Source organism: Sorghum bicolor, chromosome 9 (assembly GCF_000003195.3).
Source record: "Sorghum bicolor cultivar BTx623 chromosome 9, Sorghum_bicolor_NCBIv3, whole genome shotgun sequence".
Lineage (NCBI taxonomy): Eukaryota > Viridiplantae > Streptophyta > Magnoliopsida > Poales > Poaceae > Sorghum > Sorghum bicolor.
In genome coordinates, this window is record NC_012878.2 from 53805970 (window position 1) to 53927865 (window position 121896).

The window sequence follows — 121896 nt, forward strand, 5'->3', positions numbered from 1 at the left end:
CATGACTTATCTCGAATGAAGAAAAAGAAAGCAAATTGTTAAATCAAAATGAAGTAAAGGTAAATAGGTGTGGTTTAGTTTCAATAGTGGATTCCTTGCATAAATGAAAAGAGATTGTTAATTCCATTAGTTTTGATCAAGATTAATATATGTGAAGATGTGTGATCAAAATCTTACTGTCTTAGTTGATCAAAAAGAGTTTATGTGGAAGCTTGCTTGGTCACAACATCAACATGAAGATATATTCAGTGAAGTACCAAGCTAAAATGGAGAGGATATAAGGAATTGTAAATTAGCTTGGCCTTATTTATGTTGATTTATATAAGTCAACATATGTGAGAAAAAGCAATGATGAATCAATGCATATTCTAAATATAGGTAACTTGGTCACATGCATAGATGATATTCTTTATTAGGAAAGAATATTTTTGATCAAGTGGTTAGCAACCGAAGGGGAATCAACATCGAACCATAGTTGATCACAAGAACAAATATTGAAAGCATCTTGCCAACTTGTTAGGTTTCGGTGATTAATGACTACACAAGATTATTGTGGCAGAATCGCTCGAAATAACGCACCTTTGGAGTACTTGTCTTCCATTAGACACTAAGTATCCCAAAAGATAGTTATTCCAGTTAGTTCAGTCGAGCACACCCAATGAGAGAACTCGAAACAATCCACATTTACATCTAGAATCTAATAAGAGTAGAGCTTATAATACTTAATTCATTTTGTACAACAACAGGACTCAAAATGTATTTATTACAATACCAAGGTTCAAAGTGCATAAATAAAATGGTAGAAATAAACCTACGAAAACGATACAAGGAAATCCATCTGTGCCCACCAGCGGAATCCTCCGCAGAAAGTCAACTCCTCAAGCTGCACCTGCAACATGGTAAAATAAACCTTGAGTACACAATATACTCACAAGACTTATTCGAAGGGATATTTTCCTAACTTTCAAGGATCATGAAAGGCTTTATGGCTGGTGTGCTATTTATTTTATAGAAAGCATTACTAAGAGTTGAAAGCCCTAGTTTGGTTTTGAATAATTGATGAAATCCTAGTACTAACCTCTATACTAAGTGTATATAGACTTAATGAGGTTGGTACATGCTAAAATGTCCTAATATGGCTAGAGGGGGTGAATAGCCTATTTAAAAATTCTACAAACTCACTAGAGCAAGAGGTTAGTAAATAACAAAGCAAAGTTTTTTGCTCTAGCTCTAATGGGGTGTTTGCAAGCCACCTAAACAACAATTCTAGTTGATATGATCACTAGGCACACACACAAACTATGTCACTACAAGCTACACTAGTAAACTATGCTACACAAGGCAATACTAGCAACTAAACTAGTTACACTACTTTATGGTAAGTAAATGGAGAGGAAGAGATGTTTATACCGCCGTATAGGGGATGAACCAATCACCAATATATAAACAATCAAGCACCGAGAGAATGCCAATCAATCACAATAGAGACAACGATCACAATGGAGACACACAATTTTCTCCTAAGGTTCACATGCTTGCCAGCACGCTACATCCCAGTTATGTCGACCAACACTTGATGGTTCAGCGGCTAAGAGGTGTAGCATGAACCTCATCCTTACTAGGACACCGCAAGAACCTACCCACAAGTGAGGTAGCTCAATGACACGCTCAATCCACTAGAGTTGCCTTTGGCTCTCCGTCGGGTAGGCACAAAACCCCTCACAATCACCAGGAGATGGCCACGAACAATCACCAACTCATGCCAATGCTCCTCCGCTGCTCCAAGCTGTCTAGGTGGTATCAACCACCAAGAGTAACAAGAAAACCATGGCCAAATCGATTCCCAAGTGCCACTAGATGCAATCACTCAAGCTAATGCACTTGGAATCACTCCTAATCTCACAGAGATGATTAATCTACGAAGAAGATGAGTGGGAGGTATTTACTTAGGCTCACAAGGATGTCAAGTATGTTAGAATGCCAACAGAGTGAGCCCCAAGCTAGCCTACACGTATTTATTAGCCCCTCAATCAGATAGAGTCGTTGGCTCTTTTACTGGGCAACAGTCGAGGCCACCTGACGCATAGCCAGTGACCACCGGACGCTCAACCTGTGCGTCCGGTGCTTGGAACAGAGTCACGTGTCCACTACTTGAAACACGTGCGTCGATCTCCCATGGTCAAGAATGAACCACGGAACGCGCTCAAGTTAGCACCGGACGCGTCCGGTGAACATCGGTCACATGCGTAGAGAGGTCTGCAAACGCGTGGGGTCACCAGACCCACACCACCAGATGCGCTTCTAAGCGTCTCGTCCCTTACCCAGAGAGCTCTATAAACGCGCAAGGACACCGGACGCGCACCACCGGATGCACCCTGAGCGTCCGGTGCTCTCAGTCAGAGACACCTACAGAGGTCAGGTAGCACCAGACGCGTCAACATGGTTTAACCTGCATCCGGTGCATGGCGTCTGGTGCTTAACCCTAACAGGGCCAGGCACTGACAGCACACTAGACGCGTAGGCTCAGCATCCGGTGCCTACGGACAGAGCGTCCGGTGAGTGTTTTCAGAGAGAAACACTCCAGCGACTTCTCTAAACTTTTCACCGGTACAATAGAAAATATGCATTTCATTTTCTCAAACCTCTCTATACCCTTCAACCTCAACCTCCTTCTCAAAGTGTGCTACCACCAAGTGTACACCATGATGTGCAAGTGTGTTAGCATTTTCACAATCATTTTCTATTGGGAAGCACATTGGGCACATGTCAACTATTGGGAAGATCACTTGTCTCATGGTCATCCAAGAAACAAAATAGTGTTGCACTATCAACCGCTGAAGCGGAGTATATTGCGGTCGGTAGTTGTTGTGCACAAATCCTATGGATGAAGGCAACATTGAAGGATTTTGGAATAAACTTCAAGCAAGTGCCATTGCTATGTGACAATGAAAGTGTCGTGAAGCTCATTAGTCTACACACACTTAGTATGGGATGGAGGACGTGTTCTAGTGAGCCAATGATCAATGGAATGTGTGATTGAGCCTCGACGACTCACCACAGACCCTATCGAGGAGACTTCTTGGCCAGAGAGAGCATGCGAGGGGCTCATCGCGTGTGACCAAAGAGGGTGCCAGCGCTCCGGCAAGGGCACAACTACGTCACCAGGGGCTAGAAGGTAGTAGAGCACGAGCTATGGCACATATGGGATAGAGGACGTTAAAGCAAGGCTACTGGCGTGGCCAATTTGAAAGAGGTGGGTGCATGAGTGAGTGATGCCTTAATGGCACAGCGGGAGATCCACCCCAAAATTGGAGCTTGCCACTGCACGAATCAAGGCGGAGTGGGGGCGTGCCGCGTGCGACTGGTGATGAGGAGACAACACTATAGACATGTTGGCTCGGGATGAATGACTTCTCCACGGTCAGGCAATGAATGGCGTCGTGACAGAGGAAAAGGCCGAGCATGAGGTGGAACGCGACACGACACTGCCTCGGCGCGGTGCGAGTTATGACGAGGTTGGTGCTTGGCAAGGGCAGTGCCATGCGTGGGTCAACCGGGCACGTGGCCATGTGCTGAGATAGCGGGTGCCCATGTGCTTGCTCAGCAGTGACAGCGGCCACATAGGGACATGACATGATGCAGTCGCAGGGAGCAGCCGCGACGTGTGCGCACACGACATGGCGGTAGCGTGAGCAGGTAGCTAGCACGCACCATAGAGGAGCAGGGGGTAGTAGCGCGGAAGTAGGGAGTGCACGTGGGCGTGAGCAGAGACGCGACACCGAATGTGCACGCGCGGTGACCGCGCAGAGGAAACTGCCAGCTGAGAAAGAGTGGTCGTGCACGGTTTTTAAAGCACTCACACCGGCTAGCCAAGCAACCCCATTGCTCAACCAACTGCACTACGCGCAAGAGGACACTTTACACTTCTCAAAGGACTCAAGGAACCATACTTGTATTAAGCTAGATTTTTCTAGAATTAAATTAGGAACTTTAGTTTGTCTACACAGAGACACCACTTAAACCACAAGGTGCAACGCTTCCCACAAAGATTTGTACTAAAAACTTTATTAAGGTGCTTTCACATGTTCTATAGCATTTTTGTTTGCGAAAATTACAAGTTCAACCCTATGCAAATTAAGCGAGACAAAGATGGATTTTAGTTTCTGATTTCTTTAAGTATTTCTTTCTTTACGATTTCACACATGCATTCACCACCATAAACATGATGCTTATGACGTGGTTTTTAGTGGTTGATTACGCGGTAACACCAAACAATTATTGTGACTAAAGTGTGTTTTGCAGAGATATTATAAGTTAGGTCACGATAACAATGATGGCAATCAATGGTTTTTTCATGCCCTTATCAAAGGAATTCATTTTGAATTTCAAACAATGGATAAAAATTGAGGACAAATTATTCTAAGTGTCATTTGGAGTTGGGAGACACTTAGTGTAGTTTGTGATTTTGTTTTTTCTTTGGCTATACTATCAGGGGTTTGAACTAGTAGCTTGACCTAAGTCTAATGGTTTAGATGTGGTGCACACTTGTCAAACTTAGCACTAGGTAGACTAGTAGAATTTTTCACTTCTATGACAAATTGTCTTTATCAAAGGACCTATATTTGTCATGACTTTAATTCTATGACAAATTTATGACGAAAAAGCGGTCGTAGCAAAAGCCCTGTCACTCATTCAATTCTATGACGAATTTGGATAATTGTCATAGAATTGGTTTCTTCTATGTCAAAAACAGATCGTCATGGAACTACTTTTGGCATGTGTGGCATGGGACTGCCAAACTAGTGGTTTCTTCTGTTGGAGATGCTTTCTACATGTACCTGCTATAGCCGGTTTCATTGGAGATGGTTCACGTATATTGTTGGCAAATCTTAGCAGCACCGCTAGAATAGCGATGTCACCAGAGATGCCAGGTGTGTGGTAATTCTAGACTAGTGGATAATTCCGCAAGCACACAGAATGTACCGATGTAGCATTTCACCTAGGAGTATTCCAAGGTATCGTAATTTATATTTTCCCAAGGGAAAGCAAGCTAGGATGTGTAATAAGAGAGAGGAGATATCCTCGTGTTTACTATGGCCTAGGACCAATTAGTGGACTACGGGGTAAATAATAGATAGGATAAATGATAATCAAAGTAAAGCTTAAATCCTAATCTAAGGTAACTAGTAGTGATAGCTAGGTGGGAGGACAACGAGTGAGTATAGGGCTCCTATGATGCTAACTTTACTCTGATGGACTCGATCCTAATAGATAGATTAGATAGATAAACTGACCCTTACTACTTGTGTGAGGGGAGGAAACGAAAGAGAAGGAGACTGAACCCTGCTCAAGCGAGACTAAACTTATGTATGCCCTGCACTTAGAAAGTAGCCTCGATGTGGTGGGAATCCTAATGTCAAGCCCGAACTATCACTTCAGGCCAGTGCGCCCATAGACCTTCCGTAAAGACTAGTGGCTACCAACGATAAGACTAAGTATGAACACCATGTTCACACTTACTCTTACCACTCTCACTAACGATCAAATTAGCTCGAGCTCCTAGATTAACTTAGGACACTGATCTACACACAAGGAGTGGTTCCAGGGACCAATCCACTATAACAACTATGCTACTAAGACTTAGCACACTACAAGACTATAAAGAGACTTGCACAAAGTAGTACTGAAAGTAATACTAAGCAAAGTAAAGAAAAACTAATATATTAAAGTAAAGTACTAAATGAAAGATACAAGAACAATATCAGACTCTTCAGAAGGCAACTCCGGAGACCCCGAGCTTGCTCGACTCAACTCTAACTCCCACTACTAGACTAACAACTACTTGATCTCTCAAGCTTATGAGTATGAAGATACAAGAAGAGATGATTTACAAGTGAGGATCCAACAACTATTTATAGAGAGAGGTGGAGTAGGGGCTACTCCAGCACCACGTCAGTGATCCGCGTGATGTTGCTTGATAGCCCTTGGATCCAACCGACCTTGGAACCGCCTCAAATCTAATGACTAGCATCATTTTAGCATGTGGGAAATGTGGGGAAGTCGGTGGGAGCAAACCGACCTCGGCTAGCCACCAGGGAGGATCGGCCGATCCCCCTATGACAGGTGGGGCCAGCCTAGGTCGGTTGGCTGGTGTCCCCACTTGTCATAGAGTCTGGTTCTCCATCTTGTTGTACTTTGTCATGCCGGTTCTTCTGACATGTGGACCCATGAATCTGTGTGCTCTTGATTTCAACTGTTGAGAGAAAGCACACTCTGATTCGAAGGCTGAGAATTGCTTCTAGGAGGTTACCTTGGATCATGCCTATATGACACCTTAAGGAGGTGGCACAGGGGGATCGGCCGATCCCCCATGTGGGCCCATCTTGGTTACTTTTTGTGCCATTTCACGCTACCTACAAATCACAAGCTAAGAGTACAAGTGGAACTAGTTATTGATAAAATGCGTTCATGAATGTTTAATCTTCCTTGAAACCGAGGCCTGTTGATGGTGTTTTGGATGTGCATTTTGATGCTATAATTACCGTCAACATATATGTCACCTTGTTATTGGACAATGTGATCATCTCTAGTTTCTGCATGTTTTAGGTTCTTAATGGACCACATGTCAGAACCCCACTATTCTACATGTTAGTTTTCTACTGGTACATGTGTCGTATTGCAGTAGGGGTCATGTATCCTTTCTTCAATGGGCCATGTGTCATATTTTTATTGGCTCATGTGGCTGTTTCTTATTAAACCATATGTCACGATGGTGTTCATCCATAATTCAACTTTTTTATTCAGCCACCGGCTTCACTATTTTCTCCCATATGTCGAGTTTTAAATTGCACACATATTGTACCCTGATTGATTCATGTGTCGTGGTCGCATTTTTATTTGATCACGTGGCCTATTCTGGTTCTACCACGTATATACAATAAATTCGTCATAGAAGTAGTTCGAGATCATCACTACTACACAGACTGACTACATTGCTACTTAGCCCTAATAATAAAATAACAACAATTTATATTTCACAAGTCAGCAGCAAACCACTGACAGATTATCACCATATTTGAAAGGTCCTATGGCTAGATGGAGATGAATAGCCTATTTAAAATTACTACAAAGTACTAGAGCAAAGGATTAGTATAACAAATGGTGTAGAGCAATTTTGCTCTAGCACTACAAGGATTGTAAACCATCCATCTAACAATTATAGTTGCTATGATCTCTAGACAAATAAAGGCTAAGTCACTACATGCTCTCACAACTAGCTACACTAAAGAGCTCAACTAGATGGAGTTATACTAGCACAAGCAAGACAAGTTCTCAAGACTTACATTAAAGAGCTTGTTATTACTAGTTTACAAGAAAGTAAAAGAGAGAGTAGAATATTTATACCATCGTGTAGAGAAATGAACCAATCCCTATATATATATCATCGGAAGAATACAAATTGCAATTGATACAAGATTTTTCTCTTGAGGTTCACGTGTTTGCTGGCACACTAGTCCCTATTATATCAACCAACACTTGGTGGTTCGATGACTAGTAGGTGTTTCACAAATCTAGCTTAACAAATAGGCACCATAAGAACCTACCCACAAGTGAAAAAGCATAATGACATAAGCAATCTACTAGAGCACCTTTTGTGATCTCCCACGGGGAAAAGGTAAAGAACTCCTCACAAATATATCCTTGATTGGGGGCAAACAATCACCAAATCCCCTCACCAGTCAACTCAAATCACCAACCATATAGATGACGACAATCACCAAGAGCAAGAGGAAATTCACAATCACAAGAATCATCTAGTGCATACATACTAGGGTTTCCTCAATCCTCTCTGAGAATAGGCCACGAGCTAGGAAAGGGAGAGGAGAGGGAGGAGAACCACTTGAAGCTCTCAGATCAAACACTAGAGTTTGATCTCTCACTGGATTGAAACATAAATCATTGGGAGTAAGAGAAAAGGAAGAGAGAGCTTTTTCTATGTTCTTGGTTCACTGGATGCAAATATAGGAATGGGAAACAGAAAGAGAGAGCAGGAAGGGGGAAGGGCTGGCCTTAACCTCTGTTGGCCAGACACTCCCAAACAGGTAGAAAAACAATGGCCATGAGCCAGGCACTCCTACAGCTCTCAGGTGTGTGTGCCTCCCTTGGCTAAATAGGAGCACATCTCTTTCTAATAATTCAAACATACGCCGCATGAACAATAAATAGGAGCACATCTCTTTCTTTCATATACATGTGCAAATGAAATGAAGGGGCATGAAGCTTCCTGATGCCACACTCTCTTCAATAAATAACTATAGGTCCCGTAGAAATAAATAAGCACCAACACTTCATTTTGTTGGTCCAGCACGCGAGCATGCAACTCCAACTAAGTAGCAACTAGTTCCAACCCTATTTCAGCTGCTTGCAACTTGAGAAAATTTAGCATCAAAGCCTTTTCAAGTTGCTAACTTCACCAAAATAATCCAAAGTAAAATGGACACTTAAGTTAGCTTTTCACAAATATTTTTTATAGGTTTTCTCATGCATCTCACCATGTTACTAAGCGCTAGGTATATGCAAAAGTGACTCACACCTAGTGGCACTAGATAACCATTGCAATTAAAAAATTCTCCTCTTTATAGTACAGTTATCTATCCTAAACCCACTCACACCCTCTATGGTGTCTTGAGTGGCAAAATAAAATGGCCCTATTAAATGTACCTTTGCCTTGAGCCCATTTTGTTTTTGTTTTTCTTATTTTCCAAGTTGGAGCACTTAAATATCATCTTTTGGTCACTTCCATCACCATGAGTCCATGACTATCATCTAGCTCCATCACTTGGTCTGTACCAACCTAGCTTTGCATTTCACTTATGACAAAAGTTAATACACTTAGATTTTATCAGTTATCCAAAACCAAACTAGGGTTTTCAATCTTCCCCTTTTGATAATTGATGACCTTTTTCACAAATATATCCAATGATGCTTGCCCAAGCATTTTACCATGTGTAAAGGATATGGACAAGTTTTATAAACCCGAATTGGTAGCATTGCCTCCCCTATATATGTGCTAAGAGTTTGGATTTGAAAGCTTATACATATGCATGGGTAAAAAGTGTGGGAGAGTAATGACTACCAAATGATGCAAAGATATATAAAATGGACCTTTGAAGTGTGATACCAATCAGAGTTGTCATTTGAACATCATCCTTAGCACGGTGGTTAGTTAGATAGCTCTTGTAATCATAAACACTAGATACCTCGTGAAATCAATATTATAAGTAAGGCTCTAGTACCACTTGAGAAACATGCAAGACACATCTAACTATCATTCCATACATGCTAGTTTTTTATTTCATCAATCAATCCTACAACTAGCATACACCACACAAGCATGGATATAATGCAACATACAAGTTTATAAGTTTGCCCCCCCTACTTGTGTGCTTCCAAATTTTAATGATCCCCTTCATTTGTCAATCCTATTAATCTTTATGAATTTCTCTCTCCCTTTTATCATTAAGTACCATAAAAAGTGAGCTCGAATTTAAGATAGGTTGCTGTGAAACATGCTATGTGAGGATAATTTTTTCAAATTTGGTTCAATCTAGATCATTTGTCAAAGATATTTAACTCGGTTTGATCCAATGACAAGCTTTTTCACACCTCATTTCAAGGGTTATCTTGATAATGTTGAGTTAAACATTTATAGCTCATTTTCTAGATCAAACACTAGAATTGTAAGCCCATAAACATGTCATATGCTACCACTAGACCATTTTAAACATAGAAGCAATAGTGGTAGGGTTTTTAAATTTTTTGCCACCCTTAAGTGTGCTAACCCTGTGTGTGTCAATGACACGTGGGACCATATGAGTCACTGACATGTGGGCCAGGAATGGCAAATCTGTAAGAACCCACCCATAACGATGGCATGTGGTGGCAAATAATTAAAAGTCCCATGGTAGTACCATACAAGCATCAATTTTTTGATTTTTATAAATAAGCCTAAGACATGTGAGGAATGCCTAGATGCACTAACCAAGTCCTTAACAACATATGTATGTCATGCCAAGCAATTTTACCTTGCTTTACTCAAAGGAGAGGCATGTCATATGATGAAGATGCATCAGCACATATTTGACAAGTCAAGTATGTTCAATTTATTTCTTAGCTTGCAAAACCTCTTTTCATCAAGTGGCTTCGTGAAAACATCGGCAAGTTGATTTTGGGTACCCAACTCTCAATACAAATGTCTCCTTTTTGTTGGTGATCTATTACGAAATGATGATGGACATATATACGCTTTGTTCTTGAATGTTGAACCGGGTTGTTAGTGAGCTTCCACATCAAACAAGCCTTTTCAACTTGCTAACTTCATCAAATAATCCAAAGTAAATTGGACACTTAAGTTAGCTTTTCACAAATACTTTTAATAGTCTTTCTCATGCATCTCACCATGTTACTAAGCGCTAGGTATATACAAAAGAGACTCACACTTAGTGGCACTAGATAACCATTCCAATTAAAATTTTCTCCTTTTTATAGTACATTTATCTATCCTAAACCTACTCACACTCTCTATGGTGTCTTGAGTGGCAAAACAAAACAGCCTTATTAAATATACCTTTGCCTTGAGCTCGTTTTGTTTTTCTCTTTTTTTCAAGTTGGAATACTTGAATATCATCTTTTGGTCACTTTCATCACCATGACCATCACCTAGCTCTATCACTTGGTGTGTACCAACCTAGCTTTGTATTTCACTCATGACAAAGGCTAATACACTTAGGTTTCATCAATTATCCAAAACCAAACTTGGATTTTTACCTAGGATGGGCCTTGCTCTAGTGGACGTAGAGGACCTTACAAACAATATTAGCACTAGCAATTGGTTGTTGTCCATTAGCAACACATTCTGCTTGTATAGTTTCCATCTTTTCCTGCGAAATTGAATTAGTAAAACATTAGGTTACAGATAGTGTAAGAGGACTTCAATTGAAAACCCAAGAGATTTATTCATAACAAGTAATATATGGATCTTCCTCAACCTACTGCAGATAGAGATTACATAAGCTTTAGAAGATTTTAGTATATTTTCATAACACTGCAACCTTCTTTTATGGCAATGGTTTCAATTGATGTCAAGGAAAGTAAAAGAAGGTATTTACGATTGCTGCTCTTGCAGTAACATCTTCATCGGACGGACTATTTTCTTCTTCACGTTCCGCTGAATTCCTATTCTTCTCCTTCTATTTACATTGCACATGAGTTTCGATTTATATTTATACAAAGGCAATAGTAACAATAAAACACAACCATTAATTATATTTTTTTTACAGTTGGACAACATAGGAGCGAGATCCTATAGCCTATACAGTACTTCACTTTTGCACGGTTTCGAGGCGGATAATTTTCTTCTTCACGTTTGTTGCATTCCTATTCTTCTCCTTCTATTTACATTGCACATGAGTTTTGGTTTATATTTATACAAAGGCAATAGTAACAATAAAACACAACCACCACTTATAATTTTTTAATGTTGGGCAACATAGGAGCGAGATCCTATAGCCTGTACAATACTTCACTTTTGCACGGTTTCGCCTGTTCTTCTCAGATGTTTCCTATATCTTCATTTGTGTTAGACTACAACACAAATAGAACATAGCAAGACTAGATAGAAAATCGATAGGCTCACAGACCTTGTTCTTATCACTAGACCAAATCTTGACAAGTTCGCGCCACTATACATCGTCTATGCCCTTGAAGTATTTTTTTCTTCAACCTGTGGCATTGCTACCATACCATAGTCTTCACTACATCCTAGCAAGCTTTTTCTATCGGTGAGTCAGCAGATCAACCCATAGTCTTCTCTGCTCCCAACGCTCGCAATTGACACTACTCTCGCCCTACTCCTCAACAACGTCAATTTCTCCCCGGGTGTTAATGTCGCAACAAGGTGTGTCGTGCTGCGTCCGAGGGCTACTTGCAACATGCTGGCGGTGAATGAGTTTGGCGTGAGCAACCTAAGGGCGATGGCGTTCTCGTTGTTGGTGGCGACGTCGTTGTAGGCTAGTCTTAACATATCTCGTGAGAGAACGAGATGCAATGGTGGCCGGTTTCAATGTTGTTGTCAAGCTCAATCTGCTTGGCGGCGCCCCTTCTCGCAAGTGGCGGGTGTCCTTTTCCCTCTCCTATGCCTCCGCCACCGTTGGCCTTACACGACCGTGGTGTCATCGCGGGCGCCACATTTAACTATGCAGACAAATAAATAGGATTCCTACCTAGGAGTTGTTTAGTTGGTGAAAATTTTTAGTTTTGTCTATTGTAGCACTTTCATTTATATTTGATAATTACTCCCTCCGTCCTAAAATAAGTGTCGTTTTCGTTTCCCGAGAAATAACTTTAACTAAATATATAGTAAAAAATATTAGTATTTATAATACATAATTAGTATCATTGGAAAGATCTTTAAGTCTAGTTTTTTAACAAATTTATTTAGAGATATAAATATTGCATATATTTTCTACAAATCGAGTCAAACTGGTGGCACAAAAACCTAAAACGACACTCTTTTTGGGACGGAGGGAGTATTGTCTAATCATGAGCTAACTAGGCTTAAAAAATTCGTGTCACAAATTACATACAAACTATATAATTAGTTATTTTTAATCTATATTTAATGTTCTATGTATGTGCCGATGTGAAGAATCTTGAAAACTTTTAAAAAAAATTGGGGGAACTAAACAGCCCCGTAGCCTAACTCTACGAGAAATAGAAACACACACAGCAAGTTGCACCTGCTAGGAATGCTGCAAATCGGCAAACCGCCCGCTAGATCTCGCTCAAAGGGTCCGCTCCTGTTGCATTTTGCATCCGACAGTTACGATTACGAGACTCGGCATCGGGCACGCCAGTAGGAGCGAGACCGCGGCCGGGGGTCGCGCCCCAGCCCCCGCCTGGTCACCTCGCGTAAACGAGAAAACGGGCGAAGGAAGAAGAGGCCCCCCGGGAGAGCGCAGCGAGCGGCGGGCGGCAGCCAGCCAGCGAGTCGAGCCGAGCAGCCGCCGCACGCGGCCACGCGCATCGGCACCAACCCAAAGTTACACGACACAGGGGCAGGGGCACCCTGCTCTTCCCCTGCCTCTGCCTCTGCCTCTGCCTCGCCCTCGCGTTCGCGTTCGCGTTCGCCTCGCCTAGTCTCCTTTCTTTTCCTCTCGCTCTCCGCCTCCATCAGCTCGAGCCGCTTCCTTCCACCCACCACCTGACCTCCCTTCCTCCTCCTCCTCGTTCCCTCCCGGAAGGAACGCCGCGCGCAGAGCCGAGCCAGCGTCCGGAATGCCCGCGCAGAAGCGCCCGCTCCCGTCGTCCGTCTCGCCAGGCCCCGACGCCCACGTCGAGGAAGCTCCTGGCGCCGACGCGGACGGCTGCGGCGGGGGCGACCGGCGGTCGCCGAAGCTGACGCTGAACGGAGTGGAGGAGCGGGACGGCGGGCCGCGGCAGGCCAAGGACCGGCGCCACGGTACGACTGGGCTTTCGACGACGCGCGGCCCGCCGACTCGGGTCATCGTCTCGCGATGCGCGTACGCATCGCGCGGTGCTGCCTCTGTATGGGTGTAGCTGAGAGCGTGCTTGTCTGATGGGCTTGGCAGATTCCGACGCTGACGACGAGGAGGAGGAAGGAGACCGCGAAGGCGGCGGCGGCGGGAGCGGGAGCGGGAGCGGGAGCGGAGGCGACGACGACTGCGACAGCCAGTCGTCGCAGAGCGACGGCGTGATGGACGAGTAAGTAAACCATGGGCCGCCCCCCTTCCCTCCCGTCTCCTCCGCTCTTCCCCGTCTCCTCCGCCGTCGCCTGCTCTGCCGCCCGTAGCGATTTGGCGGTGTCCTGTCGTCACGTCCCCGTGCGCCAGCTCCCGTTCGGCCGGGAGATGTCAGAGGCCGCCGGCGGGAGGTGTCCAGTCCACCCGCCAGCCCTGGCGGCGGCCGCTTTCGTCGTGGTGACGTCGGCTCGAGCGCTCCCTTCGCCCCCGAGGCGTGGGATCTTCGTAGTGTTGTGGACCCGCGAGCCAGCTCGGGTTCGTCGTGGCGGACTGGCGGCGGTGGCGGCCCGCCACCCTGAGTTGTTCTTGTTTGGTCGAGCCGGCTGTGCTGGCGGTGTCCGCTTCGTTCCGCGCGGCGGCGGAATCGCTCCCATCACCGCCAGGGCCTGGGATCTTTCCGTAACATGCATGCTTTCGTCATGTCGCACGGTTCCGGGGGCGCCGTGCTCGTGACGGCAAATGCCGGCGGGCGCATCCGGGGTGGATCGTCACTTGCCCAAGCTGTTCTGCCGGAGCCGCCAGCCACAGGCCCACAGCTGAATCGGCGCTCTTGTTCATCGTGGTTCAGCTGCCCACTGGAACAGTTGGCTATTTTTCTTGCTCCTGAATCGTGTACGTCTACGGCGAACTCTTTCCTGTGTCCGGTTTGTCTCTGCTAGCCTGACCTCCAGGATCGCAATGGTCTTGGCGTCTCTTGGCATGCGTAGGCGACCCTGTGAGCCTCCTTGTGCACCCGTATTCTTTGTATCGAATGGGGCTACTGTTCTCTTAACATTAACATCTGGTTCTGGAGTGACATTCGAGGTCCTTCATCCATGTAATATCTTCTTGGGGGTGGGGGTGCAGCGTGCAGGGTATCTGTTCTTCGTGTTTCCAGTTGTTCGTGGCAAGAGTTTGATTATTTCAGTCATGAAGTGTGCTGTCAAGCTCCGAGTATCTGGTATCTTGTTCTACTGTTGCTATCCTGATTCCTGATCACCCATGACTGCGATAGTGCTTACCCTGTTTAGTACCTAACTCAGTTTAGTGCAGAAACTTTTCTTGCTCTCCTGATATATAGCATATGACCTCTCCATCAGCTCTTTTGATGTCTTCCCTTGGTGCCAAATTTTATAATGTTAACTGTACCTGATTTCTTACATCTTTACTTATTATTTTTCGCATTGTATGGTTTATACCCTGCATTCCTGTGTCCTGCATTTGGTACTTGATTACTTGTTAGAAGGTGCAAATCAGCTCCTCAATTGCTGTGAGATCAGTACAGTTTAGTCACTAACGAATATCTTTTGTTATATATTATTCAGTCTGGATAATTTTGTAGCATATTTCTGGTAGACATCCTATTATTGTGGGTGGCTTCTGGATACTATAGGTTCATTGAGTCACCAATACATACTAGAATGCGTTTTCTTCTCTTCTGCTTGTGAATTTGAGTTGGAAAGCTTAAGAGTCCTCTCTGGAGTTCAATTACTACTTAAGTGTTAATAGTATCAGTTTCCTGCACACACACACACAAAAAAAAAAACAGAGGAAGGGCTAATAATTTCAAGCTCTTACCTTCCTGTTCTGTCCTCCTCTTATGCCATTGTGAACATCACCTTCTTCATGTCCTAGCTGTGTAATGATCTTGCGGTGGACTTTGTGTTCCATAGATTGTGGATACATGATTGATGTAAAAATGGATATTAAGAGATTTGTCCTCGCTACGGTCAAAATTTGTACTGGTACCTTAATGTTTTTTTAATACAGGTTTACACTTGTGAAGTTAGTGGATGTTCGGAAGGAAGTGCAGTGCCCTATATGCCTAGGTAACCACATGCTCTGTCAACTTGCTTTTCATTTTCAGAGTTCCTCTTTACTTTGGACGGGTTCTCTTCTGAATTCTGATAACTTCACTTTCAATTGTAGTTAGATGTTACTGTTATCTAGATGTCAGGTTATTATTAGTATTTGCTACAAGATATTAACTAGCAAATTCCATAGAATACATGTGTGAAAGTACATGAGTTGTCGTTATCTTCCAAAAAAAGGAGATGTACGTGGATTATGCTTTTTTTTCCTTTTAACTTTCAGAAAAGCCTGAAAGTCAAGCTCATCACATTTGTAATCTTTTTCTTTATGTGCTCTTAGGCCTAGCTGGTTTACATTAGAAGCTAGGTTCTGTAAGCTTTTCATTTGTGAAATTGTAAGTAGCATTATGTGCAAAATGTGGGTGCCTGACCATCTGTCCCTGTTATTATGATCCTATTTTGCAGGAATTATTCGGAAGACAAGGACAGTCATGGAGTGTTTGCACCGGTTTTGTAGGGACTGCATAGATAAATCAATGCGGCTTGGGTATGGTGCCATATGTTATTTGTCTAATATGCCTTGTGCCAGTGCCATTTCTTAAAAAATGGAGTCCTAACCTGGTTACAGTGTCAAACCTTGAAAATACACTTTCATTCCATTATTATTTAAGTTCCGCTATCTGTTTTCAGAAATAATGAATGCCCAGCATGCCGCACTCATTGTGCAAGTAGACGTTCCTTGAGGGATGATCCTAACTACGATGCTTTAATTCTAGCTTTATATCCAGACATTGATAAGTATGAGGAAGAGGTGATGTATAAGTTCTTCAGAAATCATGCTTTGCATTCTTTCTTTGGTTAGTTTTCATCTTAGGTCTGCTGCAGTGCCTCTAATTTGCTTGATACTACAGGAACTTGCATTCAGTGAAGAGGAAAGGACCCGTAACAAAAGGGTAGGTCTATCTGTCTGTAAATCAGCAATTTGTTTGAGGCTGGAGGACATGATTTCCCTTTTCTATTTTGTATTTTTGCTTTTATTTGTATTGACATTGGTTTCGTTCTCATGTAAGATTCAAGAATCCATTGCTGAGACATTTCGGAGACAAACTGAAGCACTTGTGAAGAAGCGCTCCACTGTAAAAGGAACAGATGCAGCTTCTACAAGGAAGACTCGACGGAATATGCGACCAAGGAGGAGAGGGCGAATTAGTTCTCCTGATATTGCCCCAACTGATTTTGATGATGAGGATAGAGAAGAAAATGGTGATGTTGGAAGCAAGGACTCATCTTCTGTTGATGATCACTCCCCAGATGTAAGGCCAAAAAGAGCTCGGAGGTGGCCCATGCCACGTCGTTCCCCTGCTAAGACCATTGGCAATACCGACAATAGCATTGAGGATAATGATGACTCAGGAGGTGCTAGAGACTTTGTGACTGCTTCTCCACTGCGTGGAGAGATGCTTGCATGGGGGAAAAATGGCACTCGCAGCCAAACCCGACATGGCAACACCAGTGGCTCCAGTGGAAGGATGGGCAAGGGTGGCCGTGTTGCCAAGTTAGTGGATCAACTCCGTAATGCTGATGACTTTGATAGTAAGGTAAAAGGAAAGTACATTACATGCACCGGTTTCTAATTTGCTGTTGTGGTTTCTTAATTATACTTCAGAATGTTCATAATACTAACGTGCTGATGAATACGTTTGTTAGAAAGGCTAGCTGAGGTAGCAGAGCTTGTACAGAAGTCCATGAATCATCAATTTGGTTTCCTAATATTTTCTTTTTTTGTTGCAGTTGAACCTGTATCTTGTCCTGCTTCCACTTGATGGGCAAAGTGTGCCTAAACTGGAAAAGCCCTACCTCAGTTGCCTGCCAACACTATCTGTTCAGCATCTCTGCCAGGTTGGTTCCATAAACTTGTTGTTGGCCTTGAGGAATTTAGTTTATCAGATGAATAAACAAAGGCTGTGCTCCTGCATCTTTCCAGTTTGTTGCTCTTCAGTTGTCTCGGCAACCCAAAGAAGTCGAGATATATATCAGGAAAAACATGGATGCATGCTTGTCAGCCAATGACAGTAGTAAACACGAGACAAAGCCAGATCAGTCTAATGGTTTAGAGAGATTGTGGGAAGAGAAGTCTCTTTTGGATCTCTACCCTTCCCTCGCCACCCGTCAAGGAGATCTGGTATTCTCAATCTCCAAATGACTGCCCAACCATTCCTATTTATTTCATCGTTTCTTCTTTTCTAAATCTTCTGCATTGTTTTCCTATCTACCCCAGGAATTGTTGTATTCTCTGAAAGCACAAGGACAGGGGTAGATCAAATATGTGGAACCAGTTTTTCCTTCACTACCAACTCGATCAGTCGGATCAACACCGCGGTCTGCAAGGATCTTCAACCGGTGGAAGCTTGTACATAAGGCATTCGATATATAAAAAGGTCTGAAAGTAGCTTACTTTTACTTGTTTTAAATTTGCTCTGATATCTTGTGAGGTATACGGTATAACAAGTTCGTTAGTAAAAATGTATGGAGTTGAGCAGCGGCAAACCAGCAATCTGAAACAGGCTGAGCAAAGCTATGTCTAGTTCTGTAGTCAGTATTAATTGTGTACCATTTGAACTGATGCAAGTAACTGAACAACTCATCTGTCCCAAGACCAAGATGATCTGTGGCTTGCTGTCGTCACCTTGTGTGCTGCGTTCGCGTAATCCATGTTGTCACGGCACGTGTCCGCGGATTAGAATATCTGATGAATCAGTTGTTACGACAGTAATGATAAGCTACTCGTAATAATATCTGCAGAGCTTCTGTAGGGACAGCAATGGAATTATTATTTTTTGTAGTACAATAAAGTTCACCGGTCGTTGCTGACCTGTGCGAAGCTGACAGGTCACGTTGCTCGCGCAGTCCACTAGCTTTTCCTCCGGTGTTACTGGCTTGCAGCGCGCATTTTCGTATCGGAATAAGCAGGCTAGGGTCTTGTTTAGTTTTTTTTTTAAATAGACATGGTAGCGATTTTTTATTTTTATCTATATTTAATGCTCATGCTTATACATGCGTCTCAAAAAATTGATGTGACCAGGAATTCAAAAAATTTTGCATTTTTTTTAAGTAAACAAGGCCGCTAGGACGCCCGAGTTCAAACTGTCCGGTGGGGCCAGTACGGCACAGGCCACGACGGCTCGAGACAGCCAACTTCTAGCTCGATCAGTGGCTGGAGTCTGGTTTGTGAGAGCTAAAGGTCAACGTGGCAGAATGATTCGATGTACTGCTCATAACGAAATACTCCTTCCAAATTGGAAATCGTTTTAATTGTTTTATGTCAAATGTGTTCAATTTTAGTTAAATTTAAATATAAATATATTAAAGTCTGTAATGTCAAATAAAATATACTGTATCAAAATATATTTCATGCTTTATCTAATATAAATCTTTTTTATGCTATAGATGTCTGTATACCTTTATATAAACTTAGTTAAAGCTAGAGAAGTTTGACTAAAGACAAACTCAAACGCCTTGCAATTTAGATTGAATGGAGTAGTACTTCATAAATTTTCCTTAAGTTCTAAAAAGATATAGAGGATCAAACTCTGGATCAATGAGTAGCACAAAGTAGACTTTTGGAATATGACTAAGGTACTAACACAAAACTAACATAAAAGTTCTCAAATTTATCTAATAAGGTATTAAATAATTTGTAAGAGAATTTTGATAGTGGTTTTGGCCTCGGCAAAAAATATACAGCCACGGGAGGAATAAAAAACAAAGAGGAGGGAAGGAAACAACAACAGCTTTAAACTAAAGAAATGGTTCACAATATCTATACAAAGTTTGTAACTATGAATACAATGCGATTGCATAGAGCGATGACAATTACAGTCAAGAAAGAAACCAACCTAAAGTATTTGACAAAAAATATTCTAAATAAATATCCAAATGTACAATAAAAATAATGTAGCTATCTGCACTATTTGCACAGACCATTTTGTAAGTTCTCTAGAATGGCATGTTTTCTTGAGATAGAGGTGATCTATAGTAAACACTCAAGACTTTTACTTGAACAAATGGTTCTTCTTTGGAAATAAACAAGGTCAATTTGTACCCTCACAAAAAGGCGTATTTTTAGGTTATCATAACAACTTTGAGTTCAGTTTGGCTCCTACTTCATAGAAGGCCGGAAAACCATTATGTCAGTGCATCAAACAAATCTCAACTATAATCATTTTATTTTACATTTTTTATTTTTTAAATATCTTGATGCATGTTAAAATCTCAAAGTTTAGGAACTACGATAAACTATTCTTAATTGATATTTTTCAAAATAATTCACTAAAAATATTTTTAGTTCTAACAGCCAGCCTGTATGAGTATGACGCGACCAAATCATGCATGCCACATTGTAGATCCAACATGATCATTCTTGTCGCACTATTTCTTTTGGCGTGGCAAAGTAGTTTTGTCATTCTACTCCGCTGCATGACAACGAGGATACCTAGCCAAAACTCGTTTCAACGACCTTTTCTATCCATAACAAATAATTTATTAGAATTTGATTTCACTAAACAAAACACATATGTTTTATGTGGTGTAAACAACCCATTTTTAGTCACCTGCGATTTGAAATGTATAATTTCAAAGTAGGTCATTTGCTATTGTTTTGTTAAAATTTCTAAGTGGGAGAAATAATTTCACTTGTTCACTTTCTTCGCTCTCGTTTAATTAGTCAATGAGCCCTCCAAACCTTACTACAACATGATATGTGATGTAGCTATTCCATTTTAACTGTAATCACACTACATCTTTGTAAAACTTTTAGCATGATTAAGTCGTTCTTTATTTAATTTACTGGTTTAAAAAGTAAAAAATTTTAACCCTTAGAAACTAAAATGAACCATTGTCATAATAACATATGACCTACTTTGAAATTAGATATTTTAAAATATATGGCATTTAGCTTGTACATGCCACTAAAGGCCCGTTTGATATGGATTTGGACGGCTCTGGCTCCAGCCTACAAAAACACTGTAGTGCATTGTGTAAACACTATTGCATGTCTCACTGATACAATGGAGCAGCAGGAGCCAAAAATTTTAGCTTTGCCGACTCCCACTTATTGTTTAGTTACAAAATTTTTGGCAAAATAGGCACTGTAGCAATTTCGTTTGTATTTGACAAATATTTTCTAATCATGGACTAACTAGGCTCAAAAGATTCGTCTCGCAAATTACAGGCAAACTGTGTAATTAGTTATTTATTTTATCTATATTTAATGTTCCATACATGTGCCGCAAGATTTGATGTGACGGAGAATCTGAAAAATTTTGCAAAATTTTTTGGAACTAAACAAGGCCTTAGCGTGTGAGAGGGAGAGGAAAGAGAGAATTTTAGCTCCAATGAACAGTGTGCTGCAATATTTTCAGGCCAAGCCAGAGCCGCTCGGATCCATACCAAACGGGCTCTAAAATGAACAGTGTATTGTACACACGTCAAGTTTTGTATAATTTCGATTTCGAGTAAGGAAATTGTTTCTTCTAACACTTGTAACGCTGTAACCAACAATAGCAAATGGTGAACATATACGTTGAATTATGTGAGATCAAATCGAAATAAGGCCTTGTTTAGTTCCTAGAAAATTTTGCAAAATTTTTCACATTTTCCGTCACATCGAATCTTTAAACACATGCATGAAGTATTAAATATAAACGAAAATAAAAACTAATTACACAGTTTTGTCGGAATTGACAAGATGAATCTTTTGAGCCTAGTTAGTCCATAAATGGACAATATTTGTTAAATACAAACAAAATTGCTACGGTGTCCATTTCCCAAAATTTTTCGGAACTAAACAAGGCCTAAGATACAAAAGATAACTGAAAAACTGAGCTTTGGCTACGAGTCTTCCCTTTTCACGCCAAAAAAAGGGAGGGATGAAAATTTTAGGTCGTTTTGGCCACGGAGCATTCAGGCCTGTCCAGGGCGCGAGTGCGCCGCCGCCCTAGGACCCCCGCCCGCCGCCGCTGAGATGTTGCTATCGCTGGTGCGCGCGGGTAGCGCCCCTCTCCGCCGAGTCGTCTCCACGTTCTCCTCGACCCGAGCCGTATCGCCTCGCTTTCGGTGCGCCATCAGTAGCGGCGGTAACCTCAACCTCCCGTTGTACGCTCACCCCTCGCCGTCCCGCGACGGCTCGAGCGGTCCGGCTGGTGGAGCCCGGCGAGGAATGAGCTTCTGCGCCCGCGCGGTGGACGTCGGGGACGAGGCAGCCTCCAGCTCCGCCGCCGTGGGCTCGGACCTCTCCGCACCTTACCTCTCCGTCCGCATTCGATGCCGCAGGCACGACGTGGTCAGTACCTCACGCTCTCCCCGCACTCCGTAGCCACTTCGATTCCTTGTCCTTCACCTCCCACAACTAGTTTCAGTGTCTCATGCATCTTTTTTTTCCCCGAATGACATTGCGAAACAGGAAGCACTGTCCGAGGCGCTCTTGTGCTTCGGTGCTAGCTCCGTGACCGTGGATGACATTGCCGATGCTGAAAATCTCGATGAAGTGAGCATTGCGCATTGCGAATTCCCATGATTACTATTCTGGTCTTATGTTTAGCTGCAATCGATTGGGATAATTGGAGCCCGCACAAAATGTTGACTATGCAGATCTCCATAACTTCCTTATATGCCGATGGGGAAGACGTGGACTCAAGCGTATCAAGTGCCGCAAGCTCAGCTGGTTTGAACTACAGCCCAGTGTATGAAACCTCTGTCGGGAAGCAGTGCGATTGGGTGGCAAATGTGCAGGTTAGGACCTAGAGGTTGTACACATTATACTTTTCTTGTTCGTGACCTTTGAAGGACAAATCTTGCTCCTGTTTCCTAACTGTTACATATAGCCAACAAGAAAAATATATTTGATCATCAGTTTTACCGTATGAGGACTGTATTCTTTCAGTAACTTTTGGCTTTTATAACTAGTATAGACATACTATTTATGAGATCCATTGTGTTTAACCTTTGAGTTGGGTAAATGGTTTTTGCTTGAAAAAAGTACTTGAAAAGATTACTCTTGTGATTGCTGCAGGAAACATACGAGCCCACTGAAGTGGCTGATGGCCTTTGGGTTGTTCCTAAATGGAGAACTCCCCCTGTATGTCTTCACATCATACCTTTATTTTTTTATTTTTTAGATCTTGAGGAAGTTGCTTGATTTTTCTTTCGTACTGAAAATCTTGCTGAGCTGATAAATTTCTCCTTTTGTTTCTTCTCATCCTTTTCCATTGATAGGATCCAGAGGCCACAAACATAATCATCGATCCAGGTTTGGCTTTTGGGATGGGGGAGCACCCAACAACTAAGCTGTGCCTTCTATTTCTACGAGAAGTTATTAAAGGCGGTGAACGTGTCTTGGATTATGGAACAGGCACAGGAGTATTGGGGATTGCAGCTCTGAAGGTTCCCCATGTGTTAATTTTTACCTCTGACAAGTGTCATGATAAGAAGGCAGTGTTACCTTATTTCACACTCATTGTAGGCTTATGAATGCAGATGGGTGCTACTCAATCAACTGGGATAGATATTGACCCTCAAGCCATAACCTCTGCTTCAGAAAACTTGTTGCTGAATGGTTTACATTCGAACCAAATGCATGTTTATTTGGTACTAACAAATGCTCAGCCTTCATGCTTTCCGAGTGCCATCAACAAATCAGAAGACCACCACTCAACCAATAACCTTGACTTGAAGTTCTCAAGAGGAACTTATGATGTAGTTGCAGCAAATATCCTTCTAAATCCCTTGTTGGAGCTGGTTGAGGACATAGTTGGTTATGCAAAACCTGGTGGAATAATTGCTGTTTCTGGAATATTGGAGGAACAGGTAAAGAAAATCGACTACAGTAGTTTTCTTAAAGTTTCATGCCATCCAGGGTTTATTTTTTTGTAAGATTATTTATGATATTTTTTGTCTCATCTAACCCAGGTGCCAAAAATCAAAGAAGTTTACTCAAGGTATTTGGACAGAATATTGGTATCCGAAATGGATGGGTGGGCTTGTCTTCAGGGAATCAGGAGAGTGTAGAGGAATTAACGTTCAAGAAGGGTTTTGACCTTACATGTTCTGACGATTAAGAGGTTTTGCTCTATAAATAAGAAATTTAACTTCTTGGCACTTCGTGACAAGATTGCATGAATATCATAGAACAAAATGTGTTGGACTACAAAGGGTGTCAAGTGTATGTCTTTGCACCGCATTAGATATTGTTTTTAGGAATACAATCTTCATAGTGTGATTAAATATGTCAGTTTTTTTATCTTGTGACTCCCAGCTCCTGAAATTGTACCTCTGATTATTACCCTCGCGCTTGGGAAGCCTATTTTATCATATTTGACTGACTACACAGCATTTTCAGGCCTTGAGAAGGCCTCTAACTGTTCATACTACAAGAACATAGGTGCTAGCCCAGCGTATGCCTGAATTACAAAATAGCTTCAACCGTGAAGTGACGAAATGATCACATTTTTATGCTCCACAGTTCAACATTATCAACTGGGATATCATGTAGGATAAATATTGCCTCTGATATCTTGGATGAAAATGTCACAAAGTATTATAGGGTATCACAACCTGGCTTGATTTTCACTGTTAAAGGCTTTAGCAGCCTATACTAGGTGAACACACCATGCTCAGGTATATAATTACAAAAAGGGCAATTATCCTTCCCAACTAGTACAAGAATTGGTAGTCGTCATTTTCAATTGTAAAAACTGTTCCTATGTAAATTTATTACATTCCCACTTTCCCAGTGGCATCATCATGCCTTAACCATCTGTAAATAAGCTCACTGTGCTCTGATAACTCCTTATGTACTGGCAAATTCTGGGATCAAACGTCTCATACAAAATTCTGGGATCAAAACCATGTATGAACTTGTCTGAATGCTCCTTTACAAGGTCTTTGCCCAGGAAAAAAAAAAGAGTACAGCTTTAGCCTTTAGCTAACAGCCTGTCATTTCTTTAGGTAATCTGAACCCTGTTCAATGTCCCTCCAACAAAGCAACTTCTGCACTTCACGGCCAAAGTTTTGAAATATTTTCCTTGTAAGAATTCCAGTGGATGCAATCTATATTTTGCTGGGAGTCTTGTACCTAAAGAGTTCCTTCAGATCTGCAGTAGATTTCAGAGCTTGTTGCTTATCACTAAGAAACTTAGAGAACTCCAAGACCTTTTCCTCTTTGCCTTTTTCTGGGGAGCTGCTGACAAATGGGGATGATGATGGTGCCAAAGCCCAAACTGACGAGAGCACTTCATTTGGTTTGTCCAACTGCTCCAAAATCACGAGCTTTCCAATTGCTGCCAAGAAAGGAAATGCCTTCCTTATTTCTTATATGTACTAAAAAGGGTTTTGATATCATTAATATTGACTAAGCGCTTGTTTGGATGTACTCGTATCCACCTCAATCCACATGTGTCGGAGTGGATTATGGTGGGACTTAAAATTATTTTCCACTCCAACACACATGGATTGAGTAAAGTGCGTCCAACAAGGCCTAAAGCTGAGAGCAGAAAAAAAAATACGAGCAAACTTAATTAGCACCTGAATACTTGAAGAGCGCAACCAGTAATTTGCAGGGGATGCTGAAATTCAGATGAGGTATTGTGCTTCCACCACCATGCTTAGCATTACTGGACATGATAACAAAAATAATAATAAGTCAGAAAAAAGACAAGCTCTTGAGAAAATGCAAACTTCACCATTCTTCTAATCCGAAAATGAATGACACGATGTTCTGCTTGCAAGTAGCAGGAACACTAAGATAGAAAATTCATACAATCAATGAAATGGCAAAATAACTTGATGAACTTCAAAAGGTTCTAGTTAATGTTTATAGGGTTTCAAAAAGGTTCTATTTGATACCTTGTTATTATCCCAACCATTAGCCCATGTGAATTAACAAGAACGCCACCACTGGCCCCTGGATGAACTGCTGCTGTTGTCTGCAGCATTACTGGTATGTCCATATTGTCAGTCTCCAGAGCACTGGCCAGATGAGAAAGTTGATTTGATGGGATTTGGACAACCTTTGACACAACCCCCGAGGATAGAGAAGAGGATAGGCCTACATTCAGATACTCAACCATCAGTTCCATAATAACAAAACTCAACATTTGCAATGGCATGCACATTGATGAAAAGTACTCCCTCCGTTCCACATTATAAGACGTTTTGGCTTTTCTAGATACATTATTTTTACTACTATGCATCTAGACATAGCGTGTATCTAAGTGCATAGCAAAAGCCATGAATCTAGAAAACCCAAAACGTCTTATAATTTGGAATGGAGGGAGTATCAAACTGCTCTAAGCACTAATTTTAGCTGTGGTTCTAAGATTTTTCACCTGATCGGGGTCCAAAAAGGCCATGCCCAACAACATAAACAGATGACCCTGCTGTTGGACAAACAAATTCTGGTCTGATTGTATTTAATTCAATTGGAACCTTATCTATTTGAAGCAATGCAACATCAAGTGGACCCTTTGAGATGAAAACCACGCTAGCATTGCACCATATCTGTCTCTCTGCATGGTCCAAACGAACAGATATTCTCTTCTCTCTTTTGAAACCCAAGTTAAACAATGAAACATTATGATTGACAGCATCTTCATTGGAAAATTTGCCTTCTGGCTGCGATGATTTGTTTTCTCCAGCATTGAGATGTTCTCCAGTGAATGAGGCTTGTAAATCTGAGGGTGAAGTTCTCCCAAATCTCCAAGGTTCCAAGAGATGAGCATTTGTCAGAACTAAACCCCTTTTGTTCAGAACAATCCCTGAAGCCCAAGATGTATCACTAACCGTGACAAGAACAACTGCAGATATAGCCTCTCTGAGCAAAGGGGGTGATATGCAATGCTGATTAATTTTGTTGACCATAGAAGAGACAAACCTCCCATAGTTGTATCCATGCCGTAATTCCATAGATTTACTATCCGTATTTTTGCCATTAGGTAGTTCTCTTGGGGCACGTCCAATTTCGTCCAGTTTTTTGCTGTTCCATTCCATGCATATTGCATCCCATGTAATCACAAGCTGGCAAGTAGATTTTAAGATAGCTAAGTTACATATATTAGATGTGCAAAGGTATCTTGTTGAAACCAGTGAACTCACCTGAACTTCTATATTGCTGCCTTTCTGTCTTAATGGGTTCATCAGCAGCCCCACAAGGCAAGAATTTCGGTCAAACACTGGAGCACCTTCCATGCCTTTGGTCAATTTAAGAGATTGTCAATAACTAATGTCATACTATACAAGAAAAGAAAGACAGAAAGATGTTTACCAGGGAGACAGTGGATGTCAGCCATCAGCAATGAGCTCCTCACAGTGCATGGAGGAAGGCAATTCGCAACAGCACCAACTGATATACTGCTCAAAAAGCGCAATGTATAAATAGGACACTACTATTCTGTTTTCTAATAATGGTAGCAAAAGAAAATAGTCAACAATAGCATGCCAGGCCTTTTCAGTTTCAGAAACATCAGTATCTAGTTAATGCCTTCCAGGTCACTAGACATACTGGGAATAAACACAACAAAACAACTGTATATGCTTTGGAAGATCTAGTGATGACGTGCAAAGCAAAAAGTTAATGAAACTCTAGATAGCAAAAGTTTAGCATTTTCTCCATAATGCATACGGAACGGTATCAATTTTTTTAAAATGTCTGGAGTTTATCATTACTTAAGTCAGAATTATGAATCCCCAGACTATGTTCTTGTCACCAAATCAAAATGTTCGACAGTTTGCATGTGCTAAGTTTGGTGCATACTTAAAAGACATTCTGGCATTATGCTAAAGCAGTAGAATAAAAGTTACCTGTTGAAGAAATGGAAGGGTGACATGAGGCCAAATGGAGATCCTACAATAAGCAAAGGGTCCCCTCGTTGTTGCATCACTGAAACATTGATACATCTTGCATCCTGTTCACCAATGACCACAGAGTACTAAGTAAGCTTGCAACTTTCAAAGTGCTAAATTTCTAGGAAACGAAAAATATATTGACCTGTGCCTTACATTTGAGTTGAAGGTTGAAATTCCTAGAATAGCAATTCTTGTGGCAGACTTGGACAACATCAATGGGTCTACTGATTCAATAGATGCATTATTCCTGTTAGACTTGAGGGAACATCTGGTATCATTTTCAACCTGAGGAATTCTAACAATAAGTTTTAATGCAAGACAAACGAGGGACAACAGTTTAATACTTTGATTCGATGAACAAAGAGACCTGTTTCTGATTAGCATCAGCCAATGACCAGCCTACATCCCATGTTGGTCTTCTGATGAACTCTTCATGTCTCAGTAAGGATAAAGCAGAATCAGCAGCTGTTGGAACATCAACCTACAGAAGAAATGAGCCTTCTGGTTAGTCACGTATGCGTAGGTATCAATGGTGAAGACTAACCAAAACCTACAAATGTTATCTTACTATACGACAGAAGCATGTATTTTCTTCTGTTAGTACAGTGTACAGATGCAGATCACTAATAACTAAGGAAAAATGTGGTTCACCTTAGAAAGGCCAAAAAAGAAAGGTACTTGTGATGAGGATATTTTTACATGAACCTGTTAGTAACAATATAAACTCACTCCCTGGCTGCTATTTTTTCATGCATCTATTAGTAACACTAATCTGGCTGAAAAAATTACAGTACTGACCATGGCAAGCAATCGAGCTGGAAGCCACCGTGGAGGTCCAGACTTCCCATCTTGAGCGCTCCCTTGCTGCACACATCAGAGCAGGTTCAGGAACTCAGGAATGTCATGTGGGGCCGCACATACACACGTCAGCGGCGGGCCCGAGACATCCGGCGGACCGCTGAGCGCGCTGCAACAGCAGGAGAAGGCGCGTCCAGCAGCCAGGCCGAATTAGGTGGCTAGGGGCGGGCCTTGGTTGTTGGCCCAGTTATTTTTATATAAGTTTAGTTATCCTTTTATGTTGCAATTTATATTAGTCCCAAATAGGCTATTTAGCATAAGGAGGCATAGTTAAAGGGACATAAATATCTGTAGACACGTTCGATATAAGCAAGCAAGAATTATTATCTATAATCTCCTTTCTCTTCTAAAACCTAAGCCTGCGGCTGAGGGGCAAAACCTCGCCGGAGAAGACGGATCGCGGCTACGAACTACGTAGCCGAGGTCCAGCTACCGTAGGGCTTGACGCCCTTGACAACCTGGTATCGCGATCTAGGCGATCCTCATCTACCCAGTCCACCTCCCCACCACCAGCTGCCGCCCAGACTCCTCCACCAGCCACCGCGCCACCCCTCGTTGCGCCCGCTTCCCCGACGCCGTCCTCCGCTGCATCCTGCACATCGCCGATGGGAGACGCCGAGGACCTGAAGACCACCGTGGCTAATCTGGCCAAGGCTGTTGCTGCCCTGCAGGCCACTGCAGAAGCCACCGCCAAGACCATGGAGGCTCAGGCGCAAGCAATCACTGCCCTCTCCTCCACGTCGGGCTATAAGCCACAGTTCGGCGAGCATCACCAGGATCGACCGCCGAGGTTCCAGAAGATGGACTTTCCACGCTACGACGGCAAGAGTGATCCGCTGATCTTCATCAACCGTTGCGAGTCCTACTTCCACCAGCAGCGGATCATGGAAGAGGAGAAAGTCTGGATGGCTTCCTACAACCTGGAAGAGGGCGCCCAGATGTGGTATATCCAGGTCCAGACGGACGAGGGTACCCCGTCATGGCGCCGGTTCACGGAGCTCCTCAATCTCCGTTACGGGCCGCCGCTCCGATCAGCACCCCTGGCTGAACTTGCGGAGTGTCGCCGCACCTCTACAGTTGCTGAGTATCAGGATCGGTTCCAGGCGTTGCTCGCCAGGGCTGGTCGCCTCGACGAATCGCAGCGGGTGCAGCTCTTCACCGGGGGCCTGCTGCCGCCGCTCAGCATCGACGTGCGCATCCAGAACCCGGGGACTTTGGCGGCCGCCATGAGCCTTGCACGGCAGTTCGAGCTGCGGGAGCAGCACACACCCCAGCACCCTCAGCCAGCGAGGGCCGCCAACCGGGGGCTCGTTCCGGCCCTTCCAGCACCCCCACCGCGCCTCGCGCTGCCAGCACCAGTGGGCGCACGGCCTGCCCCCCAGGCGCAGGTCACGATCGAAGGCCGCACCGTCAAACGACTCTCCCAGGCAAAGATGCAGGAACGTCGGCGCCTTGGTCTTTGCTACAATTGTGATGAGAGGTATGGCCGCGGTCACAACCGCGTTTGCAAGCGCCTGTTTCTTCTTGACAGCTTGCCAGACGACGACGACGACACGGCCGACGATGGGGCCGATGCAGGGGCAGAGGAAGGCGACACAGAGGCACCCGTCTTTTCTCTCCACGCAGTCGCAGGTGTGCCGCTTGCTGACACTATGCAGGTCCGGGTGTCGGTCGGTACAGCGACATTTGTCGCCCTCCTGGACAGCGGCTCCACTCATAACTTCATCGCCGAGGAGGCTGCGCGACGCACCGGCCTCCGCATTCAGCCCCGTGCACGCATGACGGCCATGGTCGCGAATGGCGAGAAGATTCCATGCCCAGGCGTCATTCGGCATGCTCCGGTCACCATCGACAACACCACATTCGCCATCGACCTTTTTGTTATGCCACTTGCAGGCTACGACATCGTGTTGGGAACACAGTGGATGGCGACCCTCGGACCGATCGTGTGGGATTTCGCGGCACGGTCCCTGTCCTTCACCTACCAGGGCCGCGCATTCTGCTGGGCAGGAGTGCCGTCCACGGGCGCACCCAGTCTGCGTGCGGCCACGGCTTCCAGCGCGTCCCTCCTCGACGGGCTGCTGGCAGCATACGACGACATCTTCACCGAGCCCAGCGGCATGCCTCCACCCCGTGCCCGCGACCACGCCATCACCCTCAAGCCCGGCTCGGCGCCCGTTGTGGTGCGTCCATACCGGTACCCGGCGGCACACAAAGACGAGCTGGAACGCCAGTGCACAGCCATGATCCAGCAGGGCATTGTTCGCCGCAGCGACTCGGCCTTCTCTTCGCCCGTGCTCCTCGTCAAGAAGGCCGACGGCTCATGGCGGTTCTGCGTCGACTACCGCGCCCTCAACGCCCTCACCGTCAAGGATGCGTTTCCCATCCCCGTCGTCGATGAGCTCCTGGACGAGCTCCATGGCGCCCGCTTCTTCACCAAACTCGACTTACGGTCGGGATACCATCAGGTGCGGATGCGCCCGGAGGACGTTCACAAGACGGCGTTCCGCACTCACGATGGCCTCTACGAGTTCCTGGTGATGCCGTTCGGGCTGTGCAACGCCCCGGCAACGTTTCAAGCTCTGATGAACGACGTGCTGTGCGCTTACCTCCGTCGGTTCGTACTTGTTTTTTTTGATGATATCCTGATCTACAGCACCACTTGGGCGGACCACCTCCGCCACCTCCGCGTCGTCCTGGACATCCTGCGCCGACACCGCCTCTTTGTGAAGAGGTCCAAGTGCTCGTTCGGCGTCTCCTCTGTCGCCTACCTCGGCCACGTCATCTCCGCTGCCGGCGTCGCCATGGATCCCGCCAAGGTCCAGGCTATCCACGACTGGCCGCAGCCCCGGTCGGCACGTGCAGTGCGTGGCTTCCTTGGCTTGGCCGGCTACTACAGGAAATTCGTCCACAACTACGGCGCCATTGCAGCCCCTCTCACGGCGCTTCTGAAAAAGGAGGGGTTCGCATGGGGCGCCGAGGCGGAAGCTGCTTTCAGTGCCCTCAAGGGGGCCGTGACGTCAGCCCCAGTGCTGGCCCTGCCGGACTTCTCCAAGCCCTTCATCGTGGAGTGCGACGCATCGACGTACGGGTTTGGGGCCGTCCTCATCCAGGAGGGACACCCGATCGCCTTCTTCAGCAGGCCGGTGGCCCCCCGCCATCGCGTACTCGCGGTACGGCATTGGCGACCGTACCTCTGGGGGCGCCGGTTCATCGTCAAGACGGACCACTACAGCCTCAAGTATCTCCTCGACCAGCGTCTCGCCACAATCCCTCAGCATCATTGGGTTGGCAAGCTCCTCGGCTTCGACTTCACCGTCGAATACAAGTCAGGGGCTTCTAATACGGTGGCCGACGCTTTGTCCCGTCGTGACACCGAGGAGGACAGCGTGGGTGGCCTCCAGGCGATCTCCGCTCCGCGCTTCGACTTCATCGCGTGTCTACGGCATGCTCAGGCCACTGACCCAGCACTGGTAACCATCCACGACGACATCCGTGCTGGCTCACGCGCAGCTCCTTGGACGGTGGCGGACGGCATGGTACTCTACGATGGTCGCCTGTACATTCCTCCGTCTTCGCCCCTGGTACAGGAGATCGTGGCTGCGGTCCATGATGATGGACACGAAGGGGTCCAGCGTACTCTACATCGCCTCCGTCGGGATTTCCATTTTCCCCAGATGAGACGGATTGTGCAGGACTTTGTGCGGGCGTGCGTCACCTGCCAGCGCTACAAGTCCGAACACCTACTTCCGGCAGGACTTCTACTGCCGCTACCAGTCCCCACCGTCGTCTGGGCAGATATTGGCCTCGATTTCGTGGAAGCCCTGCCCCGTGTCCAGGGGAAGTCGGTGATCCTCACTGTCGTCGACCGCTTCAGCAAGTACTGCCACTTCATCGCCCTTGCTCACCCATACACGGCAGAGACGGTGGCACAGGCTTTCTTCACCGACATAGTACGCCTGCATGGTGTTCCGCAGTCCATGGTGTCGGACCGCGACCCGGTGTTCACGTCGGCGTTCTGGCGTGAGTTGATGCGGCTCATGGGGACCAAGCTACACATGACGTCCGCGTTCCACCCCCAGTCAGATGGACAGACGGAGGCAGCCAACCGCGTCATCGTCATGTACCTGCGCTGCTTCACCGGCAACCGTCCTCGGCAGTGGCTCCGGTGGCTTCCTTGGGCTGAGTACGTCTACAACACGGCCTACCAGTCGTCGCTTCGGGAGACGCCGTTTCGTGTGGTGTATGGCCGCGACCCGCCCACCATCCGCTCTCATGAGCCTGGTGAGACGCGAGTGGCTGCAGTGGCTCGCGACATGGAGGAACGCGAGGCTTTCCTCGCTGATGTTCGTTACCGTCTGGAGCAGGCACAAGCAGCGCAGAAACTGCAGTACGACAAGCACCATCGACAGGTTGTCTACCAGGTGGACGATTGGGCGCTCCTGCGTCTCCGACAGCGTGCGCCGGCCTCGCTACCCCAGGCTACAACGGGCAAGCTGAAAGCCCGCTTCCTGGGTCCTTATCGGGTCGTGGAGATCATCAACGACGTCGCTGTCCGCCTTGCGCTTCCTGCCCAGGCACGCATCCACGACGTGTTCCATGTCAGCACCCTGAAGAAGTTCGTGGGCACGCCTCCAACAGCTCCACCACCTCTGCCCGACATCCATCACGGTGCCGTTATTCCAGTACCTGCACGGGTGGAGCAGGTTCGTCTCGCCAGGGGAGTTCGCCAGGTCCTGGTTCATTGGCAGGGTGAACCGTCTTCTTCAGCGACATGGGAAGACTTGGATGATTTTCGCGAAAAGTATCCCGCCTTCCAGCTCGAGGACGAGCTGGATCTTGAGGGGGGAAGAGATGTCATGTGGGGCCGCACATACACACGTCAGCGGCGGGCCCGAGACATCCGGCGGACCGCTGAGCGCGCTGCAACAGCAGGAGAAGGCGCGCCCAGCAGCCAGGCCGAATTAGGTGGCTAGGGGCGGGCCTTGGTTGTTGGCCCAGTTATTTTTATATAAGTTTAGTTATCCTTTTATGTTGCAATTTATATTAGTCCCAAATAGGCTATTTAGCATAAGGAGGCATAGTTAAAGGGACATAAATATCTGTAGACACTTTCGATATAAGCAAGCAAGAATTATTATCTATAATCTCCTTTCTCTTCTAAAACCTAAGCCTGCGGCTGAGGGGCAAAACCTCGCCGGAGAAGACGGATCGCGGCTACGAACTATGTAGCCGAGGTCCAGCTACCGTAGGGCTTGACGCCCTTGACAGGAATAACTTCCTGGTTCTGAAACTAGTACTAGTATTTTGGAAGTGACAAGTTCCATAGCATTAGCTTATTACTAGCTACATAGTTGGGAACTGGAATGTAATTGACACACTTCCAGCAATTTATCAATGTGAGTTCGCTTTAACTTTCTTCGCAAAGAGGCACTTTACTGATTATGGGTGGCTAAGCACGAATTCCACACCGATGCTTGTCCTTACCTCAACAAGTACATCAAGACGCACCTCCGGAACCAACCTCGGCTGAAGCTCCTGCAGGCATCCAATTCCAAACAAGCAAGCAAACAAAAGCTTAGCACTTGAAAGAGTGAGTATACGGTGCTGTGACACTGTAACCTACCTACCTCGCCGGAGTTATTCCGCTGCTCCGCGACCAGGAACGGCTCGACGAGGGAAGCAGCCGTGAGCGCGACGTCTCCTGCCACGTGCCCGTGGACCGCGCAGATATGGTCGAGAAGTGGCGGCGGCTCAGCCAGGGCGCCCCGCGGCAAGAGCAGAGCCGACGCCGAGAGCGTGGTGGACCCCGAACTGCAGCCCAAGTCAGCACGGAGCTTTAGGAAAGCTCGAATTTGTCGAGTAAAATATCGAATCGGGGAGGGAGGCGTACTGGTGGAGGTGGAAGGCGTGGCGGCGCATCTTCACGGCCTTGGGGTCCTGGAAGCGGAGACGCCGGAGAAGGGGGAGAAGCACGGCGGTTAGCGAGATAATTCGGAGGAGTTGAGCTGGTGATGGTGCGAAGTCGCAGACTAACCGGACCGACGATTCGAGCCATGGCGGAGAAGTGGCGCGCTGCCGCGGCGATCTCCTGGGTCTCCATGGCGCGCAGGGAGGGGGGATGGCCGGATGGGCGAGAGACCCACGACGAGAACTGGTAGAGTACAGCACAGATTGAGGTTGCTTCTCCTCTCCAATAGAACATGGAAAAGAATTCTTTTTAGGCTCGGTTTGAATCCATTGAATTGAATTAACTTTAATAATAATAATTTAGGGTGTGTTTAGTCCTCCATAAAATGCAAAATATAAAATACAATTACTTTCAAATGATGAAATACAAAATATCAAAAATTTCATGAGTGTGTTTAGTTACATCGAAAATGACAAAATTTTCATGGTCAAAAATACATGAAGCTACTCTTTTGGGCTTTTTTTAGGTTCTTGATGCCAAAATCTAGAATGTAAAATAACAACTATTTTGTTAAAATTTTTGGATGGTGTTTAGTTCTATTTTGCAGTATGATAGGCCAAAATCTAAATTTTTTAGCCCAAATAGGGAACTAAACAGGCCCTTAGCAATATACTCAATCCATTTCAAATTATAAAACATTTGACTTTTTAGACATCAAGTTTGACCACTTGTTTTGTTCAAAAATTTATGTAAAATATTATTTTTTTGTCGCGGCTTGGTTTATTAATAAAAATTCTTCAAGGATATTTTAATTTGAGTATGTTTGCATAATTTTTTTAATAAGACAAGTGGTTAAATTTGAGGTCAAAAAAGTCAAACAATTATAATTTAGGATAGAGGAAGTATTAATTAAGCCAATGTGATTATATATGGATTATATTTATAGATTAATGTTGGCTATAAGAAAGATATTTATATGTTACATTTCTATCATAGATGAGCGAGTTAAAGAAGGAGTTATAAGTTACAAAGTAAATATAACATGTCGATCTATAAAATCAGTTTTCATTTCTCATCTTATGAATCTGAGATAACTATATGTGTTAACTTTAGAAAGTAATGGAATGTCAAATTCCAAGTCAAATAGTCTAATTTATTAAATAGACTTCCAATTCTTCCAAATAAAAGGATCCAAATGGTTTTATTGTTTTGTTTTGTTTATGCACATGAAGACTTGTTTTATACTCCATGCGGACCCATGGAATTTTCAATTGCCAATTTTTAAAGTATTTTGAGTAGTTGCACCACGCGCACGTCTGTTTGCACACGCTAATCTTTTCTGATACTATCTCTGTGCATGCGTAACTGATCAAAACCAATTTTAGGTGCTTCCGATGTACTAATCCGTGTCTTGAAACCATTTCCAAGTCCTTCCGATTTTTGCTATATAACTGGAGCCAATAGTGCTGCATACGCATTATATCTGCTGAATTTATCAGCAGTGTTTTTTTCTTACAAGAATTCGCTGTGGACATGCATGGCTATATATAGTGTTTATTTATCCAGTTGATCTCTAGAACCATGTCGCTCCTATTTTTTACATTCATATAAAAATGTCCCGGTCCTTTATTTTTTTTCTTTCGTGAAATTGCTTTGCACGTGTTTCATTGTTTCGTTAAGAGAAGAAAATTAAAGTCAGTGCAGAAAGACGCCTATCCGCTGTTCACGACGGTTGGCGATCGAGAAGCATGCCGAAGCCAACTGCAAAATCGACTCAGGACGGTTGGCGAGAAGCATGCCGAAGCCAACTGCAAGATCGACTATATTCAGCTATAGTTGACGGAATGGACCAGGCATGATGAGTCAGCACGGTCATGGTTCCAAAAAAAAAAAAAACAAAGCCTAGTCCCATGCCGACACGAGCGCGAACATAGTGCCATGTCTTAGACTAAGTAAAACCTAAAATGGCACGATATGATTTTTAGGTTGGCATAGCATATGGCCTAATTTTTTTTCTAGCCATAACCTCAGAAAATTTCGGAATGTTAAGTATATATATGAGAGGGTCAATGATTTGATAAGTTGTTATCTTGGCATCACAATTTGATGTGGCTAGGGCAAGTGTACACCAAGAGCGCGAACATAGTGCCGCGCCTAGACCATGACTCTGCCTAGTACAGCCTAATATGTCACGATATGATTTTTAGGTTGGCATGACATGGCCTAACTTTTTTCTAGCTATGACATCTGGAAATCTAGGAGCGTTAAGTATATCTACAAGGGGGTCAATCATTTGATAAGTTGTTATTTTTGCATTACAAATTGATGTGGCTAGGGCAAGTGTATACTCGCTTTGGGTCATTTAATGAGGCTAGGGCATGTGCATACCTACATACCTAGACAACTACAGGTAGGTAGCAAACTCAATTTCCGACTCATGTCTCTAAATTTTTGAATGTCTAAGAGCGTCCGTCTTGTAGGCATTTCGATGTATTAAATGTAGCTATAGAACTAGGTATGTAACATTGTGATGTGGATTCGATGGAGAAGCAGCTCCGAGCTATCGCGCCAGGTTCGAACTATTGGTGGAGAAACATCTCCTGTCTTTTTGCACATGTGTGGGTCGACAATCAAGTTGAGTCCGCTTCAATCCAATGTGGGTTGAATAGTAGGACGAGTCATGTCCAGGTCTGGTCCCATGATTGAAATGATCCGAAGCTCCACACTGCGGATGCCCTAAGAGTGCTACTTGGTAAGTCAATATGTGCTAAAAAGATAAGAGAAGGGTATTAAATTAGTACTATTGGTCATGATCAAGATGACAATATTATGGATAACGATTTCTCGCGAAGTCCATGTTTCAGAGTTTGAAACGGCCATAACTCATTTGATCAAATTCATTCGGTTTTTTTATAGAGGTACACACTAACATGCACGAACGGATCTACGACTCTGCGAGTACCAAGCTGCTACGACTAACTCCTAATTTTACAGTACTAATTTAAAAGATGATCACCAGACGAGCGCAGCAGCGGCCACCAGGACGGCACCGACGCCGTAGACTCTCCATGCGCCGGGGCAACGTGCGTCGCTCTCATCGGGTACCGGTCCGGCGGCAGCGGCCGTCCCGTCAGGAATCCCCAGCCAGCCCCAGCCGTACCCTCCTCCGTCTTCACTGGTGCCTTCTCCGCCGCCGGTCCCTCCTTCTCCACCTTCTTCACTGGCGCCAGCACCGCCACCGCCTCCTCTCCCACCACCACCTCCACCGCCGCAGATAGCGCCCTGGAATTGCGCGGACGCGCAGAGCAACAACAACAACAACAACGCGCAGAGCAGCCACGTCCTCCTGACTGCCATGGCCGTCCTTGTTCTTGTGTTCTGTCGACGCTGGTAATTAAGATGGGATGTGGAATGTTGTTGACAAGCAGATGATATATATCGGGCATGTATATATAGGATATAGGATAGATATATGGTGCCTCACGCAATAATCTTTCCGATAATATCTTTGTGCGCATCGCTATATATATCTGAAACCAATTTTGCGTGCTTCCAATGTGCGTATCTTGAAACCAATTTTGAGTTCTGGTATCTTGTGCGCATTGATACATTGTCAAAGACAATCGTGCTGCATACGTAATTACGTATCATAGGATTAGGATATATATCAGTTGTGGCCTCTGGCACGTGGCACGCGTGGCTATATATTGTTTATCTATCATCTAGCCTAACGAAATAAACCTTTTCTCTCTCTCTCTGCTCTAAAAGCTTCATTTTCTAGAATCTATGGCAGATTGTCAGTCATATATTTTAAAGTTTGATCAACTTTATAAAAAAGAGTATCAATATGTATAACATCAAATAAATATCTTATGAAAATATATTACATGATAAATCTAATAATACTAATTTGATATTATAAATTTTAGTATTTTTTAGAAATTTAATTAAATTTTTTAAAAAATAACTTAAAATAAATCTAGAAATTGAAGTTTTAAGGAACCGACGAAATAGGTAGAGATGAGCATATCTTTAAAATGGCACGTGAAAACAAGCTAGGCCCAAATGTGCCCATCTCCTATTTTTGGCCAACTAACCGGGCCAAACCATAACGAAAGCCCGCGCGTGCAGGCGTTCAATTCCGACTTATTTTCATGCGGCTTCAGTCTCGGTCACAGGCACAGCACACGGGTGATTTTTTCAAAAATTCAGCCGAAATAATTAAAAAAAAAGAAAAGACAAAACCACACAAAACCATCATTTACTGTAGCAAAACCACCTACGAAACCGTTCCAGAGAGGTAAAATGCACGATTTAAAAAGTTGACAAAGATGATTTGTCTAGTTTTAGAATTAGGGGAGTAAAAGTGGACTTTGACAAAAATTGAGGGAGGAAAAGTAGACTTTCAGCATCACCTGTACATGCTTCATGTTGGGTCTCTGTAATTTTAACAAGGACACGTACACGCTTCATGTTGGGCCTCTGTAAATTTTTTTTTTGAAACTAGGCCTCTGTAATTTCAGCTCAAGAGAAGCTGAAGGAACAGCCCATGGATCGGCATCAGGCTTTGATCGGGCACAGCGCAGCAGCCTTCGCCTAACTATTGGGCCAGGCTAGATGAAATAAACGTGCACGCCTGGGTGAGCGACTAATTAAGCAGAGTTCTCTTAATTTTCAAAAAAAAAAAAGCAGAGTTCTCTTTAGTACCGTCTTGTCCGCTAAAACGAAATCAGACTAAATAATAAACGATTACCATGATCCTTGACTCACCACGTGGTAAATGTGGAGAGCAATTACACAATTGATTATGAAAGTCTAGGTTCCGAGGCGTTAACACACTACATCGTGTGTATAGCATTTTGCTATCGTACAGATATCCCTCCGTATAGAATTTATAAGTCATTTATGACGGTGATACGGTCTCCAAAACACAACTTTGATTTCTTTTTTCAAAAAAAATATTTAAGGAAAAAATAGTATCTGTATACTTTTATAAAAGCATTTTTCAAGACAGATCTATTGATATTTTTTTCATATTTTTCAAACTCAACAATATAAAAGTTATTGATGATTTATATTTTCATTGTTTGACCCACCAAACTTTGTCCAAAATGACTTTTATATCATATACGGAAGGAGTATATACGGATTCGGTGTACAAAATGTTTTGTTTCTATGCCCATTACAATGCATACCCCAATAGGAATTAGCACGTGTTACAGTTGCACTCCAATATGACTTTTAAATCATATACGGAAGGAGTATTTTCTTCTTGAAACATTGCTTTTGTTACTTGAAATGTTTCATTACAAACAGACTGCAAACATCTCTCCAGCAAGTGGGCTAGTTCACTCGAACTTATCAGCACAGTTTATTAGCCATTCTATAACTTTTTCTCTCAAAACAAATTAGCAAACAATATTATAAACCAAAGTTTAGTGAAACAAGCTACGAGTTCACCAATCTCCTAGTATATATTACTATGAAGGAGGTGAATGCTGACACCATCTCGTGGACGTCATCCATGATTGCAGCGGCTTCCAAGCAATACGTCCCTCTATCCTTCCACAGCGAAAATAAGCTCCTGGACATCTGTCTTCACTATAATATGTTCTCGAGTTCTTTGGGATTAAACGAATGTCATCCCATAGCACCTCCGCTTCCACTAGCAATGCCGAGCCAACAAAGCTGATCCCCGTGCAGATGCCGCCTAGAAGCTACAAGAGAGGTTAAAGTTATCCGCAATCTCTAGAGCCCCTCTTTTTATCTCTTTCATGTCCAAAAAATTAGGAATAACTCATGGGGGGGCTCCATTGTCATGAAGGTAGTAGGAAAGGCTTGAGCCCCACCCGCCTCACTGAAGATCCGCCCATGCTCCCGTGTTGCATGCAGTTTCAACTTGCAACCGTGTTCGTGGTGAAGTTTGGACGATGATTACCCCTGTCGACGTACGACCCGCGATGGGAAAACGCGTGCCAAATGAAGTAGGGCTTGTTTAGTTCATCCCGAAAACCAAAAAACTTTTCAAGATTTATCGTCACATCAAATCTTAGAGCACATGCATGAAGCATTAGATATAGACGAAAATAAAAATTAATTACACAGTTTGTCTGTAAATCATGAGATAAATCTTTTACGCCTAGTTAATCTATGATTGGATAATATTTATCAAATAAAAACGAAAATACTACGGTGCTGAAATTTGAAATTTTTTCGGAACTAAACAAGGCCGTAGTACGAATGTGCTCCGTACGTGTACATCGCTGAACTCTGAAGCAACGAGAAGTTACAGGTTCCCGCTGAAACCAGGAAGTGCCAGATTGCATGCTCGTCGACACGTGACACGTCGTTTGCCGTTTGGAGTTAGGACTGATGACGCCGACGGGACGGTGCGCGCAGGAGGTGGCACTCGGCACTCGGCAGGGCAGGAACCTGGAAATTGTTGCGCACCGGCGTGCTGATGATGCAGCACTTTTGCTTTGTGCTTTCGGTGGATCAGGTATAGCCTGCATTTGGGCTGTTGCCCGGCCGGCTGCCGCGTGTGCTCCATGCAACCTGAGGTCGCATCGTTCACACCTCGATAGAAACGGCAAAGCCGAGTGCGAGTAAAGATGTCAATGGCCCGCGACCCGATCCGATGGGTATTTACTCTATTAGATCTAATATGAAGTAAAACCAGTATCTATGGGTCCACAAACGGAGCAAACTCTTCACCCATTAGGTACGTGGGTATGGGGACGTTCTAGTAGTCTCCATACCCATTTACCCATGGGTGAAAAATACCCAGCCCAAAACTAAAGAAGCCCACCAGCCACCAGTCCACCAGCAGCCCATAGACTGAAACCCTATGTAGTGCTAGCAAAGTACTACTCTCTACTACATGATTTGTATGGACAATAAACTATTATAGTGTTGTGACTAGTGGTTGCAGCAGAAATTAATATGTTGCTATTTGCTAGGTATATGGTGAGGTGACTATGTGACGATGCTTGTGAATGACTATGTGACGATGCTTGTGAATTGCTACTACGTGACTGGTGCTTGTGAATTGCTGATGTTTGGCGGGTATGGGTGACCCGTCGGGTCTAATTTACCCACCCGGATATGGGTTTGGAGAAATTTCACCACCCATCACTGTATATGGAGATACCGGTGGTGTCATATTGTTGTCACGGAAATAGCTCTGAAGAGTTCATACCGATGGGAATTTACCCATGGGAATTTACCCATTGCCAACGTGAAGTGCGAGTGGTGGTACTGCCGTACACGTACTGGTGGACCGAGAGCGAGTCGAGCACGTACCCGTACGAAAATCTCGGAGGTCAAAAAATGCTGATAATGTATATGGAAAATAAAATATTAATGTTTATGATGTATAATAATTTATTTAAAGTTACAAAGGTTAATATTCTTTTTTAATAAATCTAGTTAAATTAATATTTTTAATTCCTTAAACAATGAAATTTCTATTTGTTTTGGACGGTGGGAGTACTTGTTGGTTTCGCAGAGGCCTGCTCGTCTCATCTCTACTATAATTGAAATCTTCTCCAGGCAAATCCCACCTGCAAAATCAACGACTCACAGCACATGTCCTACAGATTAGACGACTCAGATTAGAAGTATGATCACGACCTTACACACCCTCAGCCTCGCGTCAAATCAAACCTCCGTCACCTCCCTCGCTTCACCCCGACCCTAAACTACGACTCCAACAGCGATGCGCGCCCGCCGCCCGAGAGAAGCTCGGCCACCGCCCTCCGCTCTGCCCATGGAGCACCGTTCGACGACCGCACGCAGTTCGTGGCGATGCCCCCATCCAGTCCGGCTTCCGCGAGTCCGCCTCGCCATCCGCATCTTGGTCGTCCCGTCCTCGATCCAGAACAACCTGCCCCGACTGCCGCAGTCCGCCCAACTTCATGCATCTTGCCCAGCCGCTGCGAGTCCGCCTCGTCATCCGCATCGTCCTCCCCCAATCAGCAGTTGCAGGCTCGATCTGCAACACATCTCGGTGTATGCCGCAGCCCAGCACCTACCTCAGCATCGACCATCTCACCTCTGCAGTCCAAGTCCCCCCTAGGTGCCTGGAGGAGAGGGAGGTGGTCCGAGACGTTGCTAGGACGCTGTATAGGAGAGCGGAGGTGGACGGCCACCGTACACCATTGAGGAGGTTGGTGCCCGACAGCACTGCCAACCTAGGATCAGAGCCCTTTATGAGGTATAGCAGCTTGCCAATTCCTTCAGAGTGTTTTGATTTACAGTGGACAATAGTAGAATAAGCATAGCAGTTCTTGAGTTGTTTTTTTGGTGTTTTTTTTGGTCCATTAGTTGTGTATATATGTTGTTGCAGTAGTAAAATTGTGTGCTTCTCCTAATTCATGATGCTTAGCATTGAGTACACTTCTTAGTGAATGTGATTTCATAGTAATCATATGCTAATCATAGATTAATTAGACTTAATTTATAAATTCTTTGCGAATTAGCCATGGCTTATGCAATTAATTAGTTCAATTACCTTCTGCTTCTAGATATGCCAAGCAGTAGTATATAATGGTCCTGTTAGACTATTGGCAGAGATAAATAAATTAATTGTTTTTTAGATGCCAGATGGATCTGTTCAAAATAATATCCTCTTCTGCGGTTATTAGTTCTTTATTGTTTATCTCTGAAGAACTGCTAAAAATAAACGCAAGATCAAATTGCTGCTCATTCTGACAAATTAAGTCCAGCGAAAGGCAACAACAAAAACGGTGACTGAGAGACAATCATTACATAAGGTGCTTGTCAAGACTATCAAGGCGTAGTGTCATTGGCGTGTACAACTCACTGAATCAAGGAAACCAACACATGTATGTCAGCTTGCTTGCTGTCTTGCAACCTTCGTGAAGAGTACAAGTAGAATGCCCTAAATTGTTTGGTACTTTGATAATTACCTGAAACCCATCATCATGTATTGGATACATTGTCCACACTGCTTTGAGAGATAATAGATGGTAGCATGCTAATATAATATTTTACTACCAGATGCATTATGTACCATTTTTCTAATTCTAATTACCTTTTGCAGATTCATCCTGTTGCTTTTCAATTTGTCAGCACGTTTATGGTACTAACCAAGCCTATTTCACTGAATGTTTGGGACTTGATTCTTCTAAGAAGCAATTTTGTGAGTCATGGATATGTTAAGGATTCATTCTTTAATGCTGGTTTTTTCTATGGTGTTTGTTGATCCTTCTCATTACATGGATTAGGCTTTTTATTTATTCTTGTGATTCTATAATATAGTGTGTGTTTATCGACTTCTATTTATTTGTCGCACATATACAATGAAGATGCTGACCATGGTACACACTTGTTGGACCAAATTAGGTGCTGATCATGATACACACTTAAAACACTGCTCACACTTAAAACAGTGCTTTGGCCAGTACTACATTGCCTTCCTGAGCTTCATGCGAGATGACATAGAACTAAAGAACTATAGTTACAGCCTGAAGGTTTGGGGCACCAGGCGCAAGATGATCGGGCAAGGGGTGCCCCGGAGCATGAGTGACAGTCATTGGAAGGTCCGGAATAGCTATGATGGGATCATCATCCAGAGGAACATGGCCCTGTTCTTCGTAGGTGGATGGTGACAGAAAGGAGCTCAAGCTGCGTGTCACTGAGAGAATCTAGAAGGAACAATAAGTTGATCAGATAATATATCTCTTCTGCTCCAACTACTTCCATGAATTCATGAATCACACTGCAAACAGCTTATGCCACGTGTAGGATGAACTCATGATTCATGAATCACATTGCAAAAGAGCTTTTGCCATGTGTAGTAGTTTGGAATCAACTTCTTGTGATTCATTCTTCTTTTCAGCTTCTTTTAGCATGCTATTGCCTTTTGGTTCCTGCAAGGTAGGTGTTGGTGGATGTACATCATGTAGATGTTGGTATAGTTGCTAATGATGCAGAATTAGTATAGATTTTCTATGTTATTTTCCATTGTGAAAATGCTACAAAGAAACCTTCTAGAGTTTGATGCCTTCAGCGTCTGGTAGAGTTTCTTGGATGATGTTTCAGAGGTCTACATCAAATATATAGGATGAAACAAAAATATTTGGTTATATAATATTTAAGACATGAATCTTAATAGTAAATCTTATTTTGTATTTTACCGTAGCGTTAGCACGGGCACTATACTAGTGGTTGTAGTACTGCACGTCTTTTCGGCATCTCGCAAGTGATCTGAAAGACTGAAACTATCTATGCGATTTGACTCTTTGTTCTTCCTTCAGCATGCATTCACATTGCCAAATTTAAGGGCTACTGGATAATAGTGCTAGTATAGCTCAAAAGATATATACTACCCCCCTCGCAAGGATTTCTGGTCTTGACCTTTTAGCGCGATCATGGTATTTTGGTGGCGTGTGGTGTGAGAAATGTTACCAGCTGCCAGCACGACAAGCACTTCATCCTCGCCCTTGTTTACTTCACCCTGAAAACCAAAAAGTTTTCAAGATTCCTCATCACATCGAATTTTGTGGCACATGCATGAAACATTAAATATAGACGAAAACAAAAACTAATTACACAGTTTAGCTGTAAATCACGAGACGAATCTTTTGATCCTAGTTAGTCCATGATTGGATAATATTTGTTACAAACAAACGAAAGTGCTACAATACCAAAAACTTTTCACTTTTCGGAACTAAACAAGGCCCTCGTACCGAAATGACCCCCTGTGTCTGTCTGAACTCTGAACCTCTGAGGTGGATGGATGTCCAACTGCACGTATCTGCTAGGGCATCTGATGAATTATTTGATTGGTGTTAAGCTACCGGCTTTACATCCTTTTGATCCTTATATTCATGTTGTTAATTTCTTAAAACGTTGCCTTGTGTGGCATGTGGTCATGTGGACACTCTGCAAAGCAACGACAAAGCCGTCGATTGATCAGGCTCTGGCGCTTGCGGAGCATGTCTGTCTGATATTCGAGCGCTCAGCAAGAGATTTTGGTTCAACTGATTTTTAGTTTGTGCGCGAAGTTTGTTTACACTGAGATCGTAACCCCGCGGAGTTTTAATAATGAATGAAAGTCATCCGATCTATGCCTAATAGAAAATACTTTCGAACCATCTGTTATCATCAGCTTCACCGTAGATATAAATAGATTGATTTTGCATGGTGTTCGATATCTAGGTCTTGTTTAGTTCACCCTCTCACTAGTAGACATGTGACAACAAGACAATCAGCTCATTGCCGATATCAGCGATCGCCCCAAACATACTACCCACGACACCTAAATGGGACTATGGTGAATTGGCTACCTGCCCTGTACGACTGTGCCGTTGCCATGTTTGAAGCTGCTTCTTGCCCGATTCAGATAGAGGAAAGCGAGCAAACGGCCTCAAAATGGCGCCGGCAGAGCACCGACGACAACACTCTCACAAAAAGGTGCTTGTCTTCCACGCCGCTGCCGCGCGCCCCCTTCCTCAGACGGAGCGTGCAGTGGTGGACTGCATGCGAGTGCGTGGCGGAGGGGAAGACGAGGAGCGCCGGGACTCGCCGGAGGAACGGTGGCCTCGAGCTCGAGCAGGGCGTCGTGCATGGCGTTGAATACGAAGCCGCGACCATAGTCCCAGGCTCCCTGTAACACCCCGAAATACATCGAAATGCTACTAAACTACACAAACAACAGCTACACACAACTAATAAATAATTTAACAGCATCTCATTTGTATTTATAGCAAGCGGAAGAATAAAATATATAAATAACTGAAATACTACTAAGATTAATGAACATCCTAACACAAATGAGTTACTTCAACAAGAATTAAGTTTATCATCCACATTTTAAACAATTACTTTCAAAACCAATGAGCAAACCAAATTATTATTTATTAAAATACAAGGTCTCTAAATAAAAAGTATATGATGTGCAGCTAATTACCTTCTCTTCTAAGCAAGCATACGTACGTAGATTGAGTAAAGCAAAGGTGAGATGAAATATCTCAACAAGCGAACTTGTTTTGACAAGCTATTTAAACCACAAGTTAAATTAACATCAATTTAATATGGTGTTTCCAATTGACATGATATTAAATTAAAGTAACAGACTTCTGATTCGGAACATAGCCAACAATAGAGAGCTTCATAATAACGTGAATAAAATCACTTCAATAACATACTTCTCATGAATACATATGTCTTCTACCTACACACCTAACAAGGTGTGGAGCTGCATCCCATGATACGCACCGGTACAGTTATGACCATAGGTCAAGACATAACTTTCAATGCCAATGAACGATGCAATGCACTTGCCATGTTGCAATAAAATTAATAAATCACAAATGATACTCCAGCTTCAATTCAGTTCGTAGACTAGCCAGAAATAACAATATGAAATAATACCATCACCATAAGTACTTAAATAAGACCATAATTTAACTAATACTAAATATATCAAGATCATAAATTTTAGATATTAGAGGAATAACATTCTTATAGACAATAAACTGTAGGTGATGAAAATAAAAGGCCCAAACAGTAGCAAACCACCGCTACATTCACTTGCCTCTTTACTGAAGGAGAACAAAATCACTAGTGACGTTCTGAAGTGCTACCACCTGATCACAAGTAACACTCAGTACATACACCAACATACAAGACAGTACAAAAGTAAATACAGACTAGAGTGCACCCAAACCTGATATGTAAGCATACCGTGCAGGCTACCGTTCATGACAGCAGCACAAACTCTTCTTTTTTTCATACACAATAGACTACACATCCAAAAATTACCACAATTTACTGTTATATACAACTTTTTGTATTGAAAGGTTTTGCATCAGAGGTCTCCAAGATAGTATAACTAACCATAGAACACAACTAAATATTTCTGACATTCAAAACAGAACATCGAACTTCAAAAATTCATAATTAGAGATATACTTATTCAAAAATTACAAACTTTACTAATCTAGGAAGCTTAACAAAAATTCTAGAATTTAATAATCAAAGACCTAATTATTTCATTAACAGGGTCAAAAACTGCTTAGATCCAAAAACTGTCCAAATTTTTGTCACTGGAAAACAGTCAGATTGAAAAATAGATATCTCACAAATTATAACTGCTATGACAGAGTTCTTGGCGTCCAAAGAAAGATATTGAAGTCCTCTACAACTTTATTCATAGCCCCAAAATTTATTAAAGCCACTAAAATGCCCTATCATTACGATGAACAGGGACTGCTCAGTCTAACGAGAATTTCAGAATGAACAAAATTAACTTCGAGAATTTCTCCACTAAACCCAATCTAAATAAGCGCTTTATTCTGCAAAACTTGTTCAGATAAAGAGAATTAATATTTGGCTTCTCACCTAGGGAACCATAGCAAGCACGACGCCGAAACTCCCGGCGTCTACTCCTTCTTCTCCGTCTTTTTATCTTTCTATCCTCTCAGATCTAACTCGCCGCGATCCTTGCCGCCACAAAAGCCTTGTGTATTCCGATCTACGCCAAACATGGCTAAGCTCTCATGAACAGCAAAGGGACATGGTGGATCAATGGGACAGCAAAGATACGAGATAGATCCTAACCGTGTTTCTGCGGGAGGAAGAACGGACACCACGGATGACCGACGACGCGACGATGGCAGCGGCAAAACCCTAGGCCCTCTTCTCCTCTTCCCTCTTCTCCTTTCTCTCTTTCGTGTGTAAGAAGAATGACGGCGGTTCGTGACTAGGTTGGGATAAACAGGAAAACACCGACTCGTGGTAGGAGAAGAATCGGACGTGGAACTGTAGACCGTGGTACGGTAGCGTCGGGCTATAGTAATTTTTTATTTTTAATTATTTTTTACCTTTTTTTCTTTATCTATTTTTTTCTCAAGCGTTACACTCCCAGCTTTGATTTAAAGCGTGGTTGAAATAATTTGTTCGAAAGAAATCTCAAATGCCAGTGAGATAAACGGCAGCCTCTAGTGCCGGTGACAGCAACTATGGGGAGCCTTTGGCACGTAGCGTACTGGCGTGTATGGTGTACAGGCCGCCGCAGAAGTATTCGACGAACGGTAGCAAAGCTGGCGTCGCTGGAGTGGACCACTACGTGCGAGGTGCTCCGCTCCCCCCTCCCCTGCATTTGCCGCTTGCCGGCGGCAACTTGACACTGACGGGTGGAAAATCTCGACGCTCATCATTGAACGGCAAGAGAATCAATTGGACCCGAAAAGAATTAGGCCTTGTTTAGTTCGCAAAAATTTTCAAGATTCTCCATCACATCGAATCTTTGGTCGCATGCATGGAGCATTAAATATAGATAAAAATAAAAACTAATTGCACAGTTTACCTGTAATTTGTGAGATGAATCTTTTGAGCCTAGTTACTCCATAATTAGACAATGTTTATCAAATAAAAACGAAAGTGCTACAGTAGCCAAAACCGAAAATTTTTGCGAACTAAACAAGGCCTAAGTTATAGCGGACGATTCTGCAGCAAATTTTGTTCTCGACGTCTCGTCTCCTCTAGTCTCGTCTTGTAGGGAAACCAACTAATCTGTCATAATCTCGTCATCAAATAGTAGTAGATCACATTCACAGCTGATGGGCTAGCGCCACGATCCAAGTTGCACACAGCCTTTGAAGACATAACAATAATAATGTCCATGGTGATTTCTGATTTGGGATGCTTGCGAAAAGAACATGTTAGATCATGAACGACAGTTCTTTCAAAGAGATTACAGACGACAGTAGCAGTAGCATGCAACGTTGTAGCAAACTAGCAATGCAGTGAACGAACATTTTCGTACGCAGCTCTGAACTTTGAGGTTCTGGGCGTACTCTGCAGGCTGCACCACCACTGCAGCAGTGAATTTGCCACACCTGCCTGCCTGACCATGATAAACTCCACACTGTGACCGTGACGACGCGCGTGCGATCAGCACGCAGCAGGCCAGGCCGGCCGCCTGATCAGACGGCGATGATCGCCGCCGCGGCGAGGGCGCCCGCCACCTTCCACGCTCCACCATGGCCGCCGCTCACGCCAGCCGCCGCGGCGCTGCGGCGCCCGTTGATGTTCGACGCTCCCGAGGCAGCGGCGGTCCTCGCGCTGCCGCCGCCGGCTCCGCCCCTCCTTCCGCCGGAGCCCCCGCCTCCGCCTCCGCCTCCGCCACCCTTTCTTCCGAAGCTAGCACCGCCTTCGCCTCTTGCCCCGCTGCCGCGGCCGCTCCGGCAGGAAGCGCCCTGGAAGTGCGCCGCCACGCAGAGCAGCGCCAGCGCCAGCGCGCATAGCGGCCTCGTTCCGCGTCTCATGGTCATAGCACGCACGCACGCATGCACCGGCAGCTCCTCCGATCCTCCTCGATCGCCGCGCTAGCTAGCTCCTTCGCCTCCTCTCGCCTCTCGGTGCGGTGGCTCGCTGGATGGAGTTGGAGCAAGTGGCGGGAGCAAGGAGGGCAAGAGGGAGAGGACGGGAGGCGTTCACAAGCTTGATTGCTGTTGGCTTTGCCGGTTACGGGTGGACAGGCGAGAGGCGTGGCGTCGTGGCGCGCTACTACTCCCTGCTTTTGGGCACTTCCAGGGCCCAGGAGTAAGGGTCTCCGACGTTAATGCGGCGGTCGGCCGGGGCTCGCCTCGACCTACTTTTTATGGTCTGTGGAGCACTGTAGCTGGCTAGCTGCACGAAGCACGATCATGTGCCGCGCCCGCGCGCATGTCACGGCTGATATTTTCGTAGGACGCCGCGGCCGCGCCGTATGCTTTTTTTTTTGTTTTTTTCCCCCTGCGTGCTGCGTACTGGTGGGAAAAAACGCAGAAGCTGCCAAGCTATAAAATTTAGTTGGTTTCGCACGTGGACTCCTAGTTAGGTGGAGCAGATTGATCAGTTCCAGTAAAACTCTCTCCTGATGGCATCGTACAATTTTGTGATTATTGATTGACGCAAAACGAACACACGTTGAGCTTGCTTCGTGCCGTCGTCCCAGGTTTAACCACGCAATGCATCAAGCCGGTCCAGGACGAGGCATGCTGGTTCCCACGCGTATGCTGGAATCCATCCATTAATCAGACATTTGCATGCAGACAACAAAAATACACAATCGCTAACGCTAATACTAGTAGTAAGGTGAGCCTTCAACCAACTACCGGATAACTATATAAACTACTCCTGAATTCAGTCGTACGTGCATGCTAAACGTAACTACGAAGTGCGCGGTGCCATCAGTTCGTTAGTGCCATGACCGGACGGGCCCACGGCTCTCTCCTACAGCAGCCAGGCAGCGGCGCCCAGAACCGAGGCGGCGACGCCCACCTTCCAGACGCCATCGACGCGGCCACTGGACGCCGAATTGGGGCCCCGGCCACTCCCGTACCCGTGGTACCCGACGCCTCCAAAGCCTCTTGATCCTTCACCTTCTTCGCCGCCATGACCGCCGCCTTCTCCTGCGTCGCCATGACCACCGCCTCCTTCGCCGCCGCCATGACCACCGCCGCGCTTGTCGACCACGACGACATGCTCGACCGGCATGGCGTCGTCGTCGCTGCCTGTGGGAGCTTGTGCCTGTCGTCCGTCAGCCGCCGAGGCTTCCTGGACCTCAAGGGCCTTTGGAACTCGGGCCGCGTCGGCGGAGCTGAAGACGATCGCCGCGAGCGCGAGGGCAACGAGGAGGAGCACGCCGGCGCGGCGCGGCGGGAGAGCCATGCCGGTGCGCACGCGGACACAGTGTTGCGACGTACGAACGCGGCCTTGGCGACTGGCGAGAGATTGTTGAGACTTGAGAGCCGTGTGTGTTGGCGGCTTGGCGGTCTGCGGGGTGCCTCAGTATTTGTAGGTGTAGTGTAGCGGTCTAGCGGAGGAATGCCTGGACCGGAGGCTGAAGCCTAGCACCTTTTTTTTATTTTTTAAGGCGTTGTTTAGTTCGCAAAAGTTTTGGTTTTTGACTACTGTAACATTTTCGTTTTTATTTGACAAACATTGTCTAATCACGGAGTAACTAGGCTCAAAAGATTCATCTCACAAATTACAGGTAAACTGTGCAATTAGTTTTTATTTTCGTTCATATTTACTGCTCCATGCATGCGACCAAAGATTCGATGTGACGAGGAATCTTGAAAATTTTTGCGAACTAAACAAGGCCTAAATGAAACAGGAGGGCCGAGTCCTCTACTGGGATTTCAAGCGCTTCTTTTGTCAAACAAAAGAACATTCCATACTCATACCACAAGCGAGTCCTTCTCCCCAAGAAAATTCCATACTTATTTTACCACAATGGAGATCCCGGCCTTTACCCCAAAGGAGCTTTGTCTAGGCAATTTTTTCAATAGTTTAGCTATCCATCAAGTGGAACTGTGAAGTTTGCATTATCTAAGCACATGTTTTGTTGGTTATCAAACTTTGCTCGCCACACATTAGGTAGGCTATAGTTTCTGATCAGGTGATAACATATTGTAAGTCATGTGGGAAAATATTGAAATGGTGTGACTTACCCTTTGGCCTACCTGATTATGTTCATTCATTATATAGTACTCCTATACTCCAATATATGGCCTTGTTTAGTTCACTCTGAAAATCAAAAAGTTTTCAAGATTCCCCGCCACATCGAATCTCGTGGCACATGCATGAAACATTAAATATAGATGAAAACAAAAACTAGTTACACAGTTTAGCTGTAAATCACGAGACGAATCTTTTGATTCTAGTTAGTTCATAATTGGATAATATTTGTCACAAACAAACGAAAATACTACAGTACCGAAAACTTTTCACTTTTCGGAACTAAACAAGGCCATACTCGAAAAAAAAAATCATGAATGGAGGGCAGAACCGCAGAAGTGTCCGACCCTACACCTCGTCCCGGCTGACATACTTGTCGACAAATGACACGCCGTGTTTGCTTCGGAGTTTGGAGAATTGGATCTGCTGCTTTCGGTGGATCATGTGGGGTCGCTGCTGCGTTTGGGCGGTTGCCGCTTGCCGGCCGGCTGGTCTAGCGAGACCGCTAGCCGTGTGCTGCGTGCAACCCCGGCCCGAGATCGTGCACACCTCGATCGAAACGGCGAACCCGAGAGTGATTTGATGATACTGAACTACCGGTGGACCGAGAGTCCGAGAGCGAGCCGACGATCCGTACGAAAACCTCGTATCTATAAAACGTTGCTTCGTGTGTGGCGTGGGTGGACGCTCTGCATGGCAACCACAAATAACCTGTCGATTCAAGGGCACGTATATGTGGCAGAATATCTCTGATATTCTAGAGCTTAGCACGAGATTTTGGTTCTTGTGAAATTATAGTTTCATGCGTTGACGTACACTACTACTCTGGTGCGCTTTTGTGCGGTGTTTTAGGACATGCTTATCCCAAATTATAAAACGTTTGATTTTTTTATTCTAAATTTAACCACTTATTTTATTTAAAGATTTTGTGCAAACATAATTAAATTTATGTTTTTTATGAAGAAATTTTATTAATAAATCAAGCCACAATAAAAAAAATATGTTATATAATTTTTTGAATAAGATAAGTGGTCAAACTTAGTGTTAAAAAAATTAAATATCTTATAATTTGATATGGATTGAGTACACGTTAGCCTAATTAAATTAGTTGTGGTTGACTAGCTAGTTGGCTAATGACTAGTTTAAAACTGAAGTAAAGAATTAGTTTACCTATTAGTTCTCTTATTTAGATGTACTAGATCTAATTTAAGATAAAATTAGCTAGCTAATAATTAACTCATGGTATTCAAACACGCCCTCAAGGCCTTAACAATAATGAAAGCAATAATAAGGTCTAAAGAAAGCGCTTGGAACCATTTATCCTCAGTTTCACCGTAGATAAATAGATTGCTTTTCACATGCTGTTCTATACAGCATGTACTATTTTTTTATAACATACACATGGGATAAAATGTCACTTCCAACGTCCGATATTGCGTACTCAATCCATTCTAAAACAAATACGTTTAACTTTTTTATAATGAATTTGATTACTCGTTCTATTCAAAAATTTGCGTAAAATATCAATTCTTTTATGGTAGCTTAATTTGCCAATAAAAATTCTTCAAAAATATTTTAAATTCAATTATATTAGTAATTTTTTTAATAAGATGAGTGATTAAACTTAAGATAAAAAATTAAACGTTTTATAATTTAGAGCGGAGCTAGTATATATTTCTCATAACCATACACGTGACAACAAGACCTAAAATCAGCTCGTTGCCAAACGTGCACCCACCAGGCCACGACGCGTACTCATGCATGTTCACATGGTGGTACAACCAAAAATTTTTCGTTGCATCAGATCGAATATTTAGACATATATATATATATATATATATATATATATATATATATATATATATATATATATATATATATATATATATATATATATATATTAAATATAGATTAAAAAATAATTAGTTATACAGTTTGCATATATTTTGCTAGAGAATATTTTAAATTTAATTAATCCATAATTAGACATGAATTACTATAGTTATAAATGTATAACCGCATCAAAAAAATCGTGAACTAAGGTCTTGTTTAGTTCCAATTTGTTTTGCAAAATAGGCATTGTACACTTTTATTTGTATTTGATAAATATTATCTAATCATAGACTAACTAGATTCAAAAGATTTGTCTCACAAATTTTTAATCTATATTTAATAGGAAAAAGTCTACTTACTAGCCAGTCCGAATCAGCACACCTAGAATGCATCACATGCGCCACCGTGTCAAACCGCTCACACGCTGGACGCCACGTCAGCAAACCAGCCCTCCCAAACCGCCCTAGGGGGTTCCTTGTCTGGTTTACCAATTTTTAGGGCGTTCAATACCCGGTTTTGTAGTTGGGGGTCTAGGTTAGACACAGGTCAATACTTCAGGGAGCTAAGTAGACTTTTTCCATATTTAATACTCTATATATGTGCCGCAAGATTTAATATAACGAAAAATTTAAAACATTTTACAATTTTTTTTAAAACTAAACAAGGCCTAGACAAGATGTGACTATGTGAGTGAGTTGGCCAGAGTTGGCTACGGTGAGTGAGTTGGCCAGAGTTGGCTACGGTGGGTGAGTTGGCTAGCAGCTCTGTGCGACTGTGCCCCTGCCAGACTACCTCAAATGATAACGCAGGGCAAGCGGCAGCCTCCAGTGCCAGCCAGTGACAGCAACAAGTCCTAGACGTGCAGGCCGCCGTGTACCACCGGAAACTCGAATTCTTGTGTGTGAAAATATTTTTCTATGGAGATATTTAGAAACCGATAGAATAATCATATTTTTATGTACGTATGAAAAAACGTACAAAAAAAATTATCACATAGAGCAATTCGAGTTTCTAAGTAGTGGTGGAAGTGTCCGCGGAATTATGGTGGGGCCTGGGGACGGGTTTTTGTGTAGGAAAACCCAGCACATTTCTCTTGTTTCCAATAATTAGTAGTGATCATATATAGCTGCTGAGCTAGCGCCACGATCCAAATTGCAGACAGCCTTTGAAAGCATACTAATGTCCATGATGATTTCAATGCTTGCCAAGAGAGCAGGTGAGATCATGAACCGATAGTACATACTACGAGAGTTTCACGAACAGGGCTTTCGCGTGACCATGACGATGACTCATGGTAAAAGTTTGACGAACTCGATTGTACTAATCCACAATTCCACAGCGACTTGTGCGCAGATAGATTCCAGAACCGCATGCTAAGTACTAACACATGTATCCACCGATCTCCTAGTACGTATTCACCCGGCTACACATATAGTACTGCTGCTGCTTAATAAGCTAATAACTCACCCGGCTACATATATACTGCTGCTGCTTATGCTAATATAAGTTAACTCACCCGGCGGCTAGTAGGGCTAACCTTGGATTATTATTACGCATCCACACCGTGACTGCATGCGTGCGTGCGATCAGCAAGCAGGTCCGGCCGATCCTCGTCAGACGATGACCGCCGCCGCGGCGAGTGCGGCACCAGCGGCGCCCGCCACCCTCCATGCGCCACGGCCGCCGCTCGCGTCAGCCGCGGCGCTCCGGGCCCCGTGGACGACGTTCCACGCTACTGCAGCGTTGGCGGCCGTCCTCGGGCCCCCTGCCGACAATGCCGCGGGGCACGGAGCCGGAGGAGCCGGCGGCGCCGCCGTCTGCCCTCCCACCGCCGCCTCCTCCACCACCGCGTCCGAAGCTTCCACCCCTAGCACCGCCTCCGAAGCTTCCACCCCTAGCACCGCCTCCTCCACTGGCGAGGCAGGAAGCGCTCTGGAAGTGCACGGCCGCGCAGAGCAGCAGCGCCAGCGCCATCGCGCATAGCGCCCTCGTCCCGCGTCTCATGGCCTTGCGCTCTCCCTTGATTCGCCTCCTCGGTGCGGTGGCTGTGCCTGCGCGCTGGCTGGAGTTGGAGCAAAGTGGCTAGAGCAAGGAGGGCGACAGGGAGAGGACGCGGCTGGACGGGATTGTGAGAGCGCTCGGGACACGATCATGTGCCACCTGCTTGTCACGCTGATATTTTCGTACGACGCCACGCCGTCTGCTTCTTTCTCTCTTTCTCACTCTGGCCTTGTTTAGCTCACCCTAAAAACCAAAATCTTTTCAAGATTCTCCGTCACATCGAATCTTACGTCACATGCATGAAGTATTAAATATAGACAAAAATAAAAACTAATTACACAGTTTATCTGTAAATCACGAGATGAATCTTTTAAACCTAGTTACTCTATGATTGGATAATGTTTGTCAAATAAAAACGAAAGTGTTACAGTTCCGAAAACTGAAAAGTTTTCGGAACTAAACAAGGCCTCTCTCTTAGAAATTGCCTGATACTCACTCTGTCCCAAAAAAAATATCGTTTTAGATTTTTATGTCATAAATTTGACTAGATTAGTAGAAAATACTTATAATATTTATATCTCTAAATAAATTCGTTAAAAAACTAGACTTAAAAATCTTTCCAATTATACTAATTATATACTATAAATATTAATATTTTTTGTTATATATTTAGTTAAAATTATTTTTAGAAGCGAAAATAACACTTATTTTGAGACTGAGGCAGTACTTGGAAAGGCCTCTCCTGATGGTAGAGCTGGGACTTGGCCGTGTCATTTGAGGGTGGGTCAAGGCACTTGGCCGTGTCATTTGAGGGTGGGTCGATGGAAGAGCTGGGACTTGGCCGTGTCATTTGAGGGTGGGTCAAGGCACTTGGCCGTGTCATTTGAGGGTGGGTCAAGGCACGGTCTTTTGGCATGATCTGAAGCACGGCATAGTATGAAATATTTTGGATCATGCCAGCACGACACAAACACAAGGGCCGTGTCGTGCCTAAAATGTCGGCACGGCGGGCTACATGGTCTGGCCCGTATTTTGGGCCGTGCTTGGGTTGGCACGACACAAAAATATAGCATGTAGACATTTCTACAACTAACAATACAATTTTCTAGCATTTACTATAGTACCTCTCATCTAATTCTTCAGTAGATTATGAAAATTATTAAATTTTTTATTAAAATAATGCACACAAGATATAAATATTTGATAGCGCAAGGAAAAAATAAAACTAGTAAAGATATTTTAAGAGTCGTGCTTAGGCCAGCACAACCTGAAAACATGTCGGCGTGCCATGGTTGTGCTCGGGCCGATCGTGCCGTATGTCACGGCGTGTCTTGCGTACCTAAAGAGCGTGGCCGTGCTGGCCCCACTGTCTCAGCTCTACCTGATGATATATACTTACGTATATAGTTAGAGTTATCTGATTATTATTAGACCTTGTTTAGTTACGAAAATATTTTGTAAAATTTTTCATATTTCCCGTCACATCGAATCTTGTGACACATGCATGGAGCATTAAATATAGATAAAAGAAAGAACTAATTACACAGTTTATATAATTTACGAGACAAATCTTTTAAATCTAGTTAGTCTATGATTGGATAATATTTGTCAAATACAAGCGAAAGTGGTACTATTCATATTTTGTAAAATTTTTGGAAGTAAACAAGGCCTATCTTGATCCAACTAACACGTCGTTCCCATGTTAATTTCGTGCCAGGATTTACCACGCAACAAGCTCTGCTAATTACAGTAAAACGCTAAGTAGATCTATATGTTTCAAATTTCGATTCGATTATTACATCGATCCAAGCCGATCCAAACACGTGATCTTACGACCATGGTTTGTTTCCACGCCTGCCCCATGTAAATGTCAAAGTCCCGTATCACTAATTCAATTAATCAAAAGCAACTCCACGCACACAAAAACGCAATCGCGCGCTATTCGCTTGCTAGCTAGTAGTAATAAGCTTCAATAACCAACCACCGGATGACTAAATTAAAATACTCCCTCGCAAATAAAAAATAAAAATAAAAAATTAAACTACTCCCAAAATCTACACGGTATGCATGCTAAACGTAACTACGATGAAAATGACGACACAACAAGCTAGTGCGATGCCAACCACTAGTTAGTGCCCCGGCCGGCCGGTCCTCTGCTCTCCTACAGCAGCCAGGCGGCGGCGCCCAGAACCGAGGCGGCGACGCCCACCTTCCAGGCGCCATCGCGGCCACTGGAGGCCGCCGACTTGTGGCCGTGACCGTGGTACCCAGCGCCTCCAAAGCCCCAGCCTCTTGAGCCGCCGACGGAACCTCCACCTTCTCCGCCTCCTCCGCCACCACGGCCGCCGCCGCCTCCACCACCGCGCTTGTCAACGACGACGACATGCTCGACCGGCATGGCATCGTCGCTGCCTGTGGGGGCCTGTGCCTGTGCCCCGTCAGCCGCCGCGGCTTCCTGAGCCGCCTCAAGGGCCGCGGGGGCTGGGACCGCGTCGGCGGAGCTGAAGACCATCGTCGCCGCCAGCGCGAGGGCAACGAGCAGGAGCACGCTGGCGCGGCACGGCGGGAGAGCCATGCTGGTCGTGCGCACGTGGACACGGTGTTGCTGCGACGTACGAACGCTGCCTGGATAACCGTTGTCGAGTTCACTAGACGAAACCAAGATAATTTTTTCTCTTAAAAATCGGGCTAAATTCCATCAGTGCAATTGTGAAGTTTGCATTATTTTAAGCACATGTTTGTTGGTTATCAAACTTGCCCGCCAAATATTAGGTAGGCCACAGTTCTAATTACGTGACAACATAATGTGAGCCATGCCAAATCAGTGGAATGGTTTTTGACTTGTCCTTAGGTTACTTGTCTATGTTCATTATATAGTATGATTCATACATTTCTAGTAAATTTCAATACATGTCTGAGTAGGACTCTAAATCTATTATATATCTAAGGTTCTATCTCTATTCTTATTAATTGCCCTAATCTATTCTTCTAACAAGCCAAGCTTCCTATACATAATCCGACAATGGCCCAAGAAAACGTGAAAAAAAAAGTTCATCACGTACGGCTATGTAGTGCACATCAGCACTAGAAGATACAGCTCAATACTCCCTCCATCCCAAATTGTAAGTCATTCCAAAAATCTTGGAGAGTCAAAGCATTTTCACGTTTGACCAAAATTATAGAGTGAAATACTAAGATTTGTAACGTAAAATGAGTGTACTATGAAAATATAATTAAGGAAGAATCTAATGATATTTAGTTAATAATTATTATTTTATCATATAAATTTGGTCAAACTTTGAAAAGTTTGACTCTCTAAGATTCTTGGAATGACTTATAATTTGGGATGGAGGGAGTATAATTTTAGCACATACTTCCTCCGCTAATCCACCATATCCATTCAGGTTTTTGTTCAAACAAATAGGTGCTTTACATTCGCTAAGTAAAAGAACCATCATTGAAATCCACACAGCCTTTCCTGAGATACCTTTTTTCATTGTTTTTTTTATGCCACGGATGTAGGTGGATTTGTCCCGCGAGTACACAAATAGACTTAATAATTTCACGAGCTACCGCATATAACCCGTAAAAGTTAATCCTATTTTCTGAGTTTGCCCTCATTGATCATACAGCTTTTCATCCTATACATGATGTCAGCCAACACCCTATATACCTGACTACGAACCAGTTTTACATCCTATACAAAAATAATTCCCATGCTCATTGGTGACCTGGTGGTGCTGGAGTGAGGTCACAGGTTGCTTCCCAGAACGCGGCGGCTCGCAACTCGCAAGTGGTGCCCCAAATCCAATTCCACGGTCGTTCACCAGTAACGAATCCAGCGAATCATCAGCTACTCCCGCAACTTTCCTTATTTGGAAATGATAATTTCCACAACTTTCCATTTTTAGAAGGTGACTAAGTTATACATATATGTTATAGAATATAACTTACTTCTATAAGTTATACTAACAACTTGGTATAACACTTTGTAAAACTTATCACCATATGACTTATTATACCATATAACTTACAACTTATGCCAAAACTTTGAAGCACAAAAGTTATAAAACATTTTTAATTTTTCTTTTGCCTTTTTTTCTCTTTTTATTTTTTATATAAGTCTATCAATTTTTTCTTTTTATATATGTTGTCAACCCTTATTTTATTTGGGCGATCGTTCACTTAGATTTGATGTAACAAAGGTTCAAACTACCTCCTCTTCTAGCGTGTTTTTCCATAACCACCGCTGATATCATATAAAAATAAAACATTTATTTTAAAATGCTAGATGTAAATTTTATAATTATTAACTTCTGCACGTAACTTTTATATCTAACTTTTTGTACACAAATTTTATATCTAACTTTCTACATGTAACTAGTAGATATTAACTTATAATTATTATCTTTTATGTCTAAATTTTTGCAAAACTATTTGATTTATTATATTTTGTGCTTAAATTGGTTTAATTAAATTATATGCTTAAGTTTTAATTTTAACTTTTTTGAACGTTCGCTAAATTGTCTCGTCATAAATTATATTGATAAACTTGTTCCATAAAATATTATAGATAAAAGTTGTGCGCATAACTTTATCATGTAGTAAGTTATATGTATAAGTTATGTGTGTAACTTTGTCACAGCGAAGGTATATATTAAAGTCATGTATATAAGTTATACGTAAAAGTTTGTTCCATAAGTTTTACGTAAAAGTTGTGAGTACAATTTTTCAAAAAAGAAAAGTAGCGATTTTTTTTGCCTAAAATAGAAAACTTTCCAAAAATAGAAAATTGCGGGATTTCTTTTTTTGCCAAAAAAGGAAAGTCGTGGAGGCTGTTTGATCGTTCGCTAGATTCAAATCGTTCGCTATTTAGTGAGTCGCTCCTGCATTCACGGAGGGCGCCGACACATAGAAACATCCAAAATCCCGATGCTATGCAACGCCAAGAGAATCAAACGAATGAAATCCCCAAAAAGTACAGCACATTTGCATCTCCCTTTTAAGAAAACCAAGTGAAGAACTTGTCATAATCTCGTCAATTTAGTCCATATAAGAGTTGCTACCACGATCCAAACTTCCCACATGGTTTTGCAGCTATTCCAGCACGGTTCCAGTTCTCATAATTTGCCCAAATCATCTCAAACCAAAAGAAATAAAGAATCTACTAGTACTGATAATAGAGTGAAGTCCCCAATTCTACCAAGTCACAACTTGGAACCAGAGACCAATGCAGTCTTGCAGATAGATTTGAATTCATTCACGCACGCAAACCATGAACTCCTCTGCTTATTCATACGTGGTCGGGAATTATACTCAACAAGAAATCGTAAACTCACCCTACTGCACAGCTAGGTAATCCTAATCCCTAACACTCTATTACTGCACAAGATACTCGCAATGACAGTTCAGATCCCAGAACGGCGTCATACTCACACACATGATGCCTCCACCGATCTGCTACTGCTAGCCTGCTACCACTAAACTGCTAGTACTACCAACCCCCATCTAACCTGGATTGCGCCTCCAACACGCGCGACGATCAGAACCAGGCGAGCGCCGCGGCGGTGAGGGCGGCGCCGGCTCCTGCCACCCTCCACACGCCATGCCCGCCCGCGCCACCCGCTGCGGCGCTGTGGTGGCCGTGCGACCCCCCTCCGGCCGTCCTCGCGCCGACGCCGGCGGCGGCGCCCGCACCGACCCCGCCGAGGAACGGGCGGCCCGAGCCGGAGCGACCTCTTCCCGACCCGCCGCCGCCGCCACCTCTTCCTGACCCGCCGCCGCCGCCGCCGCCGCCTCGTCCTCCTTTGCAGGATGCGCCCTGGAAGTGGGTGGCCACGCAGAGCAGCGCCAGCGCTAGCGCGCAGAGCAGCCTCGTCCCGCCCCTCATCGCCGTCGCCGATGCGGTGGCTGCGCGCGGTGCGTCGAGGTGGTGGAGATGGGGAAAGCAAAGCGCCCGTGACGAGGAGGTATGTTGCGGCAGGACAGCCACAGCCTATAGGTGAGGCGAGAGACGTGGCTTCGTGGCGCCCTCCTCCAACCGTCTTCCTCAAAACTTGGCAGGGCGGGGGATTTACGGGCCCGTGGCGCTACGCAGCCACATGCGCCTGTGCCTACCGATCCACAAGTTCGGTTTCGATTTCGCTTTTTTCAATTGGAAGAGCGATGCGTGCACAAAGTTCAGCACTTCGGCGTCGATATTTTTTTCTCAATTCGAACTGACAAGTGACAGCTGAGCCGCGTGGTTAGCTGGCTGGACTAGCCGAGGTGTGCGTTACATGCGCTTTGTCGTTCTTCTACAATTAGCCACGTGCTCATCGCCTTAATATTCCTCTAGTACGTACTCTCCTCCTCCTAATCTTTTATTATATACTCGTAACAATCAGCAAAGCCAGCAGGAGTTAACAAAGCTGTCAAGTGTCAACTACAGCAACTGGTCCACAGTTTTTGAGAACTCGAGGTTTGCATTATTGCATAATCCTTCTATCCTGTATTATCAGCTGCTGCTCTAGCGGCCGGTTGCTTGCTGATCTTAGTCCGCCTTTTCCCCTCTCGAACTCTCTAGCTGCTACTGTTTGAGAGAGGTGAAAAGGAGAGTGCCGGCGAGGCCGGCGGTCTTCCTTGTCTTTGTCGGCCTTTGGAGACCGTTGTGCCCTCGCCGGTCAGGGGGATGGTTCTAGTAGGTCTAGGTTTAGGTGTCCGGTGGCGGTGGCGTCGAGGCGGTGGCGACGGCGGCGCCTTACTGGAATAAGGTCCTCTCGCGCTCCTCTCCGTCTCGGTGGCACTCCGCTCCGGCGCTGGCGAAGAGTATGTGGAGGTCGTCTGTACAGGAGTTTGTGTCGTCTTCGGCGGCTTCGTCACTTCGGTGGTGATGGCTTCGGTGGCGGCCTTCGTCAAGGATGCTCTAACAACTGTGAGAGAAGTGGTTGCTTTTGAGAGTGGATCATGCTTGTGTTCCTGCGACGCATGTCGTCGACGAGCTTCGGTCCAAGTCTGGAGGAGCATGGGGTGTGTCCCCGGGTGATGCTTGTTCATCGTCATCATCCCGGCATCCGCGTTGAGTGGCTTCTGCGGTTCTTCTCAAAGCTCCATTGCGATGGTGCTTCTCCAGACCTGGGCCTGCTAGGGCGGCGGGATCCGGTGAGGATTCGACGGCGGCGGTCGATGGCAGAAGCTTCTAGCGACGACGGAAAACACTAGGTCCAAGGACTTTTTTACAATTTGCTATTTTGCCAAGGGCCTTTGTGTAAGTCAGGTGGGACAGTTGTCCATATATCCTCCTCGTATGTACCTGTGTTTGTATGCATATTTGTACGTTTTCCTTAACTGGTAATACAGGTACATTTATCAAAAAAAATCTGTCGCTCTAGCAGAGTACCATGTCCCGAATTATCTATCGTCCACGCTACTGTACATGGATCCCACACCTACCGTTCATCACTACAGTCTTATCTTGTCACCCCGTCCCACCTCTGCCTATTCTCATCCCATTGTTACTTTATCGCTCATAGGCGTAGAACGCCATGGTCTGACCTCGCACAGCGTTGACCAGTCTCCCGAGCAGATCGACGTTGAGCCTTATTAGCGCCCCTCCCTTCTCTTGCTTTGCCAGCGACCCCCTCTCCTCCACGATGACCCACCTTAATTATATTTTCATAATATACTCACTTTACGTTACAAATCTTAGTATTTTTCTCTATAAATTTGGGCAAACATGAAAACATTTTGACTCTCCAAGATTCTTGGAATGACTTGCAACTTGGGATAGAAGGAGTACCTCCAACGACAGATAATTCGGGAACGGAAGGGAGTATGATCAATTTCGGTGAATATTAGCAGACACATTGTGCCTATTGCTAGAGTAAGTAGTCGATACTTCCATAGTTCATAAAAACCATACTAATGAGCAATATGACACGACTTGTTTCATTGTTTGCCATATACACAAGGATGGCCCTGCACTGCACATCGGTATTTGAACTTATATGGAGTCGCCATCCTATATATAATAAACTACTCAATCCATTCCAAATTGTAAGTCGTTTGATTTTTTTAATATCAAGTTTGACCGCTCGTTTTATTTAAAGTTTTATACAAAATATCACTTTTTTTTGTTGTGTATATGGTTTATTAATAAAAGTTCTTCAAAATGACTTAGAATTCGACTATATTTGCATAAATTTTTTTGAATAAGACGAGTGGTCAAACTTAGGGTAAAAAAAGTCAAACGACTTACAATTTGGGATGGATTGAGGGAGTAATAACTACGATGATCGATATTTAAAAAAAATACTACGATGATCGATGCCATCGAGATCATGGCACCCGACGCAGTGCGTCCGCGTGTGTCTAGATCTACAAGAGCCAGGCGACGGCAAGAACCGTGGCAGCGACTCCCGTCTTCCAAGCGCCGCCGCGGGCACCGGCAGACGAATCGTCGTAATCGAGCACATCAAGCACGCTATCATCATCATCATAGTTCGTGGTGCCTCTCGAGCCGCCGCCGGAACGAGAGCCACCGCCTCTTGATCCACCGCCGGAACGGGAACCGCCGCCCTTTGACCCGCTGCCGCCGGAACGAGAACCGCCGCTTGATGATCCACTGCCGGAACGAGAACCAGAACCGCCACCTGAGCCGGAACGAGAACCGCCGCTTGATGATCCACTGCCGGAACGAGAACCAGAACCGCCACTCGATCCGCTGCTGCTAAAACGAGAACCCCCTCCGCCGGAGCCGCCGCTGCCGGAGGACAAGAGCATGACCCCCTCGCTGACGTGCTCGTGGACTTGCTTGTCGTCGACCTCGTGCTCGAGGGGCACGGCTCCGCTGCCGGCCGGTGCCGCTTGTCCTTGGTGACCAGCGGCCTCGGTGTCGCCATCCTGAAGGGCGGCGGGGAGTCGGACTGCGTGCGCGCAGCTGAAGGACGCCGCGAGCGCGACGAGGCCGACGAGGAGGAGCAGTAGGAGGGCACCGGGACGACGACGACGCGTCGGGAGAGCCATGTCGGGAGCGCGTGCGTTGCTGCCTTTCCAAATACGGAGTATAGAACTGTACGACGTCTGCCTGACACGCCTGTTGGTGCCGCATTGCGCTGGTATTTGTAGTCCGCCGGAGCATGATGCCGGCGCGTGCCCGAACGCTACTCCTTAGGCCTTGTTTAGTTCCAAAAAATTTTGCAAAATAGAAATAGTACCACTTTCGTTTGTATTTGACAAATATTATTCAAACATGTACTAACTAGACTCAAAAGATTTATCTCGTCAATTCCGACCAAACTGTGCAATTAGTTTTTATTTTCGTCTATATTTAATACTTCATGCATGCGTCTAAAGATTTGATGTGACGGGGAATCTAAAAAGTTTTGCAAAATTGTTTGGAAACTAAACAAGGCCTTACTCGGATTCGGTGAACACATGTTTTTTTTGCACCGGGGCGATTGTTGGCGTTGAACTCTTGGGAGTTGCACGGTGTGGTCTAGAACTATAGACTAGATAGATTAAGGGCACGTTTATTTGAGCATTTGGCTATTTTCAAACTAGGCTTCTATTTTTTTTCAAAAGCCAAAGAGCTTCCATGCATCCATAAGCCAAAGTTCGGAAGTTTCTAGGTTTTGGCTTTCTGGAGTTTTTTAAGGCCTTAGTTTCTCCAAAAATCTAAAAATTTTCAAGATTTCTCATCACATCGAATTTTTAGATGTATGCATGGAGTATTAAATATAGACGAAAACAAAAACTAATTGCACATCATGTTTATAATTTACGAGACGAATCTTTTGAGCCTAGTTAATCCATGATTGGACAATATTTGTCAAATACAAACGAAAATGCTACAGTACCCACAAAATTTTTCGCGAACTTAACAAGGCATTATTATTATTATTATTATTATTATTATTATTATTATTATTATTATTATTATTATTATTATTATTATTATTATTATTATTATTATTATTATTATTATTATTATTATTATTATTATTATTATTATTATTATTATTATTATTATCTTGGAACCCAAACAAACAGGGGTCGTTTTGAAACACAAATTTTATAAAAAACAATAAAATAATTTTAATATTTTCACATTCAAAACATATAAAGCACGTGGCGGGAGGTGAAGGAACGTTACATAATATACTATAAATCTAGAACATAAAACCACATATGTTTTTTATACACCAATAAATATGTTCATACGTCGCAGAACCACATACAACTTAATATGGTTACATTGTCCAACCTAGCTATTTTTATGGATTTATTTAGTTGGTATTGGCTCAACTTTATTTTAACTAAACTAAATAGTACACTAAGACACATAATAAATATTACGTGCAATAAAAGATTAATAATCCTATAAAAATTGGCTAGAGATCAGCTCATTAAATGTATGCACCTATTGTGGAGTTAAGAAAGTGGAAAGTGCGTCACGTGAACTCGAGAAAAAATACGCCGCAAACCAAAAAAGTCTCCCTTTCTTTCATCAGGAGCACTGATTTTTTTATATACTATATTTCAGCTCATATGAAGATTTGTGTTTTTTAGTTTGAATGATTTCAATTTCATCAAGTCCTTTTCTATAAGTACTTCTTAGATTGCACTCACCGTAACTTTAAGTTGTTGAAAAGAAAAAGAGACTCCGAGGAGGACATCGATGCCTTTTTTCCATGAGAACCAACATTTACTGAATAATATAGGAGTGTTATTTTTTCATCTAAGTCGATAAATCTTTAAATAGAGACATTTTTTTCTTTAGGGTCAAAATCTTGGGTTATTTTCTTTATGGTATAGAAGGAGGTGAGATTAGCTAGGTTCCCTTTTCTTCATTTTTTTTTCATTTCCTGTTCTGCTATTCCAAAATTTTTTGCTTTATGTTCTACTTATCTTATCTTACTTTCCTACTAGTTATTCTGAGTAATGCCGTAATGCGCTGCGCTACAAAGTTTGTGGGACTCAAACAACCAGACTAAGAAAGGTGGAAGGCAAGCCATGTGCTTACACGTGTCGCGCGTCATGACTCACGAGCCCTTAGGGCGTCCACAATGGTGTTCAAATCACTAGCTATTTGATCTCTAGAAAGAATGTTATTGGCTCTCAATGGCAATTTGCAAATAGCTAGCTTAAAAAGTCGCTAGCTATTAGAAAGTCGCTAGCTATTGTGGAGAGTATTGTGAGAGAGTTATTTCTAGAAGATCGTGCTAGATTAGCTATTTATGAGTCGCTAGCTATTAGGAAGTCGCTAGCTATTTGATCTCTCTCCTCGATAGCCAATGAGAGTACTACTTTTTTATTATTTTTATACGTCATCTCGCTAGCTATTTGTAAAGTGCTATTGAGAGCCAATAGAATTCCTCCTAGGCTATTTGATAACCATTGCAGATGACCTTAGGCTTAGACGCGCGGACTAGCGATCTGTTGGAGGTTGATGATATAATCAATTGGCCCTTGGACTTCACCATGAGTCCACTTTTGTCACTATGACTTAGATTTACGATGTGGGCCTATGTTTACCACATGTAAAAACAAAGAAGAGATGATATGAGAGAGATGACTAATAGAGAAACAGACTAGGAGGCTAGAGTTAGGAATGAAAGTAAATAATTGTCAGATTTAATATTAGATATAGATAAAACATACGCTTCAGCTTTATTTGAGTCGAGCGACTTTAGTCCACTATTATATTTGTTACAAAACATATAACCAACGCTACAAACAACTAAAACGAGACAAAAGCACATAAAATACATACCGAGCAATTCATTTAAATCAATGAAAAAAGAGAAAAAAAAGCATTGTCATCAATTCTATTTTAACTTTGTTGTAATCTATATCTATGTTATTTAATATCAAAGAGCAAATAGATTCTCTCATCTGTTTTTTAATTTTTCATAATGCTCTTGCGTCTCTTCTTTTTTCTTTGAACCTTAACAATCCATGCTCATACGAGTTAGAAATACATATATTTATGGATTTAATGATACAGAGTTAGATTCCAATACATATTGGATTGCAATGTATAAGGGTGTATTTGGATGCATGCATTCGACCGGACTGTACCATGCCAGCTGTATAAGATTCGTGTGGTGGATATAGTTGTAGCACGTAAAATTATATAGCATTAAGAAATCTGCAAATCACTCGGGTAATAAAATCCACACATCACTTAAGTTTTGTAATAAAGAAAGAGAAAGAAAGAAAGAAGAAGGATTCGCTAAACATTTGTTTTCTTTGAAACAAAACAATGAAGGCCTTGTTTAGTTCACCCCAATTCAAAAACTTTTACATAGAATCTTAGGCATATGTATAGAATATTAAATATAGACAAAAATAAAAACTAATTGTACAATTTATCTATAGTTTATATGAGACGAATTTTTTAAATTTAATAATAATAAGTTTATATTTGAACAATAATTATTAAATAAAAACGAAAATGGTATAACGTTAAAGTTCAAAAACTTTTTGGAACTGAAAGGCCGAAGGCCAAGGAGGAGGCCCATGCGGTTGGGCTGCCCCTCGGCTATTGGCTATTCGTTCTCCCCGCGTGCTCTCGAGCAGGGACGAGCAGCCGCGCCGCGCGGGACAAGGTGTGGGCGGACGAGCAGGGAGTCGCCGGGGAAGCCGCGGGCGGACGAGCAGGGCCTCGCCGAGACCCGCAGGGGCTTGCCGTGGGAGCTGCTCTCCGGGTCACCGGGCGAGGAGCCCGCTGCGGCACAGGCTCACCGGAGAAGAGGAGCTGTGTGGGCGGGGCGCGGGAGCTCGTGCCGCAGGAGCGGCTGCCGTGGGGAGGAGCTCGCTCCAGGGGAAGGGATCTGCTCTGAAGCTCGCTCTGCCGCGCCGTTGAGAGGAGCTGGGAGCCCGCGCCGCCGTCGGTAGGAGCTGGGAGCGCTTGTTCGGTAGGAGCTGGGAGCGTGACGACTAGGCTACCACCGCCGGCTGCCGCCGCCGCCGCTCTACGCTAGATGCCAATGTCTTCGCCGGACCTTTCCCCGGAAACGAGCACCCAACAGGTATGCCCGCCCCTTCTCTTCCCTTCCCTGTGCGAAACCGAACAGGCGAACAGCATTCAAAGCCTAACCTACCTTCTCTTCCCTGTCCGTCGTGCGAAACCAAGCAGCACTCGAAGCCTAACGTAAGCTATTTGGCTAGACATGATCTAATTGCAAGTGTATACGTGAATTTTGCAAAAAAATTTCGGGTGTACATATGTACACCAATGTCTTTACTGGGCCCGCCCCTGTCTTTCAGTTTCAGCTCAAACCTGCACTTCTAACATATATACATTAGGACTTTATAGCATGAGTGATATTTTGCATACCAACAACATTTTCGCAATGCCATAATGTTTTTTGCTCTAGCTGACTCTTTTTTTTATTATATTTATATGTAAATGCTAGTTGTTTCATATGTAAGACTGTAACCCAAAATTTGTTTTATGTGGGGCAATAAATTTACGTTCTAGCTGACTATTTTTTATTCTGTGGTATCATGCTTTCTGCACATGTTATTTTGATTATTATCAGTTATTTTGTGCAAAGGTGCATATCTTCATGCTATCACTGCACTCACTGAATGGCTTTCTGATTACATTTCAGGTTCATATGGCCTGTGTAATGCAAGGACGTAGGTAAATCTAGATGCATGCTTCACTTCACTGTCCATTAGCTATCATTCTTTTCACTATTTTTATAAGGCATGTTTCTTTACTTGATGTACACCATGTCAGTTGAATGTTTCCTTGCTATTTGATTTTAATTTCATTACAAGATCCTGCTTCATAGACTTCCTCAATAACGTGAATGCTAGACACCAATCTAAATAGTCCTGTGAATATTGTTAAACAAACACCATCATTTATAGTTGCACCACACTGTCCAGTGCTAAAGTTTGTTTTGTGAATTATTATCACAGTGCATAGTTAATTTATTGTATTGTTTTTTACTTTATTGTGATTCAGAGTTGGAGTGGCATACTATGATTCGGATACTCGCCAACTTTTTGTGTTAGAAATCTGGGAAGACAGCGTTGGGGAATATCCTCTGATTGATCTTGGTATGTTCCTCACATAAATAGAAATCAAGTTTGCTTCCTATTTGTTTGGAATATAGACAGAGGGGCTGCTATGGTAAAAAAGGCACTTATGTATGTTTTCCAATATATTCGAAATTGAACTTTTAGGATTGGTAGAAAATGAAACCATATAGATATAGCTGACACTTTGTGATCCTGATTTTGCATCAGTGAAATTTCAGTCAAAACCAAGCACAATATATGCAAGCACAAAAACAGAAGAAGCACTTTTGTCGGCTTTACAACGAAATGGTACGGCCACAACCACTTCTTCGAACTGATATCTTTAGTTCTCTGATGGTTTTGCATGAAATCATACAGATGGTAACAATGAGGCTCCTGTTGTGAAGCTTATGAAAAGCTCAACATTCAGCTATGAGCAAGCCTGGCACAGGTTAGCTGCTTTATCTACTGTTTACAAAACCTGGCACTTCTTAAATGTATTAAGAAGTATTATTTCTGTGCCTTACAATATTCCTTACATCAGTATATAAGGATCGTCTTGTCTGATCTGCATAGTACAACATTTACAAATACACTAAATTGCTTGACATGCTTTGTTAGATTGCTCTTGTATTCCTTCTTGAACATGTAGTAACCAAATTCGTCATGGTTTGGTGCAAAATTACTTCACTTTAGTAATATGTATATGTATATGATGATGAGGTTTTGACATTATTAATTTCTAACCGGAATACTCTCTGTTAGCTGAACATCTACAGCCAAAAATGCTTAGTCTGGCCCATTTGGAAAAAAGGAGAAGAAACACTTTACTGGAGCTATGTGATGACCTATGCTATGACTATCAATTTTCTTTTTGTATATATCTGTATTCAGGGAACTTGTAAGCGAAGAAACAAAATAACAAGCACGCTCTCTTCTTGTAAAGTTCACCATAATTAGTAACCACCAAGCATCATAGTATTTTTGTTCTCTCTCTCGATGACATCTTTAAGCTGATAACTTGACGATGTAATACTTTGTATGCATATCTAAACTGCAGATTGATCTACTTGAAAGTTGCAGCTATGGATGATGGACTCAGTGCAAAAGAAAGGATATGCTTTGTAAGTGATCTTAAATGAGAATCTTGCCACACTAATTGGTACTTACATGTTTCAATTCGTCTCCTGAGATTTCTTTAGAAATATTAATTATATTGTAAGTACCTGTTAATTGCATCTCTGAGATAAAAAAACATATATCGTTGGACCAATAATATGTCACTATGTGATCAAGCACTGCAACAAGGATTGCTATTTCCCTCAGAAAACAAAGGATTGCAACAAGGATCGCTATCCTGCTACTTTTCTCGTTTCATTCTAAATTCAGTCGCTGATAACCACTGATTATTTATTACCTTTTTTATCATTCATTTTTCTACTCCCAAATCTTGTTAGGCATTTCTAGTTACGAGATGGAAATATCTTTTTGGTTTACTTGCAGCTTAATTCCATGATGGATCTTGGAAGCGATGTTCAAGTTCGTGCTGCTGGAGGTCTCCTAGCCATATTAGACAATGAGAGACTTCTTGACACCATTGAGCAGATGCAAGGTGGAGCATCCATTGCAATCGATTCTGTGGTACAGATCTCATTTTATCCTTTGATGATATGAGATAAACCGAACACACTGATCTGTTGAGATTTAATTACATCTTCTGTCGTGGGCAGTAAGCTGGGCTTATGGTCCCGGACAGCAGTATGTCAGATCAGATCTGACCTGACACACTGCTGCCCTGGCCGGCAGGCCCATAACCAACAGACTGCCCATGACATCTTCCAGCGATAATCTAGTTTGTAACCAACATAATTATATATATATTCTGGAAATATGGACTGAACACATTTTTAACAGGTTGGCATTCTCCTATCTATTTTTTAGTTAGCATTGAATGCCTTGACTTATAATCACAGAGACAAGTTCCTTAAACTCGATGCAACTGCTCATGAAGCACTACAGATTTTTCAAGTAGATAAACACCCTAGTTACATGGGAATTGGAAGGGCTAAAGAAGGGTAAGAATCTTTCATCAAGGATTCAAGTTTTTTGTGGTAGCTTTTGGCTGGCGTCCAATTTTTTAATAATATTGAGAAACTGCAGGTTCTCAGTTTTTGGCATGCTCAACAAGGTAAAAAACCTCTTTCTTTATTTACTTCTTTTCTGCAATGCACTAACTGTGTTTTGAATTTAGTGTGTCACGCCAATGGGAAAACGCCTCTTGAGGTATCTCTTACCTCTGATAATAATGAGTGTAATAATGATAAGCCAAATCTGTATTAACTATTCCTTTTTGGTTTCAGGGCATGGTTCCTACGTCCTATAATTGATATTGATGTCATAAATAATCGCCTCAACACAGTATCCTTATCCACTTTTTCAATTCTTGATGCCCACTAGGCACCATTAGATTTCTGTACTGTTTTCCTAGAAATTGCAGATAACATTCTTTCTTTGCTGTGAAGAAGTAATGTCTGCATTGCGTGAGACTTTAAAGTCTGTCAGAGATGTTCCCCACATGCTCCAGGTTCTAAGTTGGCAATACATACAAATTTTAATGTGGTGTTATTTGTACCTTCTTTGGTTGTGAACTTGTAGTACAATCATAACCCCTTTAGGCCTTAATATGTCAATATGTCATAGAAAGACCGAATATCAATTTTTATAGCTTTAATTATGCCCTCTTTATGGAAAACTGGCCTCAAATTATGCTTCTGAGTTTGTTGGGTCTTGTGGTAGTTTCACCCTACACTTGCTCCCAAATTGTTCCATGGTCTGATATTTTTATTTTACCCACCCTGTTCTTGCTATAAATATTGTGAATTTAGCATAAGTGCATAACATAGTACGCATCTTGTTTCTGACAATGAATAGTGAATGAAGACATTGTTTTTGATTTATAAATGGTAAAAACAAAACCTGATATTGTGCCTATTCTTATAAGCGTCTTCAAGCATGCTGATTCAGGTTTAGAGCTCTTAATACTCATGCCTGATATTTGTTTTTTCTGTAGAAATTCAACTCTCCAAGTTCCTTCTGTACAAGCAGTGACTGGACCACATTTCTTAAGGTACCCCAAAAGTCTTGTTTCGAAATACCTACATTTTAACCAGAAAGATAGAAACACGTCAGATAGAAACACGTCTTTCTAGATCGTTAGTACTTTTATGCCTTGCATGCTTGTGCAGTGCAGGACTAATAGAAAACTTAAATGAAATTCCCTGGTGTCCGCGAGTAGGCATAGCACCAAACCATGTTTGTTATATTACTTATTTTAACAGCGTAAATATTAAGATCAGTAGTTAGAATTTCTGGCAGGAAATACCTGAAGAATTTCTCATGTGGGTCTTTTGATTATTGCAGTATTGCTTCATAGCATTCATCATGCAACATGTTTTGATTAACGGTGTTGGGAAAGTAAGATTATCAGTCATAATTGGTGCATGGTTTTTAGCATAATTGCTATGCCTATTCCTCTTGTCAGAACTTCTAGTCTTCGATTATGTCAAGCTCCTCCATACAACTAGAGTACATAGGACAAACTGTTTGGTTTCAAGGGAAGTGGAACTTGGAATCAGGACTCAATCACTACAACCATGTGCTTTATCACTATCAGTGTCAAGTGTACATTGTAGATTTTTATTTTTAAATAAACTCATCATTTTAAATGAGTTCTTGTTTTTGGCCTTTCTCCTGCCTAGCAAGTTTACTGTTTTGCATAAACTTTGACTGAAGTGTTATATATTAAGTATGCACATCTGTGCCATCGTAAATCTTTTTCTGTCTTTTCCCCATTTACTTATTGGTATATATACGTTCCCCCCTTTTTTCAGTGCATTTGCTCTCTGCTACATATAAACAAGATTTTTGAAGTAGGAATATCAGAGCATCTGGCGATTAAGTTGCAACATATGAACATTGATTTGATTGGAAAGGTATCAGTCTCCAAGGGAGAACCATCAGTTCCACCAATCCAATATTGAAATTTGGACAAGTTTCATGTGTTTATTGTATCATTTTCCTCATCGTGCATCCTTTATGTTTTCAGGCAAATTCTTCCATTACAGCAGAGTTGGATTACGTGTCAGACCTGGTCAGTTCAAAACTTAGTCAGGTTTCATTTTGATTTGGAAATATTGCGACCTTTTATTTGTATGCTTGATTGAAAAAAATGCACAAAAGTACTGATGGGCACAATAAATGGTTTGACTGCAAAACTTCTTAAGCATCACTTATTTTTTTTATCAGGCGGTGTAATGACCAAGTCTTCTCCTGCTCTCTCTCTAGAGATCTATGTCATATCTTATCTTGTTTTGTGCCAGTGATACATGCATCATTACACATTATACATGATGAACTTCTATAGTGTGATTTTTGGGTACTGTTAAAAAGTTCATGACATAATGATTTGTGAAACTTGTTTCTTCAGGATTTAAGCCTGAACAAACATTATACGCTTCGACGCATTCTTCTATTAGGCCCAGTCCACTGACCAAGCGCTTGGGTGTCAAATTTGGTCGACACTTTGTTTTTGACTGCAAATAACTAAGTGCATATAAAGTAATGATAAATATATGACGCCCTCAGTATCCAGGCCGTTGCGTGGGATTGCTAAGATTCGTTTTGACGGCAGGCTGTGACAGTCTTTTTTCCTCCACCACCTTCTTCCTCGCCTCGTATTCCTCCGCCCCTGTCCGTACCTCCCGTGTGAGCGCGCGCCTCCCCCGTGAGCAGTGTGTCCATGACTGGGCATGGTCCTGCGCTCGAGGTCAAGCGTGGTGTGAGAAGCCACCAGTTGATCCTTGATTTGTTAGCCACAGCCAGGAGGAGACAGGGAGGAACAGAGGAGGTCGTGGGGGAGCGGGCCATGGCTGGCGTGCGAGTTGTCTGCGAGGAAGCCAGGTGGTGAGGAAGAGGAAGACAGCTCTGCTTTCTTCCATCTGTTTCAGTTAAGATACTACAGATGAGGGTGCCAAAGCCGCTCCCATAAAGTAATGAAAAATAGGAGGAAAAAATATGTAACAATCATTCTTTTGTTTTTCTTTTTGTCTCTGTAACATTTGTTATGTACGTCTTCATTTTAGATGTTTGGTTGGCCAATGATAGCTATCTGGTTTTTGCCAAATATTTTGGTTCCTGCTACTGTTACAATTTTCCTTTGTGTGTTGAGGCATTTTTCTGGAAATGGCAACTCTTTATTGCTACTACTGATGAATACTTAGAGCTTTTTATGGAATGTGTTTTTACCATCTCATACACTGTTAATTGGTAATCATGTCCTTCTATTATTGATAGGTAGTTGGTGTGATTGATGTTCAACGGGGTAAGGAGAAAGGCTATGAAACCGTGGTGAAAGAAGGGTTATGTGATGAGGTCAGACTTGCTTTTTCCATCCTTGAGTTGTATTCTATTGCTTCTTCTTAATGAAATGATACACAAGACTCCAGCATCTTTGACAAAAAAAAAGTTCTATTGTATAAAGGCTCTATTTGAGAAGAAGTGTGGAAAATCCCTGCCTCTTCTTTCAATGGTGGTATTCTTTCTGCATAACTAGAATGTATGTGGTTTTACATGTTGCTGTGAAATGCACCATAGAGGCAGATGTTGCAGGTTTATGTTGTATTTTGTTATTTTAACAAAGAGTTAAATGCACCATAGGTCCATTAACTTATGTGGGTGTTTCGATTAGGTGCATCAACTCTAAATTTTGATTTCCGAAACTTTTTAAGTGATTCACTGCAGGTCCATACACCTTCGTTTGGGCCTTAGATTCAACTTCCGGGTCTATAATCTTTTTAAGTTGTTCACCACAGATTTGCTGAGCTCAGGCCGAGCCCATGCTTATCCCCTGCCCGCGCGCTCCTTTCCACTCCCTCAAGCCTCGCTACCACCATTACCGGTCACCTAGCTCCCACTACCAACGCTGTTTCTCGCCTTGCGTTTCACCTCTGTCCTAGAAATGAGCTCTATGAACTCCGTCTCTGCCTCCTCTACCCTTTGCGGTCGTTGGACACGCAGAAACTATGTCGGAGCTCCTAGCCTGCTATACTGCAGCTACCATGGTTGAGCTTTAAGCTCGCATGGGTCACCATTCCCATCGGTGTAGGCCATCACTGCTTCAACAAGTGCACGGTTGAGTCCTCCGCAGTCCCCTTGTCCCGCACGCACACGTTCGGGGCAAGTCTATGCCGGACCCACCATTTCCACTACCGTCTTCTACCTTCTATACTTGTCGTTGACCGCTAGACAGGCACACTCATGACTGACCTGCTGCTAACCTCCATCCGAAAACTTAAAACCACCCTTGCGTGCCCAGGTGAGTGCTGAAGCTCGCGGTCACATCCATTGCCGCTGACCGCGCTGACGAATGCTCTCTTGGCTGAATCTTGCCCTTCCCTGCCATACTTGTGCCTATGTTGATTTGGGGAAGAAAGAAGAGGAAGGAGATGACTCGTGGAACACGCGCACTGCCGTGCACCCCTACGGCCCTATGCCTCACTCCACCGGGCCTTCATCACGTGCCACTGTCCCTTGAGCTCGTGCTACTTGCTGGTGCGCTCACCATCTTGCATGCCACATGCTGCCACTAGAGCAAGGAAGGAGAAGGGAGGGAAGAGGGGCTATTTGCAAAGTTCATGCCATGCTGGCTGTTGACTCTGCATGCCAATGTTAGATCTAAGAGTCAAGTGAAGGGGTATGGACCTGCAGTAAACCACTTAAAAAGTTTACGGACACGGAAGTTGAATTTAAGGGCCAAATGAAGGGGTATGGACCAGCGGTGAACCACTTAAAAAGTTTATGGACCTGAGAATCAACTTTTAGAGTTGGACTTAACTGAAACCCCTGCATAAGTTAATGAACCTCTGGTGCATTTAACTCTTTAATAAATGATTTTGTGTTTATCTTGCCATTGAAATACCTTTTTGTTGTTGTTGAATTTAACCCCTATTGCCTCAATTTTAGTTTCTTTCACCAAGTTTGACGATGGCATTTCCAAACATAGCTTCTGTCTTTCAAAATAGGTTATGCTTGACATTGTGCATGGGAAGTTGCTACATCATTTATCATTGTAGGCTTGTAGCAACAACTCTTAAGTGTGGTGGCAAGATGAAATTTGCTGACTGTTGACACTGTTCAATGGCCAAGCCTTTGTATTTCAAATCTGAACTGCCACAGGAAAACCATTTGCTTGAAATATTTGTATGCTGCTATTCATTTGCTTTCTCTTGTATCACAAAACAGGCATTTCTAGACTGTCATTTAGCTGTGATAGAAGTTATGGACACACTTGTATAATTCAATATCTTCTCTTTATATTGAACAGCTGGATGAGCTGAGGATGGTGTATGAAGGTTTACCTGACTTTCTGGAGCAGGTGATAGGTCTTTCAAACTCAAATTGAGTTTGATACATTGTCTTTAAGTATTTATTCGGTAATTTCTGACAGTTCAATTGCTTCTAGGTGTCAGATAATGAAAACGCTTCTTTACCTTTCTCATTTGGATGCAGAATAGCTCCACTAGTAGTCTATGTACACCAAATAGGTAGGGCTTCCTTATCTTTAATAAGAACTCTACTCCTTCTTTTTCCCCTTTGATTTGAAATTACCTAGCCTTCTGTTATGTGAAAGTTTTGAGTTACTATTATGTGATCAAACTTAGCCTGTTTCCTCCCTATTTCTTATAAAAGTATTCTTCCATCCATCATCTACTGTGCTACTCTGTATAACAGGGATTCTAACTAAATCCCTTAAACTTCAACGAAACCCTATTTCGTAAATGCCTATCTACCTTAAGAAGTTGAATAATACTAAATCTGCTTGTTGAATTTTATTTTTTGGTGCATGAGACATTACTTAAATTAAGCTTGTTCTATAGTTCTATACTTAAGGTCAATGCACATAATTAATCTTCTGACCTCGATTTGAGGGATGTTTAAATGTAGTCTCACTTCGTAATAGGTTGGGATCATGGTTAAGCTGATGATCTTTTATACTATCATCCATACTATGTTCAAATATTTGATGTCATTGTTTGCTTTAAGGAGATAACAGCTTGATTTTTTCTCCGTAGAAATTTGAATTCTAAACAATTAACATAGTTGCCACTAATCCTGGTATATAATTTATGTGTCATGATTTCTATATCATCACATTTGCTACTTCCAGGGTACCTAATGTGCTTTTTTGATGAGAAGATTAGTGATGCCTTGTTGGCAGGACTTCCAGATTACGAATTTGCGGTATGCGGTGTCTTTATCCCTTTTCTAGTTTAATTTTTTTTTGCTTGGCAATAAATTTGTTTTCATCAGTTTTCAGACGAAGGTGAGGAGAGAAGGTTCTTCTATCATACCCAAAAGACTAGAGAACTGGACAACCTTCTTGGAGATATTTATCATAAAATTCTTGGTAGCTTCTGTGCTCCTTTTACCTTTTTTATCTTGTCATACTATTGTAAGTTCTTCATGAAGTCCTACACATGATTGCGGTGTATTTTATTCAAGTAAAAGTTCAGGAATCTATAGTCTCTATACAAGTCATATATATATATATATATATATATATATATATATATATATATATATATATATATATATATATATATATATATATATATATATATATATATATATATATATATATATATATATATATATATATATATATATATGCATGTAAGGTTATCTGCACGATTTAGGGCTAGAAGTAAAACAAAATGGCTGGAGTTTGTATAATTTAAGTCTATATCTAGTTGATCCCTTTCCTTTGTCAAAGTCAAGTTTATTTCTATTTTCTGCTTTCTGGACTATTAATCCTGTTTGGGCCCACATATGGAGGACCTTTTTTATGCTTTTGAAAATGTATTAGAAACTCACAAAGTCACAAACATATTTTGTCTCATAGCTGTTCATATTTCATACAGACATGGAGAGAGCTATCATAAGGGATTTAGTGTGTCGCGTCCTTCAATTTCTACCTCAACTGACAAAAGCAGTGAACTTTGCAGCAGAACTTGATTGGTATGTATGCTTTTACTGGGCATACAAATAGTATAGAACATCTTACTGACAGTACATCGGTTAATGTGTTCTTCTTGATTCTGTTACATCAGTATTTTATCATTAGCAATTGTTGCTCGCCAAAACAATTATGTGAGGCCCATCTTAACTGAAGATTCAATACTCGAGATACATAATGGCAGGTTAGTATTTATTTTGTTGATTTACAAATTGCATGATAGTTAGCTAGTCTTTAGTTTTACAATGTCTACAACCTAAACTTACTCCAGTAGCATTTAGACATGCTTTGCAGGAAATGACTGTTGATACCTTTGTTCCGAATGATATCAAAATTCGTGATGCAGGTGAATAGTGTGCAAGATTTATGAACCTTCATTCTTTTGGCACCTAGAATTGTTGCAAAACTTCTAACATAAGTTTTTTTTTTAATTTAGGAAGAATAAACATAATAACTGGGCCCAACTACTCAGGAAAAAGCATTTACATTAAGCAGGTAATTTACTTTTACAATACTTCCTCTTATAAAAAACAAATTATAGGAAAGATCAATTTGCATTGGATACCTGCTTTCAGGTGGCCTTGATAGTTTTTCTTGCTCATATTGGAAGCTTTGTTCCTGCTGATTCTGCTATTGTTGGATTGACAGATAGGTTGGTCTAACATATAAGCACTTTCCTTGTATGTCACATGGTTTATATGTTATAGAAAAGATTATGTATTACGGTTGCAGACCAAAAAGCATATGTATGTACACACATGGGTTTGGACCAAACCTTGACATGCTTAAGAATCTTTTGCAGGATATTCTGTGCAATGGGAAGCAAATCCATGACAACTGAACAGTCAACTTTTATGATTGACCTACATCAAGTTGGAACAATGCTTAGGTATCGTGGTAGTGACCCTGAAGCTTGTAGTCTCATCTTTCAGCTGTAGGTTTGATGCTCAATTTGTTTTTCAGGCATGCAACATCCAGGTCACTGTGTTTGTTGGATGAATTCGGTAAGGGCACTCTAACGGAAGGTAAAAAGTGTGACCACAGTAAATCTAACTCCTTTCTATTTATCCTCAACATGGCTCAAGATTACATGGTTTGTCTTTCTTTCCTGATTATTTGTAGATGGCATTGGTCTGCTTGGAGGTACTATCAGTCATTTTGCAAACTATGATCCCCCCCCGAAGGTTAGATAGCTTGTCTTGGGAAATGTTGTTTTAGAAATTCAATCTGATAGGTTTGCCAGTCTGGTCTTGTGGGCTTCCTTTCAATCCTTTGGATTTGTGAACTTCATTGCATGATTTGCTTAGCTCCAATTTTCTGCATTCTATTTGTTCTTATATTTTCCTCCTGATTCTTTTCAGTCCATTTAGTAAATTGATTTGATTTTCTGCTTAAGTGGAGAATTGAGCTGTGAATGTTAAAAAAAAACCGACTTAAACTAGAAAGGCAGATTTTAGAAATTGATAGTACTGTTGGACTGTAATGTATATGAATAGGAAAAACTTATCAGGTCAGTTTCTGAGGGAAAAAATTCCCCCCCTGTTCCTTTCATGTCTATTTCATTCAATGATGCTTTTGCACAAAAAAGCATTTTGACATTACATTTCTCAGGCATGAGTAAAATTATTGTCCATGCACATGCAAATGCTTAGCATATTAAATGTGACTGATTAGTTTGATCAATGAGTAAAAAATACATCAATTTGACATTGTTGGCACCTTGACGCTTGAGTTCCTTATGTATTAGTATCACACCTGTGGCCCTACATCCTGTAACATATTAACCATATAATAACTTGTTTTCTATATCGTTTGCCATACTGGATGGGAACAAAATAAAATGGTGTAACTGCTGATTGACTCTTGTAGATCTCGTAAATGGCTTACCCATACATGGATGGCCAATATATTCTATGATGCTTAAAACTAGCTAGCCTAGCATCAAAATTGACTAGTATGTTGTGATATTGTCTAATTATTGCAGGTCCTTTTGTCAACACATCTGACAGAGATCTTCACCGAGAACTACCTACCACAGGTTAATAGTCAATGTCCATTTGCTGATTGTATATAAACAATTGTTTTCTTTTTCAGTCAGTCTTGGGTAGGCCTGTTCATAACAAGAAATCTGAGACATTTGCAGTCTGAACATATCAAATGTTATACCATGAGTGTTCTGAATCCTGATGGACAGACGAGCAATGAAGATATCATATTCCTTTATCGGTAACTATCCATGCTTTATTCTTGTTCCTGTTTTGTTTCCTTGTGTACTAATTCCTTAATTTGTAATGCACATGGTGAAGGCTTGTACCTGGGCAAGCTCTCTTAAGCTTTGGTAAGCTTACATACTGCATTTCCAACAATTGCTATGGATCCTTTTGAATCAGTTACAAGGTACCTTTTTTTTTCCTTGCAGGTCTGCATTGTGCATGGCTTGCTGGTATGTACCTGGACGAACTTGTAATCACCTGGCATGATGTTGTGATAACACGGTTACTTTTTCACTGAAACCATAAACTACTGTACTATTTTGTTCAGATTGGTATTGTCAGCATTGTTTTGCTTCAATTAAAAGTTGCGGTCATAGTGAAGTGATTGACATGTTGACATGCCAATTGCCATGTAAAATTTACCTACAAGTTACACTGTCACATTGATACCATGTTACTCTAAACTGCAATTTTAAATATGGTCCTCCTGTTTGCCTGTTAGCAGGTGTTCCAAATGAAGTTGTCCAGAGAGCTGACAGTGTTTTAGGGGACATACATTCCAAGAAACCTGCGAGGCGCGTGACCAGTGAGAAATTAACAGCAACAGACAAGCAGTACCAGGTGCATAACTTTGCGCACAATGACATTTTACGATAAAGAACATCTATTCTGATGTTACATATAAACTGGGGGAAAAGATGTGTTAATTGAATGTAATAATCTTTGTTAAATTTCAGGATGCAGTGACTAAACTGATGGCCATCGATACACAGAAAGATGACCTGAACAGCTTCTTCCAGGAACTATTCCCCTCCGAATTGTAGCTCTCGAAATCAAGACTTGTACAGGAAAAAGGATGAAAGTTGGAATGGTTACTGGAACCTACAGGAATGAGTACTGGAACCTCCAGCAAAAAGGGTGAAAGTTGGAATGGTATTTGTTGCATGTACCGCCGTTCATCTGTTGCGCTGTTAGCAGCTTTACATGTCTACTTATCTTGCTTTTTACATGTCTACTTATCTTGCTTGTTTCAATGGTCGTCGGATGTTCGTGCTCCTGCTCCCCCTCTGTTACTCGGGGTCGAACTATAGAATGAATGAAAGTATAGACTAGTTTGAGCACATATTAATCTGAGAGCGAGACTAGGTAAACTTATATTCTAAATTATAAAATTTAGTTATTATATAAAATAAAAAACTCATTTAAAATATAGAAGTCCACAACAACCTTTGTATAGGATAATTATACAAAGGATAGTTAGTAAGGACGATGCGCTATTTGTGATAAGTGAAAGTTTAGAGATAGCAAACTAGATAACACACTTATTTTAGCAAACATGCTATTTTAGCAAACTAGATAATACATTTATTGGACTTTAATTTTTACTTTAAAAATATAAAAATAGCATAGATAACATAGATAGTGTTGGAGTTGCTCTGAACTCTAGTGGCTTGTCGCTTGGATTTATGCACGACACGATGAGGCGACATGTCATCAAAGATCACAGTATAAAATTGCAATACCTTTTTCCTTCAGGCCTCGGGGGTTATGTCATCGGAATCAATCACTGAAAGTCCTTGACGGGAAATACTAACAGGCATCTTCAGTGAAAGAGTCGGCCATCGAGTCTACTCGCGACGACCTGCAAGGCTGCAACTCAGAGTTAGGATGTGTGCTGACCTCACTGTCTTGCACAAACTAGACTAGATTCGACAATTTGTTTTTGACAACTTTTTTTTTTGCGACTTGTTTTTGACAACTGATATGCCACATGTGTTAGCGGTCTTTCCTCTAAGAAATATATTTATATTATTATCTTTTATATTTCCTCTAAGAAAAATATCATCTTGCATATTTTCACATTTTAGTGCAAACAATCTATTTTATAAAATTTAAATGCAAATCTTATGAATTGATACATGCTTGGTAAACCTAGTGCATGTTGTGTTTAAAAAAATAATTATAATCTATAATAACTTAATATTAAAAAGCGAAATTTTATTTCTTATATCTCTCGCTCTCTCCTGTAACGGTTTGTCCCCACTTCTTTTCTATCTCTCAATCCATTGCCCCTCGTTGTCACCATTATTGCTTTCAATTTAGAGTTGCAAAACATTTGGGCAAAACATTAAGTGCAAACTCTTTGGTGCAATCATGAAAACCCTTTACAAAATCATGTTTAGAAAATTTCAAAAAATTTGAAACTATGCACACCAATAGTGCATCTATGGACATATATTATCACAAAAATTGGGATTCAAAGTTGTTTTTGTAAAACTTCGTATGAAAAGAACAAATTTGATTTGCATATGCACATACTAGAGGACAAAATTTGCATGTCTATAGATGCACTATTGGTGTACATAGTTTCAATTTTTTTAAAAAACTTCTAAGTATGATTTTAATGAGGTTTTCATAGATTGCATCAAAATATGGTTTGCGTTGAATATTTTGCCAAACATAGGCCTTGTTTAGTTACCAAAAAAATTTGCAAAATTTTTCAGATTTTCCGTCACATCGAATCTCGAAGTACATACATAGAACATTAAATATAGATAAAAATAATAACTAATTACACAGATTTTCTGTAATTTATGAGACGAATCTTTTGAACTTAGTTAGTCTATGATTGGACAATATTTTCAAATACAAACGAAAATGCTACAATGCTTATTTTGCCAAAAATTTTGGAACTAAACAAGGCCATGCCACTGCACCATTCATGTCATGTTGTAGCCGCCCAAACTTATTAACATCGAGACACACGTGCAGTTGTGTAGCTCTCCTTCAACTATTTTAAAATTCATAAAGGTGCATATTACAATAGACACATCTAAGTTGGGTTAATCTTATAATTATGTCCTGTTCGTTTGGCTGATAAGTCATAACAAAAAATATTCTTGATTAATTCATTGTGAGAGAAAAATACTACTGAATAGTTGGCAGATTTGGCTGATAAGCACAAGCAAACAGGCTTAAGTTTTTTTATATGAGATTAATCCTTTATATTGCACTACTATTTGTTACAGATATTGAAATTCATTGGTTAGATCAAAACCAGTAATTAAGTTCACCAAAAATAGCTAGTTTAACTATTATTGATTCGTGTACGGCGGAGTAAGGCCTTGTTTAGATCCGAATTTTTTTTTTTAGATTTTGACACTGTAGCACTTTCATTTTTATTTGACAAACATTATCCAATCATGGAGTAACTAGGTTTAAAAGATTCATCTCACAATTTACAGGCAAATTGTGCAATTAGTTTTTGTTTTCATCTATATTTAATGCTTCATGCATGTGCCGGAAAATTCGATGTGACAAGGAATGTTGAAAAGTTTTTGGTTTTTGGGTCAACTAAACAAGGCCTAAATTTTGCTGTGCACAAATGAACCATGGACCTATGGTGAAAAGATTCTTGGATGTTCCATTACACAACATGCACTAGGTTTACTATGGATCATGGACTAGAAGTAGAAGAAAACAGATTTGAGTAATGGATCTTCATCCAACGGTTAGAATCCAACCATTTTAAGCACTCAACTATTGTGTAGACAGACTCAAATTTTAACATGAGGAGCGACAATGACTCTGTTCATTCTTCTAAGTCGTACTTTTTTCTACTAGCTAGTAGAGTTTTTCTTTCACAATAAATGAATGAACAATTTTTAGTTATAGCTTTTCAGATAAACGAATACGCTCGGAACGATTCAATTCAACCACGAGGATAGTTCCACTCGACTCTATTCATTATCCAATTCCATTGAGAATCAAATAACTATCGAAAAGAAATTCCATCCAAGCGAGCAAATAAACTAAGGGAGGAAAAAGATTTAAAAAAATGAAAAAAGCCTCCGTCGCGATAGGTCGGCAGGAATCGAGAGCCCTACAGTAGAGTCGTGTGGAAATGCATAATTAGCCAGCTTCCTTCGGAACGGCGGTTCGCCCACCTAATTATACGCACCACACGCCTATAAAGCCAACAAACCCGCAGAGGGGCTCAAGCCAGACAGCTCCTGCTTCCTCCTGGTCAAGTCTTATCCGCCTCTCGTCACCAACCGCGTGCGCTCCACGCCTCCTCCAGGTCCAGGAAAGCGAGAGGTGAGCACATCCCCCTTTCCCCTCTCTTCGATTCAATCCGTCGTCGTCTCGATTTGGGGATCTGGAGGGGTTCGATCGCTTGTCGCCGCGAATCGGCTTTGGTATAGCCAACGGATCTCGGATCGTAGTCTTCAGAAGGTCCCTAGTTTTGCGATGTGTTAGTTTTTGCCCTATGATTCTTAGATAGAGGGGATGATTGTTCACGACCTCTGGGCTGTGGGGCGGTTGTTGAATCGATTGGATCTGTTCGGGATGGTGAGCACAGCTGGGTTTTCGGGGGGGAATTTTTATGCCTTGCGGTCACTCTGTTGAATCATGGGGTTTCGACCCGATTCGTAGGCTGCTCCTTGTTTTGGATGCAAGTAGGCGTGTTTGTAGCGTTCGGGCTCCGATTCGTTATCAGGGATTAGAAGACCTGGGATGGGATTTGAGGAAATCTGGATATTAGTCTAGCACGTTTCTAGATCTATTGTTATATGAGAGTGATTTTGGAACCCTAGGGTATGTTTGACCGGTGTACGGTGTAGATGATTGTCCCTAACTGCTGACTGCTACCGTCCTACCTCTGTATCATCGATCTGTGCTAGTTTCTGTTTATTTCTCAAATGTTTCGGCTTGTGTAGCATGTGATTGATAGTATGATTTTGGCAGCTTCTGCATAAGATCAACGAATCAAAGCGTGATCAGCTCGGTGCCGATCAAACTTCAACAACCAAGTTTCATGTCTGATCTCGACGTCCAGCTTCCATCTGCCTTTGGTATGTTTATTACTTTCCACATCCATGATTCCATGCTTTCTTACGTTGTGGTTTGGCATAGCATGTTGTAGCTTCCTGAACTTTACTGAATAGATTGACAACATGACATGCATGAATTTCATCTTGAATATTGTTCTGTTTGATGTATGTATACATGCGTGCATGTGAATCTGATGGTGTGTGGCATCATCTCTGATAGATCCGTTTGCTGAGGCAAATGCTGAGGACTCTGGTGCTGGTCCCGGTACAAAGGATTATGTGCATGTGCGCATCCAGCAACGCAACGGCAGAAAGAGTCTGACTACAGTCCAGGGACTGAAGAAAGAGTTCAGCTACAACAAGATCCTCAAGGATCTCAAGAAGGAGTTCTGCTGCAATGGTACTGTAGTCCAGGATCCAGAGCTCGGCCAGGTAATATGCGAGAGCAATGCGTTTAAAGTTCATAAAAATGGTACCTGCTGGTTGTGGGTATACTGATGATGTATTTGTCCTCTGCAGGTCATTCAGCTCCAAGGTGATCAGCGCAAGAATGTTGCTACTTTCCTAGTTCAGGTATTCAGAATCTTCAGAGCTGATCAGCTGAATACTGTTTTAACAGACTGATAAATGTTCCGTCTGTTTATACTGATGATGTGATTATTACTTGTCTTGGTAGGCTGGGATTGCGAAGAAAGAGAACATCAAGATTCACGGGTTCTAAGGGACCTGTAAATGCTTGTGCCCTATATTGTGCGCCTCCACATATTGGGAAGCTTGAAGCAGCGACAATTACTAGTCATTGCTTTCTTTATATAAGAACATAAGAACTATTGTTCTATTGTCAATTGTGTCTTGCTTGATGCAAGTTGTGTTTTCGTCTCATTGTTATGTGCGGTCAGCATATGTGTATGGCTTGTACTATGGGTTATTGCCAACTTAATAAAAGTACTTTGTGTTTGGCTATAAGAGCTGATGTTTGTCTCGTGCACTTGTTCTGAGTTGGTTTTTATCTGTACTAATTACCTCCTTGTTGCGCATGTGGTGTTCTAGCCGTGCGCAACTCAATTGGATGATCTAAAGTTGTCAGGTGTCAATTGTTCTCGTGGAGCGAGCTACTGTAAATTACTGTTGCCGGATTAACTCAGCATCCGTGCGCCGCAATTGCGTGTTTTTAGTGCCAATGAGCTTAACTGTTGAAATTTACAGGAGCATAGACTGCATAGTTCAAGGCCTTGTTTACTTTCCGAAATTTTGGGCCGAAATGCAAAAAAATTTGCAATTTAGCCTTTTGGAACTAAACAGGCCCGAAATATTTTGGGCCAATTTCGCAGGCCGAAACGGCTGCTGCCAGCCCAAACTTCCACGGTGCAGGCGTACTTATACGCGGCGGCCGCGTGAAACCCTAACCCTATCCGCATTCTCGCCCACCCGCAGCGCACACCGGTCGCTGCGACGCTCTGCTCCCTCCCGTTCCTTCCCTCCGCCGCCGCTGTGCTCTCCCTCCCGTCCCTGCTCCACACAGCTTCGGTCTCCCCCTCTAGATCCATCCGTCTCCTCTACTTTCGTCGTCTTATTCTTGCCAACCATGGCCGGCCATGGCAGCGGAGGCTTCGACGGTGACGAGGCTGGCTTCAACCGGAGCCACAACAGCGGATCTACGGCCGGTGGCGTGACGCGCGATTTCTGGGCCAGCTCCGGACCAAGCGCCTTCGGCTCCGGTGCTGGGTCAAGCTCGTACCCCAACCCGCACCTAGGGTTCGACGGCCTCCACATCAACGCTGCGGACCAATGGGCGGCCGACGACGTCGACCACTACGCCGAGCATCTCCGCGGAAGCAGAGATGTTATGCCGCCTCCCGTTCGCGTCCCGACGGTGGGGGCATCTCGGCGTCCCTTGTTCCGGCCGCCTCGGCAAGCGGGTGACCCGGTGGGGTCAGCAGAGGAAGGTTTCGGCGACCCGTTGTCGCCTGGCGGGGGCAGCAACCCTCGATCTGCACGCACGGCATCTCGCAGCCGAGGACACGGTCACCGCTCACAAGCATCTGCCGGAAAGGTAAAGAAGACCCTGCCTACCTGCTTAGAACATGTCAAGTAGTTTAGTTGTATTTGACAGTCTTTCTGTTTTGTACATGTGAAGTACTTTAGTTCTAAACAACACCCTGTGTACCTGCTTACTGCATGTGAAGTAGCTTACTTTTAATATTTTTGTTTATGTTTGCACTTTCAATACTTCTGTTTATTTTTGTTTATTTTTGTTTCGGACATTGCTTCTCTGTTTACTATCTGTTTAGGGTTTAGTTGTATGCTTGTTATGTGTTGCCCACTTCATGATAACTTCACTCTGGGATAGCCCAGAGGGCATCTTTCTATTTAGGGGTTGCAATTACGATATCCTACATAGCAATTAATATACATTCTGCTTTCTGTTTAGGGAATGAATTGTAAACAAGGATTAATAGCAACTGAAACCATGATGAAATAATACATCACATAAAATATTATTTCACAGAGTATCATGCTGCTACCATATTACCAATTCAAACCATGATGATTGCTCTACTGAGATACATTATGCTTTCTGTTTTCATCATTTGGCCATACTATCACGGTTTAGGTGCACAAGAGCAAAGCTAATTGGACCACAGATAATCTAATGAAGTACTACGAGTCGTACGTTTTAGAGATGCACAACGGCAATTGCCCTGGAGGCCAAATGAACAAATATGGCTGGAAGAGGTTGAGGAGTAGGTACTATGCTGCAACAGGTTTGCTACACGATAGGGAACAATTGCAAGGCAAACAGAGGACCCTTAAGAAGCCGTGGAGGTTCTGTAACCTTGCACGTACGCACACTGGAGTTAATATAGATGCTGACGGGTTCATCCAAGCTACAGACAAGTGGTGGAACGACAACACTACGTTATGTGTGTCATGCACTATCACATTTCCATTTGCAATTCACTTGTACAACTCGAAGAATATGTAACTATTTCACTGCCTGCAGGAATGCGAGTTCATGAAGATTAGGTCAAATGGACTGCCTCCGTACTTAGAACATCTCGACGAGATGTTTGCCGGGAACACAGTTGATGGCTCCTCATCGTACGTTCCAGCTGCTGGTCCAACAACTCAAGTGCATGAAGTTACATCTGATGACGAACCAGCAGATGACGAGGACACCCCTACCCCTATGAGCCTTGGGACGAAAAGGACAGGAAGCACTAGCACAACTGCAACGAGCCCCAACAAGAAGACCAAGAACACATACGCGAGGGTCATGAACCAGTACGTGAGCTCGCATTTGGAGCTTGCTAGAGAGAGGCTGGAGGTTCACAGGAAGAAAGCACAGGACAAGGACGCCGCAAGGACAGCTGTGAACTGGAAAATAGCTGAGTGCTCTAGGATTGCTGAGCATGAGCTTGGCATATCTCGAGACACGCCAGCCCTATTGGACGGACTCCTTGCTCTGGCTGAGAATGAAGCGCAGATGGATTTGTTCCTTTCGTCAAGTGAGACAGTGAGGATACGAATCATCCAGAAGCTCGCCAGCAACCCTCCGCCGGTGGACCCCTAGAACACCTTCCATCTAATGCATGTAGCAATGGCGCAGTAGTTCCACTGACAATAGTTCCACTGACAGTGTAGAACCTTTTGCTGGAGAAGGAACCGATGCTTTTGGTTGTGATGTATGTTGTAGTGCGTACGTGTGTGTGGTTTTATTTGTTTCTTTTCAAGAACTATGAACTCTATGTTGTTATTTGTTTGGAAAGACCTTTGAATGTACTAATTTGTTTGATTACCAATCTTTGTTGCACTATGAATTTGTATGTACTACTATGCTACTTTTGGGGCATTCTGATGACATTGATTGTGTTCTACCATATGTTGACTACTTTGTGCTGTAATTGTGGCAGGCTAAGAGTTCTTGGTATGATGCACGAAGGGAGGAGTTGCTGCAACAGTTGGAGAAGGAAGAAGATGAGTTGCTGGATGAGATGATGGAAGATGCTGAGGAGGATGAGTTCATCTTTGGTATGTACCAATATGCAATGCACATTGACAAGTACATGTGTAGAGCTGACTATAGAGATCCTAAAATGAGTGGCATTGAATGGGTTCATGCTAAGATGGCCAGTGAGAAGTCATGTTACAACATGTTTAGAATGACCCCTACAATGTTCTTTACCTTGCATGAGCTTTTATGTGATAAGTACGGTCTGAAATCGACAACCAAGTCGACTTCTTTTGAGGCTCTAGGCATGTTCTTATGGATGGTTGGGGCACCACAGTCTGTTAGGCAAGTTGAGGACAGATTTGAGAGGTCTTTGGGGACTGTCTCAAAAATGTTCAACAGAGTCTTGAATAGCCTTGTGCAGCTAGGAGCAGACATCATTAAACCAGTTGACCCAGAGTTTAGAACACTGCATCCAAGGCTTAGAAATCCTAGGTTTTATCCACATTTCAAGGACTGCATAGGGGCTATAGATGGGACTCATGTCCAATGTGTAGTGCCAAATGACATGTTTGTTCAGCACTTGTGCCGCAAGGGAATCACTACACAAAATGTCATGGCTTGTTGTGACTTCGACATGAGATTCACCTTTGTGAATGCTGGTTGGCCTGGATCTGTTCATGACATGAGAGTGTTCAATGACTCGACAACAACATATAGCGCTGTGTTCCCACATCCACCTCAAGGTACTGACTAATTGATACACATGACTCATTGTAATAGTTGATGAGACTGTGGCTAACTGCTTGTTTGTGGATGCAGAGAAATACTATCTCGTGGACTCGGGCTATGCGAACAAGCAGGGGTACCTAGCTCATTACAAAGGCAACAAGTACCATCTGCAGGAGTTCCGTGACGGGCCGGAGCCACAAGGTAAAGAGGAAATCTTCAATTATGCGCACTCTAGCCTTAGAAATGTTATTGAGCGGGCATTTGGAGTTTTGAAAATGAAGTGGCGTATGTTGCAAAAGATCCCTCCATACGCACCTCACAAGCAATCCAAAATCATTGTTGCATGTATGGCCCTGCATAATTTTATGAGAAGCAGTGGCATACCAGATAAGCACTTCCATATGTGTGACAATAATGAGAACTATGTGCCGCGACAAGCGTATGAGAATCAGCCACCTCCTGAGGTTGTCGAAGATGGTCCAAACCCGATGGCTGCATTCCGTGACTCGCTTGCTTATGCTATGGCAACTGGTTCGTAAAAGTGTTGTAATTCTTCACAGGTTTGTTTATTTGATTGCTGCGGTTTGTGAGTATTTTTTTACGACAGTTTTGAATTCATGCGATTATCTGTGAATGTTTGAGGATATATATGAGCTGTGATGTTTATTGTAACATTGTTGAGCTCATTATGTGGTTGTAATAGAAAATAAATGTTGTAATAGCATTATTATAGTTTTGTTGTAATAAAGTGTGCATGAACAATGCCCGTGATTTTGTGTATACTTGAATGTATGCATGTTCTGCATGCTGGCTAAGCACCGGAACAGCAGCATTAACGACAACCTGCATGTGCATGGGGTTGCATGGCAACCATTTAATGCAGCTGCATGACTTGCAGTTTTGCAAAATATTTTGGTAAGTAAACAGCAAAAGCAAAATAGAAATAGTTGTTGTCAGGATTTTGGTGTGCTGAACATTCTCTTTGGGATTTTGCAATTTTGCAAAATAGTTTAGAAACTCAACAAGGCCCAAACATCCAGACGGGCGGACTGCGCACGGATTTCAGTTACTGTTCCTCTGCAGTAGAAATTACAAAATGTCCCGTTCGAATTTCACCTGAAAGACACGGCGCAATATCGAGCCAAGATTGATATGCTTTGCATAGATCCGACATGGAAAGAAAGAAAAACCGCACAAAGGAGCCGGCAAGGAAATAATAGCACTATTGAGTAACATCGGGAAAAAGATAATATACTGTAAATAATACTACTGTTACATTTGATTACACGGAGCATCGGAGCTCACTATTTTTCTAAGCGAGCTAAATGCTTTACAAGGGCATGAATTAGGTACAGCGAGTGATAACACTCGATGGAGGACCAATGCAGCATCCCATACAAGATACAACAACGGTACCTGCCCTATAGTTGAAGGTGCCTGCTTCAGATTACCTCCCCCGCCAGCAAGATCATGGTGTTCTCTTTGACAACGAAGAATACGAACGAGCATGCTATGCTATATCTTCTGTTCTAGCGCTTGGCGCAGCTGTACCTTACGTCCATTGGTCCTTGCGTTGATGAGTTTGGACTTCTGGGTGCGCTTCTGGGTGCCTTGGGGCCACTCGACACCCCCTTTCATAGCGCGGACCACACGAGGGTTTAGCAAGTCTGGACTCCAGTCCCCAACACTCGGTGAGACTTGGCACACCTCACTGTTCTTGAGATCAGGAGAGAGAGCAGCATTGGGCATCCTGCTGCTTGAAAGCCTACCATTCAGTAAGTCTGAACCTGTTTTCCTCCTGCCATCACCATTTGATGACCTCCATAGTCGGGCAAAAGAAGACCCCTTCCGGTGATTCTCTCCAGTCGTCGAACAGATGCCACTATTTGATCTGCAGTTTTCACAATTATCTTCTTCCCAGTCGGTTTCACTTGCTGATGCACCGTTTCCTCCACAGAAACCGTTTACTGATGGTTCACTTCCATCAGGTGAATTGCTAGAGCCTTGCTCCTCTACGTGGCTGACGGTCTCCCATCCACTATCATCGTCATCCTCATTTCTGGCGCAAGGTTGAGTGGAATATTTGTTTGCTGGTTTTTCCAGAAAGATGTCAGTTTCAGGACTCACTGTATGGATCTTTGTTGCATGGCTCATGGGAGTATCTCCATTACACTGTCCGATTTCTTTCTCACTAATATCTTCTCTCTGTCTAAGTTCCTCAAACACAGCAAAAATGTCCTCTGAAGGAGGTGGTGGTTTGTACGAGAACTCTTTACCATGAAGCTTCATTGAGCTAATTGCTTCCCTGAGCCTTTCACCATCTCTTACTGTTTCTTTGTCTACACTGCTGCCTCGGTGGAAACTGAGGAAAGACTCCAGGTTAGCCTGAAGCTCACTCAGCTGTGAATACTTGCTGTCTAGTGTCAGTTTAGCATCAACAAGCTTCATCTGTACCCTCTCTTCACGCCAAACCTCTGCCATCTGTAGCATCTTCCTTTCTTCCTCCACCTCATCTCTTATCTTCATTGACTCTTTCTTCAAAGCTTCAACCTCAGCTTTGTCGTCTGCAATCTCCTTCGCTAATTCATCACACACCTCCTCCATGAGTTCCCTGGCCTTTCTTTCCTTTTCATAATCTTGAAGATATCGTTTTGCCAATGACTTCAGCTCAGAGAACTCATCCATCAACTTGGAGTTCATAACTTCGGCCCTCTGTCGATTCTTCCTCTCTCGATTCAGATCCCCTTTAACAGCATCTAAGATGCTTCGAACCTTATCATGCTCCCTACTCCTCCAGGAGGCCTTCTCCTCAGCGAGATTCTTCACCAAGTGGTCAAGCTTCTTCTTAGCAGATCGGCTCTCAGCTTCAAGCTCATGAATCCGGTTGTGAGCCTGCATAAGCTCTTCTTTAAGTGCCGAGATTTCTCCATCAGCAGCAGCTGCATGACGATCACAGAAATCGTAATCAGCACCACCAGATGTGTTCAGGCATGGACGGTCCCATTTTGTTGCTACTTCCATTTCAATTCGGGGTGATGGAGAATAAGGTCCAACCTAATAGTAGTTCATAAGCATTTCATCAAATAAGACTGGATCAGAACGGAAGGTGGCATTCCGTACCAGAAATAATAATTTATGAAGGAGACATATACCTCACGAATGATGGCATTGCCAAGAGGCTTAGTTCCTGTCCTGCCCTCAAGGACCGCTTTGTAGTAATTGCAACGATCCGGAGTATGCAGATGCCTTGGGCTAGGCTGCAAAATTAATTCCCTGTTAGTTCACCACTGATCCTTACTAAGAAGTGGAGTATGTTGAAGGTATTACAAAACTCGCATGCAAAATGGAGTAAAACTTGTCAAAATCCATCCAATGGGATGTCTTGGTTTCACAACTAAGAGCAGCTAATATCTTGGGACCACACAGGTTACATCCTAACAACCACCCTGTACATTGACACATGGAAATATGAGGATGTCATATCTTCAGGCCCAGTTGAAAGAGACATACGGGAAAGAATCCAAAGCATACTGGAATGATAAGGATCACCAATTGGACCAACTCAGAAGAACTTACTATAATCTAGCATGAAACACAACAAGATTGGTCCACAGTCCACACAGACGGAGACTGCTCTTCAGCCAAAATTTAAGCAGCTTGTAGTTCGGTACTTAACATGGAAATATCAAATATGTCGAGGCAAATTCACGAAAACCATGGAATTACGCAATCACAAAGTGCAATGAGTATTAATTTCAAGAGCTTACACTAGCTAACGAAACTGAGACAAAATTTGCATAAGCAACAACCAATCCCTTTGCTAGTGGATGAAATTTTTCTTGGCAAGCTTTAGGAACATTAAGCTCAAAAAGTTCAGAGAATCGCCCACCTCCCCACAACAACGACAAAAACCAAAGAAACGCGCACTACGACCCAAACAAACGATCACAGTTCACAAAAACACCCAGCCACTCAGTGTCGTATACTCATGCTACTGGAAACTGCTGCTTCACGAAAATCGCGAGCTCAGCAGCACAAAACACTCCCGAAAAACGAGCCCGCCATTGCGGAACACACAACAGAACGGCCACCTGAGACTCTAGAAGCCTGGAACGCAACAACGCACACGGATCTCGAGTCGAGAACAGCAGGCTCTCACCTCCAACCGTTGCCGCGGTTTCCCGGGCTCCCGCGGCGGCGGGTGCGCCCGCCACAGCGACGCGGCGATCCTCCTCACGGCCGCGGCCGCGGCCGCGCCTGCCCCGCGGGGCGCCACGGCGTCCCCGGGCCAACGGAGCGGCGGGGTAGCCGGCGGCGGCGCGTGCGCCGGGGCGGGGGCGGGGGCGCGGCGGGCGGAGGAGGAGGCGAGGGAGGGGCTCTGGACGCGCAGCAGCCGGCGGCCGCGGCGGGGGTGCCGGGAGGAGGGGGACGCCTGGCGCGGGGTGGCGGCGGCCCGGCCATGCGCCGCCCTGGCCGGGGACCTCGTCATCGCCACCGGCGACGAGCGGCGGGGTCGTGCCATGTCGTCGTCGGCCCGCGGCGCGGCTCACCACCGAGACGGCGCCGAGGGCAGTGGCATTGCCGCGAATAGCGCGCGGATGGACGGACGGGTGGGTTGATCGCCGCGCGGGTGGGGGTAGGCGCTGGCGCGCGAGATCTGCTACCAGTGGTGGTGGCCCGGCGAGGCGACTGGTACTCTATAGTTGTATAGGCCTGTGATGAGGTGAGGAGGCTGGACGCTGGAGAACATGGGGCACGCACGGGAAAGAGAGAGTGGGGAGGGACTGGAAATATTTTTCCGCCCTTTTTCTTGTTCTTTTTGCTATGGTTTTTAGATCGTATGGATTATTGGGTTGTGGATGTGGAATGGTTTTGAGCTGGGTCTGACTCTGTGGGAGCAGTGCTTATATACACAAGACAAGAGAAGTAGCAGTAGAATTTAATGGTTAGGAATTAGGATTTTTATTGCAAGCTGTAGCATGATCATGGTACATGAAGCGTACACGTACACCAATTCAAAAATTTGACCATAATGATCTTGAGTTAGAAAAATGACGGTACAAAAGGTTAAACTATCGTGTTTGTAGTTGTACTACAATATTCTTGTGCAAGTATGGATTTGTTTCTCACATTAGTTTTCGATGATTTTTCTTTCTCAGAGTAAAACAATAGATATTTTTTCTCTTTTCTTTTCAGGCGTATTTTTTCTGTCAGCCAGCAGAGTTTTTCTCATAATAAATCAACTAATAGTATATTCAGTGAGCCGGCGAACACCTAAAGTCCTAAACCACGCGGGTGCATGCGTACCTTCCTATAACTTTTTTTCGCACACATAAATTAGTAGTATTAAAGTACTAAACTAGGGCCAAGTCAATTGCTAAAGCACCTCATCGTGTGTTTCCACATTTAGCAGCGCTTGTGACAGTGAGATAAAATACTGTAGATCGTTGCGATTCCAGACTGTGCGGTGTCTGCACTGCATTTGCCAGCTCGGCAGACAATCGGAGCGTTGGGTGCAGGAGGTGCCACGCCCCACTTTGGGTATACGTCGTGTGCCTTGTCGAAACTCGAACACGAGAGGCCGACTACGACGCCTGAACGGCACGTCGATCGCGCACACGTGATCGTTGGGAAAAAGCCTTTCCTTCCTGCATGGTCCTTAATTTCGCCTAGCTTGAGAGGCAATAATAAGGGTTCAGTCGTTCAGCCCCAGTGATCTCGTCGAGTTGTGCTTCGTCGATTGAGGATGTGGAATATCTGTAGCCTCTGTCTCTCTCTCTCTCTGCATTTGCTACCTTCTGCACGTATTGACCTAACGTACCAAACATCGGAGATACCGAGCGTACGCGTACAAAACTGATGATGACACGGCACATGCATGGTCCTGTGCCGCCCGGAGCGAGTCGCGGACGTGAAGACGCTACGCTACCAAACCAACCCGATTCCTCGGTCGGCGTCGGCGTCGGCGTCGGGGCTCCGGACCACACGCGGGCCAAGCAACGTGCCGAAAAGCAGCCGGAGACGGGGGACTTCTTCCATCGGCTGGATTTCGACACCTAAAGCCGCAAATGCATGCACCGCGCGCTGCCCGTCACGGAGTTCGTGGTGTGCCCCTTCAATTAGCTAGCGGTAGCGGCTACCGGCCGCCAGCCCGGCTAGGGCCGGGGAAGACGCTGAGATTGATGAGAGCTCCTCACATGAAAGGGAGGGGCCGCGTGGGCTTTTGCATAGTAAATACTACTCCGTATACGTATACCGACTGGTCCAGTGCCTAGTCGGTGCAGAATAGTGCGCCGTAGCATTGTAGGTGTAGGATGCATGTACTGGCCGGCCATCCAGATCCAGTGGTGCTAATTTCAGGATCAGCCGATCAGGGAAAAGCTGTGTACGTAGGAGCTAATGGCTATGCAGATGTATATTGATTAACGTTCAGAGAAGCGTTGTACTCGCGTCCATGGGTATGAGTTGGTACTGCTACAGCAATGGAACAGCCGGTACATTTGAAGTACGTACTCTCCAAACTTGACGAGTTTGGCCGAACAAAAAAAAAGTTTGAATTTTGAATATCTCTGCATAACTAGCGCGCACGTACGTATACCCTGTCATACGCCTGCGAAAATGATGCGTGTCAGTTTGTGTGTGCGTGCCCCGCCTCCTAAGAGCAAGTATTATGGTGGGCTGTAAGCTGGCTAAATGCTGATGTGGATGAGAGAATGGAGGAGAGAGAGGAGAAGCAGGCTGTAAGCTTACAGTCAGCTTAGACACAAGAACCAAAAAATTTTGTGAGAGAAATAAGTGGACCATATATTAATATTGAATAACTAACTATTATATGGGTGGACTGGGAGAAGGCTGTAAGGAACCTTACAGCCAGCAAGTGGACTGTATTATTAAACTTGCTCTAAAGTGTACTAGTTCATCGTGTTCCAACCTCTAAACCCTGATCTCTCTCTACACAGCAACAGAAAATGGAGCTCCAAACCAAGCACCACCACTGCCTCCATGCCGGGGGCGGCGGGCCCTGAGGAGTGAGGACACAGGGCGGGGGAACATCCGAACGTGGCACTGGCGGCCGCCATTTCCTCGGCTGGGTGGGGGCGGCCGGCGGCCGGCGTTTTCATGGCGGTCTCGGGGCCGCCGCTTGGCCGCTTGTGCGTGCCTTATTCTCATCTCTGTACGCCTCTGGTTGGAGGATTATCGACACGAGCAGAGCAGAGGCATGCAGCGACCCACAACTACAGGGTCAAGCATCACAACTTCTGTCCGTCTGCAGGATACAGTCATACATATACACTGACGATGTGGTGGTCATGAGCTGGCAGCAGTTTTGTCAATGTCCACAAAGGCCTTGTTTAGTTCCGAGAAGTAAAAAGTTTTCGGTACTGTAGTACTTTCGTTTGTTTGTGACAAATATTATCCAATCATGGACTAACTAGGATCTAAAAATTCATCTCGTGATTTACAGCTAAACTGTATAATTAGTTTTTGTTTTCGTCTATATTTAATGTTTCATGCATGTGTCACAAGATTCGATGTGACGGAGAATCTTGAAATTTTTTTGGTTTTCCGTGTGAACTAAACAAGGCCAAAGGAGTAGTGTCACATGTTACTGTGCGAAATGGTTCGAGTGTGATTTCAGGATATGCTGCACAGACCATGTCTGTTTGGTAGCTACCGAGATGGTTTCAAAAAACTGTAAAAAGGCGCATACTCCTCTGGGTTGCGTTGCGTTGTTCGCGCTGGAATGGAACGTGAGTGCACGAAGGGTCGTCAGGAAAAGAAAAGAAGCTACTCCTGGAAAGGCCTTGTTTAGTTCCGAAAAGTAAAAAGTTTTTGGTACTATAGTACTTTCGTTTGTCTGTGACAAATATTATCCAATCATGAACTAACTAGGATCAAAAGATTCGTCTCGTGATTTACAGCTAAACTGTGTAATTAGTTTTTATTTTCGTTTATATTTAATGTTTCATGCATATGACATAAAATTCGATGTGACGAAAAATCTTGAAAACTTTTTGGTTTTCAGGGTGAACTAAACAAGGCCAAAGCTTATAAAGGGAAAACCCAACCCATGCGATGCAATCATAGGTGCCCACCACCCTCCATGGCACGATCCAAGCGTAGTAGTAGTAGTGCTAGAATATGAATAGGAACACTCTCGGCAGCGTATCGTGGATTCGTGGTGCTCGCAATTTGCATCACGAGCTAGCTTGTGGTTCGGTCAAGGGGAGCATCACGCGGCCATGTGTCATGTGCGGCACCCAGCCCCACAGGATTATATATATCCGCCATCATTCGCTCTTGAATAAAAAACTGCAACTGCAAGATGGTCCTCTCGCTATACTGATGGTTATCTCCTACAACTAAAAAGACTAAAGCGGGGACATTATTTTGGTGCGACATTCTCTCCTCCCGCTTTCGTCCTGCCTCCTGCGAACGTCGTCCCGCACGCCCCTCGCCCGCCTCCTCCTCCACGCAGTCCTCCACGCAGATCGCCTGCGGATCCGGTCCCGCGTACCTCGCCCTCGCCCGCCTCCTCCCTCGCCCGCCCGGCGCGCCTTCGCCGGCGCCCGCCTCCTCCTCCACGCGGATCCGCGCGGCGCGGACCTCGCCCGCCTCCTCCCTCGGCCCGCTTCCACACCTGCGACGCGCTTCCCTCATCGCAACCTTCCTGCGACCAATCTTCTCCTCCAATCACGCAATCTCATCTTCCAATCCAATCTTGGGGTCGTCGCTCGTGGAACCTCCCAGAAGGAAAAAACGCCACACAGCGTCACGTTGATTGCGGCGCCTGCTCCCTTCCTCGTGCGATCTGTGGCCCTGCTCCCTTGAGCGGAGCGCACTGCAGAGCCGGTCACCGGCGAGGTGGTGCTATGCATCCACCCCACCCAGGAGGCGGAGCACTGCCGCTAGGATGTCATCGGCTACCTCAGGCGACTCCTCGGCTCCTCCCTCGGCTGCGAGGTGCGTCCGTACCCGCTGCTGTGATCTGTCTCCCCCTAATCCCCATGGAAGCACCCCAGGAAGCCCCACCAGGCCCCAATCTAGACTTCCGTTGCCTTGATCCCCATCCACCTCTGTGGTTTCATCACCAGCGACACTACTCCACCTCCTCCATCGAGGCAAGATGGATGCGACTGGTGGCAACACACAATGGCACTGGAGGACCTGGTGCTCAAGGCTAGATCCACGAAGGAGGTTGCCTTGTCGACCACAGCTAAGGCAAAGGCTGGATCAGATGATGGTGTGTTGAGGACGACAAGAGATGCCTCACTTAGAGGAGGACATGGCAGCCAACGGCGCCGCAGGCGAGGAGTTCAACAAGGGCAAGCTTCCTCCATGGTAAGAACACTAATTCCAAATGTAATATTGTTTCTATTGTGAATTTTTGAATGAAGAGGTGCAGAATCATCTCTGAATTACCTGAAGAAGTGAAGAGCATAAACAGTGCCTTGAAACCTATTAACAAATTGGAAGTTGATCTACAAGAAATTCTATTTATCCACTTTATCAGACCATCCTCCGGTACACAGTGAAGGGGTGGAATTATACCTGCCTGTTTTATTTTCCATAAATTAGTGTATCTGACATGGATGGATGAATATGTTGTTAATTGATTTCTCTCCTACTGTGTAATTGTGCTCAGGCTTACTAATCTACACAGTGTCACGAGATAATCAGAAGGTTGGGTCAGAATCGCGAAGCTGCAGGCAAAAGCCAGCTGCGAAAGAAGGTGATGGTGTGAGCATCAGCGGTGACTTTTCCAAGTTCCTGGCAGTAAATTTTTTTCATTGCACAAAAATAATGGTGCAAGGCTGGGAAAACTTTACAAAAATTGCACAAAAATAATAGTTCTCAGATGTATTAGCATGTATTAGTCTGTACAAAAATAATAGTTCTCAGATGGTGCGAAGCTGCAGGCCATTCAATAGCTTGAGAGCTGTAAGCTCAAGCTTTCTCAGATGGAAAAGGACATGCAGCAACTCGCTCACAATCTTTTTGTCATCGGTCATTGAACTTGTACCTTGTGATTGAAATTATGTGAAATGTTCTAGGAAGACTCTTTTCACTGAAATTATCTAATTTGGTATGTGTTTTCACTAGAATGCATGTGACTGAACTTAGCTTATTTCCCTAGCTGTAAACTGAACATCTTATGTTTCTCCCTACTTTGTGCATGATGCTACCATGGAGACTTCATGAAGACTACTGTCATGGCGATTGAATGATCATGGGCCTTCTTCTCAGTTACGGATGATGGTGAGTCTTATTTTCAGTTACTAGATGTTGCTGCAAGTATGCGTTGGATTTTGCAAATACTTTGTATATTAGAAGGTCTAGCATCTGCGGCATGCCATACTTTTATCAGCATGAAGAGTTCAGATGCTATACAGATTAATCCAGATGGTGCCAGCACAAAAGTGGGTCAAGAACATCATATAGACTTGTGCAAACCGTCTGCTTGATGCATTGGACAAGTTGGATATACCTTGGACCAATTTCGCCGATCTGAATGTACAATGACCAACGACAACATCGTCTATAAAATTTTTCATTTTACTGCTATAGTCATGAATTAGATGTTTTTTAGTTGTCTGTTAAAGCTGCCATAGCTGTGTAGCACAAAAATGGGAATTAGATGGTAATTGCTAAACAGTTACAAGCATGTGATTTTTGGTTGCCACATTGCAGGTTGTCAGCGGCTATCATGGAGGCTGTTGCGAGGGTCTATGTATGATGTATGGCCTCTCTCTTACATTGACATATTAAGAATTAAAATAGGGGGCATGATCCTATAGATGGACTACGTGATAGATGCAAAGCCATTGCTCAAGAAAATGAAGATGAATGAAATAGGCCTCAAAAGCGCTTGATTCTATATGGCTTATGCACTATCTTATGAGAAGCACAAGAGGTCCAATGATACAAAGAAGATGTATCGTTTGGGGATCCAGAAGTAAGCTAAGCTCTTAATACCCCCACTCTCAACCCAACCTACCCACTTCTTTTGTCTTTTTTTAACCGAAAACCACACATCTGCTACTAGAACTATTATTTCTGTGCAGGCTAATACATGCTAATAACAAAAAAATCTTTGCAGGCAACATACCCTGTTGTCGAGAAATAGTAACCATTCAACTTACTTTTCCTTTTTTGTATTGCTATTTTTTTGTTGCTTTATTCTTGTAAGTCATTCTTTTTCTTTTCTATTGTGATGGTTATAGAGTGCAGTGGATTGATGCTGAAATTTTTTGCTGCTATGAATCACAGGAACCGTGTTGGGTTTGTATGAGGACAGCAGATACAAGTTTGAATCAGAAAAGGTGCATCTGAAAAAGGTTTATGTTATTGGACTAGGTTCTGGTGCCAAGGTGGATCTAAAACTTAAGTATGCTAATGATCTTTCGCGAGTGTGTTATTCAGAAGAGAGCTTGTTAACTAGAAGTAGACATGAAGGTAGAACAATTTATTTTTTATGCTTGATTTGCCTATGGACACTTTGTTAGTTTGAGTTGGATGCTATGTATGTGGAATTTGGTCAAGCAGCTTTGTACATTGACATTGCCTTATGTTTTGGCTTCACTGGGGCTTGGTGGTGAAATCATATGGTATATTTCTATTGACCCCTGTATGTATTGAAGATTATAGCCTCTGATTTTAAAGATATATTTCTTTGGAATAAAATTCCTGTTCTCTAGCAATTATTGATTTCACCCAAGTTCCTTACAGGTGTTGGCATCTGAAACTGGTGGTATAACACAAGGGATTGGAACATATCAGGTGGGTGCTGACAATATCAACTAGATTTTTTTTCTTTCTACTAGGTTGGTGTTGGCCATTGATGCTCTTGTGCACTATTCTGTATCCAGTCTGGCAAGCTGTTGCCACAGTTGTTCTTCACCATGGAGACAGTCCACATTGGAAGCAAACCATGATAAAGGTTCACTTTACCACTTTTTTCGTATTCTGTAGAGGTCGATGTTGTGACGTATTAAGAATTGTTAAGGCTATCCATGTAGAACGAGCTACACTTTGATCAACTTTATAGCAAGTGATGAATTTGAGTAGTTACTATCGGCAGTTGGAAAATAACAAAGAACACAGGAATATATTCATATTTTAAGTTTTTCTTTTGCATAAATTGTTTGGGGAGCCTGTGACGTCTCGTTCTCTGTGACGGTTAATTTCATAAGCTTTGCTTTTCAGATTAAATGTCACTTTAATGTCGGTATTTAATTTTACGTTATTATTATCTTATTGTGCGATCCATGTGTTTTTATTATAAAGTTTAATTACCCCGTAGCAACGCACGGGCACGCTACCTAGTTAGAAAAAAATACGGCTGATAAGACAAAGCGTACGGGCTGTTTTCTTTAGGCCTTGCATCAATAGGATTAGAGAGCAGCTAGCTCTGTTGATGATCAACGGGTTTACAGATGATGGCCGGTTAGGTACTCCCTTAGGTTGAAGGTGTTAGGGCAGTTCCAATGACCGGTTAGATACTCACTTACTAGTATATAGTTTAAGCATATGGATAGTGGTTATGCGCGCGCGCCATTGGTAGGAAGGAAAAAAAGAAGAGGTTTTGATGTTTCTCATGCATGCGCGCGTGTTGTTTTTTTTTTTTACCTTGATTTGCTTGATAGATGATGGTACTAGTACTACTGCTACTGGCCTAGTAGGACTGTAGGAGTTGTTAATTGCATCGTAGGCATGATTAACTTTAATGCATAATTTATGTCACCTAGTATTAGTAGGACTAGCTTAGCTAAGACCTTGTTTAGTTCTAAAAAATTTTACAAAATAGGAATAGTAGCACTTTTGTTTTTATTTAACAAATATTGTCTAATCATGAACTAACTAGGCTCAAAAATTTTCTCTCGTCAATTCCGACCAAACTGTGCAATTAGTTTTTATTTTCGTCTATATTTAATACTCCATGCATGCGTCTAAAGATTTGATGTGACGGGGAATCTGAAAAATATTGTAAAATTTTTTGGAACTAAACAAGGCCTAATCTGAAAGGCAGGGCAGCTTATGCAACTAATGCAGAATTTAAGTCAGTATCAGTGTACTAGGGTAATAGTGGCACATCCATAAACTCAGAGGTTAGTGCGTGATGTTGGATCTTTGTTAGGGTGTAGTAGGGTTAGGCCTTGTTTAGTTCGAAAAAATTTCAGATTTCGGCACTGTAGCACTTTTGTTTTTATTTGACAAATATTATCTAATCATGGACTAACTAGACTCAAAAGATTCATCTCGTGATTTACAAGCAAACTGTGTTATTAGTTTTTATTTTCGTCTATATCTAATACTTCATGCATATGCTCCAAGATTTGATGTGACGAAGAATCTTGAAAATTTTTTGGTTTTTAGGATGAACTAAACAAGGCCTTAAGCATCTCTATTGCTATCTCTTCCATGGATGAGTTCATTGTCATCGTTCACCTGTATGTTCGTTGCTGCTGCCACTTTTCATCCGTAAAGTTCCAATTCCACATCAAGTAGACTCAGGCCTTGTTTAGATATGAAAAGATTTTGAATTTTAAATATTGTGTAATTATGGACTAACTAGGATCAAAAGATTCGTCTCGTGATTTACAGGTAAACTGTATAATTTGTTTTTATTTTCGTCTATATTTAATGATTCATATATGTGCCGAAAGATTCGATGTGACGGGGAATCTTGAAAACTTTTTGTTTTCGGAGTGAACTAAACAATGCCCGCACAACATCGGAAAGGCTGTCAAATGACGACCTCACTAAATTACGCACGTTTACCCATATCAAATCAAACGATCAATTTCAGACATATCTTATTTGGAAAAAAAATCTCACCCCTTTCTCTTTTTGGCAACTACCCGCACATGTACAGTCCGCACTTCTACATTCATGCGAGCTTTTTAAGAACGACTGTAGAAAAAGAGAAATATTTATTTCAAAATACTATAACTTCTAAACGGCGTATCTTTTTTTAATTTCGTCTACACTGATGTGTTCTACACGACAAGACGAACAAAACTAGACCCCACTTGCACATGTTTCGAAGATTTATTTTTTCTGCTACCAATTTATGTATATTAACTTACATCATATAACTTATGCCATGAAAATTATAAAATATAACTTATGCGAAAAACTTAAAATCTTAAGAGTTATAGAACACCTTTTATCTATAAAAAGTCATTAAACACAAAGGAACGAATTAACTAACTTGTGCCAAAGCTGCAAACACAAAAGTCATTAACAGACACATGAATAAACCAAATTCTAGAAACACAAAAATTATGAAACACAACTTATGTAAAGTTAGATATATAAGTTATATTTAAAACTTATAAGTTATATAACTTGATGAATGGTTTAGATGTAAAGTTAAGTGTATAAGTTATATTCAAAACTTAAATGTACAAATTAGTATCACAACATATTAGTAGAAATATGCTAAGTTATATGTTATAAGTTATTCTTATAAGTTATAGCCTATAAATTATATGTTATTCTATAATACACATAAATTACTAATAAAATAAAATTCTTCGAAACATATGTAAGTGGGGTCTAGTTTTGTTCGTCTCGTCGCATAAAACACAGTGATGCAAACACAAATAAAAATAGATACACTATTTAGAAGTTATAACATTTTGAAATAAATGTTTTGCTTTTTTCAACATGACAACAGCGATGACGTCAACGCAGGGGAGGGAGTTAAGCTATATCATTTGTTATTGGATGGTTCGCTGGGAAAAGAAAAGGAAGCGAGAACGGTAAAGGAAAGGAAAAGACGCCGTCGGATCGTTCGCTGGGAAATAAAACTCTGAACGACCGGGAAACTGGGATAGGGGTCAAACGACCAGATGATGAAAACCGGCAGTGTCGAGAACTCGAGATTTTCTCGATTCTATACCTTCCAAGGTCTTGTTTAGTTCCAAAAAATTTTGCAAAATCGATACTGTAGCATTTTTGTTTGTATTTGACAAAAATTGTCCAATCATGGACTAACTAGGCTCAAAAGATTCGTCTCGTCAATTTCGACCAAACTGTGCAATTAGTTTTTATTTTTATCTATATTTAATACTCCATGCATGCGTCTAAAGATTCGATGTGACGGAAAATCTGAAAAATTTTACAAAATTTTTTGGGAACTAAACAAGGCCCAACTTCTTCTTCGTCCAATCTACTACTTGGATGATTGTGCAGACTCACGTTTTTCTTTGATTGAGTGAATTTTAATCTCTGAATGGAATCTGTGTACACACAGCACGATTCTCGAAATAAAAAAAATGGGAGGCTGCCTCCTTTGTGCTAGCTTGTCCATGAATTTCATCTTTGCAGAACGACCGCTTCTCTCTCCATCACGCGCGATGTTGAAAGAAAAATTAACCTGTAGTATTTATTTAAATATGCCTCTGTACGTAATACTGTAAGAATTCCTAAGACGCACGTGTGGCAGGGGTGTCGTTCATTCAACGAGAATGCTTCGTGGGAAAAGCTGGTTAAATTTCCGTGGCTGCTTTACTCGCCGATTGAACGCTTCCATCAGACGTTGACATATATATATATATTAATTGTTTCTGAAAATGCTTGCTTCGCGAAAACGTCGTCTATCCAATTCAACGCAAAAATATAAACATGGACAAACTCGTACCCTTCAATGGCCAGTGTTCTAACAAGGTTCACACGACGACAGCTGCTTCTCGCCGCTTGCACATTCTGCCACCGTACCCCTCTTCGTGTGAGGACTGATGACTACTGCAACATGAGGGAAGCAGCAGCACCTGAGAAGAATGATTAAAACGTTTCATTTTGACTAAAAGTAATGCTGCAACCTGAGAAGTGAGAAACCTGAGAATGTGAGATGCATCCATCGTACGCAACCGACTACATACCGTACCATTTTCTGCCTGCATATTCAGGCCTGCATCACATCATCTATCAGTTTGGTATTGGAATTCAGGCACAATTCACTGTGCTGCCGCGGAGTTGCGGACGGGCTCCCGCAGCTCGCACGCAGACGCCCGCTGGTTCGGCAATCGGCAGCTAGCAGCAGCCTCCCTCTCTGACCCAGCGAGCGTATATATATATATGCATCCCGGCCACGTACGTGCACGCTCCCTGAGTGGTACACATCATCTAGTTTCGCACGAACAGCGTCTTGTTTCTTCAGCCAAGCAGCAGCAAGAAGCCTAAGACGACCACCATCTCCTCGGATGGGCAACTGCGTGTGCCACGCATCCCGGCACGGCGGCGGCGTGCCCGGGACGGACGACGGCGAGCCGGTGTGGGCGGCAGAGCGGGGGGAGAAGACCGGCGAGGAGAGGAAGACGAAGAAGAGCGTCAAGGTGACGGTCAGGATCAGCAAGAGCCGGCTGCAGAAGCTGATGGCGAGTGGGGCTGCCGGCGGCGAAGGGATGACGCTGGGGAAGGTGCTGGCGGAGATCGTGAGCGCCGGCGAGGTGGTGGTTGACGGCCGCCACCGACGGCGGCGCTGGGAGCCCTCGCTGGAGAGCATCCCGGAGGACATGGAGAGTCGTGACGTATATAATAGCCATATATATAGGGGATGAAACAACGAAGGTATACATATATTGTAGTACGTGATGCACTTTAACCACGTACCGCATTTAGCACACCATTATTTTGCTCTAAAAAAAGCATGACATTATTATTACTCGAGGCGAAACGGCCTCAGAACTGCAACCGCGCCTACAACTACAAGTTTTATCTGTCATAAAGCACATCTCAATTTGGTTTGCAGCTTTGGTGACGGCTTAGCTACGGAACAACTTCAACAGATATGCTATCCATGTTATCTAGACTATTTTTATATTTTTAAAGCAAAAATTAAAGTCCAACATATATGCTATCTGGTTTGCCAAAATAACAAGTTTCATTTCCTCAACTTTCGCTTGTCATTATATCATGTCGTCATCACTAGCTATCCTATACAAAGGCTGTTGTGGAACTCTATGTTTTAAGTGAATTTTTTATTTTACACAAAGACCAAATTTTGTAGTTTAGAATATAATTTTATCTACTCTGTTGAAGATGCTTTGACGCTTTTGTTTATATATACAGCGCCAAGAACCGATGATTTATACGTCCATCTGTCTTTTCATGACAATCGAACTCAAAAACATATGCTCAGTGTATATAGAACGGAAACACGGGAAAATATTAAGTCCAAAACACCCCTTTGTGAAACCGTGAAACCACTCGAAAAAACATACCTAATCACGTTTTAAAAAACTTTCCACAATAAAAATATGTAATTCAATTGGTATGAATGCATTCATAATTAAATTCATATTGCTTTATTTTCGGAAGTTTTTAAAACGCATTTATACATTAATTAGAATGTTTTGAAAATTTCTAGATTTTTTGGATTTTTTTTCATTTTTCTAGATCTAAGTCTAATATTTGAAAGCTTTTAGAGATATTTTTAATGAGATCTAAAGATCTAGATATTCTATTTGGGTTTTCATGTCTCATTGTATTTGTAGAATCTTTCTTGGAATTTTTATAACCTTAAAGATATTTTTATGGTTTAAAAACCTTAATAGGTATTTATTGGATTTTTTATAACTATGAAAAATATGAAAATGTATTAAAAGTTCTAACCTGGGTACAGAAACATTTTAAACGATTTCAAAAACTATGGATGTATGAGATGTCTAGTTTAGTTTAGATGAGAGGGGCGGACCTAGCACCAGGTTGGTCGGTGCTCGAGTCCTCGCTATCGGCCTACCACCACGGGAAGTACGGAGCCCCTCCTACAAGTTTGTGGTAAATATAGAAAATAAAGGGGATATGCCCCTTCTAAGCCTGTTCGCTTGGCAGAAAAGCTATGGATGAAAGTATTGTTCGCTGATTTGTTGTAAGAGAAAAACACTGTTAAATGAATGACAGATTCGTTAGATAAGCTCAAGCAAACAGAGACAGAAAATTTAGATCATGGGAAGGTAAATGAGACCTTTTTTATACAATGCTGTATTTTAGGATATGATTGTAACACAATAGTTCAATTTTACAAGAAAAACAATTTCAAACATGTCTGGTCCATAGTTGTTATACTCATCGTAGAATAGTCACAGGACCTAGTGATAACACCGAAGACAAGAAAGCCTGGTCAATATACCCTGCCCTTCACATCAGAGCTAGGTCCATAGTTGTTGTACTTACTATAGAACAGAGTCTCAAGACCCAGTAATAATGCTGATGACAAAAAACCTTGGCCACTATACTCTATTGTTCACTTTAGAGCTAGGTCCATAGTTGTTGTACCCACAACAGAACAGAGTCTCAAGACTTAGTAATGTTTTTCCCTTAATGGCATATGCCCCCATATCTATCACCATTGGATGCAAATGGGGACTTGCGTGTAACTAGAGAGATAAATCTATCTCCTACTACACACTACTGCACATGTATTTTCATGTGTCCTTAAGGGTAAATTTTCTATGTTGACATGAAGTCGAACTAGGGGAAGTATATAGGTCAATGAAGCATCCGATGATGATGACACGAAAATAGGCTTTTAGGGTCGTTTAAGTGTGTCTCCACAACCTTTTTGCATACAAGTTTCTTGCTGGTAATATGTTGCAGAACTAGAATAAAAATGACAAATCCAGAACTAGTGGATGCCAAGTACTGTCCACCATTATGATGTTATGACACTTTGCAATCCTAGGTGAGGAATGAATGCATGCGCCACCGATAGTCATGCACAATGTGAAGTGTGTCTTGATGGGCCTCCAAAGAGACTCTATACATGACAATTCTGAATGAGCAAGATTGAAGCGCCAATGTTCACTCCTTAACAAATCTAGCAGTGTTCTGGATGGTCAGGTCATTGTAAGAAGTCAAAATAATGGAGAAGAAGCGACGAAGATAGGAATACAATTTTTCCTTTGTTTGGGGGGAGTCCAGCAGTTCATCTCTTTATAACTTGATCAAATTTGAAATTTCCCAGTGAAACTATATGAACTTAGGGGGTCATGCCCCCCTCTGTCATCCCCGTTCCCCCTCCCCCTCGTGGGCCACAAGGAAGACGATGACCAATAAGAGGAGGAGTTTGTATCGTGCCTGACCTCTAGCTAAAATGAACTTTCTATACGAACTCTAACTATACAAATATATGAGCAATATATTTGAGGTTCCCAACTAAAACAAACTCTAGATAGGGCAAAAAAATGGTTAAGAGTATTCTACCCCAAAATGACGTCTCCAACTGAAACGAACTTAAGCTAGGGCAAAAATGGTCGAAAATATTCTAACCAAAATTATCAACTGACATGACTTGCTGGTCATGCATTTGAGCATTTCTCCCACTCACTAATTGAAGCAAAGAAAAGCCATGCATTTCTTTCATTTTATAGCATATCTATACCTATCTATAAAGAGAGAAAATTTCAGTCTGCCTACCATATTCTTCGTTAGCGAGGCAAGGCGCACACGGACTTGACCCGGTTTGCGTCGCCGTCGCCCGCACCACACCGCACGCGGGGGCAGGAGGGAGACGCGGCCGTTGCTTTTGTCGCATCCTTCCCAGGATCGGCGGGCGCCGGGCGAGGGCGAAGGAAAGGATCTGGACGGCGTTGGCTACACGTTGGCCGGCCGGCTTGTCGTGCGGACGGCACGGGCGCTCCGGGGCAGCTGCTTTCCCCCGGCCGTCCACGCGAACCCGTGCTAGCTGGAGATTTGTCGGCCACCACTCTTAGCCACTGACTCGACGCTCGTCGACTGTCCGTCAACGGCTCGTCAAAGATTTCCGCCAGAGCTGCGCCACCGGCGAGGACTCGGGCTCCAGCGAGAGCGACGTGGAGGAGCACGTCGAGGTGGAGCTCCGCCTCCTGCTCGACCTCCACGCCGCCACCGCTCCCGTTCGTCACTGTCGCATCCATGGACGCGCCGCCCCAGGGCTACCGCACCAACATCGGCATCTGCCTCGCCGACCCATCCCTCACCAAAGCAAGCACGCCCCCTCCCTCCCTTGAGCCCGATCCTGCTCCTCCCCGGTCTTCGCCGCGCCTGCGCTGGATATTGTATTGTCGGGTTCGTTCTGATGGTTAATGAAGTGATTCTGCTTTCTTTCTCTCTAGATTTTCTCGGATTCTAGGCTCGACACTCCTAGCACGTGGCAGATGCCTCAGTTGATTTCGGAGATCCGTTGTACTCCCTCCGTCCCAAAAAAAAGTGACGTTTTTTACTTTTAGAAATCGTGTTTGACCGTTCATCTTATTAACAAATTTTATGTAAATTATAAAATAAATAAATTATTAGTAAAGTATTTCTAATGATAAAATATGTCTTAACAAAATATATAATATTTATGTAAAAATTTTAAATAAGACGGATGATCAAAAAAGATGTCTGAAATTTTAAAACGACACTCTTTTTAGGACGGAGGGAGTAGTTCTTAACTCGCTAATTTAAACATAGCCTAAGTCATATGTATAATCCCGAAATAATGATAGTTGAGTGAATGTATGCATCTGTGCAGGCTCCTAACTGGTTAACATATGATTTCCCACCGGATGTGAGAGACAAGCTGAATGCTAGGTGGGGAACCGATTGGAAAGGCCAAGCTCAAAAATGGTAAGCTCACTAAATTTCTTCAGCTTAGAATTCTATGAAATAACCTCATTTCATTTCATCCCTTTGTCTGACTGGAATTTCAACCTGCAAAATAATCCTAGATGCCAGACATGGATATATAGCTACCACAACATCCTCATAGTATTTTTCTAGAGATATAGATATAGATTTAATAACTTTTTTTCTCTCGTTGCAACGCACGGGCATTTTTGCTAGTATAACCCTTACTACAGAAACAATAACCTTGTCTATGAGAATTATGAAAAGCACTAAGCTCCTTTTCTTAACTTGTCCATCATCATCTGCATTAGTTATTTTAATGTAAATCAAATTGCCCCAACAAGCTACAAAGAAACTAAAGTTTCTAGATCGTCATTTACTCCTAACCTTCCAGAATCAATTGGGGTGGTGCTTCCTAATATTAACCACATGGCAACAAGTTTATGTCCTATAAAAACCCGTGGTAGTAGAAGGTGTCAAACGCTTTGTATTTGTGATTTGAAAAGTTTAAGATATAAATGTAAAGTTACTTCCACTGAAAATATTTTGAATTGATTTCATAGGTTTCTTAAATATCTTGATTTTATCTAAATGGTTTGATATGTCAACCTGACTAGAGCAACAAACGTTTCCAAAAAGTCACAAACTGGTACCATGAAGCGTTTTTTTCCTCCTAAACGAGTCAGTTGCAGCTAAAGTAAAAAACTATGAAATGGCTGGCAGCTAATTGTTGTGCCCGTCACTAGCTGGTTCCTGCACCGGTGACGGTGACGCTAGGAAATTGCAATGCACGCTGCACTCTAGCAGCTTACGAGGACAGCGCAACGCTCGCCGAGTCAGTGGGTGAGCCAGCCATACGATTTGTTTTCCCCTGAACTGAAAGCCATCATCCTTGTTGCTGTGCAGGGGGGCAAAAAAAAAAAAAAAAAAAACGGCGGCAAAAATGGAAAGTGGCGTACGGAAGGCAGGCAGATCGGATTCGGGAGAAAACGGAATGTTTTGCCACAACAATCGCTGGGGCAGAGGAGGAGCTTATCTTGTGTTCGCTTGTCAGTGAAATCTGTCAGTCGGCTAACGGGGATCAGCCCCATTTCATTATGGTCTTGTTTAGTTCCCAAAAAGCAAAATTTTTCAGATTAAATGTATGCATAGAGTATTAAATATAGACGAAAATAAAAACTAATTACACATTTTGGTCGCAATTGACGAGATAAATCTTTTGAACCTAGTTAGTCTATGATTGGACAATATTTATCAAATATAAACGAAATTGGTATTATTCATATTTTGCAAAAATTTTTCTTTTTCTTCGGAAAAACGAAAACTGCGGTGCCACCTCCACTCCTCCACGGCTCCACCGCCCCGTACACCCAGAGGGCGGGCACCTCGTCTCGCTTGTTGGCCGCGTGGTACGGCACGAGCGCTGGGGCCCCATGCTCGTCGTTTGGTCGTGGAAGAACTCCGCCTTGCAACGCCGCGCCGTTGCTGGGTGGGGACTGGGGACGCGCTGGTCGCCGGGGATGGCTGCGGCTTCGGCGCTTAACGGTATCGGGATCTTCCTTCTTTGCTGTTGCCGACTAGGAGTGCTCAGATTTGATACGCTGTAGGGCCAGTGCTGCTGCAAAATTGCTGTTTGGGGGTGTATTGAACTGATTCGATTAGTATCGAGCCGTCGTTACCTCTTAGCTGTGATTTCATCTTGCTTCGTTACTGTACTTGCTGTGCGAACTTTTACGGATCCAGTTTAGCTTTTTAGTATTTCTTTTGAAATTAGCAACTTAATCTGCTTGGTGGTTCTTATTTGTTTGCTTGTTAGTGAGCCAATATCTAATTTTAGGTCTGGGTCAGCAACGACTTGGGAGTCGATATTGGATAAACGGGAATCAAGCTCTCTAAGACATCTAATCTTGCTGATTCATAGGGGCTCTACTGATTCATATATTGACCCAGTGGCGATGTTTCGGCTTGCTGGACATTTGGAATCATCTAGTGCCACTGATTTGTGACAAGGTCTTGTTAATGACCTTCTCATGCCTATATTTTCTTGAGTTGAATCAGCAACCTTTTTGGTGAAGCTTCTCACTGGCATTTTTTTTTCACGTCGTTGATGTTTAACAAAGTTGCCTTAAAATAGGACATTCCACAAATTTCTTGAATCAAGATGATGCTGTTAATTATTCTTGATGGATATCATGATGATGTGGTTATCATTGAAAAGAACCCGATCAGGATTTTAGCAAAACCATTTCAGCTACAAACTTCATTGGCAAGAAAGGCGATCACTATTCTTTGAACTTTGGAGTAGTCACTGCCGCCGTAGTATTGTTTACAAGTAAGTTTCCTTGCTTTTCAGTTTTTAGGCATACAAAATGTCATTCCTTCGACTCCTCAGCAATTGAAGACCATTTTGATTTCTCTCACTGAAGACTTCAGTTAACTATAATATTATGATGGACTTGCCTCTCCTTGCTACGCATACAAGGTTCTGAGTAACCCTAATATATTATTGTTTAGATTGTAATAAGCAAGCAATGTACTTTAAATATGTGTATTTTGCGCTTGACAAGGAGTCAGTAACACTCACACTAACGAGATTTGCTACCAAATAATTAACACTAATGTTTAGCTTAGCCTGTTGGTGGTAGCAATTGTGCAACAGTTGTGGTATTGTTGTGCCATGAGTATCCTATGTTAATGAGAGGAGTAACATGTGTTCCAACTCATGTAACAGGTTCTCCGCGATTTTGATTCTGATCAAGTAAAGAATGCCTTGTAGATATAAATAGCACTCAGGATTCCTTAAGCATTTTTTAATGTAGGAAGGCTAACAATTACAGCTACTATTGCTTCAGATCCATTATTAGGAATAGAAGTGTCGCGTTACAAGGACTATTTTCATCGGAAAGTGTAAATTTATTATTAGCAAAATGCGAGATGCAGTATAAATTTGAATGTTATGGTTTGTTTACTGATTTTCTTACATTATTTTATCAAATGCAACCTTTTGATATGAAAATCCTAAATTCTATCTATGATGATCTCTGGACAACTGAAAAAAAATTGTAGCCATGAACTACCATGAAGCATAGGCTCAACTCTAGAACCAGGATATATCTTCTGATGTTGAAAAATTGATTATGCCTAGCCTAACAAAATTGCACACGCTAGTTTCATTCAAGAAAATGAGCTGCTGTTACATCCTGCCTATATATGACATACATCAGTTTCAAGAATGTTGAAAAATTGATTACACCTAAGTACCTAACCAAACCACATGGACCTGTTTCATTCAAGAAGACAATCTGTTGTTACATCCTGCCTATATGTGACATTACAACAAAAAATGTATTGTGTAGATACTCCCTCCATCCGGTTCCTCTCTACACAACTCTGGCTTGATTTATCATCTCTTAATTCCAGAAGCCATTTCAGCTATCTTCTTCATTTTTTCTCTCAGGGCTATCTTCTTCACTTTTTCTCTCATGGCTATCTTCTTCATTTTTTCTCTCATGGCTATCTTCTTCATTTTGCTGTAATTGTTCTTTACCTCCTTCAGTTTCGTTTTGATTAGTTTCTATGTCTATGTTTGGAACTGTTATGGGCAGAGGATCTTTGATGTCATCTGGAGGATCATAGTTTGGATCAGCAAGAAATGTAAGGGCGGTCACAACATCACTGATCAGTGGCCGACTGCTTGCTTCTTCTTGTAAGCACATTGATGAGATTGCAAGTGCCTGGTATAGACCTTTCAGAGGAAACTTCCTGTCAAGCAATGGGTCGGCCATCTTCACAAACTTCCTCTTATCCCTGAAGAATGGTGCTGCCTGCAGATAACTAATACTTAGTAGAGCAGCATGCAATTCTAACTGTATGGATTTCTGATTTTTTTTAATTGTTTACAGTCTGAATATGTTTCCTAATAAAGAGGTTTCAACACTGGATATTTCTTAGTGAAAAGTGAAGCTAGGTGTAAAGCTCACCCAATGAACAAGAATCTGCTCGCGAGTTGGTTTTGTGGTGTCGATTGCTCGCCTCCCAGTGATGAGCTCTAACAGAACTACGCCAAAGCTATAGATGTCAGATGTCTTTGTTAGCTTGCCAGTCATGGCATACTCAGGAGCACAATAGCCATATGTGCCCATCACCCTTGTGCTGACATGGGTTTTGTCACCGCTTGGACCAAGCTTTGCCAGACCAAAGTCTGATAACTTTGCATTGAAGCTTCCATCCAAGAGAATGTTGGATGCCTTGAGATCACGGTAGATCACTGGCGGGTTGGCTACCTCATGCAAGTACTCAATGCCTTTAGCTGCACCAACTGCAATCTTCATCCGTGTGTGCCAGGATAGTGGCTGAGAATTTGGAGTGAGATCTATACAGTTCAGTGAACAAACAGGTACAAATTACAATTCATGAACACACATTTATATGTATATATTTTTTTTAAAAAAAAATTGATTGAGAGTTTGTATTACCGAGGAGATGATCTTGCAATGAACCAAGTGGCATGTACTCATACACTAGTATCCTCTGGTCACAATCGGTGCTGTATCCAACCAAGGTAACTAGGTTGGGATGATGCAGTAGGCTAAGCATCAGCACCTCGACGAGGAACTCACGGTTTCCTTGCAACCCATCTTTGTCAAGCTGCTTAACTGCTATGACCTAGACATGGGCATATTTAACATAGACAAGTTATGGTTATATTCACAAGTGTTTCTTCATGTCTTAGTTTAATGGAACGTAGAACGGTGAATTTGGAGAAGAAACACTTATTTACTTCCATAGTGTCTGGAATGCATCCTTTGTACACCCTTCCAAAGCCGCCTTCACCCAGCATGTTTTCTGGGCTGAAAGAATCAGTGGCATCGACCAGTTCACGGAATGTAAACACCCTACTAGGAATGTTATGGTTGCCGATCCGTAGTATCTCCCCTGCCGCTGCCCTGTCCTTGTGACTGTCTGCACAAAAAAGCTGTTGAGAGTCTGAAAAATGTCCTTTGTCATGGAGTATACCCTTGTTGATGATCTGTTTTCATCATACTAGTCACAATCTTTTTTCCTGGGAACCACGAATTTTAGGGTGAAATTAAGTTCAATAATAAGGCAATGAGCAAACAGACTTTCATGGCCATGCTAATTGGTATTTATATATTTTTCTGAACAATTTTCTAACCTTTTTAGCAATGATTGAGACATGCATGATGGAACTTTTGTTGTATGATATCCGTAACTTCTCAAACATTTCCAACCCAATGCTTAAATGCTATTATCATGCATTGATTTTTCTTCTGCAACTTATGTGTTTCAATAATTGGTGGAAAATATATCAGCTCAACTTTTGTGAAGAAATGGTTTAAAAGACTATAGTTATCAGCTTACTATCATCTTATACCTTTTATATATGTGCATGCAGAGTGAAAATTCCCTGGGGAAGAAAAAATGAAGGCTGGATTCTTACTTGAGAGCGAAATTTCCTTGACTAGGGTTGCTAACCCGTTCTGTTCATTCTTCCTCTTCTTTTTCCTCCATATCTTCTTTGTCCACTTGCACTTTTCTTGCTCGGGGATCATCGCCGTATTCTTCCTCTTCTTCTTTGCCTCCAATGTCAACGGTTCCTCTGCTTCTCGCTCAGCCCCACCACAAAAGCCCCTCTTCTTTTTCATCTTCGTCTCCGATGCCTCTTGTGTGGCCTTGCTCGTTCTCCTGCCGCAGACAGAGCGGATCCACGAGCAGCAGCACGCACATCTGAGTAGGTTGCAGCTCAGGATGTTCTTGCAACAACATCTGTTAGCGGAGCTCAACAGCCCCATGGAATTTCCGGATCGACGCGAGAGTGGGCGAGCACCCTCGTGCCGATCCCTGCATGCAAACGAAGAACAGCAAGAGGCCTCAAAGGTAATATTCCCTTTCTCTCTTTAATTTTTCTCGCACTTGGTTTCTTGCCACGCGCTCCTTTCTCTGTGGATGGTAAAATTTTGGAATGAGACAGCTTCTCTTTTTCCTTGGATGAACGTTCTCTGGCCAAGAAGCCATTTTTAGTCCACTCGTTTTTGCTCTTATTAATCGCTGTTGGTTTTAGTAATTGTCTTACCACACCCTGATCTTTCGCATGAGAAGTAGGAGTCTGTTTTCACCCATTGGCTGGAGATGTGCTCAGCTGCTCAGGGTTATAATCATGCATGGTGCATATGGGTGTTATGCTTCAGTTAGGAAGAAGCGTTGGATGAAACCATTGTCAACTATGGTTGGATAGAAAATTCGTTCAGAGTACGTAACATGTAGATATTTAAATGTTCAAAAAAAAAACCCGTAACATGTAGATATCGCTATTGTCTGTGACAACATTTCATGGTTCATTACTTCTAGAAATTCAGTTGCATGTAAAATGTCGCATATCACTTCTATTATCAGACCAGCATGCATGCCCATGCACTCTAGTACTATTACTCTACTCAATTTCTAGTTGAGTGCACCTAGTAGTGATCGGAGGCTTGGGGTTTGATCCAGCACATAACTGCACATATGTGCTGCCGCGCCTTGATCGCTCGTGAGCTGTCTGCTACTTGGTGCTGGCAAGAGGAGGAAAGCCGATGCACCCCTTCCGTGGCTTATGCTACCTACTATAGGGATTCGCTGCTCTGCTGTCACTCTGGGGTCTGGCTGCGGTGCCCTCTTGCCAGCTGCTGCCCTGTCTCTCCATGGTACCCTCCCTGCTGTTGACACTTGACACTCTCTGCTCACTTCGCCATTTCTGTGGGGTACTGATATGCTGATAAGGCTCAGTTCTGTTTGTAGGCAGCAATGCCAGGTTGGGGTGGTCTTATGGCCTTTTGTTGGGACCCAGTGAAGGTTTGAAGTTTGAGCCACGGTTAGAGGAAACATGAGGACGAACAAGACGGCTAATGGAAGTACAAAATGTGAAGTGCTCGGGGTGTCAAAAGCTGCCACAGTTTGGAGCATCCATAAGTAGTTGTTTCGGAAGTTTTCATAGAGCTATATATACAAAGTCGACTCTGGTAATGAAGTTGCATGTTATGTTGGGCTTGGGCCGCGTCTTTCAGCGCCGCAAGCGGAGCTGTGGCTGAGGAGGCCCAACTGGCGACGCGCATGGCTGCATGGTGACCGCGCCCAGAGCGGCTTTTGTTCCTCAATGTCTAGAATCTCAGATTTCCATTTGTTAGTCAATTGAGTTTGTTAGTCAGTTAGAGAATTGTGGAAGAGTCGGCTATATAGCCAAAACATTTGATTAATAAATGATCAGCTGGAGATTGATACCAATCTCTCCCGCTCTCTTGAGTCCTAGCCACTCGTCCTCTGTGTTCGACACCGCTGAGTATAAACCCCAGCCACCTATCATCTATAGCTACAACCTCCGGGGCAGTAGCAGCAATCCCAACATTACACTTTCTGATAACAAAACTAATTATGATTCATGGATTTTTTTTTTTCTAAGAGGTTTGAGTGGAAAAAAAAACTTCTAAGCACAGGGATTTTAGCATGGTGTGTGGATATAGTTTCAGTTTAATTAGTCTTGTATCCACATGGGCACTGGAGCCTTCTAGGCTTTTTTTTTACTATGCATACGCTATACTAAAACAATGTTTTATCTAATAATGTAACTTTTATTTTTTAGATAAATAATCTTATCTAGATCTTGTGAGCGGACATTAATATATTATATTTCTTTCTTGATAAGTGATGCCTGATTAACCTAAGCAAGAGTGATATAAGACAGAGTCTAGATAATCTTATCTAGATCTTGTGAGTGGACATGAATATATTACATTATATTTCTTTCTTGATAAGTGATGCCTGATACTATTAGTTGTGCAGGTTTTGAAACTTGTTTTCATTTCCTAGTTATTTCTGACTCAGTATTAGTAGGGGTGCAGATTCCCTTTGAGACTAGCACATTATCAAACTTATCAAAGAAATGTTGTCGAATGGCATAGCTTTTCCCTTTGGATCCTGATAATCATTTACTTGGTGAGTCAATACAAACTTGGTGAAGAATTGAGGAATGACCGATACAAGGTATAAAATGGATATTAGAATTCCATGATGAATAAAAATATCTGCTTGCTTAATTGCCCTGGAAGTACTTATTGATACTTTTTTCACTCTTCTTAATAATTTGTATAAATACATCTCAGTACTCCAGTTTGAATCGTCTGATATGCAGAATTTATTTTGATTTTCTCGGTGCAGGCTATCAATTTAACTGGAACAAACAGTATGATTCCCATGGGACTCATTTGAACTATTTCTGAACCCTTTTTATTACACGAACCGTGCCAGTGCTATCTGGCAACATCCCCTTATTTATGTTTCATAAAAAAAACATCCCCTTATTTATTCCTCAGAGTTAGTACATTATTCAGGTTCAGGATTTGGACGCGCACATGCGTCTTGCACGGCGCGCCGACTCACTCTTACCCTAGTAGTACTGGTCGCCGCCGGAGAAGACGCTGCACTCCTGGGGCTCCGACAGCCGGCACATCATCGGCATCCCTGCGGCGTACTGCCTGGCCTTTGTAAGCTTCACGCGGGCGATTTTTTGCCCGGTGCCGGGACGACACGGTGGGTACATCTGCTGCTGGCCACTCTCACCGTAGCCGTATCCCTCTCCTGCCTGGCTGCAGGGGTAGTCGTAGCCCGGCTGCGGCTGCTGCCCCCACCAGCCTTTCTCCAGCGGCGGCATGGTCTCCTCGTAGCCCCTGACCATGCTCCGGATGGCGGCGCAGCGGCACTCGCGGCTCACGTCCTGGAGCTGCTGGCAGCACCGCATCCGGAGCCCGGTGCCCCACCGGAACGGGCCGATGCCGTAGCGCATGCCGCCGGTGAGCTGCCGGTCGAGCACCTGCCGGCACGCGCCGAGCGGGTTCTCCTGGACCTCTTGCCAGCACTGCAGGTCCTTGAGCCTCTGCCGCTCGACCACGCCTTGGCCGACGGCCACGGCCACCAGGGCCGCGAGGCACAGCGCCGCCGTGGCGGCGACGGCAGCGATCTTAGCCATCTGATCAGCACGGATCACTAACAAATCTTTGTCGCTAGTTGTTTGATCTGCTAGCTAATTGTTGTGTTCTTTGGTGGTGATCGATGAGGTGGTAGTGAGGCGGGGTTGGGTTTTTATATATATAGGAGAAAAGGCAGTTGAGGTGGAAAAACACACACTGTCAGTTGAAAAGGTTGATGCATGCAGGAGGGAAATATGATGATGATTTGGAGCTTTGTAAAACAGATTTTTGGAAAGTTTTGTAAAGTCACTGTTTGTGTGGGTAAGGTAACACTTCACGTTAACCCTCACATGCATGGATGCATCTGTGATGACAAAGTGTGCTAGTGCGCTTGTTTTCGTGTGGTTCATGGACGTATCTACAACTACATGGCTATATCTTGTGTGGAAGTTCTTGTAGTTTTTTTTTTCAGGAAAATATATAATGCTGCATAAGGCATTATATAGGCGTGCTACGAACATCGAGTGATGAGATGATTTAGATGTCCAGTTCGTCGCATTCTCTTTGCAGGAGGATGACCGAGTTAGTGAGATTTATGACCATCTCACTTCATAGGGAAAAAAAAATATAGGAGCAACAGCACCCCATCATCAAGCTATTTCTCTAGAGTTGAAACAAAGGTTGATAGGTAATAATTTTGTGTTGTAATTGAGTGAGAGAATAATGGTATTGGTTACAGAGTCTCATTTTTTTCCTTTTTCTTTACTTACAATGACTGCACATCTCGGTATATCGTAGAGAATGGAACTTTATTAAACTTTCTTCTTAGGGGGAAAAGAAATAGATCGATGGTCTTCAGTTCTTGTACGGATCGATCTAAGCGTAGCTTTAGGTGGAGTGCGTAGCTGATCTTTTAACATTTACTAGTATTTGAGCCCAAGATGTGTCCACCTCAGCCTAGCTGATTTGATTTGGGCCCCTAAATTAAACAGCATTTAACCCCAAAATGTTGTCATCACCCTCTCAAATTTATCGAACTGCTACTACAGGGCTTCCCTTACCCCCACAGTCCCCCTTATGCTCACTCTCTTTGGCCCAACTTGACATCATTTCAAACTAAATGACACATTCAAAATTATAAATAAATAAACACCATATTGCTTCTGAAAAAAACTACAGTTTGCTAAAAATGATTCTTTGGTGAATGTGCAACCATTGCAAGTGCTAAAGTTCCTTTACCCCACAGTAACCCTTATGCTCACTCTCTTAGGCTCAACTCGTCATCATTTCAAACTAAATGACACGTTCAAAATTATAAATAAATAAATAAATAAATAAATAAACACCATATTGCTTCTTAAAAAAACAGTTTGCTAAAAATGATTATTTGGTTTTGAAACTTGGTCCTTGCGCAAATTGTAGCTCAAACAGATGGGTGTATCATGCTATATATATCCCTCATTCCTCCAAAAGTGTGATGCTACTCCTCTGTCTCAAAATATAAAGCATGCATGTATTTCAAAAATCAAATTTTGTTATCTTTAACCAACTAGTTGTTTAATCATACAAAAAGTTGATAGTACGAAAGCGGTATCATTAGGTTTGTGTTTATAAATACTTTCTAATAATAATGCTTTTGTTGTCATAATTATATACTATAAGAGAAATTAACCGATTTTTTCTTGAATATGTAAGAACATTGCATATCATTGTACTAAGAAGATAGAAGTTTTAAAATCAAGAGAGATCGTTCCCAGCCAGTAGTTTCCTAGCTGATTTAGGCCTTTAAATTTGTGTCCACCCGAGCCGGGCCTAATGTTGTCATCATCCTCTCAAATTCATTGAATCTCTCCGCCAGCGGGGATGCCTCCTCCCCGTCGGCTCCTGCCTAGCGCTCAACGATGCTTGTCATAAAAAAAAATCCTTTGTTG

The 121896-nt window shown here is 43.0% G+C and overlaps 14 protein-coding genes and 1 long non-coding RNA gene across 29 annotated transcripts; 6 read left to right on the forward strand and 9 right to left on the reverse strand.

Moving 5' to 3' along the window:
- Positions 13060–18295, forward strand: LOC8064193 (putative E3 ubiquitin-protein ligase RING1a). The gene is made up of 10 exons (XM_021446791.1): positions 13060–13519; positions 13650–13782; positions 15570–15628; positions 16076–16157; positions 16301–16421; positions 16522–16563; positions 16681–17208; positions 17402–17509; positions 17595–17792; positions 17889–18295. Exons 1-10 carry the CDS (start codon positions 13336–13338, stop codon positions 17925–17927), a joined length of 1494 nt encoding a protein of 497 aa, XP_021302466.1. The 5' UTR covers positions 13060–13335; the 3' UTR covers positions 17928–18295.
- Positions 21514–23991, forward strand: LOC8080058 (ribosomal protein L11 methyltransferase). The gene is made up of 7 exons (XM_002439969.2): positions 21514–21950; positions 22071–22154; positions 22259–22399; positions 22680–22745; positions 22883–23050; positions 23144–23473; positions 23576–23991. Exons 1-7 carry the CDS (start codon positions 21633–21635, stop codon positions 23672–23674), a joined length of 1206 nt encoding a protein of 401 aa, XP_002440014.1. The 5' UTR covers positions 21514–21632; the 3' UTR covers positions 23675–23991.
- LOC8080059 (glyoxysomal processing protease, glyoxysomal) lies at positions 24156–34566 on the reverse strand. Of its 3 annotated transcripts, none has more exons than XM_002441277.2 (14): positions 34404–34566; positions 34260–34306; positions 33997–34180; positions 33854–33904; positions 28307–28372; positions 27876–27989; positions 27662–27793; positions 27464–27567; positions 26928–27013; positions 26759–26853; positions 25993–26680; positions 25511–25712; positions 25190–25278; positions 24156–24945 (listed from the first exon to the last, which is right to left on the reverse strand). In XM_002441277.2, the coding sequence occupies exons 1-14, from the start codon at positions 34467–34469 to the stop codon at positions 24716–24718; spliced, it is 2154 nt and encodes a 717-aa protein (XP_002441322.1). In that variant the 5' UTR covers positions 34470–34566; the 3' UTR covers positions 24156–24715. The 3 variants fall into 3 exon arrangements, with proteins under 3 accessions (XP_002441322.1, XP_021303088.1, XP_021303087.1); XM_021447413.1 differs by having other exon boundaries at positions 33993–34180; positions 34404–34564; XM_021447412.1 differs by lacking the exon at positions 28307–28372.
- On the reverse strand, positions 37290–37634 carry LOC8064194 (putative glycine-rich cell wall structural protein 1). The gene has a single exon (XM_002441278.1). The coding sequence runs from the start codon at positions 37632–37634 to the stop codon at positions 37290–37292; it is 345 nt and encodes a 114-aa protein (XP_002441323.1).
- LOC8080060 (glycine-rich cell wall structural protein 2) lies at positions 49232–49579 on the reverse strand. The gene has a single exon (XM_002441279.2). The coding sequence runs from the start codon at positions 49577–49579 to the stop codon at positions 49232–49234; it is 348 nt and encodes a 115-aa protein (XP_002441324.2).
- On the reverse strand, positions 50523–50960 carry LOC110430477 (glycine-rich cell wall structural protein 2-like). The gene has a single exon (XM_021448184.1). The coding sequence runs from the start codon at positions 50958–50960 to the stop codon at positions 50523–50525; it is 438 nt and encodes a 145-aa protein (XP_021303859.1).
- On the reverse strand, positions 57748–58161 carry LOC8064197 (glycine-rich protein 2). The gene has a single exon (XM_002441281.1). The coding sequence runs from the start codon at positions 58159–58161 to the stop codon at positions 57748–57750; it is 414 nt and encodes a 137-aa protein (XP_002441326.1).
- Positions 63942–64589, reverse strand: LOC8065847 (keratin, type II cytoskeletal 2 epidermal). The gene has a single exon (XM_002441283.1). It carries the CDS (start codon positions 64587–64589, stop codon positions 63942–63944), a length of 648 nt encoding a protein of 215 aa, XP_002441328.1.
- Positions 68096–82710, forward strand: LOC8067462 (DNA mismatch repair protein MSH5). 6 transcript variants are annotated; one of them, XR_002447796.1, is made up of 36 exons: positions 68098–68599; positions 69185–69216; positions 69547–69641; positions 69831–69911; positions 69981–70053; positions 70663–70726; positions 71106–71257; positions 71576–71677; positions 71763–71790; positions 71854–71885; positions 71963–72020; positions 72100–72186; positions 72673–72729; positions 73493–73594; positions 73708–73752; positions 74955–75032; positions 76984–77034; positions 77122–77203; positions 77827–77900; positions 77970–78066; positions 78581–78677; positions 78770–78859; positions 78957–79021; positions 79112–79170; positions 79251–79327; positions 79478–79564; positions 79639–79700; positions 79798–79859; positions 80660–80713; positions 80819–80901; positions 80982–81013; positions 81095–81118; positions 81217–81300; positions 81394–81509; positions 81626–81821; positions 82425–82710. XR_002447796.1 is itself a non-coding variant. In XM_021447935.1 (35 exons), the coding sequence occupies exons 1-35, from the start codon at positions 68552–68554 to the stop codon at positions 81710–81712; spliced, it is 2517 nt and encodes an 838-aa protein (XP_021303610.1). In that variant the 5' UTR covers positions 68098–68551; the 3' UTR covers positions 81713–81931. The 6 variants fall into 6 exon arrangements, 4 of the variants coding, with proteins under 4 accessions (XP_021303610.1, XP_021303611.1, XP_021303612.1 ...); XM_021447935.1 differs by lacking the exon at positions 82425–82710 and having other exon boundaries at positions 81626–81931; XR_002447797.1 differs by lacking the exons at positions 81217–81300; positions 82425–82710 and having other exon boundaries at positions 68096–68599; positions 81095–81170; positions 81626–81931.
- On the forward strand, positions 84830–86691 carry LOC8080061 (protein translation factor SUI1 homolog). 2 transcript variants are annotated; one of them, XM_002439972.2, is made up of 5 exons: positions 84830–84986; positions 85638–85744; positions 85944–86155; positions 86243–86296; positions 86400–86691. In XM_002439972.2, the coding sequence occupies exons 2-5, from the start codon at positions 85708–85710 to the stop codon at positions 86442–86444; spliced, it is 348 nt and encodes a 115-aa protein (XP_002440017.1). In that variant the 5' UTR covers positions 84830–84986; positions 85638–85707; the 3' UTR covers positions 86445–86691. The 2 variants fall into 2 exon arrangements, with proteins under 2 accessions (XP_002440017.1, XP_021302597.1); XM_021446922.1 differs by lacking the exon at positions 84830–84986 and adding an exon at positions 85023–85124.
- LOC8080063 lies at positions 91607–94699 on the reverse strand. The gene is made up of 3 exons (XM_002441284.2): positions 94567–94699; positions 93560–93664; positions 91607–93461 (listed from the first exon to the last, which is right to left on the reverse strand). Exon 3 carries the CDS (start codon positions 93426–93428, stop codon positions 91923–91925), a length of 1506 nt encoding a protein of 501 aa, XP_002441329.2. The 5' UTR covers positions 93429–93461; positions 93560–93664; positions 94567–94699; the 3' UTR covers positions 91607–91922.
- LOC8067463 lies at positions 98800–104006 on the forward strand. Of its 7 annotated transcripts, XR_002447989.1 has the most exons (7): positions 98800–99749; positions 100054–100667; positions 101100–101364; positions 101679–102016; positions 102138–102188; positions 102278–102348; positions 103785–104006. It is a non-coding gene; the product is annotated as an uncharacterized LOC8067463 (long non-coding RNA). The 7 variants fall into 7 exon arrangements; XR_002447984.1 differs by having other exon boundaries at positions 101679–102188; XR_002447985.1 differs by lacking the exon at positions 103785–104006 and having other exon boundaries at positions 98800–99371; positions 99503–99749; positions 101679–102188; positions 102278–102541.
- Positions 110310–111009, forward strand: LOC110430478 (nudix hydrolase 26, chloroplastic-like). Its single transcript, XM_021448186.1, has 2 exons — positions 110310–110462; positions 110911–111009. Exons 1-2 carry the CDS (start codon positions 110310–110312, stop codon positions 111007–111009), a joined length of 252 nt encoding a protein of 83 aa, XP_021303861.1.
- LOC8080064 (probable serine/threonine-protein kinase PBL7) lies at positions 114434–116903 on the reverse strand. The gene is made up of 5 exons (XM_002441285.2): positions 116467–116903; positions 115786–115967; positions 115481–115670; positions 114986–115377; positions 114434–114829 (listed from the first exon to the last, which is right to left on the reverse strand). Exons 1-5 carry the CDS (start codon positions 116816–116818, stop codon positions 114434–114436), a joined length of 1512 nt encoding a protein of 503 aa, XP_002441330.1. The 5' UTR covers positions 116819–116903.
- LOC8067464 (19 kDa globulin) lies at positions 119245–120235 on the reverse strand. The gene has a single exon (XM_002441286.2). The coding sequence runs from the start codon at positions 120022–120024 to the stop codon at positions 119446–119448; it is 579 nt and encodes a 192-aa protein (XP_002441331.1). The 5' UTR covers positions 120025–120235; the 3' UTR covers positions 119245–119445.

What these genes read in the sequence shown, in the direction of transcription:
- LOC8064193 (XM_021446791.1), top strand. Translation starts at nt 13,336, where the DNA reads ATGCCCGCGCAGAAGCGCCCGCTCCCGTCGTCCGTCTCGCCAGGCCCC. An exon ending in TTGATAAGTATGAGGAAGAG is followed by an intron (nt 16,422 to 16,521) that starts GTGATGTATAAG and finishes TTGATACTACAG; the next exon opens with GAACTTGCATTCAGTGAAGA. An exon ending in CCACCCGTCAAGGAGATCTG is followed by an intron (nt 17,793 to 17,888) that starts GTATTCTCAATC and finishes TATCTACCCCAG; the next exon opens with GAATTGTTGTATTCTCTGAA.
- LOC8080058 (XM_002439969.2), top strand. Translation starts at nt 21,633, where the DNA reads ATGTTGCTATCGCTGGTGCGCGCGGGTAGCGCCCCTCTCCGCCGAGTC. An exon ending in ATTGGGTGGCAAATGTGCAG is followed by an intron (nt 22,400 to 22,679) that starts GTTAGGACCTAG and finishes TGATTGCTGCAG; the next exon opens with GAAACATACGAGCCCACTGA. An exon ending in CTAAATGGAGAACTCCCCCT is followed by an intron (nt 22,746 to 22,882) that starts GTATGTCTTCAC and finishes TTCCATTGATAG; the next exon opens with GATCCAGAGGCCACAAACAT.
- LOC8080059 (XM_002441277.2), bottom strand. Translation starts at nt 34,469, where the DNA reads ATGGAGACCCAGGAGATCGCCGCGGCAGCGCGCCACTTCTCCGCCATG. An exon ending in TGGCTCGAATCGTCGGTCCG is followed by an intron (nt 34,307 to 34,403) that starts GTTAGTCTGCGA and finishes CTCCGCTTCCAG; the next exon opens with GACCCCAAGGCCGTGAAGAT. An exon ending in TGCGCTCTTCAAGTATTCAG is followed by an intron (nt 24,946 to 25,189) that starts GTGCTAATTAAG and finishes CTTTCTTGGCAG; the next exon opens with CAATTGGAAAGCTCGTGATT.
- LOC8064194 (XM_002441278.1), bottom strand. Translation starts at nt 37,634, where the DNA reads ATGGCAGTCAGGAGGACGTGGCTGCTCTGCGCGTTGTTGTTGTTGTTG.
- LOC8080060 (XM_002441279.2), bottom strand. Translation starts at nt 49,579, where the DNA reads ATGACCATGAGACGCGGAACGAGGCCGCTATGCGCGCTGGCGCTGGCG.
- LOC110430477 (XM_021448184.1), bottom strand. Translation starts at nt 50,960, where the DNA reads ATGGCTCTCCCGCCGCGCCGCGCCGGCGTGCTCCTCCTCGTTGCCCTC.
- LOC8064197 (XM_002441281.1), bottom strand. Translation starts at nt 58,161, where the DNA reads ATGGCTCTCCCGCCGTGCCGCGCCAGCGTGCTCCTGCTCGTTGCCCTC.
- LOC8065847 (XM_002441283.1), bottom strand. Translation starts at nt 64,589, where the DNA reads ATGGCTCTCCCGACGCGTCGTCGTCGTCCCGGTGCCCTCCTACTGCTC.
- LOC8067462 (XM_021447935.1), top strand. Translation starts at nt 68,552, where the DNA reads ATGCCAATGTCTTCGCCGGACCTTTCCCCGGAAACGAGCACCCAACAG. An exon ending in ATGGGAAAACGCCTCTTGAG is followed by an intron (nt 71,886 to 71,962) that starts GTATCTCTTACC and finishes TTTTGGTTTCAG; the next exon opens with GGCATGGTTCCTACGTCCTA. An exon ending in AAAGCATTTACATTAAGCAG is followed by an intron (nt 79,171 to 79,250) that starts GTAATTTACTTT and finishes ACCTGCTTTCAG; the next exon opens with GTGGCCTTGATAGTTTTTCT.
- LOC8080061 (XM_002439972.2), top strand. Translation starts at nt 85,708, where the DNA reads ATGTCTGATCTCGACGTCCAGCTTCCATCTGCCTTTG. An exon ending in CCAGCTTCCATCTGCCTTTG is followed by an intron (nt 85,745 to 85,943) that starts GTATGTTTATTA and finishes CATCTCTGATAG; the next exon opens with ATCCGTTTGCTGAGGCAAAT. An exon ending in TTGCTACTTTCCTAGTTCAG is followed by an intron (nt 86,297 to 86,399) that starts GTATTCAGAATC and finishes TTGTCTTGGTAG; the next exon opens with GCTGGGATTGCGAAGAAAGA.
- LOC8080063 (XM_002441284.2), bottom strand. Translation starts at nt 93,428, where the DNA reads ATGGAAGTAGCAACAAAATGGGACCGTCCATGCCTGAACACATCTGGT.
- LOC110430478 (XM_021448186.1), top strand. Translation starts at nt 110,310, where the DNA reads ATGGACGCGCCGCCCCAGGGCTACCGCACCAACATCGGCATCTGCCTC. An exon ending in GCTGGATATTGTATTGTCGG is followed by an intron (nt 110,463 to 110,910) that starts GTTCGTTCTGAT and finishes GCATCTGTGCAG; the next exon opens with GCTCCTAACTGGTTAACATA.
- LOC8080064 (XM_002441285.2), bottom strand. Translation starts at nt 116,818, where the DNA reads ATGGGGCTGTTGAGCTCCGCTAACAGATGTTGTTGCAAGAACATCCTG. An exon ending in CAAGGAAATTTCGCTCTCAA is followed by an intron (nt 115,968 to 116,466) that starts GTAAGAATCCAG and finishes TTTTTTGTGCAG; the next exon opens with ACAGTCACAAGGACAGGGCA. An exon ending in ATTGCAAGATCATCTCCTCG is followed by an intron (nt 115,378 to 115,480) that starts GTAATACAAACT and finishes TGAACTGTATAG; the next exon opens with ATCTCACTCCAAATTCTCAG.
- LOC8067464 (XM_002441286.2), bottom strand. Translation starts at nt 120,024, where the DNA reads ATGGCTAAGATCGCTGCCGTCGCCGCCACGGCGGCGCTGTGCCTCGCG.